Below are 133,276 nucleotides of genomic sequence, written 5' to 3' on the forward strand. Positions count from 1 at the left end.
TGGAGTAGCAATAGAAATTTTCAGGACCTCTTAGATCGAGGCTCAGAACTGGTACACTGCCCCTTCTGCCTCATTTTATTGGCTAATGCAAATAAAATTCTTTATGGAAAGAATTTTCCATAGAGACTTTTTATGGAAAGAAGTCTAAGGTTATTGACAAATTACATGGATAGAGGGAGGGGAGAAAATTTGGAATCATGAATACAATCATCTACTATGAGATGAAAGGGGAAATGAACATTGCACCAGGCAGCTAGCAATATGTGCAACAGTATTTTTGAGGCTGTAATTGAATTGTAGTATTAGACTTTCTTCCATTTTATGCCCTATCTTAAAAGTGAGGGAATTATGATTTAAAAGGAGAGAGAAAAGAACTAATGTAAGTTATACATGACATTGTTTACTAATTTATTTCTTGACTCATGTTTGGTTACTAACAGGGTATTAAACTTCACATTTGTCTTATTATTTACTGTAGGCAGAGATTGGGTCTATGTACCCAAAACCTGATTTTATTTATTCCAAGACAGCTACACTACATTCTTTAGCTCCATAGCAGTTAGTGTAGCGATGTGACAAACACTAGTCAATGGAATGTGAGCAAAAGCGATTTCCACTAAAATCCTGCATCTATCTCCGTTTCTCTCTGTCCTCTGTCTCTGGATCTCTCCATATTTCTCCTATTCACTTGCTGAACAGAAAATACTCTGAGAAAGGCAGTGCCATAAAATTCTAGCTTCCAGTAAAATTCCTCCCACCACCTGCCCTAGCCCCACTAGCTTGCATTGGTATGTGAAGTGAGCAAAAAGTAAACTTTTGTGCATGAATACACTGAGATTTTGGAGTTGTTTGTTTCAACCACTAGACTATTCTACTTATTTTAGTATTCTCCAGGTAGTATGCATTCATTTTCTCCCTTAGAGTTTTGCTTAAAATAAAAGTAATAGCCCAAATCACCTGCCACTTTACACAATAAATTTTTCCTTTATATAAAAGTATACTTTTTAATATAGATTACCATAAATATCAATGAAGATAAGGTTCCAGTTTACAGTGGCCCTATAAGTTGTTACAGTTCCACCAAGTACTCTTACTCTTATCACAATTAACACATTTTGTAATGCAGACAAGAAATCCAGACACTGCAGCTCTAAAAGGTGAGGCGACATTTAGCACTCTCTCCAATGACTAGCAGTTTTGTATGTGGAATCAACTAATAGTTTCTTCAAAAATACAGGTACTACTAAAAACAACTTCCGGACATTTATTTAATGATCAGGTCAAACATTCAATACAAATGTCTCAGTAATTACTAGCAAGCAAGAAAGAAATGTAAGGTTAGCTACGGGCTGACTTGAAGGCAGTGTTTGTTGTGGGTCCTGCTATTGCAATGTTGATTAATGTCTCAAGTGGGTAGAGGAAACAACTATTAATAGACAGGATGAAAGCACCACCCAATAATCCAACGTGTATAGAAAAACTGCACAGCATTGTTATTTGCCTTTTACTGAGCCATCTTTCTCTTTAGGCTGAGAAGCAGGGTTGTTTCTAATTGGCAAATAAGAACTCACTAGGGCAAAGGGGAAAATAGATGAATCATCCTAGGCAATTATGATGGCAAGTGACAAGCTTTTGCATGTGTATATATATGTAAACTAAGAATTTGAAACCAGCCTGACACCTATCACACAGATTCTAAACACAAAGATTTCCAGTAGTAACAAGAGCAGTTGAGCTAGATGTTGAAACGAAGGTTGATCTCAGCTGGCTGCTTTTCTGTGATAACTCATCAAGTCTAAATTGATGTCCAGATTTTTTTTATTTTCTTGATCTAGGAAAAAACATAAAGTATATAATTAAGCAGAAACAAATACAAGCCTTCAGAAGCATAGAAACTGGGAAGCAAACAGGAGCACCAGTTAAACTTCATTTCCCCCACAGAATTCTCAAAGCATGGACTAGGCAAGTCTCTCAGGAAAAAACCACAATGAAGTAGTAGTTTTTCATTGTCTTGCCCCAGTGCTGCAGGCACTTCTGCCTGGGCTCTCAACTGTTAACAAGGCTTTTATATCAAAGAATGAGCCAAGGAACAAACAATGTGCCCCCCCCCCCCAAAAATGGGTCAGGCTTTCCCCAGGACATTGTAAACTCAAAGTCTTCTGATAATGTTTTCTTTCTAATGGATCTACAATTTTCACTTTTCATTTCCTACCTGCAATCATTTGTTCTCTGGAAGTGGATGAATCCCACAAAGACCAGGATAACCAACAAAAGAGAATTTCACGCAGAGAATGATCAGTAAGTCTGATCCTGGAAATCCCAGGGTTCTGATACCTTTAAACATAGATAACACAGGCAGAGGTGAAGAGCCATTTCAAAAATTCTTCTAATGCACAAATCAGAGTCTATAGTTTAAAAGAGCCTTTTAAAATATTCTTGAAAGTTTACAGATCATCATAATCAAAACACCTTCTAAAGTACAATTTGAATTCTGCAAGTGTGGTTTTTCCTGTGGTCATGTATGGATGTGAGAGCTGGACTGTAAAGAAGGCTGAGGGCCAAAGAATTGATGCTTTTGAACTGTGGTGTTGGAGAAGACTCTTGAGAGTCCCTTGGATTGCAAGGAGATCCAACCAGTCCATTCTGAAGGAGATGAGCCCTGGGATTTCTTTGGAGGGAATGATGCTGAAGCTGAAACTCCAGTAGTTTGGCCACCTCATGCGAAGAGCTGACTCATTGGAAAAGACTCTGATGCTGGGAGGAATTGGGGGCAGGAGGAGAAGGGGAGACAGAGGATGAGGTGGCTGGATGGCATCACTGATTCGATGGACATGAGTCTGAGTGAACTCCGGGAAATGGTGATGGACAGGGAGGCCTGGCGTGCTGCGATTCATGGGATCGCAAAGAGTCGGACACGACTAAGTGACTGAACTGAACTGAGTGTATCATTCTTCCAGGACTGAATTTAGCAAGGGTATCTTTGCTTTTGTGCATGGTATCTTTTTAATAAATATTTTCTGAAAGAATAAATACACAGTAAGCATCGTTAAAGGAGAAGGCAATGGCACCCCACTCCAGTACTCTTGCCTGGAAAATCCCGTGGACGGAGGAGCCTGGTGGGCTGCAGTCCATGGGGTCGCTAGAGTCGGACACGACTGAGTGACTTCCCTTTCACTTTTCACTTTCATGCATTGGAGAAGGAAATGGCAACCCACTCCAGTGTTCTTGCCTGGAGAATCCCAGGGACAGGGAAGCCTGGTGGGCTGCCGTCTCTGGGGTCGCACAGAGTCGGACACGACTGAAGCGACTTGGCAGCAGCAAGCATCGTTAAAATTTCCCAATTTTATAAGAAAAAAGTAAATGTACTTTCTGACATCCTATGTAAATGTTAGTCTTTGGGCATTATTCTTAAATATTTTGAGTACTCTTTGATAGTACTTTCCCCACAGTGAAGTGGTTTTGTCACTGAGTTGCTGTATCGCCATTAGTAGGGTATTTTATGTCTTTCTGCTTTAATTTATTCATCTGTGAAATGCCCGCAAGAACTGTTGATAAGATAAAATGGGGATAGTTGGGACCATCATTCTGAAGTCTTTTCTCCTACAAAAATGGCAGCCAAAAGAGTGTGTGAAGTCTAAGTACTAATCTAAGTTTTCATTTAAAAGGTTATGTCATCCTGTTAAATAATCTGCTCAAGGTCTAACTTAGCAGACTATCTCCTAGCAGGCTAGTGCTCAAAATATTTAAGAATAATGCTCAAAGATTAACATTTACATAGGAAGTCAGAAAGTACATTTTACTTTCTTCTTATAGAATTGGGAAGTTTTAAGCTCAGTCGTGTCCGACTCTTAGCAACCCCATGGACTACAGCCCACCAGGCTCCTCCATCCATGGGATTTTCCAGGCAAGAGTACTGGAGTGGGGTGCCATTGCCTTCTCGATTAACAATGCTTACTGTGTATTTATTCATTCAGAAAATATTTATTAAAAACATACCATGTACAAAAACAAAGATACCATTGCTAAATTCTGTCTTGAAAGAATGATACACTAGCAGAATTCACATTGTAATTTAGAAGGTGTTTTGATTATCAGGCACCGTCATGGAAGAAGACACATCACAACCCTCAAAAAGCTCACAAATCAATTGGAGAGTCAGATCTAGACAATGAAAAGATAACCTATAAGAGAAAAAAGCAATGCTAAGTGAGTATTATAGATAGTAAATCATCTAAGGAATAAAGAAGCTTAGTCAGCTCTAACAGGAAAGTCATAGTGGAATCTGAACTGAGCCTTGCTGATAAAAGAATTAAATAGGCTAAAAGCTGAAGAAAAATGCTTTTCAAGGGAAAGAAACAATATGAGCAAAGATTTGAAGAAGAGTTAACTTCAATCATACCTGGAGCATAGAGTGTAATATATAGAGAAGTCAGTGATGATCTGAATTTAAGTCTGCAATTATTTGTAACTGCCACACACTGTGTCAAATTCTGAGGATGTAGAACTGAATAGTATGGTTCCCATTCTCAAGGGGAGCTAAAAAGCCTCTTGATTAGTGTGAAAGAGGAGAGTGAAAATTTGGCTTAAAACTCAACATTCAAAAAACTAAGATCATGGCATCTGGTCCCATCACTTTATGGAAATAGATGGGGAAACAATGGAAATAGTGACAGACTTTATTTTCTTAGGCTCCAAAATCACTGCAGAGAGTGACTGCAGCCATGAAATTAAAAGACGCTTGCTTCCATGGAAGATAAGCTATGACAAACATAGTGTATTAAAAAGCAGATACCATTTTGCTGACAGAAGTCCATATAATCAAAGCTATGGTTTTTTCAGTTGCCATGTATGAATGTGTGAGTTGGACCATAAAGAAGGCTGCATGCCCAAGAATTGGTGTTTTTGAACTGTGGTGATGGAGGAGACTCTTGAAAGTCCCTTGGACTGCAAGGAGATCAAACCAGTCAATCCTAAAGGAAATTGACCCTGAATATTCATCAAAAGGACTGATGCTGAAGCTGAAGTTCCAATACTTTGGCCACCAGATGCGAAGAGCCAACTCATTGAAAATGATCTTGATGCAGGGAGAGATTGAAGGCAAAAAAGAGAAGGGGGCGGCAGACGTGAGATAGTTAAATAGCATCACTGACTTGGTGGACAAGAGTTGAGCAAACTCTGGGAGATAGTGAAGGACAAGGAAGCCTGTCGTGCTGCAGTCCATGGGGTCACAAGGAGTTGGACATGATTTAGCAACAACAACAACAACATTCTCAAGGAGCTTACACTGTACTGGGAATTAGAGAAATGGGCAGTTAATTAAAAGGCTATGGAAGTACTCAGAGGCATGCATGAGGCATTATGTGAGCACAGAGAAGGAACAGTTAACCAAACTGCAGGGTGAAAGAAGTTATCACAGAATTATATCAAATTGTCTTAAAACTTCAATAGGAATTGATTGCACGGAATAGAAGAGAGTTGGGGAAAGAAGTACACTGTGAAGAGGTAGAAATTGCTTGTAAAGAGGAGAGGCCTGAAAGAGGGTAACACTTTTGAGGAGCCCAAAGAGGCCCACATGCTTAGGGTACAGACTGGAGGCTAGCAAGATATGAGGCAAGCAGAGCAGCAGGCCGAAGGGGGTTAACTTTCCAAGCGGCAAAGAGAAGGCCCTGGGCACATTTAAGTAGGGGAGCAGCCTGTTTTTCATCTTGGAAGTCACTGGCCACAGTGTAGGAAAACGGAGGAAGGTAAGTTAGGGCCAGAAGACCTGTTACAAGGGCAATCAAATAATCCTGGAAGGAGATGATCATGTGCTTAATTAGTGCAGTCAGAAGAAAGAAAAAGGTCTGGATTTAAGAAAGAATTTAAAGCAGAATCAGTGAAAGATAGGAACTGATTTTCATTATGAGAAATAAGAAAGAGTGTTATTGTAGGATGATGTCTTTAATTTTCTGGCTTGAGTCATTTATCAAGATATAAAATATAGGTGTGGAGCTTCAGAAGGGGTGTTAGTCCCTCAGTCCTGTCTGACTCTTTGTGACACCATGAACTGTACCAGGCTCCTCTGTCCATGGAATTCTCCAGGCAAGAATACTGCAGTGGGTGGTGCCATTCCTGTCTCCAAGGGATCTTCTCAAATCAGGGATTGAACCTGGGTCTCCCACATTGCAGGCAGATTCTTTAACATCTGAACTAGAGTAGAGGAATTATGGTTCAGAAGATATGCATGTTGAGGTGTCCCTGATGCATTTGGGTGAAGCTGGCCAATTAGAAATTGATTTTGATCATGGGTAGCTAAGGAGAGGGGCTTCCCTGGTGGCTCAACGGTAAAGAATCCACCTGCAATACAGGAGTCCTGGGCTCGATCCTTCGGTCAGGAAGATCCCCTGGAGAAGGAAATGACAACCCACTCAAGTATTCTTGCCTGGGAAATCCCATGGATAGAGGAGCCTGGGGGGCTACAGTCCATGGAGCTGCAAAAGAATCAGATACAACTTAGTGACTGAAATGACAATAATGAGCCCAAGGAGAGAAATCTGGGCTCAAAATATAGATTTAAGAGTCAAGAAATAGATGTGGCTGAAGCCATGGGTCCCGATGAGATCCCTTAAGGAAAAGATGGAAAAATGAAAAGAGAAGAGAGTCAGTGATGGAACGCATTGAAATACCTTCCTTCTTGGAATGAGTAGTTGAAAATGTATCTATTAAAGAAGAATAATAAGTTGGCTATAAGTTAATAAGAGAACAAAGTGAATATGGAAGGAAAACAGATGAAAAGGGAGGAGAGACCACATCAAATATCATAAAGAAGCTAATTAATAACAAGGAATAAAAATTTTATATTTTATTTGGCATCTGAGAGAACTGTAGTACCTTCTGTTAGAACATTTTATGTGCAGAGATGCATGTGATTTAAGGAGCAGATGTGAGGTGGCATAGAAAAGACAGTGAATATAAAATCTTCATTTTATTTATTTTTTTAATTGAAATGTAGTTGATTTACAATGTCATTTTAGTTTCAGGTATACAGCAAATACTTCTTGAGACTCTTTTCCAGTATACGTTATTACAAGATACTGAATATGGTTCCCTATTATATACAGTAGTTCCTTCTTGTTTACCTATTTTATATATAGTAGTCTGTATCTCCGGAGAAGGCAATGGCACCCCACTCCAGTACTCTTGCCTGGAAAATCCCATGGACGGAGGAGCCTGGTAGGCTGCAGTCAGTCCATGGGGTTGCGAAGAGTCAGAAACAACTAAGCGACTTCACTTTCACTTTTCACTTTCATGCATTGGAGAAGGAAATGGCAACCCACTCCAGTGTTCTCGCCTGGAGAATCCCAGGGGACGGGGGAGCCTGGTGGGCTGCCATCTATGGGGTTGCACAGAGTCAGACACTACTGAAGCGACTTAGCAGCTGCAGCAGCAGCGGTCTCTATCTCTTAATCGCAAACTCCTAATTTATCCCTCCCCCATGCTTTCCCATTTGGTAACCATAAATTAACTTAATTACCAGACCACCTGACCTGCCTCTTGAGAAACCTGTATGCAGGTCAGGAAGCAACAGTTAGAACTGGACATGGAACAACAGACTGGTTCCAAATAGGAAAAGGAGTACGTCAAGGCTGTATATTGTCACCCTGCTTATTTAACTTATATGCAGAGTACATCATGACAAACACTGGGCTGGAGGAAGCACAAACTGGAATCAAGATTGCTGGGAGAAATATCAATAACCTCAGATATGCAGATGACACCACCCTTGTGGCAGAAAGTGAAGAAGAACTAAAGAGCTTCTTGATGAAAATGAAAGAGGAGAGTGAAAAAGTTGGCTTAAAGCTCAACATTCAGAAAACGAAGATCATGGTATCTGGTCCCATCATTTCATGGAAAATAGATGAGGAAACAGTGGCTGACTTTGTTTTTTGGGGCTCCAAAATCACTGCAGATGGTGATTGCAGCCATGAAATTAAAAGATGCTTACTCCTTGGAAGGAAAGTTATGACCAACCTAGACAGCATATTAAAAAGCAGAGACATTACTTTGCCAACAAAGGTCCATCTAGTCAAGGCTATGGTTTTTCCAGTAGTCATGTATGGATGTGAGAGTTGGACTATAAAGAAAGCTGAGTGCCGAAGAATTGATGCTTTTGAACTGTGGTGTTGGAAAAGACTCTTGAGAGTCCCTTGGACTGCAAGGAGATCCAACCAGTCCATCTTAAAGGAGATCAGTCCTGGGTGTTCATTGGAGGGACTGATGTTGAAGCTGAAACTCCAATACTTTGGCCACCTAATTCGGAGAGCTGACTCATTGAAAAAGACCCTGATGCTGGGAAAGATTTAAGGCAGGAGAAGGGGATGACAGAGGATGAAATGGTTGGATGGCATCACAGACTGAATGGACATGAGTTTGGGTGAACTCGGGGAGTTGGTGATGGACAGGGAGGTCTGGTGTGCTGCAGGTTATGGGGTTGTAAAGAGTCGGATATGACTGAGCAACTGAACTAACTGAACCATAAATTTGTTTTCTATGTCTATGAGTCTATTCCTATTTTGTAAATAAGTTCATTTATATCGTTTTTTAAAGATTCTACACATAAGTGATACCACATGATATTTGTCTTTCTCTGTCCAACTTACTTCACTTAGTATGACAATCTCTTAAGTCCATCCATGTTGCTGCAGATAGCATTATTTCATTCTTTTTTGTGGCTGAATGATAATCCATTGTATATATGTAGTTAAATTGCTTCCATGTCTTGGCTTTGTAAATAGTGCTATGAATATTGGGGTACATGTATCTTTTCAAAGACAGAGTTTCCATTGTTTCCAGACATATGCCTAGGAGTGGGATTGTGATTTTTAATGAATCTCCACACTGTTCGTAGTGACTGTACCAAGTTACATTTCCACCAGCAGTGTAAGAGGGTTCCCTTTTCTCCATACCCTCTCCAGTGTTTATTATTTGCAGATTTTTTGATAATGGCCATTCTGACTGGTGTGAGGTAATACCTCATTGTAGTTTTAATTTGCATTTCTCTAATAATTAGCAATGTTGAGTGTCTTTTCATGTGCCTATTGGTCATCTGTATGTCTCCTTTGGAGAAATGTCTATTTAGGTCTTCTGCTCACTTTTCAATTGGGTTGTTTGTTCTTTTGATATTGAGCTATATGAGCTGTTTGTATATTTCAGAAATCAATACCTTGTTAGAATCTTCTTTTTCAAATATTGGATATGAGTAAAAGGCAAGAGCTAACAGCTTGAGTAATTCATAGCATCTTGTTTTAAGTATGAAAGGAAAACAGGCATGTTTATATAATCAGTCTTAGGGAAAGGATTTGTGAAACAGAAAAGACTGAACAAAGGAGAGCAAGGATGATTAATGAAGCCAAGCTTCTGAGGACATGGAAGAGGAAAATAGAGTACAGGTTGAGTGTTTGGTCTACAGAAGAGAAGTTCAGGTGGGCCTGGAAATAAATAATTCAGTCTGGAATCAATAAGTATAAAATAAGAGCCTAGAGTTGGTGGGAGATGGATTGTTGCTGGTGCTGTTCAGTCGCTAAGTTGTGTCGAACTCTTTGCAACCCCATGAACTGCAGCGCTCCAGGCTTCTCTGTCCATCACTAGGAGATGGATACCGGAAAATAAAGATTAGAAGTGCATATACTCATATAAATATTATCTATATATTTTATTGCACTACTAGAATGAGTAGAAGCTATAAACATTAATGGAACATTATAAAACATTAATGGAACAATTAATTAAAAGCTGTATTAATACCTGGGCTAGTAGGAATTAGTCCAACAGATCAACTCATGGAGCAGTATTGTCCATTAGAACCTATAATCTCTGTCCCCACACAAAGTTAATTGCTGGGGTTGGAGGGAAATGTATAAATATATAGATGTGTTTGTTGTTGTTGTTTGGTCACCAAATCATATCCAACTCTTTTGCGACCCCATGACTGTAGCCTGCCAGGCTCCTCTGTCCATGGAATTCTCCAGGCAAGAATACTGGAGTGGGTTGCCATGCCCTCCTCCAGGGGATCTTCCCAACCCACGGATTGAACCTAGGTCTCCCGCACTGCAGGCAGATTCTTTACTGTCTGAGCTACCAGGGAAGCCCATATTTATCTATATGTGGACATATATATATATGTGTGTGTGTGTGTGTATGTGTGTGTGTGTGTATAAATATACTTGTGAAAGGATATGCACCACAATGTTAACCATGGTTATTTTGGGCTGGGATTGTGTTTGTTTGTTTGTTTGTTTGTTTCTTGTCTGTATTTCCTGATTTTTCTACACTGAATAATGGACTATTTGTATATTAAAATCCAGAAGGGTAAATGCAGGCTGTTTTCTTATCTGTATTTAATTTGTTCTACGATGAGAAAAGCATGTATTTGTGTCATTTCAAAAACCTAATTTAAAATAAATAACATAAATACATATATAAAAGAAGTGAATGTACCGATACATGCTACAACATGGGTGATTCTTTTTGTTGTTGTTGCTGCTGCATGGAGGCTTTCTCTAGTTGCTGCAGGTGGGGGCTACTCTCTAGTTGTGGTGCACAGGCTTCTCATTGAATTGGTTTCTCTTCTTGCGAGGCAGAGTCTCTAGGGTGTGAAAGCTTCAGTAGTTACAATGCATGGGGCTCAATAGTTGTAATATACAGGCTTAGTTGCCCTGAGGCATGTGGGATCTTAATTCCTGGACCAGGGGTCCAACCGATGTCCCCTGCATTAGCAGGTGGATTCTTAACCACTTTACCCCCAGGGAAATCCCAGCATGGGTAATTCTTGAAAAAATATGCTAAGTAAAATAAACCAGTCACAAAGGCCACATATTATATAGTTCCATTTATATGAAATGTTCAAAATAGGAAAATCTATTGTGACAGAAAGTAGATTAAGTGATTGCCTAAAACTAGAGGAATGTTGGAGTTAAGGAGTGATAACTAAAAGGTAAAGGGTTTCGTTTTGAAGTGATGAATATGTTCTAAGTTTGATTGTAGTGATGGTTGTACAACTATGTTCAAAGACCATTGAATAATGCACCTTAAATAGGCAAATGTATGCTATATAAAGCTGTTGCAGAAACACAGATCAATATGAGACGTGTTATGATGAATAATTAATAATTATTATTTTTAATAATGTTATAGAGTATAATATCTAATGTATTGATATAATTAATATAATAGCTAATAATTTTTCATATAATAAGTACAGCAGCTAATATTTATTGAGTACTAATTTTGTGCTAGGCACCATGTTAAACACATATACTATTTTATTTGATTGACATAATAACTCTGTGAGGTGGGTACTTTTATCCTATTTAACAGATGAAGAAACCATGTGACATTAACTAGATCTATTTTGATGATCATTTCACAAAAACAAGCATTAAATATTATGTTGTACATCTGAAGCTAACATAATGTTATATATCAGTTAAAAACAAAATCTTGAGACAGAGAACTTAAATGCTGTTCAAAGTTACACATTTGGTAAATGAGAGCCATGTGTTACCAAAGACATCGCTCCTAATCAACAGATTATGTTCCCTGGAACAATAAGAAATGGATTTTGTCTTTTCATCTCTGTATCACCAGCTTTAAATACATAATAACATTGAAAAAATGTTTGGCCAATGAATTGGTTTCAGACAGCAAGGGAAAAGGAAAGCTCTGTTACTCAGAGTAGCAATAAAGGGGTGAGTACTATAAAAAAATGAAATATCAGGAAAGAAGTTATTATTGTTCTTGACTATCTACTGAGTAAGTATTGTTAAATGATATATAAGTATTGATATTTTGAAGCAATAAAAGGTATGAACCTAACAGAAGCAGAAGAGATTAAGAAGAGGTGGCAAGAACACACAGAAGAAGTATACAAAAAGATATTCATGACCCAGATAACCACGATGGTGTGCTCACTCACCTAGAGCCAGAGATCCTGGAATGTGAAGTCAAGTGGGCCTTAGGAAGCGTCACTATGAAGAAAACTAGTGGAGGTGATGGAATTCCAGTTGAGCTATTTCAAATCCTAAAAGATGATGCTATTAAAGTGCTGCTTTCAATATTCCAGCAAATTTGGAAAACTCAGCAGTGGCCACAGGACTGGAAAAGGTCAGTTTTCATTCCAATCCCCAAAAAAGGCAATGCCAAAGAATATTCAAACTACCATAGAGTTGCACTCATTTCACATGCTAGCAAGGTAATGCTCAAAATCCTTCAAGATAGGCTTCAACAATAGGTCAGCTGAGAACTTCCAGATCTACCAGCTGCATTTAGAAAAGGTGGCTGAACCAGAGATTAAATTGCCAATACCAGTTGGATCATAGAAAAAGCAAGAGAATTTCAAAAAAACATCTACTTCTGCTTCATTGACTACACTAAAGCCTTTGACTGTGTGGATCACAACAAACTGAAAAATTCTTAAAAAGATGGGAATACCAGACTACCTTACCTGACTCCTGAGAAACTTGTAGCAGGTCAAAAAGAAACAGTTAGAATCAGATATGAAACAATGAACTGATTCAAAATTGCGAAAGGAGTATGTTAAGGCTGTATTTTGTCACCCTGCTTATTTAACTTCTATGCAGAGTACATCATGGGAAATGCTGGGCTGGATGAAGCTCAAGTTGGAATCAAGATTGCCGGGAGAAATAGCAATAACCTCAGATATGCAGATGACAACACCCTAATGGCAGAAAGCAAAGAGGAACTAAAGAGCCTCTTGATGAAGGTGAAAGAGGACAGTGGAAAAGCTGGCTTAAAACTCAACATTCAAAAAATGAGGATCATGGCATCCAGTCCCATCACTTCATGGCAAATAGATGGGGGAAAAATGATAACAGTGACAAAGTTTATTTTGTTGGGTTTCAAAATCACCACAGATGGTGACTGCAGCCATGAAATTAAAAGACGCTTGCTCCTTGGAAGAAAAGTTACGATGAACCTAGACAGTGTATAAAAAAGCTGAGACATCACTTTGCCCACAAAGTTCCATATAATCAAAGCTGTGGTTTGTTTTTCCAGTAGTCATGTATAGATGTGAGAGTTAGACCATAAACAAAGCTGAGCGAAACTGTGGTGTTGGAGAAGACTCTTGAGAGTACCTTGGACAGCAAGGAGATCAAACCAGTCAATCCTAAAGCAAATCAACCCTGAATCTTCATTGGAAGGACTGATGCTGAATCTGAAGCTCCAATATTTTGATCACCTGATGCAAAGAGCCGACTCATTGGAAAAGACCCTGATGCTGGGAAAGATTGAGGGCAAGAGGAGAAGGGGACGACCAAGGAGGAGATGGTTGGATGGCATCACTGAGTCAATGAGCGTGAGTTTGCGTAAACTCAGGGAGATGGTGAAGGACAGGGAAGCCTGGAGTTCTGCAGTCCATGGGGTTGCAAAGAGTCAGACACAACTGAGTGGCTGAACAGCAACAACCAATAATTAATCTCAAAGTACTTTTATGGTGCCAGAATAAAAGATATTAGGAGAATATATTAGTAAGGAGTTGTTGAATTAATTCCTTCTATCTAATAAAGGAATACAATTTCTCTAGTATACTAATGCATTACTCAGTTACGTTTTAGAGACTATCTCCAAATGAGAAGCATAAGTTTTCTTACCTTCTGCTTGGTTATTCACAATCTTCTATAGAGAAAAAGACTCAGCATCAAGTTCACTATAGGAACAGGCACTTACCTTTCTCCAGCTCTATGAACAGACTCTTGCTGCCAGCCAAGTGGGAGACGGAGCAGGACACGTTCAGCACATGGCGGTCCCCCCAGCGGCAAGTGCTCTGGACGGTCACTGTGCCGCTGCCCCGGGAAGGCTCTTGCTCAGTGACACAATCCCCCTCTGGGGTCCAGGAGATCTGTGCAGCCGGCTTCCCTGCAGCTGCCTTGCACACTGCAGTTCCCTTCTCAGTTGGAACAAGGGTCACTTCAGGGGGCACTGCAGAATTGTAGGGGAAATGCTTCAGTTTTAAAACCTGGGACATAGAATTCAGAGATTTGTTTCAGTCCCAAATCTGGTAATTGGAAATACCAAAATATATGATGTTCCTTACCTAACACTTGGAGGTGATACTCATGATGGAAAACCCCATCACTTGTTACTATTTGACACGTGTAATTCCCATCATGAGTGATGGTCACTGGATCAACCTGAAGGGCAGGATTCTCGTCAGGTCTGGAGGCCCAGGTTATTCTCTTGTCAGTACAGTTTCCTCTTGTGGTCTGATTTGTATCACACCTGTAGGCTCTGAAGCAGGGCGGCTTGCCTCTGAGGACCATTTCCCATGTTACTACCAACACACTTGTCCACAGCACAGGAGGGCAAGTGAGCACAGCTTTTGTAGCCACTCGTACTGATAGTGAAGTTTTAACTGGACACCCACACAGGCACAAACATGAAAATAATAAGAGAAAAGCTGTTTATAGAACTTCATGTGTTAAAATTAATCCACAGTATATTACATGAAGTTGTACTTGAACTTTGCTGGTGGTCATATTCCAGAAATATTAGACTTACACAAGAAATTACATGAAATATATATAACCCTGGAGAAGGAAATTGTAACTCGCTACAGTATTCTTGCCCGGAGAATATATAAAGTATTAAACTTATCCAAAGATTAACCAACTTCATCCTGTATTATGAATCATTAAGAAAGCAACATGAATTATATATGCAACAAAATTCTTCAAGTGTTATAACATTAGTTTCAGAGATTTGATGTCTATAAAACAAAGAGATGAGAAAACAAAATCTATAAAACAAAGTGTTCTAAATCTAATCTTTTGGTCATAGAGACTAGCAGATTTATCTTATAATTCATACTCCACAGGATAGAAAAGGGAATAATAAGTGATGTTTTGTCTCTTCCTAAGTTTTGATGAGAGAATAAATCAGTAACTTCAGAACTAAATGCCTATTCCTAAGAGTAGCACTTCAGACAAGCATTAAATAGAGTGGCATTTAGGTTAAGCAAGCTGGGAATTTTTTAAACAAGCTGGAAACTTTTTAAGTTTATTTTTATTTGGAGAATCCCAAAGTCAGTAAAATCAACAGATCTTCCTTACTTCCTCCTTCCCTCACTCCTTCCCTCTTGTTCTTCCTTCTTTCTTTCCTTCCTTTTTTCCTATTCAGTTATACTACCAGACCATTCAGCTGTGAACTTTGCTTGCAGATTTTATTTCCAGACATTAAATGTAATTATGAGAATTAAATAAAGAAATTGATTCCTTTTGTCCATCTTTTAAAGTAAAAATTCAGCCCTGCAAACCTACAGATATTTTCCAATTTAAAAGGTCACTCTTTCCCATAAATTCACATAATGTTCTGTGCTTGGTAGGGGTTTGGTGAGATATGCTAATTAGGTGTGTCTGTTACAACTCACCTCTAACAGAAGTGCATGTCAATTATTTCTTCATAAATAGAATCGGCTATAGTGGGCAAGTTTATATGGATGAAGCTTGTCTGTACTAAACTCTGTATTTAATATCTCCCTTCTCATCTTCTGGTGTCACCTGCCTCTTCAGAGATGTACTCAAGTCCTTGCATTTTATAGCCAAATAAAGATCACATAACTAATGAAGGAAGATGGAGGATTTTAAAAGCAGAGTGAAGGCGGTTAAATCATATTATTCCCATTACTCCAAAAAGTATTTCCTTCCAGAGGGAACCTCTTGCCAAAGATGTAGATACAAGCAAGAACTTTCTAATTCCATAAGAAATCACATGAAATATGTAAAGTATTAAACCTTTGTGGAAAACAACTGAGTGGGTGTGGGTAAACAGATCTGTACACAAGGGAAAGATGATGAAGATAACACCAGAAAGATAAAGAGACTGATGAGACAGCAAGGTGTGAATGTTCCTTTGTGTTCTCAGGAGTTTGAACTTAACCTTGTAAACAGTATAAGTTTAATGTTTTTGCTAGTATTTATCCACAAGTTCTGACTGTTTTTTTAAGGGGATGTACTTGCCAGTCAAATAAGCACACTTGAACAGGGGCACAATATCCAAAAAAAATAACTCCAACAGTGAAGATTCCAAGCATGGCAGATATTTTATGTTCTTTCATCTTCCATTCTCTGAACTTCAATCACCCTTCACGTATAATGATAGTTCTTATGGTACTACTATTATTTCACTCTTTCTTCATTCTCTTCTTTCATTTTCATACCTGTTGTGGTAATTTACACAATGGCCAGAGCCAACCCCACACTTAATGGATTTGGCTCTATCTACAAATATATTCTTTGTACACGCCTGTGATCAGCTACAGGGATTTTTACCTCCTACTTCACAGAGAAGATAGAGGATAGAGTCTCATCTTTGTTTCCAAACCAGCAGTCATATCTCATCTTTTCTGCATCCCTTGTCTATAAATATGCACACAGACAAATTCCAATTGGCTTTGGGGCATTCCCTTTCTTTTCTCACTACCATACCCTAGGTTAAGTCCCTGTCACCGTGTACCTAGATTGCTGCAAAGCCTCCTAACTTCTATCTCTGTCTCTATACTCTTCTCCCTTCAGTTCATACCTTACACTGCAGCCAGTATATCATTCTACAACACAGATGTCACTCCCTCAACTCTGAAACCCTCCAAACATCTCTCATGGCCTAAAAAGGACAAATTTAAATGTCTTCATATTGGCTTTGAAAACCCTCTTTTTCACATTGACTCACTTTACATTTGACTACATTTCCTCTGCACTCCAGAAAAAACACCAAGTACAATTCTATTTCTATGTCATTTCTCACATTGTTTTCACTCTCTAAGGTGGTCAGTATACTGTTTTTTTTCTATTTAAATACCCTTTTTTAAGACCCAGTTTACTGCTATATGCTCTGTGAACCCTTTTCTAAGCCTTGGTGCTTAACCACTCCCTTTCTCCCTTGATACACTTGTTATGAGTGCTTACCTCCTCTGTCTGTCTGATAGCTGAGCTCCTGATGGCTGGGTTCCCCCACAAAACTGGGCTCCCTTGGGGCTCTTTGATAGTCTTGTTAATCTTATATTCCCCACAAAGCCCAGCACAGTGCTTGATAGGGAACATTCCATAATCTTCCAGTGGAATTGAATTGCTTTAGGGGAGGACAGGTGGGGTCATTCAGGTTCCTTATCCCACAGCATTCAGATCACCATATTCTTCAACTGGGCACAAGGCTGGCACTCAGTCCAGACCATTGACTCTGTTTCTAAGTAAGCTCAACATTTCATGCTTCAGTAGTGGCCTCAAAAAGATAAAAAAGCATACTACCTTCTGCATAAAGTGTTACAGTGCTCTGCTTTCTGTCCATAGATGAAGTAATTGTTGAAGCTAGAAAATATGCAGAGAAAAGTAGATGAAATCAATTTTAGATACATAAATGCAGTGAAAACCATTATTTCTCCATAAGAGCTTATATACAATATGATAGAAAATCAATTAACCATAGTTAAAATCATATGAAAATCCTTAAAAGACAGAAATTCAAGGTTTTTCCTTGGAAAAACATGCTGATGTATGAAAAGTACCTTTATAAGGTACTAATTAATGATTTTCCCATTTATGAGACACCTCGTTTTGTACCCGACAGCTATTTTGTACAAAGTAACCCCACCTCCTCCCAAGCCATAATATATTGGTTCATCATGGGCACTTGATGTGAGCTGGACTGATTATAATCCTTTTACCGGATACCACCCCCTGCTTAAAATTATTTGGCCCAGTGGCGAGCACTGCACACAACAGGATAAACCCGAGTATTTTCTCAAAGAATTTTGAAACCAGAATTAAGAAGAGTAGTTCATCCCCTCCCTTCCTTACTTTTCCTACTGCGATGGTTAATTTTATGTGTCAGCTTGGCTAGCCATGTTATCCCAATATTTGGTCAAATGCTATTCTAGATATTTCTGTGAAAGTATTTTTAGATGAAATTAACATTTAAGTCAGTGAAAGAAAGTGAAGTCATTCAGTGGTGTATGAATCTTTGCAACCCCATGGACTGTAGCCTGCCAGACTCCTCCATTCATGGGATTTTCCAGGCAAGAATACTGGAGTGGGTTGCCATTTCCTTCTCCAGGGGATCTTCCTGACCCAGGGATCAAACCTGGGTCTCCCACATTGCAGGCAGACTCTTTACCATCTGAGCCACCAGAGAATCCCTTAAAGTCAGTAGACTTAGAATAAAGCAAATTACCCTCCAAAGTGTGGATGGGCCTCATCCAACCAGTTGAAGGCTTAATAGAAAAAGACTGATCTTGCAGGCAAGGGAGTTCTGCCAGCAGTCTGCCTTCAGACTCCATGTGCAACTCTGGAAACCTGGGGTTTCCAGCCTTATGGCCTACTCTGCATACTTTGAACTTGCCAAGTCTCCGCATCATGTGAACCAATTTCTTAAAGTAAATTAATCTCCCCTCCACACCCCCACCTTGCTTTTGCTTCATTCTTCCTAAAATAGGTCTATTTGTCAGGGTTCCTCAGGGAAACAGAACAGGATGTGTATATGTGTGTTGGACATACATCCAGTAGAGAGAGGTACAGAGGGAGGTACGGGGAGAGAGAGAGATAATAGTCTTTACTTTGTCCAAATTCTCAGTTTCATAGTTTTTGAGACCTATATGCATTCCTTCTCTTGAATTTTGCAGTTTCTGACAGTCAAAATAATCTTAATCTACTTTTTTTAGTGTATTTTGTGTATTTTGCACACATGTAACTTAAATAATATTATGAATCAACTATACTTGAATAAAAATAATTTAAAAAAATATGTTGACATAAGAAAAATAAATAAATAGATTCAATAAAGTTCTTAAAAATAAGCAGTAAACAAGTTTCTGAAATAATTTGACTTTTCTAGACAGCTAAATATTACTGGTTTGGGCTGGAAAGAAGACAAAGGATGAGATTCCAACTATTAAATTTAGTTCATATTAGGCTCAAATATCTATTCCAGAAACAGATAAGAGGTGAGAGCTGACCTCAGAGGGATTACTTTGTAGCTTTACCAAAGGGCTAATGAGTGAACTTTTGAGCCTTTGTGTTCCATATGGTCACTGTTGCAAGTATTCAAGGCTGTTGCAGCAAGAAAGAAGCCACATATAATAAGGGAATAAATGTGCATGCTTTGTCCAAAAAAAATTCGTTTGTAAAAATATGACTAGATTTTGTCCATGGGCCACAATTTGCTGCCTCAATTTAAAGTATAGTATTTCACTTGCCCTAATGCCATTTCTTGCATTTATCACAATTAAAAATAAGCAATGAACATCTACTGGAAGTTCTATTTTCTTCTGCTTTCTTTGCCTTTTAAAAGTAAACTAAATCTCCAGTGACGACCCCAAGTTCTCCCTCAAACTAACTTCCTATTTTGTTTTTGACTTGTGTCACAATTTCCTTCCTTCTTTCCTTTCCTTTCTTCCTCTCTTTCTCCATCCCTCCTTCTTTTCCTTCCTTCCCTCTTTTCCTATGCTAAGTGTGACAAGTATCGAGGGCATCTGACAGGATTCCGATGAATAATAAAACTACAGTGAGCCTGCCCATTCCCAGCTAAAAGGGAGCTGCCTGCTGGTCAGAAGACAGCAGCCATGATAGTGTCGCGTTACTGGAGCTTATGAAGGCTTTCTCGTGTAGGTATTTTCGTCTGTGCACCTTGAGACCCAATGCTTCTGGAAGAAAGTGTTTCACAAATATGGTATCCTGTGGTCCTTGCAAAATAGAATTCTTATTCAGTGTCAATTCTTCACATATTCTGTCACCCACTGCGCTCCCTATTTTAAAGATATAGGTTGTTGTCCATGGAAAATTCAGAGAACCCAGCCTCGATGAATGCCTTTCAAAGGATAGTCAAAGGCTTTTCTTCTATCCTCTGGATTCTATTTCAAATACCCCATAGAAAGTATTAATTTTAGTGATAAAACACATGGCTTTCATGCATGAACTGTTAAGTGAAAGTGAAAGTCACTCAGTCGTGTCCGACTCTTTGCAACGCCATGGAATATACAGTCCACGGAATTCTCCAGGTCAGAACACTGAAATGGATTGCCTTTCCCTTCTCCAGCGGATCTTCCCAACCCAGGAATCGAACCCAGGCCTCCCGCACTGCAAGTAGACTCTTTACCAGCTGAACCACAAGAGAAACCCAAGAACTCCGGAGTGGGTAGCCTATCCCTTCTCCAGAGGATCTTCCCAACGCAGGAATCGAACTGGGGTCTCCTGCATTGCAAGCGGATTCATTATCAACTGAGCTATCAGTTAAGTTGTTGCCATTTCAGTAGATTCTCATTTTAGCCATTTTGTTTGAGAGTATTGACAATTTGGCACATTAGTTTTTATCAGATATAACTAAATCAGTGCCTTGATACTAGAGGATTCTGTTGTAATAGCTTTGTTATGCATTAGTGGTGTCTTCAAAATTGACTTAAGTAAGTCTTCAAGTATGAGTTTCAGTGATCTCTTACTGGCTGGAGAATGGAAGGCATTTTATGGTTAATAAAGGTATTTTAGGGAATGGAGGCCCATGGAGACTCCTGCCTTTTAAACCAGACACAAAATTCTCCTACAAGTAAACAAAATACCACCGTCCAAAGAATACGCTGAGAAGGTAAATCAGTAAATTATCTCTGCAACTTCTCATGCCAGAGATAAAACCCACAACTTAGAACGTACCCCTTAAGTGTACTAAAATGGATGTTTTTAGAAGAGAAAAGAAATAGTCCTTGCTTTCACAAATATTCCTGTGATTATTTTTATAATAGTGGATTCATTTTAAAACTTAATTGCTAATATGAGTTATTCTGTTTCATTACCTCCATTGGCAGCAAGTTTGTATAGAATATCAATTTCATATCAAGTATCATGTCTTCCCTGATAGAAGAAAGACATCCTTCTTAGAGTCTTGGTTGAAACTTTGCATGCACTGAAGTATTACAACAAATGATCAAAGGTCCTCAGACTTCTTTAATTCTTCAGATGAAACTAGATTTTCTTTTAAGTTTAGAAACATTAGGCTTTACATTGTTCACATCAGATATCTGAAATTGGCTCTCTAATCTGGTTACATTTAAAGACTGTAATGATTCTATTTCTAGTGATGAAGAGGGTACTAATAATCCACAACCTTGAGTAATAGAGATATGCAAAGTATCACCATTGGATACTTCTCATTAAATTCTTTTAAAAGGTTCTGAGAGACCATGTATTTACACTTTAGAACATTTTAGCCTGGCAAGATTGGCTGGTTTCTCCTCACTGCCCTGGAAAGTAAAGGGGAAAAGTATGAGTTCAGTTCAGTTCAGTTCAGTCGCTCAGTTGTGTCTGTCTCTTTGCAACCCCATGAACCACAGCACGCCAGGCCTCCCTGTCCATCATCAGCTCCCTGAGCTCACCCAAATTCATGTCCATTGAGTCAGTGATGCCATCCAACCATCTCATCCTCTGTCGTCCCTTTCTCCTCCTGCCCTCAATCTTTCCCAGCATCGGGGTCTTTTCAAATGAGTCAGCTCTTCACATCAGGTGGCAAAAGTATTGGAGTTTCAGCTTCAACATCAGTCCTTCCAATGAACACCCAGGACTGGTCTCCTTTAGCATGGACTGTTTGGCTCTCCTTGCAGTCCAAGGGACTCTCAAGAGTCTTCTCCAACACCACAGTTCAAAAGCATCAATTCTTTGGTGCTCAGATTTCTTTATACTCTGACTCTCACATCCATACATGACCACTGGAAAAACCATAGCCTTGACTAGATGGACCTTTGTTGGCAAAGTAATGTCTCTGCTTTTTAATATGCTGTCCAGGTTGGTCATAACTTTTATTCCAAGGAGCAAGCATCTTTTGATTTCATGGCTGCAGTCACCATCTGCAGTGATATTGGAGCCCCCCAAAATAAAGTCTCTCACTATTTCCATTGTTTCCCCATGTATTTGCCATGAAGTGATGAGACAAGATGCCATGATCTTAGTTTTCTGAATGTTGAGCTTTAAGCCAACTTTTCACTCTCCTCTTTCACTTTCATCAAGAGGCTCTTTAGTTCTTCTTCACTTTCTGCCATAAAGGTGGTGTCATCTGCATATCTGAGGTTATTGATATTTCTCCTGGCAATCTTGATTCCAGCTTGTGCTTCCTCCAACCCAGCATTTGTCATGATGTACTCTGCATAGAAGTTAAATAAGCAGGATGACAATATACAACCTTGATGTACTCCTTTCTTATTTGGAACCAGTCTGTTTTTTCATGTCCAGTTCTAACTGTTGCTTCATGACCTGCATACAGATTTCTCAAGAGGCAGGTCAGGTGTTCTGGTATTCCCATCTCTTTAAGAATTTTCCACTGTTTATTGTGATCCACACAGTCAAAGGCTTTGGCATAGTCAATAAAGCAGAAATAGATGTTTTTCTGGAACTCTCTTGCTTTTTCCATGATCCAGCGGATGTTGGCAATTTGATCTCTGGTTCCTCTGCCTTTTCTAAAACCAGCTTGAACATCAGGAAGTTCATGGTTCACATATTGCTGAAGCCTGGCTTGGAGAATTTTGAGCATTACTTTACTAGCGTGTGAGATGAGTGCAATTGTGCAGTAGTTTGAGCATTCTTTGGCATTGCCTTTCTTTGGGATTGGAATGAAAATGGACCTTTTCCAGTCCTGTGGCCACTGCTGAGTTTTCCAAATTTGCTGGCATATTGAGTGCAGCATTTTCACAACATCATCTTTCAGGATTTGAAATAGCTCAACTGGAATTCCGTCACCTCCACTAGCTTTGTTCATAGTGATGCTTCCTAAGGCCCGCCTGACTTCATATTCCAGGATGCCTGGCTCTAGGTGAGTGATCACACCATCATGATTATCTGGGTCATGAAGATCTTTTTTGTACAGTTCTGTGTATTCTTGCCACCTCTTCTTAATATCTTCTGCTTCTGTTAGGTCCCTACCATTTCTATCCTTTATTGACCCCCATCTTTGCATAAAATGTTCCCTTGTTATCTCTAATTTTCTTGAAGAGATCTCTAGTCCAGGGTTTCAGATTACTAGCTCAAGCTCTGACCAGAAAGTTCCTCTATCTGCTCTGAAAATTAAAAAGTCTTATCTTCTATAGCAGCAGGACTAAGATTCTGAAAAATCAAACTTTATACTGTGAGTGGCTGAATTACAACATGGATTCATAACCTTGCAGACTATTTTCTTTTTTTTCTTGGGAAGGCATTTTATTTTAAATTTGGCAATGTGTACATATCAATCCCAAACTCCCAATCTACCCCATCCCTCACCCTTCCCACCTGTGGTAACCATAAATTCATCCTCTAAGTCTGTGAGTCTATTTCTGTTTATTAAATAAGTTCATTTATATCATTTTTTTATATTCTTCATATAAACTATATCATTTGACATTTGTCTTTCTTTGTGTGATTTACTTCATTTAGTATGATAATCTCCAGGTCCATCCACATTGTAGCAAATAGCATTATTTCATTCTTTTTCATTGCTGGGTAATATTCCATAGTATATATGTACTAATTTTTCTTTTTTTTTTTTTGTCATGCTGCACAGCATGCAGGATCTTGGTTCCCCAACCAGGAATTGAATCCATGCCCCCTGAAATGGAAGCACTGAGTCTTAACCACTAGACTGCCAGGGAAGACCCCATACCACATCTTCTTTATCCATTCATCTGTTGATGGACATTTAGGTTTCTTCAATATCTTGGCTGTTGTAAACAGTGCTGCAATTAACACTGGAGTGCATGTATCATTTTGAACTATGTTTTTTCTCTGGATATATGCCCAAGAGTGGGATTGCTAGACCATATGGCAGCTGTGTTTTTTGTTTGTCAAGGAAACTCCATAATGTTTGGGACAGTGGCTATACCAATTTACCAATTTGATTTCAAGAGAAACCATTTAACCAGAGTCTCCCCTGCTGGGGTTTAATCAGAACCTAACTTATTTGAGAAAGGAAATATCCTACTTCATTCATCCTGGTCAATCTGAGTTGTGGGAACAAAAACTGAGAAGCATTTGAAAAGTTTACAGTTCAGAGGCATTGGCTCACTAAAAGACAGACACCTAATTGTAGGACTCTAAAATGCTTCCTCCTACTCCATTTTATCACCACATTACTAAAGGTCTATTTACAGCAGTTCTTTTTACCAGTATATCACATCTGGGTATCAAGAAAAAGCTACAAGACATACTCTTCATCAGTTTGAAGAGACAGAGCAATTATCAGAACCAGACATGGCAGATATATTGGAATTATCAGACTTGGAATTCAAACAATTATCAGAAAAAGCAAGGGAATTCCAGAAAAACATCTACTTTATTGACTATGCTAAAGCCTTTGACTGTGTGGATCACAACAAACTGGAAAATTCTTAAAGAGATGGAAATACTAGACCACCTTACCTGCCTCCTGAGAAACCTGTATGCAGGTCAAGAAGCAACAGTTAGAACCAGACATGGAACAACGGACTGGTTCAAAATTAGGAAAGGAGCATGTCACGGCTGTATATTGTCACCCTGCTTATTTAACTCATGCAGAGTGCATCATGGGAAATGCTGGGCTGGATAAAGCACAAGTTGTAATAAAGATTTCAGGGAGAAGTATCAATAACCTCAGATATGCAGATGATACCACCCTAACAAAAGTGAAGAGGAATTAAAGAGCATCCTGATGAAGGTGAAAGAAGAGAGTGAAAAACCTGGCTTAAAAAAATCAACATTCACAAAACTAAGATCATGGCATCTGGTCCCATCACTTCATGGCAAATAGAAGGGGAAACAATGGAAACAGTGACAGACTTTATTTTCTTGGGCTCCAAAATCACTGTGGACAGTGATTGCAGACATGAAATTAAAAGACGCTTACTCCTAGGAAGACAAGCTATGACAAACCTAGGCAGCAGCATTAAACAGCAGAATCATTACTTTGTCAACAAAGGTCCCTATAGTCAAAGCTATGATTTTTCCAATAGTCATGTATAGATGTGAGAGCTGGACAATAAAAAAGGCTGAGCACCAAAGAACTGATGCCTTCAAACTGTGGTGTTGGAGAAGACTCTTGCGAGTCCCTTGGGCTGCAAGGAGATCCAACCAGTCAATGCTAAAAGAAATCAACCCTGAATATTCATTGGAAGAACTGATACAGAAGCTCCAATACTTTGGCCACCTGATGCTAAGGGCCGATTCATTAGAAAAGATCGTGATTCTGAGAAAGATTGAAGGCAGGAGGAGAAGGGGATGACAGAGGACAAGATGGTTGGATGACATCACCAACTCAATGGACATGAGTCTGAGCAAATTCCAGGAGATGGTGAAGAACAGGGAAGCTTGATGTGCTGCAGTCCATGGGGTGGCAAAGAGTCAGACAGGACTGAACAACAACAACATGATTAATATGCTATGGGCTTTAATGGATAAGCAGACAACATACAAGAGCAAATGAGCAACATAAACAGAGAGATAGAAACTCTAAGAAAGGACCATAAAGAAATACTAGGGATCAAAAAAGCTAGAACAGAAATGAAAAACACCCTTAATGAGCTTATGAATAGTTTATTAATAATTAATGCTGGGGAAAGAATCTGTGATTTAGAGGACATATCAGTAGAACTTTCAAAAATTGAATAGAAAAGAGAAAAAAGATTTTAAAAACTAGAGTGTCTAAGGACTGTGGGACAAATACAAAAGTTGCAACACATTAATGGAAACACAGAAGGAACGGAAAAAAAAAAGGAAAAGAAAAAGAAAAGAGATAACAAGAAATATTTGAAACAATAATGACTGGAAATTTCCCCCAAATTAATGTCAAAACCAAACCAAAGTTCAAGGAGACTTGGAGAACACCAAGCAGGATATATGTCAAACAAACAACTACTAGGGGGCATATCAACCAGATTCAGGCATATCATATTCAAACGAAATAAAAAATGAAGAAAAGCATCCTGAGGAGAGCCAGAGAAACAAAGCATCTTACTTACAAAGAAACAAAAAGGAATTACATCTGTATTCTCCTCAGAAACTGTGCAAACAAAAGAGAGTGGAGTGAACATATTTTAAATATTGATAGAGAAAAACCCCTCCCACCTAGAATTCTGTACCTTGTGAAATTATCCTTCAAAATTAAAGAAGAAATAAAGACTTTCTCATATAAATAAAAATTGGAGAAAGTTATTGCCAGTAGCCCTGCCATACGAGAAATATTAAAAGTTCTTCAGAGAGAAGAAATGATACAGGTCAGAGACTCAGACCTGTTGCTGCTGCTGCTGCTGCTAAGTCGCTTCAGTCGTGTCCGACTCTGTGCAACCCCATAGACGGCAGCCCACCAGGCTCCGCCATCCCTGGGATTCTCCAAGCAAGAACACTGGAGTGGGTTGCCATTTCCTTCTCCAATGCATGAAAGTGAAAAGTGAAAGTGAAGTCGCTCAGTCATATCTGACTCTTAGCGACCCCATGGACTGCAGCCTACCAGGCTCCTCCATCCATGGGATACTCCAGGCAAGAGTACTGGAGTGGGGTATCATTGCCTTCTCTGACTCAGACCTGTATTGGAGAATAAATAAGTGAAGGTAAAATTAAAACTTCTTTTATTTACTTTTAATTTATCTAATAGCTAACAGGGTTCAAAATAATAATAGCCACACTGTTTTCAGTTATACAATTGAATTATTGGTTGTTTATATATAAGTGAAATGAATGACAACATTGATACAAGGAATGGCCAAAGTTGAGAATATTAGTAATTCTGAATGTTGGCCAGGATGTGAAACAACATGGACCCTCATTGACTGCTGACAAGAATGCAAAATGGTACAGCAACTTTGGAAGACAGTTTGGTGGCTTCTCAGAAAACTAAACATACTTTTATCATACAATCCAGCAATAGTACTCCTTGGTATTTACCCAGTGGAGCTGAACAACTCATGTCCACACAAAAACCTGCACACAAATGTTTACAGCAACTTTATTCATAAATGCCAACATCTTGAGGCAATCAAGGTGCTTTTCAGTAGGTGAATGGCTAAATGAATTGGTACATCCAGACAATGGAATATTATCCAGTGCCGAAAAGAAATGAGCTATCAAGCCAAGAAAAGATACTGAGGAAACCTAAATAATATTAAAGTGAAATAAGCCAATATGAAATGGCTACATACTGTACAATTTCAACTACATGGTTTTATTTAAAGGTAAAACTATGGAGACGTTAAAAAAATCAGTGATTAGCAGGATTCAGAGGGGAAGAGAGAGAGAAAGAGGCAAAACACAGAAGATTTTTAGGTCACTGAATCTTTGTATGATACTATAATGATAAGTATATGACATTATACACTTAATCAAATCCATGGAAAGTACAACCCCAAGAGTGAACTTTATGTAGACTGTGGACTTCGGATGATAGATATGCATTGATCTAAGTTCATCAGTTGAAATTAACATAATGTTCTGGTGAGGCATGTTGATATTGGGGGAGAGGGTATGCAAGTGAAGAGTTAGTGGTATTTGGGAAATCTCTGTACCTTCCTCTTAATTGCTGTTAACATAAAACTATGCTTAAAAAAATAAATCCTAAAACACGAACACTTTTTTATAATTAGTGAATGTTTAATGTTATCAAATACATAAGGCAATCTTATGATTTTCTTCCTTTGGACGGGTAATACAGTCAATTACATTAACAGGTTTTAATTAAACTCTCCTCCTGGTGACTCAGGGGTAAAGAATCTGCCTGCAATGCAGAGAACATAAGAGACTCAGGTTCGATCCCTGGATCAGCAAGATCCCCCGGAGGAGGGCATAGCAACCCACTCCATTGTTTTTGCTTGGAGAATCCCTTGGACAGAGAAGCCTGGCAGGCTACAGTTCACCGGGTCACTGAGTTGGACACGACTGACACAACTTAGAATAGCAGCACAGTTACCTTGTTTTGGGCCATTTATTTCCTGCCGCACCTAAATATTTCTCTAGCACTTTACATGAGTCAGAATCTGCTACTGACTTGACTTCATCCAAAATGTTCCTCCCCACTCCCAATTTCTTTCTGCTTTCCCTGGCCCTAGATTGCTTTCTTTCGTTCTCCAAAGAACAGGTTATTTTCTCCCTTAACTAGATATAATACGGAAGCGTGGAAGCCAGTGTTTCTCAGAATATTGTGAAATATCATTGGGATCATTGCAAGAAAAAATAGGATTCAAAGGTTTATTTCTGGCTACCCAAGTATGCTCTAATCAGCATCACTTCACTCGTTTATTCTGTGTGTTTACACTTATGAGTAAGATTCCATTTGTACAAAGAATTCTGGTCGGAAGTTGAAAGTTAAATAAAGATTAATTATTTATCATTTATATGTTCTTATATTCCCTGAGCCTCATTTTCTGAAAATTGTACCCACAATTTTCTTACCTTTATTTAAAAACTGCAAAACCCCAAATAGAAATTTAAGGTTTCCTTTTTAGCCTTGGGGCTAGAAATATCAAAGCAGGAAAAGCTACACAGCAGTAAATATTAACGTCCAAAAATTAAGAATTCAATTGACTCAATAAAACTACAAACCAAAAAAAATGGAGAAAAAATACTACATTTGTCTAAATATAGAAGTTTAGTTTTATTTCATTCCAGGGTCCCCAGTATTACTCTGGACTTCACTAGTCCGTGCAACATTGGAATAAAGTAAAATCAGCAGGTTTGCTAGATAATGCACAAATCTATCATTGCTACTAGAGCAAACCATAAAACATCTTATAAATGGATCAAGAGCATCCTCATCACTATTGAAAGATAGCTTTAATTTTTGCTAAAAAGTCATAGAATCAGACTTACCAGACATCGTGATAATGAAGGAGATCAGTAACATCTCAGCTGAAGTCCCCCCAAACTTCTGCTTTTGGGGTGGTCAGTGTTAACTTTGATACAAATCCACTTAAATCCGTCCAGATCTCTATCTTTCGATCACTTTTGTTTACTCTCAGTTCAACAGTATGATGCATCATTTTTCCTAGCCATTTTAATTTATCTTTATCTCTGTTCTATATGCTTTTGGCTGGTTAACAACTGACAGGAAATGTCTGTGAGTTTTGGTAAGTGATAAGGCAAAAAAAATACAAGGCTTACTATTCATTGGTTTTCCCACGGTACTGAGGTGATGAGATAAATTACACAGCAATTTTTTTTAAAGTTAGCATTTTGGGAAGTATAAATTACATAGGTAAAATGCACAAAGCTTAAGTTTACAGAATGATGAATTTTTTTTTAATTTTATTTTATTTTTAAACTTTACATAACTGTATTAGTTTTGCCAAATATCAAAATGAATCCGCCACAGGTATACATGTGTTCCCCATCCTGAACCCTCCTCCCTCCTCCCTCCCCATTCCATCCCTCTGGGTCGTGCCAGTGCACCAGCCCCAAGCATCCAGTATTGTGCATTGAACCTGGACTGGCGACTCGTTTCATACATGATATTTTACATGTTTCAATGCCATTCTCCCAAATCTTCCCACCCTCTCCCTCTCCCACAGAGTCCATAAGACTGTTCTATACATCAGTGTCTCTTTTGCTGTCTCGTACACAGGGTTATTGTTACCATCTTTCTAAATTCCATATATATGCGTTAGTATACTGTATTGGTGTTTTTCTTTCTGGCTTACTTCACTCTGTATAATAGGCTCCAGTTTCATCCACCTCATTAGAACTGATTCAAATGTATTCTTTTTAATGGCTGAATAATACTCCACTGTGTATATGTACCACAGCTTTCTTATCCATTCATCTGCTGATGGACATCTAGGTTGCTTCCATGTCCTGGCTATTATAAACAGTGCTGCGATGAACATTGGGGTACACGTGTCTCTTTCCCTTCTGGTTTCCTCAGTGTGTATGCCCAGCAGTGGGATTGCTGGATCATAAGGCAGGTCTATTTCCAGTTTTTTAAGGAATCTCCACACTGTTCTCCATAGTGGCTGTACTAGTTTGCATTCCCATCAACAGTGTAAGAGGGTTCCCTTTTCTCCACACCCTCTCCAGCATTTATTACTTGTAGACTTTTGGATCACAGCCATTCTGACTGGTGTGAAATGGTACCTCATAGTGGTTTTGATTTGCATTTCTCTGATAATGAGTGATGTTGAGCATCTTTTCATGTGTTTGTTAGCCATCTGTATGTCTTCTTTGGAGAAATGTCCATTTAGTTCTTTGGCCCATTTTTTGATTGGGTCATTTATTTTTCTGGAGTTGAGCTGTAGGAGTTGCTTGTATATTCTCGAGATTAGTTGTTTGTCAGTTGCTTCATTTGTTATTATCTTCTCCCATTCTGAAGGCTGTCTTTTCACCTTGCTAATAGTTTCCTTTGATGTGCAGAAGCTTTTAAGGTTAATTTGGTCCCATTTGTTTATTTTTGCTTTTATTTCCAATATTCTGGGAGGTGGGTCATAGAGGATCCTGCTGTGATGTATGTCAGAGAGTGTTTTGCCTATGTTATCCTCTAGGAGTTTTATAGTTTCTGGTCTTACATTTAGATCTTTAATCCATTTTGAGTTTATTTTTGTGTATGGTGTTAGAAAGTGTTCTAGTTTCATTCTTTTACAAGTGGTTGACCAGAGTTCCCAGCACCACTTGTTAAAGAGATTGTCTTTAATCCATTGTATAATCTTGCCTCCTTTGTCAAAGATAAGGTGTCCATATGTGTGTGGATTTATCTCTGGGCTTTCTATTTTGTTCCATTGATCTATATTTCTGTCTTTGTGCCAGTACCATACTGTCTTGATAACTGTGGCTTTGTAGTAGAGCCTGAAGTCAGGTAGGTTGATTCCTCCAGTTCCATTCTTCTTTCTCAAGATCGCTTTGGCTATTCGAGGTTTTTTGTTTTTCCATACAAATTGTGAAATTATTTGTTCTAGCTCTGTGAAGAATGCTGTTGGTAGCTTGATAGGGATTGCATTGAATCTATAGATTGCTTTGGGTAGTATACTCATTTTCACTATACTGATTCTTCCAATCCATGAACATGGTATATTTCTCCATCTGTTAGTGTCCTCTTTGATTTCTTTCACCAGTGTTTTATAGTTTTCTATATATAGGTCTTTAGATTCTTTAGGTAGATATATTCCTAAGTATTTTATTCTTTCCGTTGCAATGGTGAATGGAATTGTTTCCTTAATTTCTCTTTCTGTTTTCTCATTATTAGTGTATAGGAATGCAAGGGATTTCTGTGTGTTGATTTTATATCCTGCAACTTTACTATAGTCATTGATTAGTTCTAGTAATTTTCTGGTGGAGTCTTTAGGGTTTTCTATGTAGAGGATCATGTCATCTGCAAACAGTGAGAGCTTTACTTCTTCTTTTCCAATTTGGATTCCTTTTATTTCTTTTTCTGTTCTGATTGCTGTGGCCAAAACTTCCAAAACTATGTTGAATAGTAATGGTGAAAGTGGGCACCCTTGTCTTGTTCCTGACTTTAGAGGAAATGCTTTCAATTTTTCACCATTAGAAATGAAGAACCCCAGGGTTAGTATAAGGAAAGAAATCTTAAAAATTAGAGCAGAAATAAATGCAAAAGAAACAAAAGAGACCATAGCAAAAATCAACAAAACCAAAAGCTGGTTCTTTGAAAGGATAAATAAAATTGACAAACCATTAGCCAGACTCATCAAGAAACAAAGGGAGAAAAATCAAATCAATAAAATTAGAAATGAAAATGGAGAGATCACAACAGACAACACAGAAATACAAAGGATCATAAGAGACTACTATCAACAATTATATGCCAATAAAATGGACAACGAGGAAGAAATGGACAAATTCTTAGAAAAGTACAACTTTCCAAAACTCGACCAGGAAGAAATAGAAAATCTTAACAGACCCATCACAAGCACGGAAATTGAAACTGTAATCAAAAATCTTCCGGCAAACAAAAGCCCAGGTCCAGACGGCTTCACAGCTGAATTCTACCAAAAATTTAGAGAAGAGCTAACACCTATCCTGCTCAAACTCTTCCAGAAAATTGCAGAGGATGGTAAACTTCCAAACTCATTCTATGAGGTCACCATCACCCTAATACCAAAACCTGACAAAGATCCCACAAAAAAAGAAAACTACAGGCCAATATCACTGATGAACATAGATGCAAAAGTCCTTAACAAAATTCTAGCAATCAGAATCCAGCAACACATTAAAAAGATCCTACACCATGACCAAGTGGGCTTTATCCCAGGGATGCAAGGATTCTTCAATGTCCGCAAATCAATCAATGTAATACACCACATTAACAAATTGAAAAATAAAAACCATATGATTATCTCAATAGATGCAGAGAAAGCCTTTGACAAAATTCAACATCCATTTATGATAAAAACTCTCCAGAAAGCAGGAATAGAAGGAACATACCTCAACATAATCAAAGCTATATATGACAAACCCACAGCAAACATTATCCTCAATGGTGATGAATTTTTATATGTGTATACACCAAAAGCAAGATAAGGCCATTTCCATTATTTAAGAAGTTTCCTTCATGCTCCGTCTTTGTCAATACCCTTCTTCAGAAATGAACACTACTCTAAATTCTGTCACCATCACCCTCTAGTCAGGGCATCAAAATTTGGTTTAGGCAGGGTTTTTTGTTTTTTGTTTTTTTTTTCATTTTATTTATTTATTATCTTTGGCTGTGCTGGGTCTTCATCATTGCACGAACTTTCCTCTAGTTGCAGCAAGCTCAGGCTCCAGGGAGCATGGGCTTCAGTTGCTGCAGCATGTGGGCTCAGCAGTTGTAGCTTCCAGCTCCAGAGCACAGACTCAGTAGTTGTGAGTGCCCAGGCTTAGTTGCTCCTCGGTATGTGGGATCTTCCCAGATCAGGGATTTAACCCGTGTCTCTGGCATTGACAGGTAAATTCTTTTCCACTGAGCTACAGGGAAGCCCCTAATCAGTATTTTTAAAAAACTAAAAACTATATTAAAACTGACCCACTGATCTTCACATCAGTTTTGAGCTTGATTGTAGGTAGTATTTGAGTGGCCCAAACAGTAAAGGAAACAATAGTAAAGGAGACTTCTAAAGAGTAGTGCCTAAGTTTCCTAAACAGCTTAAAAATATTTTATTATGAAAAGAAGTAGAAGTATAAGAAGTTCTCTTAGGTTGGTCCGTAACCAAGTTCTCCGTTATGTAGTGTTAGCCAAGAAAACAAATCTAGAATTCTAAGAACCTATAACAATATCTTCAATTCAGTTCAGTCGTTCAGTCATGTACGACTCTTTGAGACCCCATGGACTGCAAGCAGCACGCCAGGCCTCCCTGTCCATCACCATCTCCCGGAGTTTACTCAGATTCATGTCCATTGAGTCGATGCCATCCAACCATCTCATCCTCTGTCATCCCCTTCTCCTCCCGCCTTCAATCTTTCCCAGCATCAGGGTCTTTTCCAAGGTGTCAGTTCTTTGCATTAGGTGGCCAAAGTATTGGAGTTTCAGCTTCAGCATCAGTCCTTCCAATGAATATTCAGGACTGATTTAGTTAGAATGGATTGGTTGGATCTCCTTGCAGTCCAAGGGACTCTCAAGAGTCTTCTCCAACACCACAGTTAAAAAGCATCAGTTCTTCAGCGCTCAGCTTTCTTTATAGTTCAACTCTCACATCCATATGTAACTACTGGAAAAACCATAGCTTTGACTAGACAGACCTTTGTTGACAAAGTAATGTTGAGTTGTAAAGTATGTTAAAAGTTTGTTATATTTTTATGACAATATTATCTCGGTATATTCATTGATTCAAGGTGGCAAGTCCATTGTTGGAGGGTTTGAGCTTGTAGTTCAGAAAGATATATGTAATCGTTAGTGATATTTGTATCCAAGGGAAATAAGTAGTTGTGGTGATCATTATCAGAGATGCAGGGTGGGAGGTTGTAGTGGCAAACTAGAGATGGGAAGTAGGAGAAGGCACCAGGGAGTGAATGATTTCCCTCCCTAATACTCTCCATTAATTTTTAGAATGACACAGATAGATTTCCCTTTAGACATGAGAGTATAGGGAGTGTAGGGAACTATGTCTTTACAGAGCACAAGGAGTATATCGGGATTATGGGCTAAGCAAACAGTGAGGGGCAGTTTTTTTGCATCAGAAGTTCATGGCAGGACTTCCCTGGTGGTTTAGTGGATAAGACCCCATGCTCCCAATGCAGGAGGCGTAGATTCCATCCCTAATCAGGGAACTAGATCCCCCATGCTGCAACTAAGAGTTTTCATGTAGTAACTGAAAGATTCCATATGCTGCAACTAAAGAGATCCCACATGCTGTAAATAAAATTTAAAAAAAGATTCCATATGCTATAACGAAGATCATAGATCCCACCTGCCAACTAAGACCTGGTCAAAAAAGTAAACAAACAACCCAGTCAAATAAATACTTAAAAAAGAAGAAGTTTATGGGTCATCATACAAAGTCCAGAGACTTTAGAGTTATGACAGAAAATCCTAAAACCTGCACAATGAGTAAGTCTCTGAGAGCACTAACAGAAGTACCTATTGATTTTTAACTTAGACATTAGAGCCTTTTGTTGGGGTGCCATTTAATGTGAGCTCATTTGTAAATAGAAGCATCAGGGAGATTAAGCAAAATTGGTAAATGAGGAATGTGTTGTCTCTGATTTAATTTTTTAAAAAACTTTGGCTGAGCTAGGTCATTGTTGCAGCATGCGGGCTTTTCTGTAATTGTGGCACATGGGCTTCTCTTGGGGGCTTCTTGCTGTGCGGCACAGGCTCCAGAGCACATGGGCCAGCAGTGGTGGCACGTGGAGTTTCTCTAGTTGTGGCAGGCAGGCTTAGTTGCACCATGGCATGTGGGATTATAGTTACCTGACCAGGGATCAAACCCATGTCCCCTGTGTTGGAAGGCTGATTCTTAACCATTGGACCACCAGGAAAGTTTAATTTAATTTTAATTTATTACTTATTGTATCAGAATGTTTATGCCCACTCTCTTAGTCTGTTCAGGCTGCTATAAAAAAAAAAAAATACTATGGACTGGGTGACTTTTAAATAACAGAAAAAATTTTTTTCACAATTCTGAAGGCTGAGAAGTCCAAAATGGATGCACTGATAGATTTGGTGTCTGGTGAGGACCAGCTTTCTGGCTCATAGACAGTCTTTTCATTGTGTTCTCACATGGTGAAGGGGATAAGCTAGTTCACTGGGACCTCTTTTCTAAAGGCACAATCCCGTCCATGAAGGCTCCATCCTTATGACCTAATCACTTCCCAGGCCCCCACCTCCAAATACAATCACTTTAAAGGAACAGGTTTCAACACATGAATTTGGTGCCACAAGTGGCTAATCACTTCTATTGCCCTAAGGTGGCTCCCACTTGGGCTAGTATCTAACTATGGCATTTAGCCAACTAGAATTTCTCATATTTAATATTCCAACTGCTTGGAAACTAGAGTAAGGAGAGACAAGGAAACCACCAGCAGACACAACAGCAAGCAACAAGATTAAAGTAAAGCACACTGACTTCCCAAACTATTCTCCTCGTGGTTTTGAGTGAATCAGTAAGCAAGAACAGACCCCCAAGAAGCTATGCAAGTCAGAGTCATGACCACTTTATCCTTCTGACAGTGTCAAGTATTTTATAAGGTTGAAAGTTTTTTTGACAACAGAACACAACACTCACGTAGATAAGAGGCAGAATTCTTTGTTACTTAAAACTCCAAATGAGAGAAGTCTGCCAAACTGGGCCACGCAGGGTTAGGGACAGGCTAACAGCAAAAAATATACTGTATTTGTTTTTCTCCATCTAACATATTCACTGAGCAAAATACCCTATAGGTTCATCCATGTTGTAGCAAATAAAATGTCATTCTTTTTTATAGCTGAGTAATTCTATGTATGTACCACTTCTTTACCATTCATCTGTTAATAGACACTTAGGTTGCTTCCATATATTGGCTATTGAAAATACTGCTGCTAAAAACATTGTGGTGCATATGTCTTTTTCAAATTAGTTTTTATGTTTTATTCAAATATGTACCAGGAGTGGAATTGCTGGATCACATGATAGTTCTATTTTTAGATTTTTGAGGAATCTCAGTACTGTTTTCCATATCAACTGAACCAATCTCCATTCCCACCAACAGTGCATAAGGGTTCCCTTTTCTCCACATCCTTTCAAACATTTGTTATTAATTGTCTTTTGATGATAGCCATTCGGACAGGTGTGAGGTAATATCTCATTGTGGCTTTGATTTGCATTTCCTTGATGATTAGAGAGGAGGGGAATCTTTTCATGTGCCTATTGGCTACCTGAATGTCTTCTTTGCAAAAAAGTCTATTCATGTCTTCTGCCCAGTTTTTAATTGTTATCTGGTTTTTTGATACTGAGTTATGTGAGCTGTTTATATATTTATTTAACCCATTATCAAATATATCATTTGCAAATACTTTCTTCCATTTGGTAGGTTCTTTTCATTTTGTCAATGATTCACTTTTCTGTGCAAAAGGCTTTAAATTTAATTAGGTCCCATTTGTTTATTCTTACTTTTGTTTCCCTTATCTGAGAAGACATATCTGAAAATATATATCTAAGACTTATGCCAAAGAGTATTCTGCCTATGTTTTCTTCTAGGAAGTTTATGATTTAGTCTTACCTTTAGATATTTAATCCATTTTCAGTTTATTTTTGTAAATGATATGAGAGAATGTTCTAATTTTACTCTTTTACATGTAGCTGTCCCATTTTATCAGCACCACTTATTGAAGGGACTGTATTTTCCCCATTGTGTATTCTTTCCTCCTTTGTCACAGATTAATTGATCATAAATTCTTGGGTATATTTGTGAGCTCTCTGTTCTGTTCCATTGATCTATGTATCTGTTTTTGTACCAGTATGATTATTGTAGTTTTGTAGTATAGCCTGAAATCAGAAAACATGATATTTCCAGCTTTGTTCTTTTTCCTTAGGATTGCTTTGGCAATTCTGAGTCTTTTGTGGTCCCATAAAGATCACCCATGAAATTAAAAGATGCTTACTTCTTGGAAGAAAAGTTATGACCAACCTAGATAGCATATTTGAAGAAGGCAATGGCAACCCACTCCAGTACTCTTGCCTGGAAAATCCCATGGATGGAGGAGCCTGGTAGGCTGCAGTCCATGGGGTAGCGAAGAGTCGGACACAACCGAGTGACTTCACTTTCACTTCTATGCATTGGAGAAGGAAATGGCAACCCCTCCAGCATTCTTGCCTGGAGAATCCCAGGGACGGCGGAGCCTCGTGGGCTGCCGTCTATGGGGTCTCACAGAGTTGGACACGACTGAAGTGACTTAGCAGATAGCATATTGAAAAGCAGAGACATTACTTTGCCAACAAAGGTCCGTCTAGTCAAGGCTATGGTTTTTCCAGTGGTCATGTATGGATCTGAGAATTGGACTGTGAAGAAAGCTGAGCACCAAAGAATTGATGCTTTTGAACTGTGGTGTTGGAGAAGACTCTTGAGAATCCCTTGGACTGCAAGGAGATCCAACCAGTCCATTCTAAAGGAGATCAGCCCTGGGATTTCTTTGGAAGGAATGATGCTAACGCTGGAACTCCAGTACTTTGGCCATCTCATGCAAAGAGTTGACTCATTGGAAAAGACTCTGATGCTGGGAGGGATTGGGGGCAGGAGGAAAAGGGGATGACAGAGGATGAGATGGCTGGATGGCATCACCAACTCGATGGATGTGAGTTTGAGTGAACTCCGGGAGATGGTGATGGACAGGGAGGCCTGGCATGCTGCGATTCATGAGGTCACAAAGAGTCGGACACGACTGAGCGACTGAACTGAACTGAACTGAAAGATTTTAAGATTCTTTGTTTTTGTTCTGTGAAAAATGTCATTGGTGTTTTGGTAGGAATTGCCTTAAATCTGCAGATTGCTTTGAGTAGTATGGACATTTTAACTATATTAATTCTTCCAGTTCATGAACAAGGGATATCTTTTCATTTCTTTGTATCATCCTGAATTTCCTTCATCAGTGTTGTATAGTTTTCAAAGGCCTTTCACTTCCTTGATTAAGTTTATTCCTAGGTATTTTATTCTTTTTGATGTGATTTTTTTTATATTCATAGATAGATAAACTGTATTCCTATGTTTACATAAAAATGAATTGACGTTGAACAGGAAAGTGTTTTCCCAAAGGGTTAAAATTTATCAAACAATGGAACTTGATCCTTCCTCTTAGTTTATCTCTGAATTCAGTTCACTAACACATCATTATTAGTATCTGCCCTCACTAATCATTTTCATACAATATTTAAAAGACTTTGGTGTCACTTACCATTCTCCTGATATCTCTTAAACTACTTTCAGTTACACGAGAATGACAAGGTTTTTATCTGTTCATACTGTATTCCATTGGAGGCAAAAATACATCCCTCAGTTCTCTTGTTTAAACTATGGCTGTTCCACTATGGATAACAGTATGGAGACTCCTTTAAAAATTGGAAATAGAACTGCCATACGACCCAGCAATCCCGTTGCTGGGCATACACACTGAGGAAACCAGAATTGAAAGAGACACATGTACCCTAATGTCCATCACAGCACTGTCTACAATAGCTAGGACATGGAAGCAACCTAGATGTCCATCAGCAAACAAATGGATAAGAAAGCTGTGGTACATTTACACAATGGAGTATTACTCAGCCATTAAAAAGAATACATTTGAATCAGTTCCAATGAGGTGGATAAAACTGGAGCCTATTATACAGAGTGAAGTAAGTCAGAAAGAAAAACACCAATACAGTATACCTACACATATATATGGAATTCCCTGGTGGCTGAGACGGTAAAGCATCTGCCCACAATGCAGGAGACCTGGATTCAATCCCTGGGTCGGGAAGATCCCCTGGAGAAGGAAATGGTAACCCACTCCAGTATTCTTGCCTAGAAAATCCCATGGATGGAGGAGTCTGGTGGGCTACAGTCCATGGGGTCGAAAAGAGTCGGACATTACTGAGCAACTTCATTCATGGAATTTAGAAAGATGGTAATGATGACCCTATATGCGAGACAGCAAAAGAGATACAGATGTAAAGAACAGTCTTTTGGACTCTGTGGGAGAAGGCGAGGGTGGGATGATTTGAGAGGGTAGCATTGAAACGTGTTATTACCATGTGTGAAGCAGATCACTGGCCCAGGTTTAATGCATGAGACAGGGTGCTCAGGGCTGGTGCACTGGGATGACCCTGGGGGATGGGATGGGGAGGGAGGTGGGAGGGGGGTTCTGGATTCGGAACACATGTGTGCCCGTGGCTGATTCATGTCAATGTTTGGCAAAAACCACTGCTGCTGCTGCTACTGCTAAGTCGCTTCAGTCATGTCCGACTCTGTGCGACCCCATAGACGGCAGCCCACCAGGCTCCCCTGTCCCTGGGATTCTCCAGGCAAGAACACTGGAGTGGGTTGCCATTTCCTTCTCCAATGCATGAAGGTGAAAAGTGAAAGTGAAGTAGCTCAGTCCTGTCCGACTCTGAGCGACCCCATGGACTGCAGCCTACTGGGCTCCTCCGTCCTACAATATTGTAAAGTAATTAGCCTCCAATTAAAATAAATAAATTAAATTAAAAAAAAAAAACCCTATGGATGTTGGCAGTGTCCAAATGAAGAACTTAACAGTAACACACAAAGAACACAGTATAATCTCTGTATAACAGTAACTTTGCTTTAAATTTTTCTCATTAAAAAATTATTTTTATTATATCTCTAAAAGAAAGTTGTAAAAATACCTGTGAAAACATTGAAAAGGTTCTTTAAAAATCCTGGAATGAAAAATTCTGAAGTATAAATTATAGTACATCTTCTATGATTTGCAAATAAGAATAAAATACATTCTTCAAGCTAGAATTTCTGAATGATTTTGACAGGAATTTTCCATAAGGAGGCAGAACATCAAATCTTAGCAATTTTCTATTTTCATCCCAATTGAGTTTTTGAAAAGCTATAAAAACTGTTGATAGGCATAGTTCACATAGGAACTTGCTTCTGCCACTAATGATGTGGTCAGTCTGAAGGATAGAGATTTGTATCCTGGACACACCAGGCTCTTCCATGCAACTGATTGAAGTGGTCTTCTCTTACTTTTTCCCTTATGTTTTAAATAAAAGTAAATATACATGTGGTAAAAAAAAAAATAAATGGTACAGAAGGATTTAAAATATTCAGTAAATACCCTTTTCTTTCATAACCTAGAAAATCTGATGTCTTCCAAATCATCAGTCACATGAATAATCTTCAAAGTGAAGTCAACCTTGGAGTCTCTTCATCTGAAAATTATTCTCAGGACTTTTAGAAATTGTTGATTCTCTCATATTTTACCTCTGTTACAGAGGAAAGCCACGAAGTCTTCTTTTTAAAAAAAAAAAAAAAAAAAACCTTACTAGAAAGCAGTACACACAGTCTGCTCAGAGACAAGTCCAGGCAGGCAGCAGCTTGTACTGTATGGTTCTGGTCCTGGCTATGGGCAGAGTCTCTGGTATCAACTGGAGACATGGGCCAGTGTCAGGAGCTCAGCAGAGCATTTCCTAAATGCTTTGGATCCCCCTGGCCAGGTGCACATCCTCTGGGAAGAGCATGAGGTGGCCAGCATGTCAGGAGAAGAAATAAACATCCTCAAAGAGGTGAACTAGAAATGCTTCTGCCATCTCTGGTAGGGTCGACAGGGCTTGGGCTTGCCAATTGAAGTCCATACCATGAGTGAATTTAACACGTTTCTCTTGCCAGGAGGCAGAAGAGGTTCTTTCTTAACAGCAGGTATGTGCTCTTCTGAAGAGTTCAGATCTCCTTCAGGACCCCATGTCTCCTGTGAGCAAGTTGACGGGGCAAGTTGACGGGAGGAAGTACCTAAGTACTGGGCTGGCCAGTGAGCAGCGGGAGCCAGACTCCAGGTGTGCCTCCTTGGTGTTTCCGGCTTGTGGCTTTGGCAGCCCTGGCCCATGGCACACACACAGAATTGTAGGCCCACGGCTCCTTCTTAGCTTTCTACTCTGGGGGCAGAGGCTGGGAAAGCCAGAAGTACTCTGGCCACATGTCCTGGCTGGGTGGTGTTCAAATTATCCACCTGTTGTGATTTTAAACATAATTTCTTTTAAACTTTCTCTTTCTTATAGTTCATTATTAGTGTTGGCAAGCAACCAATTTCTATATACTAATCTTGTATCCTGCAACTATACTGAATTCAATTATTGATTCTAATAGTTTTGGGGTAGAGACTTTAGGGTTGATATATTCATGTCATCTGCATATATTGACAGTTTTGCTTTTTCCCTTTAGTTTGGATGTTTTATATCTTTTTCTTGGGTGATTACTGTGGTTATGACTTACAGTACTATGTTAAATAGAAAAAGTGAGAGTTGACATCCTTGTCTTATTCCTGATTTTAGAGAAAAAGCTTTTAGATTTTCAACATTGAGCATGATGCTAGCTAAGGGTTCGTCATATATGACCTTTATTATATTGAGCTATGTTCCCTCTGTACTGACTTTGATGATAATTTATATCATGAATAAACTTTGAATTTTATTACATGTTCTTTCTGCATCTATTGAGATGCTCATGTGCTTTTTATCACTCATTTTGTTAATATGGTTATCACATTGATTTGCAGATAATGAACCATCTTTACATTCCTAGAACAAAACCCACATGCTCATGATGTATGACTTTTTTATGTACTGTTGAATTCAGTTCGCTAATATTTTGTTGAAGATTTTGGTATCTATATTCATTAGAGACAATGGCCTGTAATTTTCCTTTTTTTGTAATGTCTTTGTCTAGTTTTGGTCTCAGGGTAATGGTGGCCTCTTAGAATGAATTTGGGTGTGTTCCCTCCTCTTCAATTTTTTGTAACAGTTTGAGAAGGATAGATATTAATTCTTCTTTTTATGTTTGGTTGAATTTCCCTGTGAAACTATTTGGTTCTGCACTTTTGTTTCCTGGGAGCTTTTTGATTACCAATTCAATTTCATTACTAGTGATCTGTCTGTTAAGATTATCTTTTTCTTCCTGATTCAGTGTTGGAATATTGTCCGTTTCTTCTAGTTTGTCCAGTTTTTTAGCATATAAATGTTTGTAGTATTCTCTCATTATTTTTTGCATTTTTCTGTGATATCAGTTGTAATTTCTCCTCTTTTATTTCTTATTTTGTTTATTTTAGTCCTCTCTTTTTTTTCTTTATGAGCCTGATCAAAGGTTTATCAATTTCGATTATTTTTCTAAATTGGTTTCACTGACCATTTCTATTGTTTCCTTTTTTTCCTTTTTCTTTTCTTTTCTTAAGTTCTCTATTTTGTTTATTTCCTTTCTGATTTTTATTATTATTCCTTCCTTCTTCTGACTTTGGTCTTTGTTTACTCATCTTGTTCTAATTCCTTTAAAGGAATTAGGTAAGGTAGGTTGTTTACATGAGATTTTTTTCTGTTTCTTGAGATAAGCCTATATCACTATGAATATGCCTCTTAGAAATGCTTTTGCTATAGCCCATAGATTGTGGAAAGTTGTGTTTTTATTTTCATTTGTCTCAAGGTTTTTTTTTCTGATTTCCTCTTTGATTTCTTTATTGGTTTTTTAGTAGCATGTGGTTTAGCCTCCATATGTTTGTGTTTTCCCCCCATTTTCTTGCTGTAATTGATTTCTACTTTCATACTGCTATGGTTGGAAAAAACGCTTGATATAATTTCTGTCCTCTTAAACATATTGAGACTTGTTCTGTGGCCTAGTTAATGCTCTGTCTTGGAGAAAGTTCCATGTGCATATGAAAAGAAAGTGTATTCTGTTGGTTTGGATGAAATGTCCTATAGATATCTGTTAAGTCCAACTAATCTAATGTGTCATTAAAGATCATTGTTTCCTTATTGATTTTCTTTGTAGAAGACACCTATTGATGTAATTGTGGTTTAAAATCCCTTACTGTTATTGTATTATTGTCCATTTCTCCCTTTACATCTGTTAATATTTGCTTTATATATTTAGATATTATATTAGGTGCATGTATGTTAACAAATGTTATATCTTCTTCTTGTATTGAACCTTTTATCATTATATAATGCCATTGACAATAAGTTATAGAATTTGTTTTAAAGTTTACTTTGTTGAGATGAGTGTTACTACCTTTGTTTTCTAGTCATTTCCAATGCATGAAACAGCTTTTTTGACTCCCTAACTTTCAGTCTATGTTTTTTTCATTGAAATATAGTTGATGTATAATATTATATAAGTAACAAGTGTACAATATAGTGATTCACAACTTCCAAAGGCTATATATACTCCATTGATAGTTATCACAAAACACTGGCTATATTCCCTGTGTTGTACAATATATTCTCATAGCTCATTTTGCATGATAGTTGTATCTCTAAATTCCCTACCCCTATTTTTCCCTCCTCTTTTGCTCACTGCACTGGTAACCAGTAGTTTGCTCTATAAATCTGTGAGTCATTTTCTTTTTTGTTATATTCACTAGTTTCTTATATTTTTTTAGATTCCACATGTAAGTGACATCATACAGTGTTTTACTTTCTCTGTCTGACTTATTTCACTTAGCATAATACCCTCCAAGTCCATCCCTGTTGCTTCATTGCTTCAAATGACAAAATTTCATTGTTTTGTGTTTTTGATATCATATTTTACATCTTTTTGTCTGTCACCTATTTATTATAATTATATTTAATTTTCCAATTTTTGTCTGTTAACCTTGCTGATTTAGATGGTTGATACCTAACCTTCTTTATATATTTGCCTTTACTAGTGAGAATTTTCCTTTTCTATAAATTCTTAGTTCTTGTTGTAGCCTTTTCTTTTCTGCTTAAAGAAGACTCTTTAACATTTCTTGTAAGATTCATTTAGATGAACTCTTCTAGGTTTTGCTTCTGAGAAGCTCTTTATTTCCCCTTTAATTCTGAATGATAACTCTGTTGGGTAAAGTGTCCAAGGTTGTAGATTTTCCCCTTTCCTCACTATAAATATATCATGTCCCTCCCTTTGGCATGAAAAGTTTCTACAGAAAAATAAGCTGATAGCCTTATAGGGGCTCCTTTATTTGTGACTCTTTGTATATCCCTTGCTCCCTTTAAAATTCTGTCTTTAACTTTGCCATTTTAATATGATATGTTTTAAATCATACCAATGTTTTCTTAGGTCAGTTTTCAATACAACAGAAATAAAAACAAAAATAAACAAATGGAGTCGAATCAAACTTATAACCTTTTGCAGAGCAAAGGAAACCATAAACAAAGTGAAAAGACAACCTACAGATAGGGAGAAAATATTTGCAAATGATGCAACTCACAAGGATTTAACTTCCAAAATATGCAAACAGCTCATACAACTCAGTAACAAAAAAACAAATAACCCAATTTTAAAAAATGGGTAAAAGACCTAAATAGACATTTCTCCAAAGACACACAGATAGCCAAAAAGCATGTGAAAAGATGTTCAACATAACTAATTATTTGAGAAATGCAAATCAAAACTACAGTGAGTTACCAGCTCACACTGGTCAAAGTGGTCATAATTGATGTGGCTCCCTTTGGGTTTATTTTGTTTGGGAATTTCTTCAATTTCAGGAACCTTTCAGCCATAATTTCACCAAATATATTTGCAACACTTTCTTCTCTCTTCTCCTTCTGGGAACCCTATAATGCAAATGTTAGTATGATTGATTTTGTCTCAGAGTTCTCTTGAAATTTATTTTTTAATTTGTTTTTCTATTTGGTGCTCTGATTGGGTGATTTTCATTTTTCTATCTTCCACATTGCTTATGCATTCTTCTCTATCATCGAATCTGCTCTTAATTCTTTTTAGTGTAATTTTTATTTCAGTTATTGCATTCTTCAGCTGTGACTGGTTCTTTTTTACATTTTCTAGTTCTTTGTTAAAATTCTCACTGTATTCATCTATTCATTTCCCAAGTTCAGTTATCATTTTTATTACTAGTGCTTCAATGCTTTTATCTGGTAAATTATTTATCTCTGTTTCACTAGGTTTTTTTCAGGGCTTTTTTCCATGTCCTTTACTTTGAAACATAGTCTTCTGTCTTCTTATTTTGTTTAACTTTCTCTGTCTCTATGAAATTAGGTGAAACAGTTACCTACCTTATCTTAAAGGGATGTTCTTGGGTGGGAGCATTACTACCCAATGCCACCTGTGTGTGTGCCTGGTGGTTTTTGTGAGATAGCTGGAACTGAAGTGAGCATGGATCACATATATCCCCAAAGTGTCCTGACAGCCATCACTTTGGTGGATGTAAGGCTGGAGGTGGCGGAGTAGAGACAGAGCCAGATGTGAGCTTCTCCTGTGCCTAATGGAAGTCACCACCCTATCTGAGTGGGCAGATAGGGTACAAACCAGGGGCAAGGCCCAAGGGTTTGGAGCAGAAGCTCTGAAGAGCTGGGTTTCTCCCCAAGTGTGTGATGGCACTCTCTGCCTTGGTTGGAATAGTGGAAGGGACCTGGGGACTAGTGACTTCATGTCTGTGCTGGGTCACGTTTTCCCCATTGTGCATTCCTTGGTTAGAGACTTGAGTCGGGTCAGAGGGTCTAGAGTCACACTACTGAGCTGATTTTGCTCCTGCTGAAAATATTAGTGTCTACCATGGAACTAGTTTCAGTTCAGTTCAGTTCAGTCGCTCAGTCATGTCCGACTCTTTGCGACCCCATGAATTGCAGCAAACCAGGCCTCCCTGTCCATTACCAACTCCCGGAGTTCACTCAAACTCATGTCCATCGAGTCTGTGATGCCATCCAGGGAACTAGTTTAGCTCCCCCTAAATGTGGGCGGGAACTTGTGTGCTGGCAAAGGTTGCCTCCACCCTTGTCTGAAGCAGTGTTGGGTCTGAGATGGTTCTGTTTCCTCTAAGTGTACACACTTTTCTTGGTAAGGACAGCCTTCACAATGCAGAGCAGTGCCAGAGCAAGAGGGGATAAAGCTGGCACCCAATGTGGCTAGGTGTACACAAGGGCTTCTCTGGCAAACTGGCCAGAGCCCCAGGCAGTTTTCTGTTTCTTGTATGTTGTTCCTAGGAGTAAGCAAGCATGTGCAATGCTCTTCAAGAGTGTTATAATACATACACACAACGGAATATTACTCAGCTATAAAAAGGAACACATCTGAGTCAGTTATGAGGTAGATGAACCTAGAGCCTATTATACAGAGTGAAATAAGTCAGAAAGAGAAAGACAAATACCACATATTAATGCATATGTATGGAGTTTAGAAAGATGGTACTGATGATCCTACATGCAGGGCAGCAAAGGAGACACAGACATAAAGAACAGAATTTTGGACTCAGTGGGAGAAGGAGAGGGTAGGATGATTTGAGAGAATAGCATTGAAACATATAAATTACCATATGTAAAACAGATAACCAGTGAGAGTTTGATGTATGAGGCAGAGCACCCAAAGCCAGTGCTCTGTAACAACTTGTAGGGGTGGTATGGGAGGGAGGGGAGTTGGAGGGGTTTGGGGATGAAGGGGACACATGTATACCTAAGGCTGATTCATGCTGATCTATGGACCATCACACATGAATGATGGTGGGAACCATCACAATACTGTAAAGTAATTATCCTCCAGTTAAATAATTTTTTAAAAAAGAGTGCTATCTTGGTTTCTTTCATCTCTCTAGTAAGTTCCACTGGTTTTCAAAACAGCTAAAAAGACTCATCTTACCGGTGTTGGACCCTTGTGCTGGGGCACCTTAAAGTCCTTGCTCCTTCCAGGGAGGATCCCTGAGCCCATGATATCCCCCTTCTCTTTTGTTTTCCTGCTAAGGTTTGGGTTCTGACCTGATGGCTTCTCCTCTCTTCCTAACTAACTTCATGTGGATCTTTCTTTACAGTGCTGGTTATAGAAGAGCCTTTCTGACAGTTCCCATGTTGTTTTCAGTAATAATTGTTCCACATATAATTGTATTTCTGATTTGTTCGTGGGGAAGCTGAGCTCAGCATCCTCCTTTTCTACTGTCTCTGTCTCCCTCTCTGTGTGTAACTTATTGAAGACTCACCAATTTGCTCTTAACAGCAACTTCACAATTGTACATTTCTACTAGTAATATATGAGTTCCAGTTCCTCTATAATCTTGCCTACACCTATTTTTCATTTCAGCAGTAGTAGTAGTAGGATCCTAGTGGGTGTTAAGTGATATCTCATTTGGTTTTTGTTTTTTTTTTTTTTAAACTTTACATAACTGTATTAGTTTTGCCAAATATCAAAATGAATCCGCCACAGGTATACATGTGTTCCCCATCCTGAACCCTCCTCCCTCCTCCCTCCCCATTCCATCCCTCTGGGTCGTCCCAGTGCACCAGCCCCTAGCATCCAGTATCGTGCATCGAACCTGGACTGGCAACTCATTTCATACATGATATTTTACATGTTTCAATGCCATTCTCCCAAATCACCCCACCCTCTCCCTCTCCCAGAGTCCATAAGACTGTTCTATACATCAGTGTCTCTTTTGCTGTCTCGTACACAGGGTTATTGTTACCATCTTTCTAAATTCCATATATATGCGTTAGTATACTGTATTGGTGTTTTTCTTTCTGGCTTACTTCACTCTGTATAATAGGCTCCAGTTTCATCCACCTCATTAGAACTGATTCAAATGTATTCTTTTTAATGGCTGAATAATACTCCATTGTGTATATGTACCACAGCTTTCTTATCCATCCATCTGCTGATGGACATCTAGGTTGCTTCCATGTCCTGGCTATTATAAACAGTGCTGCGATGAACATTGGGGTACACGTGTCTCTTTCCCTTCTGGTTTCCTCAGTGTGTATGTCCAGCAGTGGGATTGCTGGATCATAAGGCAGGTCTATTTCCAGTTTTTTAAGGAATCTCCACACTGTTCTTGTATTTCATTAGTGACTAGTGCAGAGAAGGTAATGGCACCCTACTCCAGTACTCTTGCCTGGAAAATCCCATGGACAGAGGAGCCTAGAGAGCTACAGTCCATGGGATCACAAAGAGTCAGACACGACTTAGTGACTAACACTTTCTTATAATAATTACATCTTGTATATGTTATTAATGTATCATGGCTTCCCTGGTAGCTCAGCAGTAAAGAATCTGCTTGCAATGCAGGAGACATGGGTTAGATCCCTGGGTTGGGAAGATCCTTTGGGGAAGAAAATGGCAACCCACTCCAGTGTTCTTGCCTGGGAAATCCATGGACAGAGGAGCCTGGAGGGCTATTGTCCATGAGGTCACAAAAAAGTTGGACATGACTTAGCAACTAAACATGTTATATCCCACATACTGACTTTATTCTCAGAAGTCAGACCTTTCTGTTTACATTGGCGGTAAGCTATGTGCAAAAATCTGTTCACTTTCAAGGTCACTTGTGGAGACCTTACAGCCTTTCACCAGCATGGCTTACGCTGCTTCTGCTTGGACATACCTTGGGCTCCAGTTATTCCATCACCCTCCATAGCCAGCTTACCTCACTGCACTTCTCCCCCCAATCCTCTGGGCAGTATTTCTCATCTTTCTCTTCTACTGCCTTTCTGCTGCTGCTGCTGCTGCTGCTGCTGCTGCTAAGTCGCTTCCGTCGTGTTCAACTCTGTGCAACCCCATAGACGGCAGCCCACCAGGCTCCCCCGTCCCTGGGATTCTCCAGGCAAGAACACTGGAAGGGGTTGCCATTTCCTTCTCCAATGCATGAAAATGAAAAGTGAAAGTGAAGTCACTCAGTCGTGTCCAACTCTTAGCGACCCCATGGACTGCAGCCTACCAGGCTCCTCCGTCCATGGGATTTTCCAGGCAAGAGTACTGAAGTGGGGGTGCCATTGCCTTCTCCACTGCCTTTCTAAAGTGCCTATTTAGCACTGAAATAGTTACTCACATGAATTTCCTGTTCAGGTTGATTCTTATCACAAACATTTCCACCACTGATACAAACATTGGGTCAATAGCATTAAACACATGAATGCAAATATACCATATACACACAAACCAAGCATTAGGTTTTCACGGTGTGGTCAACTGTGGTCATCATAAATATCAGGGCTCAGAAGAAACTGTTCTTTGCTTATTTCACATCTGAACCACAGGCAATGTGGTGGATTATATTGAAAATGCTACAGTTTCTGTATCTGTTCTAACATTTTAGCAATATTTTATTTTATCAGAAGTCTCTAAGTGGTTATGACTATGAGTAAGACTTTGTTACTCTGTCTTATTTTATTTTGCTTCTGGGAGGGTTTTTTTTAATCCTTTTTTTTTTCTTGGAATGAAAACTAGTGGTGCTAATAACTCCATGGTTACACTGTAAGATAATAGATCCAACTACACATTCAATGAGTGGCATAACAGAGAGACAGACACACTCTGGATTAGAATGAGTTACAAAAAAAAAAAAGAATGAGTTACAATAGGTTTTATTTCATCTTACCTGTAGATCAAAACCAAAGAGGACAGGAGAGAATTTTAAAACAGATATAAGCACTCATTTTTTTAATCTTTCCTCTCATACTTCTTCAGTTGTAAAACATACAACAAAAGCACTAGATAGTTCAGTTCAGTTCAGTTTAGTCTTTCAGTTGTGTCCAACTCTTTGCAACCCCATGGACTGCAGCACGCCAGGTTTCCCTGTCCATCACCAACTCCCAGTGCTTACTTAAACTCATGTCCATCGAATTGGTGATGCCATCTAACCATCTCATCCTCTGTCATCCCCTTCTCCTGCCTCCAATATTTCCCAGCATCAGGGTCTTTCAAATGAGTCCGTTCTTTGCATCAGGTGGCCAAAGTATTAGAGTTTCAGCCTCAGCATCAGTCTTTCCAATGAATATTCAGAACTGATTTCCTTTAGGATTGACTGATTGGATCTCCTTGCAGTCCCAGGGACTCTCAAGAGTCTTCTCCAACACCACAGTTAAAAATTCTTCAGCGCTCAGTTTTCTTTATAGTAGAACTCTCACATCTGTATATGACCACTGGAAAAAACATAGCTTTGATTAGACAAACCCTTGTTGGCAAAGTAATGTCTCTGCTTTTTAATATGCTGTCTAGGTTGGTCATAATTTTTCTTCCAAGGAGCAACCATCCTTTAATTTCATGGCTGCAGTCACCATCTGCAGTGATTTTGGAGCCCAAGAAAATAAAGTCTCTCACTGTTTCTATTGTTTCCCCATCTATTTGCCATGAAGTGATGGGATCGGATGCCACTATCTTAATTTTCTGAATGTTGAGCTTTAAGCCAACTTTTTCACTCTCCTCTTTCACTTTTATCAAGAGGCTCTTTAGTTCTTCTCTTTCTGCCATATATATCCCAACAACAAAAATAAATAAATAAATAAAAATTTTAAATCATGATTTGTGATGAACAATAAATCCATTTAAATATATAGTTTAAACATGAGAGAATTATTTATAAAGAACACAAGTGTTTTAATCTTCAACATGTAAAAATATATATTGAAGAAGGAAATGGCAACCCACTCCAGTATCCTTGCCTGGAAAATCTCATGGACAGAGGAGCCTGGTAGGCTGCAGTTCATGGGGTCACGAAGAGTTGGACACGACTGAGCGCCTTCACTTTCCCTTTTCACTTTCATGCATTGGAGAAGGAAATGGTAACCCACTCCAGTGTTCTTGCCTAGAGAATCCCAGGGATGGGGGAGCCTGGTGGGCTGCCACCTATGGGGTCGCACAGAGTCAGACACGACTGAAGCGACTTAGCAGCTCAAACGGTTTCTGTTTGTCCCCTACTTCCACGTGTATGTAGCCCCCCTCATCATCCCTACCAGAGTGGTACATTTGTTGCAATTGATGAACAAACAATGATGCAGCATTATCACTCAAAGATCATAGTTTACATTCACATTGTATATGGTAGGGACATTTCTATCTCACATTCAGTAATTACATCTGCCCCTTTTGCCAGCTTAAAATAAAGTAACAATAAATGTAATAATTTTTATTTAAGGTAACATGCTCATATGAAATAATTTTCATACAATAATTTGTCTTTCCTTCTTTTTACACATATTCATAGAAAACTGTTCAGCTAATGTTAAAAGTGGTTGTTTTGAGTGGTGGAATTTGAAGCAGTTACATTTTCTGTATTGCCTGAATGTCCTATAAGAAGGACATTTCACCAAAATAAAATAAAATATATTATTTTTAAAATAACTAAAGAGAAAATTGTATGTCCTAGGAACCTCTGATAAATATTTCCACAGTATATGTTAATGCTGACTTATACCATATTTGGCAGAATTGACTTAGAAAGGTATCTTGAAAAACAGGATACTTGAAAAAAAAAAGAGAAAAAGATATAGTAAACAATTTGATTTGGGAAGGTAAGAATAATAAGTGCGATAAGTAGAATACTTCAACAAATATTTATTTAGGCTAAAAATTGAAAGCATTTACATCAAAAATAACCCATATTTAAGGCATTTTAGACCAAGTCCCATAGAGTACTAGTCTGCTATGGCATCAGTAACAAAATACCACAGACTGACTGTTTGGGTTAACCACATGGTGTTTGTCTAAAAGGTTGGTTATTAAGGCTAGAGAGTGTGTTTGTTAGTAGTCAACAAAACCAAAGTTATGCTTGTGCTAATTTTAAAGAAGATGGGCAAAATATATATATTTATTTACAAAGCAAGACAAAAACAAAGAAAGAGAGGAAGCTCTGCAGCTTAAGAGTCTGAGTCTTAACCACCAGAACCTTGTTATAACTCTAGAAAATGAAAGAGACCCACAGCTAGGAATTTATAGTTAATTCAGTAATTTATAGTCAATTCAGGTAAGCCAAATGATACAGCTCATGAATTTTCATTACTTTTTCACATTTGATAATATCTTATAATTTTATATAATTTTCTAAAGTTTTATTACCCCAATTTAAGACTAATTCAATAATAAGTGGTCCTAATTCATATTTTCTTTCAGCTAAAACAGTAATTCTTGGGCTTTTTAGTTTCAGTGTGTCTTTCTACCCTTAAAAATTGTTGAGGATCCCAAAGAATTTGCCATAGGAAAATTTAGAAACACACACACTAATAATACATAAGTACTCACTCCATAAGCCATCAAGGCAACAATATCAACATATGCCATGTAGCATCTCGAAAATGAATGCAAGAGAATGTAAGTGCAAAAAAGCAAACATATTAGTATTATTATGAAAATAGAACCTACCTTGAGGACCTCCTGCAAGGGTTCCTAGGACCACATTTCAATTAGAGCTAAGCTAAAACAAGCTTGAAAGCTCAAAGACTGTTCTTCTTTTATCTATGTGTGTGTCAAAAACATTAGGGAGCCAGGAAATGTAGGAAAAAGAAAAAAATAATCTGATTTGTTTATTAGTATTTTTTGGCTGCTCTGGGTCTTCATTGCTGCACACATGGGCTTTTTCTAGTTGCAGCAAGTGGTGGGTTTGCTAGTGGTGGTGCTCGGGCTTCACACTGTGGTGGCTTTGCTTATCGTGGAGCATGGGCTCTAGGGTGCTCGAGCTTCAGTAGTTGCAGCTGCCAAGTTCTAGAGCTGGGGCTCAGTAGCTGTGTTGCAGGGGCTTAGTTGCCCTGCAGCATGTTGAATCTTCTCAGACCAGGGATCAAACTCATGTGCCATCCATTGGCAGGAGGATTCTTAACTCCTGGACCACCAGGGAAGTCCTTGTAATTTGATTTAGTACTTGTTATTCCTCTTTTACCAAATCTAGTTGGCAAAGCAATTGTGATGAAAAGCTGCTGCTGCTAAGTCACTTCAGTCGTGTCCGACTCTGTGCGACCCCAGAGATGGCAGCCCACCAGGCTCCCCCGTCCCTGGGATTCTCCAGGCAAGAACACTGGAGTGGGTTGCCATTTCCTTCTCCACTGCATGAGAGTGAAAAGTGAAAGTGAAGTTGCTCAGTCGTGTCCGACTCTTAGCGACCCCATGGACTGTAGCGTACTGGAGTGGGGTGCCATTGCCTTCTCTACACTGTTTCAGGTTTAAAAATAAAATAAAATTTAAAAAAAACTTTTTTTATTATGTGTTGTGTTATATTTTTTATTAAGAGGAATAATATATATTCCTTTTTTTATTATGTGTTATATGCACTGCTATACCTTGACATATCCAAAAACACATGCATAAAAGACATAAAAGCTTTTCACATAAATGATCAGTTGCTTCCAATATATATTTCTGTCCTTGTTAATAAGAAAAATAATAGTTTAAGTGATATGTGAGGCATATGGTACAGTGCCTGGCAGAGTAGTAAACATTCAAATAGTGACAATTACTGCTGTTTGTTGTTGGTTGCTGCTGTTGCTACTAGTTTGTTTTAGTAGTTGTTTTTACCAGTGCCATTAGTATTGAATACTGGGACTATCAAGGTAGCATAGAAGGATCATAAATTTTGCTGCCTATGAATTTCCCATTTAAATAAATAAACTTTGAATGTAAAGTCCATTTTGATTAACTAACAGATAACTTGCATCCAGTAAACTTCCAGAAAGCAATGGATCCCACAATAGTCAGAATGCCCAGAAGGAAAGAGAACCTTAAGGCTGAGTCCGAGGGGTGGAGTAAGCTGGAGGCTCAAGAACTTTAATTACAAGTAATATCTTTAAAGTACATTCCTTATTGACAAGTCAGGTTAATCTATAGTGTATTATTGATGTTAATAATTCTTTTTTGCTCAAAGTAGCAAAGGAATCTGGAAAAAGTCAGGTATTTTGCTTTTTTCTAAGAAATATAAGAATTTTCTAGTGAAATTTTGCCCGAATGTTCCATGAAAGTTCTTGGAAAGGGTTCCGCAAATAAGACATCAAATGTCAGCATTCTGATAAAAAAAAAACTCCTTGACCAATGTGCTACTTAATATTATGATATTATAGAAAAAGAGCCTCAGTAAGATATTTGGGGATATTTCCTGATATGATTCACAGTAAGGTTTTTGTTTTTTTTTTAATATATATATATATAATAAAAAACTGCCCGGAGAACAGTTTTTATAGCCCTCTCCATTGCTTTATGACAGTCATCAATGATCCACTGATTAATTCAAAGCACAATTAAAATTTTTATTCTACCTGACATCTTGAAGGAATTTGAAATTTTCACCTCTTCCTCCCTCAAACTCTGTCATTGGTTTCCACTAATTTTCCTTCCCCATGGATTCCACTCTGCATCTTTTATTAGATTCTGTTCTTTGGACCATTCCTGAAAATGTGGTGTTTCCCAGATTCTATTTTGTGCTTGCTTCTCTATCCAACTCAACATCTTTGTCTAGAAAAATTTGACTCATTGCTTATAAGAAGAAGACTTCAAAATCTGAATCCCATTCTAATTTCCTTTGAATCTGTGTTTCCAACTCATCTATAAAACATATTAATTCCAAACAAATCATCTCCACTTCCTTCTTTGCATAGGCGAAACAGTCTTTGCAAAAGCAAAACACTCTGTGACATAAATCACAAGCAAGACCTTTTTTGATCCACCTCCTAGAATAACTAAAATAAATAAGTTGGACCTAATTAAGCTTAAAAGCTTCTGCACAGCAAAGGAAACCATGAACAGAATGTAAAGACAACCCTCAGAGTGGGAGAAAATATTTGCAAATGAAGTGACTGACAAGGGATTAATATCCAAAATATACAAACAGCTCATGCAGCTCAATATCAAAACACCCAAACAGTCCAATTAAAAAGTGGGCAGAAGATCTAAATAGACATTTCTCCAAAGAAGACAGATGGCCAAGAGGCATATGAAAAGATGCACAGCATCACTAATTATCAGAGAAAAGTAAATCAAGACTATAATGAGGTAGCACCTCACGCCAGTCAGAATGGCATCATCACAAAATCTACCAACAGTAAATGCTGGAGAGGGTGTGGAGAAAAGGGAACCCTCCTACACTGTTGGTGAGAATGTAAATTGGTACAGCCACTATGGAGAAAAGTATGGAGGTTCCTTTAAAAAGTAAAAATAAAGCTATGATATGATCCTGCAGTCCCATTCCTGGGCATATATTCAGAGAAAACCAAAGTTCAAAAATGTTCATTGCAGGACTACTTACCATAGCCAGGACTTTGAAGCCCATAAATGGAGGAATGGATAAAGAAGATGTGGTACATATATACAATGGAATATCAGTTCAGTTCAGTTGTCGCTCAGTCGTGTCCGACTCTTTGTGGCCCCATGAATTGCAGCACGCCAGGCCTCCCTGTCCATCACCAACTCCCAGAGTTCACTCAAACTCATGTCCATCAAGTCAGTGATGCCATCCAGCCATCTCATCCTCTGTCGTCCCCTTTTCCTCCTGCCCCCAATCCCTCCCAGCATCAGAGTCTTTTCCAATGAGTCAACTCTTTGACTGAGGTGGCCAAAGTATTGGAGCTTCAGCTTCAGCATCAGTCCTTCCAAAGAACACCCAGGACTGATCTCCCTTAGAATGGACTGGTTGGATCTCCTTGTAGTCCAATCACTGAGCCATAAAAAAAGATAAAAATAATGCCATATGCAGTGCCATGAATGGACCCAGAGATTGTCATACTGAGTAGTCAGACAGAGAAAGACAAATATCATATGATATCACTTATATATGGAATCTAAAAAATGGTACAAAGGAACCTATTTACAAGACAGAAATACAGTAACAGATATAGAAAACAAACTTACAGTTACCATGGGTGAAGGGATGGGGCTTCCCTGATGGCTCAGTGGTAAAGAATCCTCCTGCCAATGCAGGAGACACAAGAGACACAGGTTCGATCCCTGGGTCGGGAAGATCCCCTAGAATAGGAAGTGGCAACCCACTCCAGTATTCTTGCCTGGGAAATTCCACTAACAGAGGGGCCTAGCAGGCTACAATCCATAGGATCACAAAGAGTCAGACACGACTGAGTGACTGAATGCAAGGGGGAAAGGGCAAGTGGAGGGATAAATCGGGAAATCGGAATTGACATATACAAACTATTATATATAAAATAGATAACTAATAAGAACCTACTGTATAGCACAGGGAACTCTATTCAGTACTCTGTAATAGCCTTTATGGTAACAAAATCTAAAAAAGAGTGGATATATGTATAACTGGATCACTTTGATGAGCAGCAGATACTAACTAGCACATTGTAAATCAACTATTGCTGTTATTGATAAATAAAATTAAATGCCCTCTTTTACTTTGTCAGCCTAATTAACTTTTTAAACTTCAGTCTATCCTTCAGACCTCATTCAAATTTTATCCCCTGTACAAAGTACTCTCTAAAATTTTTCTCACTCCCATTTACCATTTAATGGTCACTATCTCTTCTATAATTCTGTTTTTCTATTACAGCAACCACCAGAATTGGCAACACAATAACTAGAAATAATGAGACAGTGTGAAAACCACTATGGTTTTCCACTATGGAAAATAACATGTGATTAACATGGTTAAAAAAAGAAAAGAGGAAAAAGGAAATAAAAGGAAAGAACTAAACTTTTAAAAAAGAAAAATACAATTATTGGAATCATATCTCAGTGGGTGGGTTAAAAACCTGATTAGACATAATCGAAAAGAAAATTAAGTGGTGACACAGCCTAATACTTAAAATGCACCGTCAGAATGGACTAAGAATCAATAAAGAGATAAAAAAATAGAGTGTGAATTTTATCTGAGAAAATCAACTTCAGTCCAATAATAAGACAGAAGGCAAAGGAAAACTTGAAAGAGGAAATAAGACAGCATGAAAAAATTCAATGTAAGTCAATTAGAATTTCCTGAGGTGATAACCAAGTATGTCAATAGGTGATGACACTTGTTTGGGAAGAAGCTAAGATAATTAGATGAGTTACTGCAAGCCTGCTCACCTATGATTAGACTCTTGCTCCTGTTCAAATGTAAAACAAAGCAGGTCACATAATATACAATATTGCCTGCCCAGTGGCATGTGTTCTGGACAGTCACTGCCCTGTTAAGCCTAGATTCATGCTCAGTGATGCAATCTTCTGGGGCTTAAGCTGGCTTCCCTGCAACCTTTGCACACTGAAGTTTTATTCTTCCTCTAAAGTAGTGTTACTTCTGGAGATGCTGTAAATGAGAACAGGAAAAAAAAAATCAAAAAAGCAATACAGTTTTATCTGTGACTGTTTAATAAGGATCTACTTATAGTGCATGCTGGTTAAGGCCCTGGGCTCTTGAGTTAGATTATCTGGGTGCAAATTCTGCCACAACTGTCTTCTAATGTGTAACCTTGAACAAGTTTCTGCACTTTATCAAATAAAAGAATGATACTAATTTATAACATATTGATTATGCAACAGTAGGAGACAAAATGCTCTGCCAGTTACTCATGACATGATCTCTATTGTAGGATGCATCTTGTGCTGGAATATGCTCCATTTGCTCCTCCAGAACAATTCTCCAATCTTTTCTGCCATTCTCTAGGTCCTAAGAGGCTGACTTCTTGGAGGCATTGACAGCAAATGTAGATCAGAGGTGGAAGGAGAGTGAGGTCAGAGTACTACATTTTTCCTGTGGGGGTGTTAGGGTTTGCATATGTACCACTCCCATAGCCATCGTCCTATTGGCAGCTCTCTCAAAAACACTGCTTTCTTCACATTCCTTCATCTTGTAACTTCAGGTCAAGGAGTGTAATGCCTTCCAGCAGTTGCAAGACACCAGGTCCTTCCTTATCTCTTACTGGTTATGGAAACCACATCTTTTTAAAGTATGCGTGCTTTTGTAAAACTCTCCCCAAGTTACTCAAAGTGTGCTGGTTGTTTACTGCTGGGACTCTGACTGATACACATCCCATTGTGGAGATGCTGAAGTGTGAAAAAATATTGCAGCTCAGATATAGTGAAATATATCACTTAGCTCCTCTGTGTCTCAATTTAATTTCCCTTAAATAGAAGTAATATTCCTTATAGGATTATTATGATTAAAAGAACTAATACATGTAGAGTACTTAGAAAAGCATCTTGCATGTAATAAGTGCTCAATAAATATCATTATTAGTATATTTGAAGTATTGTGATAGGTACCATGAATTATGCAGAGATGGATAAAAGACAAAACACAATTTCAAGCATCTTGGTAGTCTTGGTAAGTGACCATGTTTACATCTCAAATTCAGATATTTTGACCTGAAGCCCAGTATTCTTATATCAAAACTTCCCTGATAATCCAAAATACCTGGAAAGAAGATCACTCTAGGTTAGTTCAAAAACACTTGTAAAACACTTTTTAAAATAAGAGAAGTGTTATTAATTTTAATTATGTACAGTAACACAGCCTAATGATTAAAATGCATTGTCATAATGCACTAAGAATGAATAAAAAGGTAAGAAATTAAAATTATCTTGAGTGCAAAACTGGTAGTTATTTATAAATAGATTCTTGAGAAGAAAAGATGGGAAAGAAACAAGAAACCTAATCGTAACTGAGCATCCTCTGCGTGAGAGCCACTTCTATACTATGTGAGAAGCACTAATATACTCACGAACTCTCTACAGGGAGAAATGAGTACTCCTGTTGTACAGATGAGAAACCTACCTCTGAAGGGCAGAGCAGAGACTCAAACTCAAAGCTTCCACAGTCAGGAAGGGGGAGCACAGGGAGCAAGCATACCTTTTCTACATCACACTGCCTCTGGAGTTCTTAAAAAAATCCCCTAACGTGGCTTAAATAGCTTGTATCCACTTATAAGGAAATTTAACGTTTATGTGTGAGTTCGTTCTTAGGCTCCTTTTTGGTTTTTGCTTTATTTTAGGGTTGGTTTTTTGTTTTGTTTGTTTGTTTTTTGCAAATGGCATAAAGATGCAATCTTAGAATTATCTCAAGTGTCTTATTTCAAAAAACAAGACTTCTTTAAAACCTAGCTACTCAGTGTTGATCTACATACCAGCAACATCAACATCACTTGGTAGCTCATTAGAAATGCAAAGCATTCGATCCCCATACAAGGACTGTTCTAAAATTGTTACCCAAGGAAACTAGAAAGAGAAGAATGAAATTGAGAGTTTTAAAAGACATAAAAATTCTGGTGGAAAACAATCTAAAGTATCTTTCTCAACATGGTTTCCTCTACTTCACTCCAGTACCTTTCGCCCTTCCCTACCACCACTCCCAACAGACTCACCAGCTGTGAAAGGGAGAAAAATTGTGAAAAGTATCCCGAAAGCTGAAGACATTTTCTGAAGGGAGTTCCCTTTTTCTTCTTCCTATCTTTACCTCTCTCTTTTCCTTCCATATACCTAGCTGTAGTCTTTTTCTTCTCCTGATCTCCCACATAAGCACTAATGAGAAATCCCCTGCTCTCTTAACTCCACTGTGTTTGCAGCTTACGAGAAATTTAAGAGGAAGCATTTCCTATTTGGAGAGCTAGGTGATAATGACTGAACTTCCTGATTTGTGCTTATATACATTTATTTCTCTCCAGAGAAATATATGCATTTGACCCACTATTCAGATCTAATTGTAATCAATTGAGTTATATCCCAGATAATGTTTAAATGAGTCTTATGAGACATGCATCAGTATATTCATTTTTATAAATGGGGAAGTAGAGAAGTAACTTATCCTAATTTGATCAATGACAGAGCTGTACAACCAGGATAGACACGATGATCTTCTCATGGATAGCTTTCCTTCCCTTGCATTGTGTCGTGTGTGTGTGTGTGTGTTTGGTAATTTGTTGTGTGGTTTGTGACAGAAGCCAAACATGATCTCTCATTCTAGAAGTATACACTTTAATACAAAAAATACAGAGTATTTAAAACACTCATAAAGACCATGATACTAATAGTTCTCCACTCATATGACCCCCTGCCAAACTTGGGCTGGGGCTAGGGATCAGTCTGCAATCCGGAATTAAAGCCCAGCTGGTGCAATTTTACTCTGATCCATCCAGCAAGTCCTATGCACAAGCCCTGCACTTCCACAGATAGGGAGGGGACCAGGTACCATGATAATGCTGCACCTGACGTTTCTCAGGCACTTCCAACCTGGCTCCAGCCACAGCTGCCCCACTGCTTTTTTCTGAACATGGCCTTGGTGCTATGCCATCCCTGACAGGGACACCTCTGCCCACTCCACAAGCTCAGATCTTTTGTGAGCCAGGCCAGGTCCTCATTGCCTCTGCCCGAACTGCCTGCACACTCACCCTCACACGTTCACACCCTGCAGATAATGTTACCCTCTTCTACTTCATAATTTCTGCTTTATTTCTTTTTTCTTTATTCTGTTTCTAGCTAAAACATTTTAGAATATGGTGCCTTCTGCCACAAAATAGAGGGTGGTGGGGTGGGAGAAGCAATCTACAGATTCACTGCAGTGTTAACATGGGTTTTCTATGTAAAAGGGGTCAGTGAAGACTGAGGGGCATGAGTTTCTGCTTATAAATTCTCCTTGCTACTGCTGCTGCTGCTAAGTCGCTTCAGTCGTGTCCGACTCTATGCGACCCCATAGACGGCAGCCCACCAGGCTCCCCCATCCCTGGGATTCTCCAGGCAAGAGTACTGGAGTTGGGTGCCATTGCCTTCTCCGATAAATTCTCCTTACATCTACTTAAACAGACAGTAATCCTTTCATTTGGGTTTGTTTTATTAACAAATGGTTAACATAGGTTTCACTTTGATTACCCAAAGAAACGATTAATGAAAATTTCTTGTAGAAAAAAAGCATTGGGATCAGATTCTTGTCACCAGATAGATCATTCCTCAATACATCTGAAGATAAAAGTTTGGATTTTTTAATTGGTGAATTAAATTTACTACTGGCACTTTGCTGGTTGTGAGTGTGTGCTCAGTCATGTCCGATTCTTTGCAACTTCATGGACTATAGTCCACCAGGCTCCTCTATCTTTGGAATTTTCCAGGCAAGAATACTGGAGTGGGTCGCCATTTCCTACTCCAAGGGATCTTCCAGACCCAGGGCTCAAATCTGCGTCTCTCATGTCTCCTGCATTGGCAGATGGATGCTTTACCACTGCGCCACCTGGGAAGTCCTCTGGTTGTGATATTATACTATTATTTAGCATAATGTTATCATTAGGGCAAACCGGGAATGGTGCATGAGATCTCTGTGTTATTTCTTTCACTTGGATGTGAATCTATAATTATCTCACTAAAAGTTTCAATTAAAAAAAAATTGAAAGTCAAGTATGGCTGAGGAAGGAGAATCTCCCTGAAGGTTATAGTCAAAACATTTATTAGCACTGATCTGTGGGCCATGGACCAAGGGAAGATGGAGCACATCTCTTCCAGTGTGATTTTGATCATGGCCTTTTCCAAAGCATTTGAACTGGGATTAGTTGCTGGATTGAGCCACCGTAAACTTACCCATCCATTACAGGGAGACCAGCCCTTCAGAGATAATGGTTCATCATTGGCCTTCCCAGTTTACATAATCCGTGGGAATCCAGAACCTTAAGGGGCTAAATAGAACCTGCTACCCTGAATGGGAGAACCTGCATTCTGGGGTCCTTTTATACCTATTCTCCCTCTGTGGAGAGAACCGTGAGCTTGACATGCACTAAGGGAAGTGTGTGGGTCTATGCCCCATGACACCTGGTTGCCCATGAAGTGTTTCATGTGTAAATGCTGGCATGGCCAGTTTCGCTGCATTCCTCAGTGATTCCTACCCGGCTGTGATGAACACCTCATCACTGCTGGAACTCCAGAATTAATGTTGTCTGCATGTGCTTTTCTGCTACCTGGAATCTTCCTTGCTATACAGTTATTAACGCACATTTGCAATCAACATTTGTCATGCAAATTTCATGACCGGAAGAGGCTGTCCCTCCAATGACCCAACTGAGAGATGATGATGTTAGTTGTCTTGAAAGAGTGAATACATTTCCCTATGGTCTCTAACATTTCCTTAAAGTACCAGCTACTTTCCTCTGCCCTGCCCTCTCCAAAAAACTACTTTAAAATAGTAAGCCATGTATTATGCCGAACTTCTGTGTTTCTGATACATGTATTTCTAGCAAGGTTTATAAAGAGTTTCCTTTAAACAAATGAATTCTATCTTCAGATTATTAAAGGTTACTCTCAATGTGAAACTGAGTATAAAGCATTGAATAGAGTTGAACAAATTAATTAAGGCAATTTCTTGGAAAGGAAAGAAAATCTGTAATGGGAGCAAAGGAGAAGAGAAGGGGCAGTTTTAAGAGGTGAGAGACAGGATGCTGGAGTAATGGAAGGTGTACATGTGTCCCTGGGAGACTAGGTAGAAAACGGAGAGCAAATGAGAGAGAGTTGAGAAAATAAATGGATCACTTAGTTGATTAGATGGGTGCAGAGAAGCAAGTCAAAAAGCAAAGTTGAAGGGCAAGTTTCTATCATCTATAGGAAGCTGTATAAGACAAGAACACCTGTTCTCTCAAAGATTTGTAGAGAATAAAGTCTCCTTGAAAAAAATTCTATCTGGTCATTTTTATGTCTTTGGAAAAATGTCTACTCAAGTCCTATGTCCATTTTTAAATTGAAGTTGTTGGCTTTGCTTTGTTTTTGCTGTTGGGTTGGATGAATTCTTTATTTATATTTTGTATACTGACATCTTATAAATATGGTTTGCAAATATTTTCTTCCATTTTATAAGTTGCCTTTTCATTTTTATGGAAGTAAGTTCCAATGCTGTAAACAGCAATATTGCATAGGAACCTGGAATGTTAGGTCCATGAATCAAGGCAAATCGGAAGTGGTCAAACAGGAGATAGCAAGAGTGAACGTCAACATTTTAGGAATGAGCAAACTAAAATGGACTGAAATAGGTGAATTTAACTCAGATGAACATTATATCTACTACTGTGGGCAAGAATCCCTTAGAAGAAACAGAGTGGCCATCATCGTCAACAAAAGAGTCTGAAATGTAGTACTTGGGTGCAATCTCAAAAATGACAGAATGATCTCTGTTCGTTTTCAAGGCAAACCATTCAATATCACAGTAATCCAAGTCTATGCCCCAACCAGTAATGCTGAAGAAGCCGAAGTTAAATGGTTCTATGAAGACCTACAAGACCTTCTAGAACTAACACCCCCAAAAGATGCATCACTATGAACAAAGCTGGTGGAGATGATGGAATTCCTGTTGAGCTATTTCAAATCCTGAAAGATGACGCTGTGGAAATGCTGCACACAATATGCCAGCAAATTTGGAAAACTCAGCAGTGGCCACAGGACTGGAAAAGGTCCGTTTTCATTCCAATCCCAAAGAAAGGCAATGCCAAAGAATGCTCAAACTACCGCACAATTGCACTCATCTCACACACTAGCAAAGTAATGCTCAAAATTCTCCAAGCCAGGCTTCAATAATACGTGAACTATGAACTTCCAGATGTTCCGGCTGGTTTTAAAAAAGGCAGAGGAACCAGAGATCAAATTTCCAACTTCTGCTGGATCATCGAAAAAGCAAGAAGAGTTCCAGAAAAACATCTATTTCTGCTTTATTGACTATGCCAAAGCCTTTGACTGTGTGGATCACAATAAACTGTGGAAAATTCTGAAAGAGATGAGAATACCACACCACCCAACCTGCCTCTTGAGAAATCTGTATGCAGGTCACAAAGCAACAATTAGAACTGGACCTGGAACAACAGACTGGTTCCAAATAGGAAAAGGAGTACGTCAAAGCTGTATATTGTCACCCTGCTTATTTAAATTATATGCAGAGTACATCATGAGAAACCCTGGGCAGGAGAGAGCACAAGCTGGAATCAAGATTGCCGGGAGAAATATTAATAACCTCAGATATGCAGATGACACCACCTTTATGGCAGAAAGTGAAGAAGAACTAAAGAGCCTCTTGATGAAAGTGAAAGTAGAGAGTGAAAAAGTTGGCCTAAGCTCAACATTCAGAAAACTAAGATCATGGCATCCGGTCCCATCAGAATTTTGAGCATTACTTTGCTAGAGTGTGAGATGAGTGCAATTGTGCAGTAGTTAGAGCAGTCTTTGGTATTGCCTTTCTTAGGGACTGGAATGAAAACTGACCTTTTGCAGTCCTGTGGCCACTGCTGAGTTTTCCAAATTTGCTTAAATATTGAGTGCAGCACTTTCACAGCATCATATTTTAGGATTTGAAATAGCTCGATTGGAATTCCATCACCTCTACCAGCTTTGTTCATAGTGGTGCTTCCTAAGGCCCACTTGACTTCACATTCCAGGATTCTGGCTCTAGGTGAGTGATCACACCATCGTGATTATCTGGGTCGTGAAGATCTTTTTTGTACAGTTCTTCTGTGTGTTCTTGCCACCTCTTCATAATATGTTATGCTTCTGTTAGGTCCATACCATTTCGGTCCTTTATTGAGCCCATCTTTGCATGAAATGTTCCCTTGGTACCTCTAATTTCCTTGAAGAGATCTCTAGTCTTTCCCATTCTATTGTTTTCCTCTATTTCTTTGCACTGATTGCTGAGGAAGGCTTTCTTATCTCTCCTTGCTGTTCTTTGGAACTCTGCATTCAAATGGGTATATCTTCCCTTTTCTCCTTTGCTTTTCACTTTTCTTTTCACAGCTATTTGTAAGGCTTCCTCAGACAGCCATTTGGCTTTTTGCTTTTCTTGGGGATGGCCTTGATCCCTGTCTCCTGTACAATGTCACGAACCTCCGTCCATAGTTCACCAGGCACTCTGTCTATCAGATCTAGCCCCTTAAATCTATTTCTCACTTCCACTGTATGATCATAAGGGATTTGACTTAGGTCATACCTGAATGGTCTAGTGGTTTTCCCCACTTTCTTCAACTTAAGTCTGAATCTGGCAATAAGGAATTCATGATCTGAGCCACAGTCAATCACGGTCTTGTTTTAGCTGACTATATAGAGCTTCTCCATCTTTGGCTGCAAAGAATATAATCAATCTGATTTAGGTGTTGGCCATCTGGTAATGTCCAAGTGTAGTCTTCTCTTATGTTGTTGGAAGAGGGTGTTGGCTATGACCAGTGCGTTCTCTTGGCAAAACTCTATTAGCCTTTGCTCTGCTTCATTCTGTACTCCAAGGCCCAATTTGCCTGTTACTCCAGGTGTTTCTTGACTTCCTACTTTGCATTCCAGTCCCGTATAATGAAAAGGACATCTTTTTTGGGTGTGAGTTCTAAAAGGTCTTGTAGGTCTTCATAGAACTGTTCAGCCTCTTCAGTGTTACTGGTTGGGGCATAGAATTGGATTACCATGATATTGAATCGTTTGCCTTGAAAATGAACAGAGATCATTCTGTAGTTTTTGAGATTGCATCCAAGTACAGAATTTTGGACTCTTTTTTAGACTATGATGGCTACTCCATTTCTTCTAAGGAATTCATGCCCATAGTAGTAGATAATATGGTCATCTGAGTTAAATTCACCCATTCCAGTCCATTTTAGTTTGCTGAATCCTAGAATGTCAGCGTTCACTCTTGCCGTCTCCTGCTTGACCGGTCCCATCACTTCATGGCAAATAGATGGAGAAACAGTGGAAACAGTGGCAAACTTTATTTTGAGGGGCCCCAAAATCACTGCAGATAGTGGCTGCAGCCATGAAATTAAAAGATGCTTTTATAAGTGAGTAACACTGGAAGAAAAGTTATGACCAACTTAGACAGCATCTTAAAAAGCAGAGACATTACTTTGCCAACAAAGGTCCATCTAGTCAAGGCTATGGTTTTCCAGTATTCATGTATGGATGTGAGAGTTGGACTGTGAAGAAAGCTGAGCGCCAAAGAATTGATGCTTTTGAACTGTGGTGTTGGAGAAGACTCTTGAGAGTCCCCTGGACTGGAAGGAGATACAACCAGTCCATTCTAAAGGAGATCAGCCCTGGGTGTTCTTTGGAAGGAATGATGCTAAAGCTGAAACTCCAGTACTTTGGCCACCTCATGCAAAGAGTTGACTCATTGGAAAAGACTCTGATGCTGGGAGGGATTGGGGGCAGGAGGAGAAGGGGACGACAGAGGATGAGATGGCTGGATGGCATCACCGACTCGATGGACGTGAGTTTGAGTGAACTCCGGGAGATGGTGATGGACAGGGAGGCCTGGTGTGCTGCACTTCATGGGGTCGCAAAGAAGTTGGACATGACTGAGCGACTGAACTGAACCGAACTGAACTCCATATTACCTTCTGCTTCTTGGAAAACCTGACACACTAAGTCCAATCACTAGATTTTCTGGTTCAGCAGATCTAGAGAGGAATTGGGGAATCTTTATTATTTTGTATTTCCCCACATAATTCGGATTTTCAACAATGTTTAACACCCCTGTAGTAGAAGAGGTTAATACATTTATTTCCTAAAAAGTGTAAATTGACATTATAAATTATCTTGACATCTTTACTATGATGTTATTTGACATGATTGTTTTGACATTATCAAGTTAAGGATGGGGAACACATGTATACCTGTGGCGGATTCATTTTGATATTTGGCAAAACTAATACAGTTATGTAAAGTCTAAAAATAAAATAAAATTTAAAAAAAATGTAAAATATTTAAACAGATATTGAACCTAAGAGTGAACCTCATCCCAATAAAGGGATGGATGAAGAATTAAGAAAATGTCAAGACAGGGTTATAATGTCTATTGTGCACACTTCTTGGTAATATTTATATGCAGAAACTTAATGGACTGTTTTCTTGACCTCGTCAAAATGGTTTGGTTAAAATATCACGTGTCAAGTGCCACTATAGTAGTTTTATATCCAAAATAAATTAACAATCATTTTAAGAATAAAGTTTAGAGTAACCAAAATGTCTTCAGGGAGGCAAACATATTAGTAAAACAAAATAGCTGTCAAATGTTTCTAATGGCACAATTAAAGCATGAATGGATTTTGTTTTAATTTCTACCATGTTAAAAAATTTAATTTTTTTTTTCAATGTACCAGCAAGTTTTTATCCTATAGGTGTTTAGTAGAAGGATTACCACATAACTGTTAGTTTCCAAACTATGTCCCATAGAAGGGGAAGGTCCCACAGGGGTCACTGCAGGGTTGAGGAACTGAGAAGTCACAAGTTCAGGACCTCTGGCCACTCCTTTGGCTAAAAGGCTTTATACTTATCTCTGTTTTATATAATATGGTTCCACACAAAAAATAATTTTTTAAAGAAAGTTTGTTTTCTTTGAAAAAAAAAACCAAACCTTTTTTAAGGTATGAGAGTCATGTTTTAAGCAAAGTTCGTAGTTCTATAAAAGAAGTAAGAAAGCCAGTGACTTTCTTACTGAGTCCAGGGCCCTATGCCAGCTACTTCCTCAGATCACGAAAAAACACATAGATTTTTAACTATAACGCAGAGAAAATGAATATGTAAAACCTTCTTACATAGTTCAATAATGCTTGTGGCATGACATGACATAGTAGCTTTCTAACTAAATCATGTTTGTTTGTTTGTTTGTTTTTTAACTTTACAATATTGTATTGGTTCTGCCACACACCAAAATGAATCCACCACAGGCACACAGGTGCTCCCCATCCCGAGCCCTCCTCCCCCTACCTCCCCACACCATCCCCCCGGGTCGTCCCAGCGCACCAGCCCCAAGCATCCAGCATCGTGCATCGAACCTGGACTGGCAACCCATTTCACACATGATATTATATATGTTTCAATGCCATTCTCCCAAATCATCCCACCCTCTCCCTCTCCCACAGAGTCCAAAAGACTGTTCTATACATCGGTGTCTCTTTTGCTGTCTCGTATACAGGGTTATTGTTACCATCTTTCTAAATTCTATATATATGTGTTAGTATACTGTATTGGTGTTTTTCTTTCTGGCTTACTTCACTCTGTATAATAGGCTCCAGTTTCATCCACCTCATTAGAACGGATTCAAATGTATTCTTTTTAATGGCTGAGTAATACTCCATTGTGTATATGTACCACAGCTTTCTTATCCATTCATCTGCTGATGGACATCTAGGTTGCTTCCGTGTCCTGGCCATTATAAACAGTGCTGTGATGAACATTGGGGTACATGTGTCTCTTTCCCTTCTGGTTTCCTCAGTGTGTATGCCCAGCAGTGGGATTGCTGGGTCATAAGGCAGTTCTATTTCCAGTTTTTCCTCTATTTTTCTAAGGAATAAAATATTGGGAATATATTAATAATTTTTAATATATGAAAAATATATTTCATTATGAAAAATAAATGTTTACTTCACAGCAGGAAAAATGATACTGAAAATTAAATTTCAAAAACTGAAAAAACAACAAGTCAATCAACATTTGTTATTTGATAAATGTATCACAATAAAATGTATACCATAACAACACACTTTTCCAATTGATCACATTATTAGGTATTAGCAATACCGCTCTAGAGATTTAATAAGTTCAGAAGAAGCTAATGTCCTCATGTGTGTTCTTCCTCTCTCTCTCTCACACACATGTGCACACATGCATACACGGAAGGAAAATATAAATTCAGTTTTATTAAATAGTGAAATTCTTATTATAATCCTATATTTGCTAACAGAAGGTTGACAATTTACAGGTATTAAAATAATAGAAAAGGCACATTCAAACAGGATTGGAGGGAATATAAATTGATACAATTTGACATAGCAGTCAATAATATTGACATATCAGTCAGTAATAAAGATGCACAAAACCTTTGGCCTCACAATTTCACTCAAGGAAATTATCTTACAAATATGTTCAAACACATTCAAAGAGATAAATCCACAAGAAACATTCTATGTAGTATTGTTTATAATAGCAAAACAAAACAATCGAAATGTCCACCACAGGGTTAATTAAATTCAATTCCATTACATACAATGGAATTATACATAACCATTAAGAGGAGTGAGGTAGCTCTGCTTGTGTTGATACAAAAGATCTTTAAGATATATTATATTATTAACTTTCTATAAGTAAAGAACAAATTATGCTATGTTTCTATTTCTGTCTTGACAAGGATATACGTGTATGAATATGTAAGTGGGCATATAAGTGTATACATATACAATGCACCTATAGGTATGACATGTGCACATAGAAATTTCCTCAAATATTACATAAAACTGTTGGTAATTATTCCTTCTGTGAAGTTATTTGAGGTAACTCGATTTTCATCATCTACCATACTGAACAATTTTAATATTTTATCAGGAGCATGTGCTTTCTTTGTAATATCAGTTTAAAGAACTAGCCAGTAACAGCTAAAATTCTAAAAGTTCAACTGTATAAAGATATAAATGCAAATCCTCTATAATGTCTCTGTCTTCTAAGAATCTTTGAAAAGCTAGTTTCAAAATAGGCTTTCCATTCCAGAACTCTAAGAAAATCAGAACAGTATCTGTAACTGCATCTTGATTCATTTGTCCTGGTGCTACACGCTAGGCACATAAATAGTATGGAGATTCATACCATCAACTTCACTTTGTAACACCGGAGACGTCTTCACCCTGTTTGTAATATCATAAAGTGGATTGTTCTTCTCTGTGTAGCTGGCATAGGGCTCCATTTCATCCTAAGATATAACCCAATGTTAAATTCAACTGAAAAAAAAAAAAAAAAACAGAAATCCTAACTACCTGTGCTTTTCTAACAAGTGCTCACAACTTTAGTGTCTACCAATAGTGGTCTGTGAGTCTGCATGGACATAAAAGCAAGACTTTCTAATATACTATCAAAAATTTTTTGATTATTTATGTCTCAGTGTCAGATGATAACAGTTGCCTGAAAGTAGGAATGTAGAAGAGTGAAGTGACGTGAGGAGTATTTCAGAAGAGAGTGTCAAAGATTTAGTAAACTACTTGTTATAGTAGATTCTAGAGCTGGATAAGTATTAAACTTAGGTAAAAAGGGCTTCCCTGATAGCTCAGTTGGTAAAGAATCCACCTGCAATGCAGGAGACCCTGGTTCAATTCCTGGGTCAGGAAGATCCACTGGAGAGGGGATAGGCTACCCACTTCAGTATTCTTGGGCCTCCCTTGTGGCTTGGCAGGTAAAGAATCGCCTGCAATGTGGGAGACCTGAGTTTGATGCCTGGGTTGGAAAGATCCCCTGGAGAAGGGAAAGGCTACCCACTCCAGTATTCTGGCCTGGAGAAGTCCATGGGCTGTATAGTCCATGGGGTCTCAAAGAGTGGGACACGACTGAGTGACTTTCACTTTTACTTTAGGTAAGACAGAAATGATGATGGTATTGAGAAAAGGAAATCAAGAATTAGAGATGGTTTAAAGGAAGAAGAAATACTAACTCAATTTCTCCAAAGATTACAGTCCAAACGAGGCTAACATGATGTCTTTTGTAGGATGCAGTTCTTAAAAACATGGATTTGGGGTGTGTTTAAATAGTGCTTGGTGGATAATTAACAAAATAAGTACATCTTACAGTATTGTAGAATTAGAATTTTTTCTTTTTAATTAAAATACTAATATTGATGCAAATTACAAATTATGTGACTAGATGCTGGGAAAGATGGAGAGCAGAAGGAAAAGGGGATGACAGAGGGTGAGATGGTTGGATGGCATCACTGACTCAATGGACATAGGTTTGGGTGGACTCTGGGAGTTGGTGATGGACTGGGAGGCCTGGCATGCTGCGGTTCATGGGGTCACAGAGAGTTGGACACAACTGAGCGACTAAACTGAACTAACTGACTAGATTTTCAGACTACATGGCTTAAAAGTTTGCAAATATTCTTTTTAATCTTACCTCCTCAACAACTGGAGTATGCTCTGTTTTTTTCAATTTACATTTTCTGCAAAAATAAAAATAAGCTAGAATAAATGTCAAACCACGATTATTCAGATTGAAAATGAGAAAACAAAAGAGTATGCTGTTGACAATTATGGTTCATTTTGATAGAAACTATAATAAGTCAGAAATGAACTATCAGATATGAGTAAAGAATGCTGCTAGCAGTTAACACATTCAAATAAGATAATTCTGAATTTTGGAAAGATAAGTAAAATTATGCAAAGAACCTTGTGTAATGGAATATATGCAACACTTCATTTTTGGTATATGAAATTAATTATTGTAATTCTTTTCCCAAATGTAAAATAGCAGGCACTGTCTCTCCCAAGATCCTGCCCCAGACAGCCTAATTCACTATGCTTGCATATCTAAATAACCTAGAAAAATCCCCCATGTCATTCAGAGTAGACCATGTATTTTATTTTCAGGGTACACTTCTTGATTATGGGAGAATTGATGTTAAAAATCTTAATTTTACCTAGTCAATTCCATATTTCTGACTTCTTTTTAACCCAATAAAGCTGGAGAAGAGAAGGCATCAGTCAGTACCTGCAGCTACTGATTTTCAAAAGCCAAATGGATCCCGCGACGATCAAGATAATAAAAATAGGGGCAGTGATATATAAATTTTTTAAGTGTGCTGGTATTTCAGCACCTGTAAATATAGACACAAGAATATATAATTTAATACTCAGTTCAGTTCAGTCACTCAGCTGTGTATGACTCTTTGTGACCTAATGGACAGCAGCATGCTAGGCTTCCCTGGCATAATTCCCTGGCATAATAAAATAATTTAACATTATTCAGCAGTAAAAAGCAATGAGCTATCAAGCCATGAAATCATGTAGGACTATTAAAATCATATTACTAAATGAAAGGAGCCAGTCTGAAAAGGCTAAATGCTGCATGATTCCAACAATATGACATTCTGGAAAAGGCAAAACTATGGAGTAAGACGATCAGGAATTGTTAAAGGTCAGGGTGGATGGAGGCATGAATAGGTGGAGCATAGAGGATTTTATGGCAGTGAAACTACTCTATACCATACAATAATGGTGAATGTATGTCATTTATGCATTTCTCAAAATTCATAGAACATGTACCTAGAGTGAATCTTAATGTAAACTATGGACTTTGAGTGGTAATAGTACATTAAGGTAGGGTCATTGATTATAACAAATGTACCACTGCAGTGTGGGGGATGATCAATAGATAGACAGGAAGACCGTGCATGTGTAGGGACAAGGGTTTTATTGGAACTGTCTGTGCTTCCTATTCAATATTGCTATCATTCTATTTAAAAATAAAAGTCTACTTTAAAAATATATGTATATATATTTACATCTACAAGAATGTCTTATAGTACATGAAATTTATTTCTGTGATTTAATTTTTAAAACTTTTGCCCCATTAATAGTTCAAATAATTGTTATAATAAAATTGCTTTATCATTTCAGACTCTTGAGTTTTCAGCAGACATTATCTTGGATCAGGATTTTGTTGCCTTAAGGATTCATTTAGTGAATTCCTGTAGGAGAGATGTGAAATTTAGATCTCTCTGTTACAGTAACAGAGTATTGATCATCTCCAATATTCAGAAATGAACAGGGAATTGTAAGAAAAGTATTTGGAAAAATAACCCTAATTCTGAAGTCACCTCTATTCCAAGGCATTGGAACTGAACTGAATGCATGTCAACAACTTTATACTATTCACTAACTGCTGGCAGAAATATAAGCTCAATCTGACAAGAGAAGTCAGCAAAGGACCTGGCCGACTCTGAGAGGTTTTAAGACTGTGCTCCTGAAGTTGCGTGAATGTGGCTGGGACAGAGAGAGAGGTAAGTGGAGGCTGCAGTCCACCTTCTTTCAATACTTTGTTTTTAAACACTGAATTTTTATTTAAAGAAGAAAATTTTTGTTTTACAGTTAAAAACTACAATAGTGTTTTGAAGCCCTCTCTTTCAAACTAATGAGCTGTCTTTTGTTGGAAGTGTACTAGCAGAGGTAAAGGTCCACTCTGTGTGGGAGACATACCTGCATTGGGTGGGACTGGACTAGAGACTCGCTCCAATTCTGAGATTCTATAAACATGATGTCATATTGTAATACCGAGTGGTCGGACTTCATACATAACCGGGAGCATTACTCTTCTCAGTAAACACTGCCAAACTATATATATATGTGTATATATATATATATATATATATATATATACACAAACTTTAAGAATGGACTTTAGAAAATCATGCTTTAAACCCAACATTTTCCTCTTCTCCTTTCTTAACACTAAAATATCAGTAGAGAATTTTTTAAATTAATTAATTAATTTTAATTGCAGGCTAATTACTTTACAATATTGTAGTGGTTTTTGCCATACATTGACATGAATCAGCCATGAGTGTATCTGTGTCCCCCATCCTGAAACCCCCTCCCACCTCCCTCCTCATCCCATCCATCAAAGTCATCCCAGTGCACCAGCCCTGAGCGCAGAATTTTTTTTTAAGTATAGACTTGCAAAGACAAAGAGATTATGGATGAAGATAAGAGCAGATGAAAGATTTCAACTTGTTTTAACGTGAAAGATGAACTGAAGAATGGCCAATAATTCAGAGTGAAATAAGTATAAACCTTAGTGAATCCAAGAAGACTCTAGAGTAGGGAGGAAAAAATACGGAGAAAGGGGAATGTCAGGAGTGAAGTGTGGAACTAAAAGTTGGAAGCTTCCTTGAAGTTCTGTATGAAGAACAGATAGGCTGCCAACTCTCCTCCCACCCCACTCAACCAGGTCACCACACTTCCCCAACCAGCAGAAAACAGGAAGTTTGGCCCAAAGAAGATGAACTGGAGAAATTCGAGTCAAAGATTCAGATATAATGTAGGGTGGAGATGAAGTGTCTTTAAAGGAAAGTTTGAGTTCTGAATAGTCACACACACACACACACACACACACACACACACACTTACACACACCCCTCTCCTCCCTTCTCTCAGAACACTCTCAGATAGTCAGGATTATTTCTCCAAGGTAAGAGATTGGAGAGGTATTTTCTACAGAGTCTGAATAGCCTCAGAGAAAAGACCTCCCCTGGTAGCTCAGATGTAAAGAACCTGCCTGCCAATGTAGGAGACATAAGAGACACAGGTTTGATCCCTGGGTTGGGAAGATTCCCTGGAGGAGAGCATGCCATGGCAACCCACTCCAGTATTCTTGCCTGAAGAATCCCGTGGACAGAGGAGCTGAGGGGCTAATAGTCCATAGGGTCGCACAGAGTCAACACAACTGAAATGGCTTAGCACGCACACATGCACACTAGGTTTAAATTGGCTATATTAAGAAATAGCAACATAGCCATGTTGTTAATAAAAACTGAGTCACATGTATACCTGTGGCGGATTCATTTTGATATTTGGCAAAACAAATACAATTATGTAAAGTTTAAAAATAAAATAAAATTTAAAAAAAAATAAAAAAAATAAAAACTGAGTCAAATACTAGAAGAAACACTTTAAGATCTGAAAGTACTTGTCTCTGGAAAGTTGTTTATAAGAATGGAGCAGGGGGGATGGAGAATCAGAGAGGGCTAACATTTTACATGATATATTTGTCTAGACATGATAGACAACACAGATTTTAAACTATATGAGTTAGGCTGATTAGAACAATATTTTTATAACAAGAAATTAGAGTAGAATGGGTGCAGAGAGCAGAGAAACTAAACTGTAATGAACTGAATCATAGACGTTATTATAAGACATTAAAGAAACTTCATTGGAAAAACCATGAGGAGAAAACTCTACCAGACTGAAAATTCATGAAGGTAATTTATGAGCAACTTTATTCTTCTAATAAAATTATAATTAGTTGTTTAAAATTACCCTTTATCCTTCTATTAAAACCATTTAAATATTTGTGTAAAAGTACACTATACAAGTCAATTTATTAGTACAGAAGAGAACATTAAAGGAAGAATAAATTGGGAGTTCTCTGGTAGCCTAGTGGTTAGGATTCTGGCTTTCACTGCCATGGCCCAGGTTCAGTCCCTCGTAGGGCAACTGAAATCCTGGAAGCTGCTCTACACAACTTAAAAAAAAAAAGTAGAATAAACTTCATTCTATAATATGGCTTTTTACAACAAATTTTTGTATTGTTCTTCTAGATAATCCTTTCCTTTGAGGAGGAGACGGAGATAAAGTGGAGGATGGAAATGACATCCTTGAATGAAATTTCTTCGCATACTCCTATTTCTTTCTTAAGGTAACTCCTCCTAAAGAACGGAAAAATCAAAAATAAGACTAGAAAAATTACTAACCTTGACTCAGTTGTATGGACAGACTCTTGCTGCCAGCCAAGTGGGAGACGGAGCAGGACACGTTCAGCACATGGCGGCCCCCCCAGCGGCAAGTGCTCTGGACGGTCACTGTGCCGCTGTCCCAGGAAGGCTCCTGCTCAGTGACGCAATCCCCCTCTGGGGTCCAGGAGATTTGTGCAGCCGGCTTCCCTGCAGCTGCCTTGCACACTGCAGTTCCCTTCTCAGTTTGGATCAGGGTCACCTCCGGGGGCACTGCAGAATTGTAGGGGAAATGCTTCAGTCTTAACACATGGGACATGGAATTTAGACAGAGATTTGTTTCAGCCCAAAATCTGGTTATCTGAAACACCTCAATATATGACGTTCCTTACCTAACACTTGGAGGTGATACTCATGTTGGAAATTCCCATCACTTGTTACTATTTGACACGTGTAATTCCCATCATGAGTGATGGTCACTGGATCAACCTGAAGGGCAGGATTCTCGTCAGGTCTGGAGGCCCAGGTTATTCTCTTGTCAGTACAGTTTCCTCTCGTGGTCTGATTTGTATCACGTCTGTAGGCTCTGAAGCAGGGCGGCTTACCTCTGAGGACCATTTCCCATGTTACTACCAACACACTTGTCCACAGCACAGGAGGGCAAGTGAGCACAGCTTTTGTATCCACTCGTACTGATAGTGAAGTTTTAACTGGAAACACATACATAAACACACAAACAGAGAATAATAAGAGAAAAGCTTTATAATGCTTGATGTGTCAAAATTTATTCCCAACATATTACATGAAATTGTACTTAAAATTTACTTTGCAGGTGGTCTTTTTCCAGAAATATTAGACTTACATAAGAAATAATATTCATGAAATATATATAAAGTATAATATTAAATCCATCCAATGATTAACCAACTTCTTCCTGTATCATTAGGAAAATAACATGTATTATATGTATGATGATTTTTTAAGTGTTATGAAATTAAATCAGAAGATTTGATATCTATGAAACAAAGTGATGAGAAAAGAGAATCTGAATTAAAAGACAAAGACAGTGTTCTAAATCTAATCTTTTGGACAAAGAGACTATTAGATTTACCATACAACTCATGCTCTAAGGGGGAAAATGGAATTATTAGTAATGTGGTTTTCTCCTCCCAAGTTTTGATGAAAATGAAAAATCAGTAACATCAGAACTAAATACCTACTCTTTTGTGTGTGTGTGATTTCATGCCTATTAGTGTTTTTTAATTTAAATTTATTTATTTTATTTGGAGGTTAATTACTTAACAATATTGTATTGGTTTTGCCATACATCAACATGAATCTGCCATGGGTGTACACGTGCTCGCCATCCTGAACGCCCCTCCCACCTCCCTCCCTGTATACACCATCCCTCTGGGTCATCCCAGTGCACCAGCCCCAAGCATCCTACTCTTAAGGGTGGCACTTCAGACAAACATAAACCTGGAAAGATATGGTACTTCCATTAAAAATAGCTATGACATTCAGGCTGGAGAAGTTGGAATTTTTTATTTAGTTTTTATTCAGAGAATCACAAAAGCAGTTAAATCAACAGATTTTAAAATAATCTGTGATCTCACTAGTTGGACCATCTCACATAAATGAAAAATGACAATGCCAAGCTGTAAGAGATGCTTAGAAGTATTTTTCTAGAGGAAGAAAAAGTAGTATAGTATATAAATACAAATCAAATGAAAAACAAGGATTATTTTCCTCTGTAAATTTTCTATAAAAGTATTTTATTGCAAATGTGTGATAGTATAATATATAGTCTTTCAATGAGTTCACCTTCCTTTCTAGTCATTCACATAAATACTCGCTGATAGTTTGCTGTGAACCTTGTTCACAGATCTTGTTTTCATATATTTAATATCATTGTCAGGATTAAACATAGCATTGACCTATTTTTCCATATTTTAAAATAAAAATTAAGACTGGCAAGCATTTCCCAATGTAGAAGCTCATGCTCTCCCATAAACTGACATGTCCCTGACTGAAAGGGGTTTGCTGAGAGGTGTATCTGGTACAAGTCACCTGTAACGAAGGTGAGTGTCAGTGATTTCATCAGTTTAACATGAACAAAACCAGCTGTGGTGTGACAAAAATTTTATGTGAATGAAGCTTAAGCTTATGTTTCTAAGCTTTGCATTTAATATTTCCTCTCTCCTCTTTTGATGTCATCTGCCTCCTCCGTGATGTACTCAAGCCTTTTCATTTCATGGCTAAATAAATATCATATTACTAGATAAAGGAAGGAGGAGGATTTTAAAGTAGATCTGAGAAGGCAATGGCACCCCACTCCAGTACTCTTGCCTGGAAAATCCCATGGACGGAGGAGCCTGGTAGGCTGCAGTCCATGAGGTTGCTAAAAGTCGGACACAACTGAGCGACTTCACTTTGACTTTTCACTTTCACACATTGGAGAAGGAAATGGAAACCCACTCCAGTCTTCTTGCCTGGAGAATCCCAGGGACAGGGGAGCCTGGTGGGCTGCCGTCTATGGGGTCGCACAGAGTCAGACACAACTGAAGCGACTTAGCCAGCCAGCCAGCCAGCCAAGAGGGCAGTTAAACCCATGCTGTTTCCATCACTCGAAGTGACATCAGCTCATAGTGAGAACCTCCAGCTTGGCAAAGACTTGGAGACAAGCAAGAATATGGCTTGTTAGAAATCTGCTAGAGGTTGGCTGTGGGAAGCTTATATCTGCATAAAGGAATGATGCTTAAAATAAAACCAAAAAAATAAGAGACCAGTGAGATAGCAAGCTGTGAACGGTCTTTTGTGTTCTCATATGTTCAAACTTTACCTTGGTAAACAGTATAAGGTTTAATGTTTTTGCTAATATATATCCTCAAGATCTGAATCTGTTTTTTAAAGGGAAGTATGTGGTAACCAAATAAGCACACATTTGAATAGGGGCACAGTATCAAGAAATAACTCCATCAGTGAGGATTCCAAGCACAGCAGATATTCTGTGTTCTTTCACTTTCCTCCATTCTGTGACCTTCAAGCCAATCACCCTTCACCTATATTGATAGTTCTAATGTTATTGTTATTTTCCCCCCTTTCTTCATCCTCTTCTTTCCTTCTCCATACCATTCCTTTTTCATACTTATTCATAAATTATCAGGATTAAAATGATAAAATGATAAATTATCATTGGTAAATGATAATTTACCAATGGCCAGTACCTCCACAACACTCAGTGGATTTGGCACTTAACAAATATATTCTCCATATAAGATCATCTAGGGTGATTGCACACCCTACTTCCTGAGAAAAAAATAGTCTCTTCTTTGCTCCCAAACCAGCAGCCACATCCCATCTTTTCTGCATCCTTTGTCTATATATCTCTTCCAGTCTCATTCAGCCTTTTGCACACAAATTCTTATTGGCTTTGAGGCATTTCCTTTCTTTTCTCACAACCTTACCTTAGGGCTTCCCTGATAGCTCAGTTGGTAAAAAATCTGCCTGCAGTGCAGAAGACCCCGGTTCAATTTCTGGGTAGGGAAGATCCCCTGGAGGAGGGATAGGGTACCCACTCCAGTTTTCTTGGGCTTTCCTTGTGGCTCAGCTGGTAAAGAATCTGTTTGCTATGTGGGAAACCTGGGTTCGATCCCGGGGTTGGGAAGATCCCTGGGCTGGGAGAAGGGAAAGGCTATGCACTCCAGTATTCTGGCCTGGAGAATTCCATGGACTGCATAGTCCATGGGGTCGCAAAGAGTTGGACATGACTCAGTGACTTTCACTACCCTAGATTAAGCCCCCATCGTCAGGCACCTAACTTCTGTCTCAAAACTCTTCTCCCTTCAATTCATACCTTAAAATGCATCATTCCACAACATAATACAATTACTCCAACTCTAAAACCCTCCAGTCATCTTTCACTGCCTGAAGAATAAGTTTGAATGTCTTCCTATTGGCTTCAAAAGCCCTCTGTCACACTGACTCACTTTGCAATCTTATCACCCACTACATTGTCCCCTCACTGCAGGGAAAAAAAAAAACCAAGCACAATTCCACCTCCATGTCATCTCTCACACTGTTTTCACTCTCTAAGGTGCCCAACATAATGCTATTTTTCTATTAAAATAACTCTTTCTTTAAGACCTGATTCACATGCTACGTCCTCTATGAAGCCTTGTCTAAGCCTTGGTGTTTAACCACTCCCTTTCTACACTCCTGGTACACTTGATGTGAGTGCTTACCTCTTCTGCTTGTATGATATCTGGGCTTCTGTCTGGGTTCCCCCACAGAATAGAGCTCCCTGGAGGGCTCTCTGATAGTCTTCTTCGTCTTGCTAATCTTTATGGTCCCCACAAAGCCCAGCACAGTGCATGACAGAGAAAACTCCATAATCTTTCAGTGGAATCGAATTGCTTTAGGGGAGGATTGGTGGAGTCATTCAAGTCACTTATCTTACAGCATTCAGATCACCATATTCTTTAACTGGGTACAAGATTAGAACAGAGTCCAGACCACTATGTTTCTAAGGAAGCTCAGCATTCTATGCTTCAGTACTGGCCTCAAAGTAAAGAAACAAAAAAATACAGGCATACTACCTTCTGCATAAAGTGTTACAGTGCTCTGCTTTCTTTCCGTAGATGAAGTTGTTGAAACTAGAAAATATTCAGAGAGAAATAGATGAAATCAATTTTAGAAACTTAGAGTAAAAACCATTCTTTTTTCCACAAGAGCTTGTGTACAACATGATAGAAAATCAATGAACCATAACTAAAATTACACAAAAATCCTTGAAATACAGAAATTAGAAGCTGTTACATCATTATATGGAAAAACATGTTAACATTTGCAAATTACATTGTAAGCTATTAATCAATGATTTCCCATTTACACAATATCTCATTTTATACTTAAAACGATTTTGTACAAGGTAACACTGCCTCTATCCTTACCTAGCCATAATGTATTGGTCCATCATGCACACCTCATATGAGCTGGGCTGATTATGTGGTCTTTTTTACAGATGCCACTACTTGATTAAAATTGTTTAGACCAGTAGTGGGCATCTCAAACAGCTGGACAAATAAAGTACTTTCTCAAGAACCAACACAGAAGAATAATAGTTCATCCCTCTTTCTTCCCCAATTTCCTGCTATGATGGTTAATTTCATGTGTCAGCCTAGCTAGTCCATGGTACCCAAATGTTTGGTCAAACATTATTCTAGATGTTTCTACAAAGATATTTTTTAATTGGTAGAATTTGAGTAAAGTAAATTACCCTCCATAATGTGAGTGGGCCTCATCCAATCAGTTGAAGGGTTTAACAGAAAAGACTGACCTCATGGGAAAGGAAATTCTGCCAGCACATTGCATTCAGACTTGATCTGCATCTCTTCCCTGGGTCTCCAAAGATCCTGCAGATTTTGGACCAATTCCATAAAGTAAATCAATCTCTTCCTCTTTCTCTCGTTCTCCCTCTCTCTCGGATGTCCAACACACACATACATCCTGTTCTGTCTCTCTGAGGAACCCTGACTAATAAACCTTGGGAAGAATGAAGCAGAAGCAGAGAGAGATGGCAGACTTAACCTAACTCAGGTTCCCAATTCCTTAGTTCTTAAGATCTACATGCATTCCTTCTCTTGAGTTCTATAGAGTTTCTGAAGATAGTCCCAATCTACTTCAAATTTGCTTTCTGAAAAATATGTTTGTATTACTATTTTTTAAAGAACAACAATGACTTTCAGAATGCTTCTTATGACTTAAAAACCTGAAAATATCTCCCTCTGAATTTATAAGACCACCATTCAATGTGCTCTCCTGCTTTTAAAAATATTCTTTATGCTCCCCATTCTAATTTTCCACTCAATTCTACAACATAATAAACAGAGAAATTAAATTAAAGGTCTTAGAAGCCAGCAGTGAATAGGCTTCTAAAATAATTTGGCTTTTCTAGGTAGCTAAGTATCATTAGACTGGGTTGGAAAGAAGGCAAAGAATGAGATTCTAACTACTAAATTTAGTTCATACTGTGATTATCTATTCCAGAAACAGATAAGAAATCAAAGTTGACCTCAGAGGGATTACTGAAATCAAGTTATGTCTTAGGTGTTCTAGATTCTGAAGCTCTATCATTGCACAGAGTATAGCTTTGCCAAAGGACTAAAAAGGAAACATCTGGAGCTTTGCATTCCATATGGTCTCTGCTGCAAGTATTCAACACTGCTGTTGCAGCAAGAAAGCAGGCACATATAATAAAGGAACAAATGTCCATGGCTTTGTCCAATACAATTTTATCTACAAATATATACAGCCAGCTGGATTTTGCCCATGGGCTATAGTTTGCTAACTCTTGACTTAAAGTACAGTATTTTGTTTGTTGTAATTTCTTACAGTGACAACATTTATAAATACAAACAATAAACATCCACTGAATATTCTATTTTATTCTGCTTACTTTGCCTTTTAAAGATAAACTAAATCTCCAGTGACAACCCCAAGTTCTGCTACAAATTAAATAAATTTCTTATTCTATTTCTGTGTTGGTGGTTTAGTCACTAAGTCGTGTATGACTCTTTGTGACCCCATGGACTATAGCCTGCCAGAGTCCTCTGTCCTAGGATTTCCCAGGCAAGAATACTGGAGTGGGTTGCCATTTCCTTCTCCAGGGGCTCTTCCCAACCCAGGGATTAAACTTGGGTCTCCTGCACTGCAGACAGATTCTCTACCAGCTGAGTCATTCTGTTTTCACCATGTTGCAACTCCTTCCTTTCTTCCTTGCATTCTTTCTTTCCTTACTTTGAGTGAAGAGTGGCAATACTGAGGACACCCAATAGGATTCTGATAAGTAAGAAAACCACAATGAACCCTGCCCATTCCCAGCTAAAAGGGAGCTGTCTGGTGGTTCCAAGATGGCTACCATAATAGACAAAGGCTACTGAAGCCTATGAAGGCTTTCTCTTGTGAGCATTTTGGCCTTTGCAGCCCTGAGACCTGCTGTTTCTGGAAGAAAGTGTCCCAACCATAATATTCTCTGGTTCTTGTTAAACAGAATTCTTCTTCAGCATCAGTTCTTCACATGTCTGGCTGTCACCAATCATTATCCCTAATTTTTTTTTTTTTTTTTTTTTTTTTTTTGCCTCAGTGCATGGCAATCAGAATCTTACTCCCCCACCACAGGTCAAACCCACATCCCTTGCAGTGGGAGTGAGGAGTCTTAACCAGTAGACTGCCAAGGAAGTACCATGCTCCTTATTTTAAAGATATAGATTGTTTGTTATCAATGGAAACTTCAAAGAACCTAGCCTTGATTGATGTCTTCTAGGAGATATTTAAAGACTTTTCTTCTTACCTTTGGATTTCACTTCATATGCCCCATAGAAATTGTTACTTTTAGTAACAGAGCAAAATGATCTTCATGCTCTGAACTAAGCTGTTGCCATATCAGTGAATTTTCATGTTAGTCATCTTGTCTGGGAATATTGTCACATTAGTTTTTATGAGATATAATGAAATCAGTGTGAGTACCAGGTGATTCTATTGGAGGAGCTTGGTCTTACATTAAGTGGTGTCTTCATAATTGAATAAGGTCTTCAAGCATTTTGAGTTTCAGTGTTCTCAGTGGACTAGAGTGTAGAAGAGACTTTATGCTTAATACAGGTATTCCAGTGAGTGCTGGAGCAGCCATGAAGAGATACCCCACGTCCAAGGTAAGAGAAACCCAAGTAAGACGGTAAGTATTGTGAGAGGGCATCAGAGGGAAGACACACTGAAACCATAATCACAGAAAACTGTCAATCTAATCACATGGACCACAGCTTTGTCTAACTCAATGAAACTAAGCCATGTCCTATGGGGTCACCAAGATGGGCGGGTCATGGTGGAGAGGTCTGACAGAATGTGGTCCACTGGAGAAGGGAATGGCAAACCACTTCAGTATTCTTGCCTTGAGAACCCCATGAACCGTATGAAAAAGCAAAATGATAGGATACTGAAAGGGGAACTCCCCAGGTCAGTAGGGACCCAGTATGCTACTGGAGATCAGTGGAGAAATAACTCCAGAAAGAATGAAGAGACGGAGCCAAAGCAGAAACAATTCCCAGTTGTGGATGTGACTCATGATAGAAGCAAGGTCCAATGCTGTAAAGAGCAATATTGCATAGGAAATTGGAAATGTTAGGTCCATGAATCAAGGCAAATTGGAAGAAGTCAAACAGGAGATGGCAAGAGTGAACGTCAACATTCTAGGAATCAGTGAACTAAGATGGACTGGAATGGGTGAATTTAACTCAGATGACCATTATATCTACTACTGTGGGCAGGAATCCCTTGGAAGAAATGGAGTAGCCATCATGGTCAACAAAAGAGTCCGAAATGCAGTACTTGGATGCATTCTCAAAAATGACAGAATGATCTCTGTTTGTTTCCAAGGCAAACCATTCAATATCACAGTAATCCAAGTCTATGCCCCAACCAGTAATGCTGAAGAAGCTGAAGTTGAACGGTTCTATGAAGACCTACAAGATCTTTTAGAACTAACACCCAAAAAAGATGTCCTTTTCATTATACAGGACTGGAATGCAAAAGTAGGAAGTCAAGAAACACCTGGAGTAACAGGCAAATTTGCCTTTGGAATACGGAATGAAGCAGGGCAAAGGCTAACAGAGTTTTGCCAAGAGAACACACTGGTCATAGCAAACACCCTCTTCCAACAACACAAGTGAAGACTCTACACATGGACGTCACCAGATGGTCAACACCAAAATCAGATTTATTATATTCTTTGCAGCCAAAGATGGAGAAGCTTTATACAGTCAGCAAAAACAAGATGGGGATTGACTGTGGCTCAGATCATGAACTCCTTATTGCCAAGTTCAGACTTAAATTGAAGAAAGTAGGGAAAACCACTAGACCATTGAGGTATGACCTAAATCAAATCCCTTATGTTATACAGTGGAAATGAGAAATAGATTTAAGGGACTAGATCTGATAGACAGAGTGCCTGATGAACTATGGATGGAGGTTCATGACATTGTACAGGAGACAGGGATCAAGACCATCCCCATGGAAAAGAAATGCAAAAAAATGAAATGGCTGCCTGGGGAGGCCTTACAAATAGCTGTGAAAAAAAGAGAAGTGAAATGCAAAGGAGAAAAGGAAAGATATACCCATTTGAATGCAGAGTTCCAAAAAATAGCAAGGAGAGATAAGAAAGCCTTCCTCAGCAATCAATGCAAAGAAATAGAGGAAAACAACAGAATGGGAAAGACTAGAGATCACTTCAAGAAAATTAGAGATACCAAGGGAACATTTCAGGCAAAGATGGGCTCAATAAAGGACAGAAATGGTATGGACCTAATAGAAGCACAAGATATTAAGAAGAGGGGGCCAGAATACAGAGAACTGTACAAAAAAGATCTTCATGACCAAGATAATCACGATGGTGTGATCACTCACCTAGAGCCAGACTTCCTGGAATGTGAAGTTAAGTGGGCCTTAGAAAGCATCACTACGAACAAAGCTAGTGGAGGTGATGGAAATCCAGTGGAGCTATTTCAAATCATAAAAGATGATGCTGTGAAAGTGCTGCACTCAATATGCCAGCAAATTTGGAAAACTCAGCAGTGGCCACAGGACTGGAAAAGGTCAGTTTTCATTCCAATCCCAAAGAAAGGCAATGCCAAAGAAGGCTCAAACTACCACAATTGCACTCATCTCACACGTAGTAAAGTAATGCTCAAACTTCTCCAAGCCAGGCTTCAGCAATACGTGAACCGTGAACTTCCAGATGTTCAAGCTGGTTTTAGAAAAGGCAGAGGAACCAGAGATCAAATTGCCAACATCCGCTGGATCATGGAAAAAGCAAGAGAGTTCCAGAAAAACATCTATTTCTGCTTTATTGACTATGCCAAAGCCTTTGACTGTGTGGATCACAATAAACTGTGGAAAATTCTTCAAGAGATGGGAATACCAGACCACCTGACCTGCCTCTTGAGAAACCTATATGCAGGTCAGGAAGCAACAGTTAGAACTGGACATGGAACAACAGACTGGTTCCAAATAGGAAAAGGAGTACGTCAAGGCTGTATATTGTCACCCTGCTTATTTAACTTATATGCAGAGTACATCATGAGAAACGCTGGGCTGGAGGAAACACAAGCTGGAATCAAGATTGCTGGGAGAAATATCAATAACTTCAGATATGCAGATGACACCACCCTTATGGCAGAAAGTGAAGAGGAACTAAAAAGCCTCTTGATGAAAGTGAAAGAGGAGAGTGAAAAAGTTGGCTTAAGCTCAACATTCAGAAAACTAAGATCATGGCATCTGGTCCCATCACTTCATGGGAAATAGATGGGGAAACAGTGGAAACAGTGTCAGACTTTATTTTGGGGGGCTCCAAAATCACTACAGATGATGATTGCAGCCATGAAATTAAAAGACACTTACTCCTTGAAATGAAAGTTATGACCAGCCTAGACAGCATATTCAAAAGCAGAGACATTACTTTGCCAACAAAGGTCCATCTAGTCAAGGCTATGGTTTTTCCAGTGGTCATGTATGGATGTGAGAGTTGGACTGTGAAGAAAGCTGAGCGCCGAAGAATTGATGTTTTTGAACTGTGGTGTTGGAGAAGACTCTTGAGAGTCCCTTGGACTGCAAGGAGATCCAACCAGTCCATTCTAAAGGAGATCAGTCCTGGGTCTTCTTTGAAAGGAATGATGCTAAAGCCGAAACTCCAGTACTTTGGCCACCTCGTGCGAAGAGTTGACTCATTGGAAAAGACTCTGATGCTGGGATGGATTGGGGGCAGGAGGAAACGGGGACGACAGAGGATGAGATGGCTGGTTGGCATCACCGACTCGATGGACATGAGTTTGAGTGAACTCTGGGAGTTGGTGATGGACAGGGAGGCCTGGCATGCGGCAATTTATGGGGTCGCAAAGAGTCGAATATGACTGAGTGGCTGAACTAAACTGAACTGGAGGCCCATGGAGAATTCTGCCTCTTAAACCAGACACAAAATTCTCCTGCAACTAAGCAACATTCACTGTCTAAAGAAAAATACCTTGGGAAGAAAGTCAATTTTCCCTGCAATTTCTCATACCAGAGATAAAACCCACAAGTTGTAGTGTACTCTTAAGTGTGCTAAAATTATATTTTTCAGAAAAGAAAAATATTATGCTTGTTTTCAGAAGTAGTCCTATGATCATTTTTATAATACTGGATACATCTTTTAAACTTAGTTAATTGCTATAATGAGTCATTCAGTTTTATTATCTCCATTTGGTATCTAGTTCCTTTAGAATTTCAATTTCACATCAAGTATCATGTCTTCAATTATAAAAGAAAGCATCTCTCTTATTTAGTCCTTCTTGAAGCTTTGTATATACCAAAGTAGTACAATAATCATTTAAAGCTCTGATTAATGGTTCTATGCTTTCTGTCTTCAATTTCTTCATATGAAACCAAATTTTCTTTTAAGTTTAGAAAGATTATAGTTTCACATTAACATAAGAAGTCTAACTCTTTCAGTATGTACATATACAGACAGTCCCCAACTTGGGATAGTGTGATTTAGGACTTCTTTTTTTTACTGTACAATGGTGCAAAAGCCATATGCATTCAAGTAGAAACTGTATTTTGAATTTTGGATTTTGATTGCTTTCTAGGATAACAATAATGCATTATGGTATTCTCTTGTGATGCTGGGCAGCACAGTAAGCCACAGTTCCTAGTCAGCTACACAATCACAATGGTAAATAACTGATACAACTATTCTGTACCCATACAACCATCTTTTTCACTTTCAAAAGGTACAGTATTCAATAAATTACATGAGTTATCCAACATGTTAGTATGAGACAGGCTTTGTGTTAGATGATTTTGCCCAACTGTTTAAAGAAGGCTCAGCTAAGTTTTGATGTTAGGTTATTATTGTTGTTCGGTCGCTAAGCAGTGTTCAATTCTTTGCAGTCCCATGGGTTGCAGCATGCCAGGCTTCCTTGTCCTTCACTATCTCCAGGAGTTTGCTCAAATTCATGTCCATGGAGTTGGTGATGCCATCCAACTATCTCATCCTCTGTCACCCTCTTTTCCTCCTGTTAAGTAGGTATTTTGACTTATGATATTTTCAACTTAGGATGAGTTTATTGAGGCATAATGCCATCATAAGTGATGGAAGATCTGTATATAGACTGAATCACATGTGGACTGTTTTTAAAGACATATTTACAGTAGAAAAGTAAATTAGTTATTCATTATATTAGTTTCCTAGAACTGTCTTGATATGTATCCACAAACTCGATCCCTTAAAACAATAGATATTTATTCTCTCACATTTCTGGAAGTCAGAAATATATCAAAGTGTTAGCACAACCATATTCCTTCCAAAGTCTCTAGTAAAGAATCCTTTTTTTGTTTCTTCCAGGTTTGAGTGACTACCAGAAATCCTATGTGTTCCTTAGTTTGTAGATGTATCATTTCAACCTCTGCCTCCATCTTTACATCGGATTTTCCCTTGTGTCTTCTCCTTTTCTTTTCTATGTCATTGGACATAGGGCCCACACTAATCCAGGATGATCTCATCTGAAAGCTTTAGCTTAAATACATTTTCAAAGATCCTTTGTCCAAATGTACCCATATTTGTAGATTCCTGGTGGACAGATCTTGAGGTGGAGGCACCATTTAACTCACTAAACTCAAGCACTATGAGTGCCTTCCCACCCCCCAGATTAATAATTTATATAGTCATTTTACTTATTTGAGTCTGCAGTTGACCTGAAATCTAATTTTTCTAAATAGTAAATAAGTAAGTGTAAAAGGATATTTATTGAGTCCAAGAATGCATTTTGAAATCACTAGAATTATTTTTCCATGAAGTGCTCAATGTAAAATGTATTACAAAAATAATATTTTAAAATATAAAGAAAAAGTTAACTATAATGAGAAACAAAAATTTGGGAGACAGTAGAGCTGGGCAAGGGCACACAGAAAGTAAATTAGTAACATCTGCTAAGGCCAATATTTTTAAGTTCTCTAGAGTAAACCTAGTAAAACTATGATTTAAAAATAGAATGAAAAAAATTGGTGCTGTGCCCTTGATTTACTTCATGATGACAGTCTTGAAATAAGTACTAAATAGGCACAGAAAATAATTTCAGAATGAAAAGTTTACCAACATTTTAAAACATAAGCAGTATTTCATTTTGACAATTTTAGATAAAATAATCTATAAATAACTTAAGACAATTCAAGATCTCAAAGTGTAAAAACTGTAAAAACATCAAGCACTTTTCTATTAGAATTATTATTAAAAGATGAGCATTACCTGAACTGTGATTGCCATTGTCCAGCTGCTGCATTGAGTTGTTCGATGTTTTAGGACCTTCCATTCCTGCACTTAAGCATTCTGAAAAGACACATGGGGTAAAGAGAGAAATACACATTAGCATTTCTCACTCCCGGAGAAAATCACATTTTTTTTCACATTCCTTGGGCCATTTGGGGATTGCAGTTGCCAATAAAAACATGAATTATGACAGGAAAGCAAACATCTCAGAAAAATTTATCCTGGTATGAACTTGTCACTTGATCTTCCTTCCTATTTGGCATACCCCTATTTTAGGCCCACAGTACCACTCACCACCCTCCTGTCTTATATTCAAGTCAAAGTATTTCTTCTTCTAGACTTAAATGCACTTAGTCTATCTCCAGTTGTGAAAAGGTGTTTTACTATGTTACAGACATTTCAGGCACCAGTGAAGAAGGAGAAGTTTAGCACTGATGTGTTGACTGGATGCTGATATAGAACAACAAATGAAAGTCGCTCAGTCGTGTCCAACTCTTTGCAACCCCATGGACTATACAGTCCATGGAATTCTTCAGGCCAGAATACTGGAATGGGTAGCCTTTCCCTTCTCAGTTCTTCCCAACCCAGGGTTCAAACCGAGGTCTCCCACATTGCAGGAGGATTCTTTACCAGCTGAGCCAGAGCAACAAAGGAGTATCCTAAACACTGTTGAAATCACATCACATAGACAAGTGTCTATTAAGTTCAAATTTTACAAGGCAAGCTCCAAATGAAAATTGTTAGTAAGAATTTTTTGAGTAGCAACTCCTGGCAAAGTACTCACTAAGCACAGAAACATCATAATGAACAATACCCTTTTCTCTCTATGAGCCTGAGGTCCAGGGAAGAAATTAACTGTATAAACAATGATAACATAAAGTTTTAGTGTGAGGATAGATATATACATAATGTCCAGAAGTTTAAAAGAAGATGTTTTTAACTCTAAAACAGCAGGGGTAAAGGATTAGGAAAGACTTCCTACAATAAACGATATTTGAGCTCAATCTTAGATGAGGAGTTTTCTAGGAAAATAAAAGGAAGAAGAAAATTGCACACAAAGAATGGCATTTAGAAGAAGGCATGAAGCTATTTGGAGGTTTCAAAGAACTACACATGGTTGGGTATTGCCATTACATGAGAAAAACTGGATATATGATTAGAACTGAGGCTGGATACTGGCAGTCTCTAACTGTGGCAGGCTCTAATTGTGGAAGGCATAAAACTCAAAGTATTCACAAGGAAATAATACACTTCTAGTGCATCTACAGTATCTGAACAACAAAGAGAAACATTTTAGGATAAAATTCAATGCACAGTGGGTTTTTTGGAGAAATTTTGAGTACACTGAAAGTGAATTAGCTCAGTCGTGTCTGACTCTTTGCAACCCATGGACTGTAGCCTTTAGAGTTTAAATATGATGGCTTTGTTATTGACCAGTGATCAAAGATGAGCAAATTACCTGGAATAGAAATATGTGCCAGGCACAAGGCTAAATGTATTGTGTGTATATATATATATAAATGCGCTTGATAGCATTATTCCCATTTTGCCAATAAGGAAGCTGAGCTTCTGAGACATTGACTCCTGGTAGGCTACAGTCCATGGGGTCGCAAAGAGCCGGACACGACTGAGCTAATTCACTTTCAGTGTACTCAAAATTTCTCCAAAAAACCCACTGTGCATTGAATTTTATCCTAAAATGTTTCTCTTTGTTGTTCAGATACTGTAGATGCACTAGAAGTGTATTATTTCCTTGTGAATACTTTGAGTTTTATGCCTTCCACAATTAGAGCCTGCCACAGTTAGAGACTGCCAGTATCCAGCCTCAGTTCTAATCATATATCCAGTTTTTCTCATGTAATGGCAATACCCAACCATGTGTAGTTCTTTGAAACCTCCAAATAGCTTCATGCCTTCTTCTAAATGCCATTCTTTGTGTGCAGTTTTCTTCTTCCTTTTATACACTACCCACTCCCTTTTAGCTACTATTTACTTTAATAAAACATTGTTTTAAAATAATTTTTGAACACTTATATTAGGAATAGATTTTTGCTAATTTGCATGTTATGTATTTCAGTCTCTCCATGTCGACAGGTGATATCATCCTCATTTTACAGATGAAAAAATTTAGACTCACCTTGATGAAGCAATTTGGCCATAGTAACCCAGGTTAGGCTTAGCTGGTGGCTCAGATGGTAAAGAATCCGCCTGCAATGTGGGAGACCTGGGTTCGATCCCTAGGTTGGGAAGATCGCCTGGAGAAGGGAATGGCTACCCACTCCAGTATGCTTGCCTGGAGAATCCCATGGACAGAGAAGCCTGGTGGACTACAGTCCATGGGGTGGCAAAGAGTCAGATACAACTGAGCAACTTACAGTTTCACCCCAGTTTGTAAGCTGCTCCAATTGTCATATTTTTCTTGTGCGAATAGTTCTTGCCATAGTGGGTAGAAACGAAGGGTTGGTTCCTAAGAAATACACTAGGATAAATACACTACTTATCCGTGGCATGCTAAGTCACTTCAGTCGTGTCTGAATCTTTGTGACGCCATGGACTGTAGCCCGCAAGGCTCCTCTGTCCATGGGAATTCTCCAGGCAAGAATACTGGAGTGGATTGTCATGCCTTCCTCCAGGGGGGGTCCTCTCAACCCAGGGATCGAACCTGTATCTCTCAAGTCTCCTGTATTGGCAGGAGGGTTTTTTACCACTGGCCTCACCTGGGAAACCCAAACTTAACCCAATTAAGAGAGCTGGAAAAGCAAGTCCCAGCCATGTTTCTGTAGAAACAATGAGAGACAAAGGTCTGAAAGAGCACATCAACAGCAAGTCCATAGAATCAGGATTATTATAAAGGCATATGGGCACAAGCATTATGAATTCTGGATCTGAAGGAATAGCCAAGCTAAGGAAGAAGATTTGAGACATTTGCCAAAATTCATGGGCCAAACCCACCACTCCCTCACTAGATTGTAAGCTCCAGGGGGGCAGGGATTTTCATCTAGGTTTTTTATTCTTCATCCTCAGTGCTTAAAAGAGTGGTTTGCACAGTTTCCTGGCATGCAGCTGGCTTAAGCTGGCTTAAAAATTAAGGTATAGAACAGTCTTATGGACTCTGTGGGAGAGGGAGAGGGTGGGAAGATTTGGGAGAATGGCATTGAAACATGTAAAATATCATGTATGAAACGAGTTGCCAGTCCAGGTTCGATGCATGATACTGGATGCTTGGGGCTGGTGCACTGGGACGACCCAGAGGGATGGAATGGGGAGGGAGGAGGGAGGAGGGTTCAGGATGGGGAACACATGTATACCTGTGGCGGATTCATTTTGATATTTGGCAAAACTAATACAGTTATGTAAGTTTAAAAATAAAATAAAATTAAAAAAAAAAAAGAAAGTATAGACAAGAAAAAAAAAAAAAATTAAGGTATATACTGCTGGTTGGAATGTAAAATGTTACCACTTCGGTAATGGAAAATTTGACAATAGCAGTTACATAAGCATTTTCCTTTCAACCCAGCCATATCACTTCCCAAAAACTATCCCAAAGCTATATATGCAACAGTTGAAATATATTAATATATATACAGAAGACAGGTCATTGCTACACTGTAATAGCAAGACTACTAGAAATAATCCAAATCATAGGGAACTAGTTTTCTAAATTATAGAACATCCACAAAATGAAGTACAATGAAACCCTTAAAAAGAATGAGGAATATCTTTATACACTATTATGGAGTGATCTCCAGGACATATTGTTACATAAAAGAAGTAGGACAGATAAAAGTGTATATAGTATCAAATTTTGTGATATGCAGCTACACTAAAGCAATGCTTACAGAAAAATTAATAGCTTTAAATACTAATAACAAAGCAGGAATTACCTAAAGAAGTTAAAAACAAAATAGAAAGATGAAAATAATAAAAGGAAGAGCAAAAATCAACAAAACAGAAAACAAGTAATACAAAAATTAACAAAATTAAAAGCTGGTTCTTCAGGAGTTCCCTGCTTGTCCAATGGTTAGAACTCAGCACTTTGACTAGAGAAGTTCAGATTCAATTTCTGGTCAGGGAACTAATATCCTACAAACCACAGCACAGCTAAAAAAAACAATAGTATGTGAAGAACTTTTATAATCCAATAATTTTAAAAATCAATTAAAAAAAAACAGGCAAGTGATTTGAACAGACACTTTACCAAAAAAAAAAATTCAGATTACCAATAAATACACAAAAAAGATGTTTAATATTAGTAATCATAGAGGAAATGCAAATTTAAATCAGTGAGATAATGATTATGCACCTATTACTATGGCTAAAGTTAAAAAGACTGATAATATATATTGGCAAAAATGTAAAACAACTAAAACTTTCACACATTATTAGTGGGAATATAAAAAAGTATAACTGCACTAGAAAATTTATAGTAGTTTTTTCCAAAAGTCAAACACATGCCCACATAAAACCTTACCATTTCAATCCTAAGTATTTACCCAAGAGAAATAAAAATATATGTCCACACAAAGACTTGTGCATGAATGTTCATAGAAGTTTTATTCACAATAACCAAAAGCTAGAAACAACCCAAATGCCAATCGGCAGATAGCTAAGTTATCTGTATAATGGAATACTGTTCAGCAGTAAAAAGGAACACACACGAATTGATGAATCTCAAAAATCATTCCTTTGAGTGAAATAAGGTAGACACAAAAGAGTACATATCAGACACCACAAAAAGAGTAAACTAATATAAAATGCTAACTAATCTATGCTGACAAATGGCAGATCATTGGCTGCCCGCAGATGATGGGTGTAAAGTCAAGGAAGGGCTACTAGCATACATGAAGGAATATTTTGGGAATGATGGAAATGTTTTTTATCTTGTTTGTGATAGTAATTACAGAAATATACGACTGTCAAACCTCATCAAATTGTAACTTTTAAATGTACCCAGTTAATTATATATAAATTATCCCTCAGTTTAATTAACAACAATGTCAGAAACATCAGGTTTTAACACACATAATATTAGAACATGCGTCTACACAAATAAACATGAAAGAAAATACAAATGAAAACCCCTTGGCACTGGAAATAATGTTTAAAAAAACCTTTTCCATCTAAGAAGAAAGATTGTTTTGTGATTTGACTACTAGTGAAACCTCTTAGTCACTTGGAGCACTCGCTTTGAGTTTCCTTTCCCAAATCATCATTGTCATATGCCTGAGCAACTATACACCACCCACACAGTAGACACTGTACAGGCATGACTATGCAAACACATACTCCAAAGCCTTCCTCCAGTGAGTGAAAAAGGCTCTCAGAAACAGCACATGGTTTTCTTGTGTGATTTAACAGATTTTATCTATGCAAAATCCTGTGCTTTGCTGGGCTGTACTGACTAAAAAAGTTAGAAATAGGCATTTCTAATATTTCACAATTCCTAGTAAAATCCCTGATTTAGTAACTGTTTATTAACCAAAGTAGAACATATACTATGCCATAATTAATCGATATAGTGGCTTAAATTATTATTTCTAATATATGCAGAGGGGAAACAAAAAGTAAAGATTTTCTGCTGTTTCATTCATTTGCAAGGTTTGGGGAGAATACAAACAAGCAGTAAGGAGCCCGAACAAATGAATTTAAGCTGAAAGAATCCTAAAATTGAAGCAAAACTATAGCCTAAAATATTTGGCTATGCTCTAATAAAATGACCATATAGCTCTAAAAGAGAATAATGTAGAAGAACTTTATTTTTACATTTCTTTTAATATTTCTCTCCAGAACTTGAGACTTCTATGCTAGTATTGACCTAATTAAAAGTCATTTTTATGGTTTTTTGTGGTATTTACATCTTTATTTGTCATCTTTTTGTTATTTAACATTTAATGAACTTACTATCAAAATACTTTTTAAAAGAGGAACATAGAATACATTAAAATATATTCAATATATTTCAATACACTTAAATCTGTGCGAATATTCTGATATTTTATACAAGGAGGACCAAATAATAGAATTATTGCATTTTTCATTTGGTGTTTCAAGCTTCTGACTTCAAAACTGCAAATTATCATAACAAATACAGAACTGGATCATTTTGAATAAAGCAATGGTGGGAAAATATGAGAGATTTGAGTTTTACTTCCCTCTGCTTCTTTTCCCAAATTAAAATAATTAAATTCATATACTCTAGTTCTCCCCTCTGCAAAATGCAGACTGTCATTCTTAATAAGTAAGGAATAACTAGTGAAAGGCATCTGAAGAGCATTACAAACTGAGGTTTTAAAGTCAGTAAAAAGGAAACTACATTTCTCCTAAAGATTCAAGCTTCATTTTAAATAAATGCAACTTTGAGACTGAGATCTTAATCACACAAAGACCCGGAAATCAAAATCACACTGCTAGAACAACCTTATTTAGCTATACCGAGCACATAACTTTTTCTAATCACCAGTATGGTAAAGTCAATACAGTACAGAAAGCTTTATCATAACTCTCTGGCTTCAGAAAGCTTAAAATATCAACCTTAACATTTTAGTTAGTATGTTTGTACTGTGTTTTATAAAACCGCATGTTGTGGATATAGGTTAGACATACAAGTATTATTTCCCAACAGTTTTTAGAGTTATGAATGGATTCAAACAAGAAGAGACCTTGAATTGTCTCCTTTTTTTTAGAGGTTCTGAAAATAAGATGAATTGTTAGCCAAATACTCTAATTATATTTCTTTCTCTAATGCAATAATTTTCACATTGGGAACTAGTGGAAATCCATGATAGCCAGAAAATCCATAAACTTTGTAACTTTGGGGGAAGTTTTACAATAATGTACCATTTTATTTCTGATATATAATCTAAAAGTACTACCACCCTGTAGGAATAATTGAAAGCATAGCCAATTTTCCCCCGCATTTTGTTATTTCTAAATAGCAAACTGTAATGGAGAGACTAAACAAAACAACAGTTGGAATAACAGACTCATGTGATTTTTTTCTCTACTAAAGCTACCTGAAAAGTAATGCAGTAATTTTATGAGAAATATTGCACGTAAAGGAAATGAGCTTTTTTTTTTCTGCCTCCTAAGATGATGATCAGTCTTTCACCAGTAGTTTTCACTGAGATGGTGTCTGAGTGACCACCTATCACATGTGTTAGAGCTTTTGGACTGGTAGAGGGAAGCTGGAAGCTGCATTAATAATACTTATTTATTCAGTTACAATAGCTAGGCCTTAATAAATGCCTGTATCATGGAGCTTTCAATCTAATAGGAATAATACACAGTAATCAAATAATCAAACAAGTATATGAAACTGTAATAGCAATAAGTGAAAAGTATATAAAATGTACCTTGAGTAACTTATACTAGTACTGAGGTGATGGGCAGCCTCTAAGATGGTCCCTACTTTCTTGGTAATTGTGTCTTTATAAAATCCCCTCCTCTTGCACGTGGGCTGGATACGACTTCCCTGGTGGCTCAGACAGTAAAGCGTCTTACTTACAATGCGGGAGACCTGGGTTCGATCCCTGGGTTGGGAAGATCCTCTGGAGAAGGAAATGGCAACCCATTCCAATACGCTTGCCTGGAAAATCCCATGGACAGAGGAGCCTGGTGGGCTACAGTCCACTGGGTCGCAGAGTCAGACGCGACTGAGTGACTTCACTCACTTCACTCACTTCTAACAAATACGATACAGCAGAAATGATAGAATGTCAGTGCCAAGATTAAGTTATAAAAAGACTATGGCTTCTACCCTCATGGTTTCTCTCTCACTCACTCTTGGGTCACTGTGAGAGAATTAATATTTGTCTGTGGGTAGTTTATTATGCAGCAAGAGGTAATTGATACAAGACCCAATGAACAAGACGCTCATAATAAGAAAGAGAATGAGAAACAGAGCAGTCCAAATAGAAGTACTTTTATATGCAGAGAATGTGTATCTGGAGGGAATAGGATCTGAAGAAAGACTGGAGCTAAAAAAAAAAAAAAAAAAATGTTTCAGCTTTTGCTATTAATCTAATCTTCCATAATGATTTCAGGATCTTTTTCCTGAGACAAGTGTATTTTCCTATGGAAGGAGAACAGAAAAGAAAAACAAATGCTTGCCATTTGGGGACTATAAAATGAAATGTCTTTTAAAATGAAAACGATCTCCTTTATGTGTCTCATGGCTTAATATTTCAATTATCATGATCCTTGCTTCCAAAAAGGAAAGAAACTGAAATGTAAAATAAGAGATTTGGGCTTCTTTTGTGGCTCAGCTGGTAAAGAATCTGCCTGCAACATGGGAGACCTGGGTTCCATCTCTGGCTTGGGAAGATCAAATAACAATTGGGAAGATGGAATAACAATGTCAAAAACTGATCCTGGTAACACAATACATCTATTTTGTGTTCTTATACTTTAATTTATGAACGTTATTTACATTTTAAAATACTTTAACTTAGTAGCACACAACACCTAATTAACTGTTCAGTAAACAAAACATTGAGTAGAAACCCAAAGTTTTAGCAGAGACAAAAATAGAAAAAAACACCACACTTAGAGTAACAAAATCAACTAGCCTTTTGGCTAATGTTAAAATAAATAAATTTCCACTTATTACCTCTGTAATATTGCACAGATTACTCTCTGAAACAGTTGCTCTATCTACATTTATGGGAATTTAATATCTGATAGGAATAGGAATTCAAATTCCTAAGGGGAAGAATGATTATATCATTGGTAAGTGATACTGAGGGAACTAACTAGCCACGTGGGAAAAAATATGGATAGGAAACAGTGCTAATAAAAACCATATTGCTGGGACTAATTTTTGTATATGTGACAATAGTCACAAAGTCTGCATCATTTTAGTAGGACACCGTATTAATAAAAGTCATATTGTTGGGCTAACTTTTTTTCAGGCAATTACCATCACACAGTCCAAAACTAAATAATGAAAACAAATTTGTTCCCTACTCATGGTAGATGTTGTACAAATGTGTATCAGTGATCACAAGGGTCAATGTTTTTGGTGAACAGATAGTGAATATGTACACATATCAGATATACAAAGATATGGGCATACCACATTTTACTGCTCTTCACTTTACTATGTTTTTTACAAATTGCAGGTTTATGGCAACCCTGTGTTGTGAGATGATGGTTAACATTTTTTAGTAGTAAAGTATTTTTTAATTAAGGTGTATACATTGTTTTTTATACATAATGCTATTGTACACTTATACACTACAGTGTAGTGTTGTTATTTAGCCTCTCAGCTGTGTCCGACTCTTCTGTGACCTCTATGGACTGTAGCCTGCCAGGCTCCTCTGTCCATGGGATTTCCCAGGCAAGAATGTTGGAGTAGGGTGCCATTCCCTTCTTCAGATCTTTCTGACCCAGGGATCAAACCCACAATGCTTATGTCTCCTGCATTACCGGTAGATTCTTTACTGATAAGCCAGCAGGGAAGTCACAGTATAGTGCAGACATTACTTTTTTCTCTAGACAAAACTTTTACATGCACTGGGAAACCAAAAATTTGTGTGTCTCTGTTTATTGTGATATTCACTTTATTGCGGTGGTCTGGAACCAAACCCACAATATCTCCAAATTATGCCTTATATTCTAGGATATTAATGCTGGTATCGTTTTTAATTCTTAGAAAAAAACAAAAAGTTGGTCTGTAGGGGCCAATTAAATAAGTTATGAAGTAATATCTATAAAAGAGCTTTGGAAACTGTAAAATGATAATTATGATATAATTTTTTGAATGTTTGTCGAATTCAGACATAGTATTAAGTGCTTTATATATATATATCATTTAACTCAATCCTCACAGCAACCCTAGATACCATCTCAGGGGGTTTGGGTAAAATCTCCCAATTTAAAAATATTGGCAGATAATTCAAAATTTCAAAAATATTACATGAGCCAGTCAAAAGTGTCTCTAAGCCAGATCCAGCCCATAGACTGCCACATCACTGTCTTTGATGTGGAAATTAAAGACAAGGCCAAAAGGAGAGTCTTGAAACATTTAAAATTAGGGATTTAATGAAGGAAGTAAAGTTAGCAGAAACAATGAAGAAAAGTAGAAGGTAAATGCAGGGTCTTGAAGCCAGGGAAAGAGAAGTTTTCAAGACACAAATAATCAAGGCCAACACATATATGAAAAATTTTAAAGTAAGGAGTAAGAGACATTATGATTTGCTAACAAAATTCAGAGACCATTAAGAGCTGTAAGAGAGTAGTGTTAGTACAGAGGCAATCGAGAACAATGGCAAGGGCCCAAGCAGAAGCAATTGTCAACAACTGTAGACTTGCTCTTTCAAGAATTTTTACCCTGAAAGTATCAGAGAATGAGACAGTAACTTTATCCTTTCATGTCAAATCTGAAAGAGAGAGATGGGGCAATGTCTGAAACTAGAAGGACTTTTCTAGTGGGTACTTGAGTCGTACAGCATATTTGTAGACAGAGGCAGCGCTAGCAGTTACAAGAGTGAAGGAGGCTAACTGGCAGGCAGGATCCTAGAGGTTGTGGGAGGGGATGAGACAAATGCAAAATGAAGGTTTGCTTTTGAAGAGGCTGACACTTGGTTCCTCAGAGAGAAGCATAAAGGGCAAGAGTGGTTACAGATACCAGAGACATTTTGAGGAAGTTTAGGCTGACAAACATTTTCTGAGTATACCTGGGCCTCCCGAGTGGTGCAGTGGTAAAGAATCCACCTGCCAATGCAGGAGACCCAAGAAATGCAGGTTTGATCCCTGGGTCAGGAAGATCCCCTGATGGAGGAAATGGCAACCCACTCCAGTATTCTTGCCTGGGAAATCCCATGGACAGAGGAGCCTGGTGGGCTACAGTCCATGGCATAACAGAGTAGGACCTGACTGAGAAACTGAGCAGACACAAACATGCAGGTTGACACTTTCTGAGTACACCTACTCAGTGTCAGGTGGCTGTGCAGAGCTTTAGGAATAGTAGAATGAATAAGGCAAGGTGTTGGCTCTCAGAAACCTTAACATTTGGGGAAGTTAAATTCCACATTGGATGACGGGTAAATCTGAAGGTGAGCAGCCTGTAGAGCTGGGACAACAGGGATAGTTTAGGTGATGAAGAAAGACCTGAAATGGTGTTCTTAATCATGGCTCCCATCAGAATCACCTGCAAAGATTCATGAACGTCCAGATGCCCTGAAAGTTGCGTTTAAGTAGGCTTCAGATAGCATCACTGCATCTTTAATATTTTAGGCCCTGTGGGTGACTGTCTGGAAACTAACTTCAAATTATTGGCTCAGAACAACCTCTGAGTAACGTCTAAGAGAGAGTCAGTAAAGGGCAGATACAATGATTTTTTTTGGAGAATGAAAACAACTAGACTTAATTATTTCGAATCTACCACTCACTACTTACTACATGAACTTTTTTTTTTCCAAAAGTGTCAATATCACAAAAATAAATCATAAGGCCAGATATTCTCAAATTATGTAATAGATAGCTCATGTGTACTTAGTCATGTTCCACTCTTTTCGACCCCATGGACTATAGCCTACCAAGCTCCTCTGTCCATGGGATTTTCCAGACAAGAATACTGGAGTGGGTTGCCATTTCCTCCTCCAGGAGATCTTCCCAACCCAGGGATTGAAACTGCATTCCCTGCATTGCAGGCAGATTCATAAACCATAGGGAAAGATGGCATAGTATTCCATGGTAAATTAACAAAATGCAAGGACAAAGAAAAATCACTAAGCAACTTAAAACTTTATGTGAGAACACCCTTTAAACACACTTAGGCTCCCCTCTGTTGACAGGAAAAAAAAAAAAAATCAGATTCTGCTTTCTCCTTTTAGCTGTGATCCTGTCTCTTTTCTTTGCTACCAAACTTCTAGAATTAGTGGTGTGAGCCCACAGCCTCCATTTCCTATCCACCCATGCCCTTCTCAAGGTTAGCAATCTTGTGGCTCCTACGTCCTTCCATTCAGGCCACAATTTTGAAGGTCACCAGGCCCTTTACAGTCAACCTTTAGGCCTTTTTTCAGTGCTTATGCTCCTGGACTGCTTGGCATATTTTGATGCTATTAACCATTTTCGGAGAAGGCAATGGCACCCCACTCCAGTACTCTTGCCTGGAAAATCCCATGGATGGAGGAGTCTGGTAGGCTGCGGTCCACGGGGTCGCTAAGAGTCAGACACGACTAAGCGACTTCACTTTCACTTTTCACTTTCATGCATTGGAGAAGGAAATGGCAACCCACTCCAGTGTTCTTGCCTGGAGAATCCCAGGGGCAGGGGAGCCTGGTGGGCTGACGTCTATGCGGTCACACAGAGTCGGACGCGACTGAAGTGACTTAGCAGCAGTAGCAGAATTAACCATTTTCCTCTCCTGCAGTCATGAAATTAAAAGATGTTTGCTCTTTGGAAAAAAAGCTATGACAAATCTAGACAGCATATTAAAAAGCAGAGACATTACTTTGCCAACAAAGGTCTGTATAGTCAAAGCTATGGTTTCTCCCATAGTCATGTATGGATGTGAGAGTTGGACCATAAAGAAGACTTAGCACCAAAGAATTGATGCTTTTGTTGGAAAAGACTTTTGAGACTCCCTTGGATAGCAAAGAGATCAAACCAGTCAGTCAGTCATAAAGGAAATCAGTCCTGAATATTCATTGGAAGGACTAATGCTGAAGCTCCAATACTTCAGCCACCTGATATGAGGAGCTAACTCATTAGAAAAGACCCTGATGCTGGGAAAGATTGAAGGCAGGAGGAGAAGGGGGGACAACAGAGGATGAGATGGTTGGATGGCATCACCAACTCAATGTACATGAGTTTGAGCAAATTCTGGGAGATGGTGGAGGACAGGGAAGTCTGGTGCGCTGCAGTACATGGGGTGGGGCCACGAAGAGTCACACACAACTGAGCAAGTGAACAACAACTAAAACCCCTTCCTTCCTTCACCTCTATCACCACCCTATGCTTTTCCCTATCTGTCTCCTTCTCCACAAGCCTGCCTGTATCCTCAGGCACCTTTGTAAAGGTATTTCCCCAGGTCTCACCTGCTCCTCTTTCACCATCATTCCCTACCTCCAGAACTTGAATTGGGCCTCGGCACAGTTGATTTCTCCTTGTTTTATCACTTCAGTCACAGTTTAGCTCCCTCGGCATTCATATAGGCTGTTTGACTTTCTGGAATATTCATCCCCTCAACTTTCCTTGCCTGGTTGTTTTATGCTCTTCTTCATTTTAAACCTCGCTTCCAAAGAGCAGTTTTCCCTGATTTTCAGAACAGATCAGGCTTACCAATTACACATTGCCATGCCACCCTATATTTCTCTTTACTCATTTTATTTTATGAAATTATTTGTGATGATTAATTTAATATCTACCTTTCCTAACAGATTCTAAGCTCTGTGAGAGCAAGATCTATGTATCTGCAACAGAACATTGTGTCTGACACATGGCAGACACCTCCTTACTTACTGACTGACAGAAAAAGCTAGTCCGTGTTGTGAGCCTTGACTTATTTTTCCTAAACAAGAATCTCAGTCCTTATGCCACTGTTTCTCACCACTCAAATGCCTGCTGTTATTTCAAGTATATCACATCAAAAAATCATGGGTTTTCCCACATATACTTGCCACATCTGTTTTCCCCTCAATTTTTTGTTGCTATGGAGGAGCTCCAAGCTCAGCTCATGCACTAAAAAGCTGAGTACTGTCTTTAGTAATTCCTTAAACATTTCTGGGCTTTATTTGCTCATGTATAAAATGAAAGAATTTAATTTGAAGGTTTCTAAAATCCTTCCTGTTTGAAAGTTCAATACTTCTTAATACTGTCAGGAATCCCTTTTATTCCACAAATAAGGAAATTATGGTTTAAGGTCAGGGGGGCAAGTAAGTTCTTAAAGATGACATAGCTAGTGATTTACATTATATCTCATTATAGATCTTTAAATTGAATACAGAGATTCATAAGAATCTAGAAAATGAGGGGAAGGGGAGTGAGATTTTTTTGAGAAAAATGAAAGGTAACAAAACAGTCAATGCATGGAGGAAATTTAGAAAGCAAAAAGGCCACCTGATGTGAAGAGTTGCCTCACTGGAAAAGGCCCTGATGCTGGGAGGGATTGGGGGCAGGAGGAGAAGGGGACGACAGAGGATGAGATGGTTGGATGGCATCACCGACTCGATGGACATGGGTTTGATTAAACTCTGAGAGCTGGTGATAGACAGGGAAGCCTGGCGTGCTGCAGTCCATGGGGTCACAAAGAGCCAGACACAACTGAGCGACTGAACTGAACTGAACTGAACATTGAATTTCAACATCTAAGACAGTACAGCCAACCAAATCAATATCAGTTCATAAAAACACAATGATATTTTAAAAATCACAATGATATTAAAAAGACAGACGAAGAAAGTTCCAGTTGGTTTATGGCCCTGTAAGCTTCAACACAATAACAACCGCAAATTCTGACAAAATATAAAAGCTATCTGAAGCCACTGGAAAGTAGAAAAAGCAAGATTCTTTAGGAGTATCAATCCTTGAAAGAAGGAAAGGTTCCCATATTTATCACTTCTAGTCCCAGGAAATGCTGCAGTTGGCAGGACACTGGATAGCTAAAACTCTAAGAGAAAAAAAAAATCCACAGTTTTTCTGAAGAACAAAAAGATAGATTTCGGGGCAACCTTGGGCTCTTGAAATTGAGAGAGGCAGAAAGGGAGAGTTCAAATTCCTTATATAAACTGTATGCACATCTCTGGCTAATCCCAAGCCCCACATGGCAGGGCACACTTAAGCCAACCAACTAAAGGTAAAAGCACTGAGATTTAAAATATCATCCAAAAGAGAGTTTTTAGTTTGAGTTCCACCAAGTTAAATGTTTTCTAGAAAAAAAAAATCAACAAAGTAATATAACAGAATATAGTCTCTAAGATGTAATAGACACAATATAAATAAATTTACTCACTGTACAGAGAACCAGGAAATTGTGACCCATTTTTAGGAGGAAAAAAAACAAAAACATTAAAGGGAGATCAACCTCAAATTGACCCAGATATTGCAATTATCAGACAAGTACCATAAAGTAGAGATTAAACTATTCTCAGTGATATGAAAGAAAATAGGCTCACAATGAATGAAGAAACAGAAAAACCTCAACAGAAAGGAAAGAAACAAGTTACAAAATAAATGGAAACTATAAAATAGAAAAATATAAGATGACCTTAACAGAAGAATAGAAATGAGAGAAGAAATTGTTAGCAAACTTTAAAATATATCAATAGAAGTTATCCAATCTGAAGAGCAGAGAGAAAAAAAAAATAACTGGAAGAAAAAAAAAAAACCTATATTAGCCACAAAGGCCTTCAATGAAGTAGCAGAACTTCTAACATAGAAAGCTGGTAGACAAATATTTGGAGAAAATAGTGATTAAAAATTTCCCTAAATTTACCAAGCAGCATAAATTTACAGATTCAACAATTTCAGTAATCCTCAAGCAGGATAAATATAAAAATAACCATACATAGACACATTATAAGTGGTGAGGACTGACAATAAAGAAAAAATCTTGAAAGTGGCCAGAAAAAAACAAGACACGTTATAGTAAGAGGAACAGTGTTTTGAGTGTCTGCCAACTTTTCATCAGAAATGGTAAAACAACATTTTTAAAGTGATGAAAGAAAAAAAGTCAACCAGAATTCTGTATCCAGCAAAAATATGCGAGAATAAATATGCAAGAATGAAGCATATTCAGATAAAAGGAAACCAAGAGAACTCCTCGCCAGCAGGACTACACTATTAGTGAGGATAATAGAAGTTACTTAGGTTGAAGGGAAATAGCACCATACAGAAACTCAGAAATTCAGGAAGGGATGAAGAATATCTGAAACAGCAGCTATGGTGGAGATCATACGTGTACCCAGAATCCTATTTTAGGAATGACTTTTTGCTCCTGCTATTAGGAGCACTGTCAGCAGACGGCCTTCAGTTCTCACACCTTCAGAAATCATCTCAGTTATCCTAAGCAAAGTCAAACTTTACCCAGAGCAGTCCATATCTGTTGACCGATTTGGAGGAATGAGGCCCATAAGACATTCTGATTCAATGCAGAGCCTCTCTGGAGCCACTCTAACTCCAGAAATTCACATGCAGTCAGATGAGGGTGTCATGATTGGGATTGCTGGACTTTTTCCCTCTGCTGCCTTGCCCTATTTTCCAGCTGCTGCTTCCAAGAGTCCTCACTAATAAACTTTCTCTGCTCAAAACTCAACTTTTAAAGTTTATAACTATTTAAAAAAGTAATGGTTTGATTCTTAGGAGCAATTAGCATCACACAGTTCCAAGTCATTTTGTAGCCACAGATCTGCTCCCTAATCCTATTTAGGAATTTTCAAATTTGTATTGATGACAACAAGGGGAAGAGGCAAAAGTATACCATGGTTACTGCATTCTTAATCACTGTACAGATTGATTTTTCAGATCAGCAGAAAACCAAATGACAACTGGGTTATTTTATTAACTAGCACCATTAACTGAAATATTCGTGACTTTGTTGGAAGGGAATTTACCTACTGTGGAATTCTCTGATTTGTTTCCATTTCCTTATTTCTATCCTCAACCTAATAGCATCTCTACATACAACTTCTCATCTTCGTCTGCAATTTCAGAAGAGCTTCTGTCCTCTTTTTTAAAGTGAAGCATTCCATCTATATTACAGAGTGTCTCTTTTCCCACATCTTCTCAGATCTTATTTTCTGTTATAAGAAGAAGAAATAATTATCATTCCTAGGACCCAAATCCAAAAGTCTCTAGAGCTTATTGTGTTATTTTTATCTCAATGTGTACTCTTTTTGTGGGATCCTCCACCATGAATAATTCACGAAGCCTGGATTGTGCTTTACTTCCAAGTACCAATAGAGATTTTCATCCTGTGTGTTTGCCATCTCTAGATTGAATTTAACATCTTCCTCTGCAAAGAAACGTCCCTTCTTAGCCACCAATGACTCTCAGTGATACCATGGATCTTCCTAAAATGGAAACTCAAGGGTAAGAACCCTTGCCCCTGCTTCAAAATAAAGCTTTACCAAGTGCCACTCCCACTCAATGAGATACTGCTGCCACATTTTTTTTTCAAAGTATTATTTTATTATATTATTTCCCCCAAAAGTTACAGTTTCCAAGTTTCTTTGTTTACTGATTAAGGATGCCTGAAATGCAGCCTTATTTCCTGAGATCATATAACAATCTGTTACATCAAGCTACAGTCCTTTCTCTCCCTCAATCATCTGCCTTTAATCATGCTGCACACCTGCCCCTCCCAATTCCTATCTTTCTTTCCCCATCTATCCAAACCTATCATTCAAGACCCTTCTCCTCCAGAAAGCCTTCAATAACTCCAACACCATTTCAAGACTGACTGATTTAAAATGTTCTCCACGTGTTTCATTTTAGCTTGATCTCTCTAATGTAGGTGGCAAATAATTTTTAGGCCCTATTCTCTCTCTCTCTCTCTCTCACACACACACACATTATATATGCAATCAATAACCTCTAACCAGATTGACAAACAAAGAGAAGACACAAATTATCAGTATGAGGGGCAAAATAAGAGATTCTGCAGACACCAAATCTGCAGATGCCTAAAGGATTTGTTGATGTTGTTCAGTCACTCAGTCATGTCCAGTTCTTTGCGACCCCATGGACTGCAGCATGCCAGGCTTCCCCTCCTTCACTGCATCCTGGAGTTTGCTCAAACTCATGTCCATTGAATCGATGATACCAACCATCTCACCCTCTATCAGCCTCTCCTTCTGCCTTCAATTTTTCACAGCCTCAAGATCTTTTCTAATGAGTCAACTCTTTGCATCAGGTGGCCAAAGTATCCAGGTTTCTCAGAAGGCAGGTAAGGTGATCTGAAATTCCCATCTCTTTAAGAATTTTCCAGTTTGTTGTGATCCACACAGCCAAAGGCTTTAGCATAGTCAATGAAGCAGATGTTTTTCTCGAATTCCCTTGCTTTCTCTATGGTCCAACAAATATTGGCAATTTGATCTTTGTTTCCTCTGCCTTTTCTAAACCCAACTTGTACATCCGGAAGTTCTCAGGTCACGTACTACCAAAGCCTAGCTTGCAGGATTTTGAGCATAACCTTATTAACATGCAAAATGAGCTCAACTGTATGGTAGTTTGAACATTCTTTGGCACTGCCTTTCTTTGGGATTGAAATGAAAACTGACCTTTTCCTGTGGCCACTGCTGAGTTTTCCAAATTTGCTGACATATTGAGAGCAGCACTTTAACAGCATCATCTTTTAGGATTTGAAATAGCTCAACTGGAATTCCATCACCTCCACTATCTTTGTTCATAGTAATGCTTCCTAAGGCCACTTGACTTCTTCACACTCAGGATGTCTGGGTCTAGGTGAGTGACCACACCATCATGGTTATCTGGGTCATTAAGACCTTTTTTGTGCAGTTCTTTTTTGTGTGTATTCTTGCCACTTCTTTTTAATCTCTTCTGCTTCTATTAGGTCCTTACTGTTTCTGTCCTTCATTGTGCCCATCATTGCATGAAATGATCCCTTGATGTCTCCAATTTTCTTGAAGAGATCTCTAGTCTTTCCCATTATATTGTTTTCCTCTATTTCTTTGCATTGTTCACATAAGAAGTGCACATAAGAAGGTCTTCTTATCTCTCCTTGATATTCTCTGGAACTCTGCATTCAGTTGGGTATATCTTTCCTTTCTCCCTTGCTTTTCATTTCTCTTCTTTTTTCAGCTGTTTGTAAAGCCTCCTCAGACAACCACTTTGCCTTTTTTGCATTTCTTTTTTCTTTAGAATGATTTCAGTCACTGACTACTGTACAATGTTATGAACCTCTGTCCATAGTTCTTCAGGCACTGTCCACCAGACATAATCCATTGAATCTATTCATCACCTCCACTGTATAATCATAAGGGATTTGATTTAGGTCATACCTGAATGACCCAGTGTTTTTCCCTACTGTCTTCAATTTAAGCCTGAATTTTACAATAAGGAGCTGATGTTCTGAGCCATAGTCAGCTCCAGGTCTTGTTTTTGCTGACTGTACAGAGCTTTTCCATCTTTGGCTGCAAAGAATACAACCAATCTGATTTCGGTATTGACCATTTATTAATTGCTTAAGCATGGATGTTTAAAGGATACCACACCTAAAAATTACTAAAATGTGTAAATTCATAGCTATTGCAAATTAGAAAAGGAAGACTGAAATCAATGAGGACAAACACCTTCTTTCCACATTGCTTTTAATCTTTTTCCATCTTTTGCAAACCTGCCAAAGCTGCCACTCAACCCTCCCTTGATTTTTATCTCCTCTTGTGACTGCCTGCCCCCTACTGGAAGATAATAATAAATGACTAAAATTAGCACAAAGAAGGAAAAAAAAAGGATTTCTTTCCAGTAACTCATAATCTAAATATTAGCGACTTTTATAAAAGAAAAGTCATTTTGATGGGGACATCAAAATATAATCTGAACACAAGAAAAAAATCTAGAAGACAATAGTATAAAATAAAAAGAAAGACGTGGCATGCGGTAAAGGGAGTTTGAGGGAAGGATACTAGATACAAGGCTAGAGAGCTTTTCTCTGCAATGGATGGTTAGCATTGTTTTTATTTTTCCCTCTCAGACACTTTCTTAATACATCTTATCCATCAACTACCACATTACTTGAATTTAAAAGCAAATAAGTAAACAAAAAAGTAAATAATTTTTTTTTTAAATGGCATGTTCAGAGAAGTCATTAGCTCTCTTCTTTGTGAGTTTGTCTTGTCTAATAAAGTGAGTTATTTCTGTTTGGCAGTATTAATAACAAAGCAGTATTAGTAATAAAGATATAAACTCATGCCCCAAGGGCTTTGCATATCATTATTCTGAATTATTTCATGGTGAATTTATCATGTCAAATCACTGCACAAAATATAATTTGCTTTTCCATGTCTTTCTCTTAAATATTCTGATAACACTATAATTATAGAAGCACAAATTTCAGGGATTTGACATTGGTAGTATATCCTAGCTGTGGTTAGAAATAGTTTTAAAATCCAAACCTTTAAACTATCAAATTCAAAATTATCGATTATGTTTTAATCATGATTTTTTTTTCTTTTACCCCAAAGTCACATTGCAGCTTAACATAAATAACTCATTGTCTAGCTGACATTCCCTGCCAAATTGGGTCCTATACAGGTTTCTATAAAACCTTTCTACAACAAGATCTCAACTCCTGAAAGATTCAGATGATTTGATTTTTTTTAAATGAGTAAATACTCCATTCAGTTGATAACTACGTATTTACTTAATGGTGCTTGTTAGTGAGAAGCATAAAGACTAAGTATTGAGGAAAACTGCCTCTTCAGATGTTTAGTGTTGCTTACAAATGTATATTAGTACTAGGTATGACTGTCATATACTAGTAGTATAAACTGGGACAAATTTCAACTCTCTATACCTCAGTTTCTTTGTAAGGTGGAAAAATGTCTTCTATGCCTACTTCGCTGAGTTGCTGTGCTGATCAAAGGAGAAAAATTATGTGAAAGCACTCCTCAGAAAAGCTCAGGGATACAGCACAGTTACTTTACATGTGCTCACCTACATTAGGAAAAGTAGATGTTTTCCTGGAAGACGGGCAGTATTTTAAAATCCTTTATATGAGAAAAAAATAAATTTTTTTCTTTGAATTACTAAACTATAAAATTTTAAACCAAATGTTTCCTTGCAACTGCTCCCATCAACTAAAAGTGAAACCCGAAAACTCCCTCCTACATCAACTCCTACCAACCCTCTGTAGTGAAACCAGGACACCCCCACAAGAGCCCCAATTTCTCCACAACTCTTGCAGGAACCTAGATGTTGAAGAGTGTGTCTTCTAATCCAGAAAGAGTCTCTGACAGCCCACACATATTAAAATAAATACAGACCTACATCACAGACACAACACCAAACTTCTGAACGTGTTATATTTTTAAAAGTGCCTGGTCATCAAAAGTGACAAGAGAGCAATAAACTTTCCTAATTTATACTGTTAACAATACAGACATAAATAGATTGGGATTATTATTTAAGTTGTTAAAGAAGAGACAAAAAGAATTCCGCTTTCATCAGATGACTTGGATTGCTACTAGAAAGTAATTTATTCTGCCTCGCCCTAAAAACGTGTTGGGGGGATGAGGAAGTAGGCAGTGGGGTAAAGTATAGATATACGTATAGTGTAGTAGGATGAAAAATAAAATAAGCAAGACAAGGGAAAGTAAGAATAATAAAGTGAAGTTAATCTTGGAGGAAACTCTCCCCTCCCCCATAACTCTGATTGTATTTGCTGTGCTCTGCCCCCATAAGAAAGGCAAAGAAAGCTCAGGAAAAGCTGTGACCACGTTTCTCACCTGTCATTCTCCTGTCACCCTCCCAAAGAAAATTCAAACTCACCTGCAACAAAGAAGAGAGTCAAAATTAGTCGTAGCTGAAGATCAGAAGTTATCCAAGTGCAGGGCATTTCTGTTTCCTTATTTTCTGCCCTTCACTCAGCACTGTTCGTCCACACAGGTGTAAAAGGAGCTGTGGACATGGTGAGGCTCTGTCTGATTGACTCTTCCGTGCTGGATCTTCTTAGCCCATTAGCAGCACAGCACTTCTTTCCTCCTAGCCTCTTCCTTCACCTCTATGTGTTTCAGCCAGATTAGTAACTTGGAACAGAAGAAACTTCTCTGGAACTTGACACAGCAATAGATTTCCTGTATGAAGCACTGAGGCAAAGACAGAGGAAGCGGATTGATTGAGTTATCTTTCAGCTCATTGGTCCTCCTCTCACTTCTGCTATACACAGATAAACTCTACAGTAAGGCACTGAACGTGCCCAAGACAAACTTCGTTTAAAAGGTAAAACAAGATATTTATCTATATTTGGCCCATCCCTGTAAATTTCCCAGTCATTGTAACTTTTAAAAGTTATCTCCAGGTTGAAGAGGTGTACAGTCTTAGTAACCAAGCTTGAAATAAAAGATTTTTGCTTGAAAATTCTTGTGTGATTTTGGGAGTCACACACAACTCTAGAAGCATCATAAATGTGTTACTTTCCTATTACCACTGTAATAAGTTACCACAAATTGAGTGGCTTAAAACAACACAAATTAATCACCTTACAGTTCTAGAGGTCTGAAGTTCAAAATAGATCCCATACAGCTAATATCTAGGTATTGGCAAGGCTGCATTCTTTCTAGACACCTGAGAGAATCTGTTCTTTGCCTAGGGGCCACTTAGACTCTGAGTCTCGTGGCTGCATAATTCCCACCAGTGTTCTTTGTTACATCTTCTCTGATGGTAACTCTCCGGCCTCCCTTTTATAGAGACCTTTGTGATCCACGATCACCTCCCCATCTCAAAATCCTTAACCACATCTGCAAAGTCCCATTTCCTGTGTAAGGCTACACATTTACAAGTTTCAGAGGTTAGGACATGGATATCTCATGGTAGTGGTATAGTATGGTGGTGGTGGTTAAGTCGCTAAGTCATGTCCAACTTTTGTGACCCCATGGACTGTAGCCTGCCAGGCTCCTCTGTGCATGGGATTTTCCAGGCAAGAATACTGGAGTGGATTGCCATTTCCTTCTCCAGGGGATCTTTCCAACTCAGGAATCGAACCCAGGTCTCCTGCATTGTAGGCAGATTCTTTAGCAACTAAGCTGTGAGGGATATCTTGTAGGGGAGCATTATTCTGCCTATCACAATTTGGTATTTATTTCCATTCACTTTCATGTTTGAAGAGCTAGAATGTGTCATATGAATCAAATTACAAATAAATACTCATCTTTAGTTGCCACACATTTGAAATTTAGATTTGCCAAAAAAATAAAAATGAAAACTGTCTTAATGTTACTATTCATATGTATTTAGATTACGTTTAGGAGGAAAAAGCTCTTCTCTGTGCTAAGAGTTCCCTACCGCAAGGCAAAACTCTCCAGGAAGGGGAAGAAACCATTGCAAACAGGAAAAAATTAAACAACATGCATTTTTTTTGAAGCTAGCAGTTCCATCTTGCCTCTTGCCAAACAGTAATATATATATATATATATATATATATACACACACACACACACACACATATTTCCTCTCTGCCCCTTCTCAAGCTTTTCTTCCGGTGAGTCAGTTTGATTAAGGCAGTGAAATCAGGTGTTTGCAAACTTGGAATACTAGAAGAGGCATTGGATTGAATCTCGGCTGGATGATACTAGGCAAGTTTCTTAATCAAGTCTATTACCTTCCTTTCCCATTTAATATTATATTGACATGAGCATTTTCTCAGGTCAGCAAAAATTCTTGATGATCACTCATTTTAATGCCTTTTTGATGACACAGCCAAAACCAGGCACAAAAGGGTTACATGATCTGCCTGAGGTCCCAAACTGACTTGGTGACACAGTGGGGAGTAAAACTCATATTTCATGTTTGCCAGCCCTCCATTCTTTCCACTTTAACTCCTCTGGTTTGAAATTTCAGGCAACAACTTTAAAGACGCGCTCATCTCAGATCTGACCACAATGTACAATCAGCGTTTTAAGAGTCAAGTGAGTGGTGTGAAAAGCCATAGAATTCTCAGAATAGAGAATCTCATAAAATTCTCAGAATAGATTTGGAGGGATGAGACCCTCTCTCCCCACTCTTATATCCCTTCCATCCCAAAATCCTATTCACCTAACCCCCCAGCTCCCACCTTGACCTCTTATGCAAAACAATAAAGAGACTAAGAGCTTGTTAGCACAACCATGCACTAAAGATATGCCATGAAAATCAATAGAATAAGAGAAATCTGTGCTTGTCTAGTATATGCAGGTCTCTGAAAAATATAAAGGACACAGATTCTCATTAGGTGTGCCTCTGGAGTCCCAAAAAGCAGAGCAAAAGATGGAAAGATCAAGAAAAACATACCCCTCAAGCCAGAAACTCAAACCTTTTACTCCAGCAGTCTTCCAACTCCTCTTTAATACTAACTATGAATCGGTGCACACAAAGACAAACAGAGCAATGTCATGCTGGTTAACGTTGCAGTGGCCAAAACAAAAGGCCTAGTAAGCTTTGGCAAGTTAGAGCTGCCTTAAGACATAATGCCCCCGAATTTGTATTATTGATTTATTAAAAAAATGATTTATCCACCTATAAATGCTTTTGAAGTAAACTTCTTCTAGGAAGGTGTATATCTCTTTGTCTCCAATGTCAGAGTCATGCTTAGCCCACAACTAAAACCAGTTAAGAAGATGTTGTCATCTTGCCCTTAATACCCCTCTCCATCATATAATGGCTTTGCATGGATCTTGAATATTTACTGCACAGATTTTAATAGCCTTTTATTTCTGACACCTGTTCTCCATTGCCTGCTCTTTTGCCTCTTGGATTTGAGTCTTGACTGCCTAGAATTGAAATCCCTGCCTGCCCTTCCTTCCTTAGCTGAAGTTTCTGGATGTGCATCCTTGCAGAAATGGGCCAATACTTACTTGCCTTGTCATTTTTACTCTCTGTGAACATTCTGGCTTAGATATGTGGGCCCTTCCCTTTGCATGTGTATATACACATGTACACACAAACTCACATGTGCTGCTAAACACTTAGTCCCAAGTCCCTCAGTTTACCCTGTCCTACCACTACCCAAGTGCTAATATAACTATTTCATGGAGTATAAAGAACAATGCCCAATGTGAAGAATTTAAAATAATTCAAACCCTACAACACTCCACTCCTTATTTTATTTCCTCCCCGCCCTCATGGTTATGACAGAGGCACTGTAATTCAACGTATGATTGCATAAAATGGCTGTTCTCCTAGCCACATCCTATTTCCCTATTCTCTAATTCACTTCTCTGCAATCTTCCCTGATCCTGCTCTGAAGACCTATCTGAAGTCCTGGATCTTCTTCCATGCATTATCACTAAATCATTACTGATGAGTAACTTAAAAGAGCCTAACAAAACATGTATTTCTATTTTTTACATTTGACTATGTCATTAATATTTACCTTGAAAATTTCACTTCCACCATAAAGTTGATGCTATACCTCCATAATTCTCCTTTAAAAGTTAGACAAAACATAGATAAGAGTTAATTATTATTTTTCAAAATAAGTTCATAAATTGTACCAAAAAAATTTAGAAATAATTGAAAATAAATTGTATGTGATATCAAATAAACAAGTAAAACCAGAACAGAGAAATTAATAACCATATCTTATATTCTTATATTTTGTTAAAATATCGATGCTAGACCTCACTGGTCATGTCCATAGTAAATAGTCATGGTCCTGTTCTAAGCATTTTATAATATGGCCTCATTTAACCGTCTCAACAACCCTATGAAGTAAAATCATTATAATCCCCATTTTACAGCTGGGGAAACTCGAGCCAGAGAGGCTAAGTAAAATGTCCGATCACACAGCTAACAAGTTATGGAAATAGGATTCAAGCCCAAGAAATCTCACTCCAAATCTGTCTTTTAATTATGCAGCAAATTACTTTACTACCTATTTTTTTTTTTTTACTACCTATTTTTTGACCCTGTCTTAACTCTAATACATCTCCCATACTTGTCACACTTCCTAAATCTGTTCATCTGTTCACTCACTCTTTCTTCCATTTGGGCACTCTTACAACTTCACAGTTTGTCTGTTTTGGAGAGAGGGAGAGAAAGATGGACTTATGGAGCAAGAGAGGAGGGGAGGGAGAGAGACAGAGGAGAGAGAGAAACTGCTGTCTCTAATCGCTATTTGCAGTAAGATCACTCTCTGCTGCCCCCTGGTGGTAAAACTTAAACTAATGTTTTTATAAACTTACTAGCAAATTCAGGAACAGTTACACTTTGAGATTTTGATTATGAAGTATATTAACATGCTAACATGTTACTCCACTTCCCAAAGATAAATTGGACATGGGGCAAGGGGATAAGCGCTGGCCAGAGAAATATCCCTTTCCTGTGGCATTAGAAAGGGAAGGGACAGCTCAACCCATTTTCCTATCCTTTCAAACTCCTGACCAGCCCCTTGGCCAGTGTTTGCATCTCCTAACTCCCCTCATGCACCCTTTGATGAATCTTTGGTGATGATTTTCGCAACTTCTGTATATCTGACAATTCTCAGAGAAGCAAAAAACCTTTAGAGGAAGTTATATTATTTTCATCTATGAGTGACAACTGAGAAGGGGAAGTCCAGAAGAATACAGAAATGAACAGAAAAGAATGAAAAGTTGAGTCATACTTTGTCTAAAAACCAATATCCAGGGGCTTCTCTGGTGGCTTAGTAGTAAAGAATCCGCCTACAAATGCAGGAGATATGGGTTTGATCCCTGATCGGGGAAGATCCCACATGCCATGGAGTAACTAAGCCCATGTAAAAATAACTAGTGAGCTTGTGCTCTAGAGCTGGGAACCGCAACTACTGAGCGCATGAGCAGCACCTACTGAAGCCTGTGCATCCTAGAAACCATGCTCTGCAACGAGAGAAGGCACTACAGTGAGAAGCCCATGCACCAAAACTAGAGATAGCCTCCACTTGCCAAAACGAGAGAAAAGCCCCCCAAAGTGAATATATAAATAAACCCAACATCCAGGCAAAGTATTTGAAAAAGAGACAAGTATTATCTGATCTCCAAAGTGCCCTAATTATTAGAGTCAAAAAGGAATAATTTGCCCTAATTAGTCAAAGTGCCCTGATTATTAGAGTTTTGGCAAGTGGAGGCTATCTCTAGTTTTGGTGCATGGGCTTCTCACTGTAGTGCCTTCTCTCGTTGCAGAGCATGGTTTCTAGGATGCACAGGCTTCAGTAGGCGCTGCTCATGAGCTCAGTAGTTGCAGTTCCCAAGCTCTGGAGCACAAGCTCACTAGTTTTTTTACACGGGCTTAGTTACTCCATGGCATGTGGGATCTTCCCTGATCAGGGATCAAACCCATATCTCCTGCATTTGTAGTCCTAATTTTTTCATATTCAACATTTAACTTTATTTTAACAAGGTTCTGTTCTGTCAAATTATTACCATTACTCAAATTTGCCCCCTTTGATCTAAGGCATGCATTCTAACCCTCTTTCCCCTACTCACCACACATTTGGAACTCTTTCAGAAGCACTGACTTCAAAGTTAGGGATCCTAAAAGAGATTTAGTCTCTTTATTTTATAGCTACCTCTTACAGCTTTGCCATTTACCCTAATCACCAGACTGGGGCATTTTTGAAAACTGAAATTCATTGTCATGTCAAGATTTGATCCCTGGAAACAGTCAAAAGTTTTGCTGCAGAAACACCACAGGGTTGGCATAATCAGTCTCTTATACACGTGTATTTTACTGGTCAGATCTGAGAGCCCCTGATGCCTGAAGCTGGACCTTTGGTTGGAGGTGGCAGTGGGTCAGACAGGACCAGGAAGACAGAGATTAAGGAGACAAATTTCCTCATCTAATTCTCTGGCTCCCACAGATCTGTTGGCCTCCACACTGGTGGGGCCTGAGAGGGAGTCAAAAAATAATGGACCCCATGGATGTGGTCTCTGGCAGGGCCAAAGGACCAAAAAATAAAGAGAGTGGATCTTCAGCGGGGAACACAATGTTTCTGGTGCAGAGCTATTTGAAATTCTAGACAGGAGAATTTTAAGTTGACTCCTAGAAAAGGAAAAGTGAAAGTGTTAGTCGCTCAGTTTCATCCAACTCTTTGTGATCCCATGGACTGTAGCCCACCAGACTCCTCTGTCCATAGAATTCTCCAGGCACAAATACTGGAGTGGGTAGCCATACCCTTCTCCAGGGGATCTTCCCAACCAAGGGATCAAACCCAAGTTTCCCACGTTGCAGGCAGACTCTTTACCATCTGAGCCATCAGGGAAGCCCCAGAAAAGAAAAATGAAGACAAATTAAAGATTTGGTCAGTTGTTGCTTGAAGTGGGCCTTTGAAATTATTATTTATTGGAAGATATTACAAATGTTATTATTTGTCCCTACTAATTTGTTGAATAAACAATATAGTGAAATAGGTCAAAGGGTCTACAAGTTCTGAGAAGAATCAGGAATTTTTAAAAATAAAATCTTTAAACTGAGCCAAATGGGGTCACCTTAAATGTTCTGCTGCTGCTGCTGCTGCTGCTAAGTTGCTTCAGTCATGTCCGACTCTGTGCGACCCCATAGACGGCAGCCCACCAGGCTCCCCCGTCCCTGGGATTCTCCAGGCAAGAACACTAGAGTGGGGTGCCATTTCCTTCTCCAATGCATGAACGTGAAAGTGAAATCGCTCAGTCGTGCCCGACTTAGCGACCCCATGGACCGCAGCCTACCATGTTCCTCCATCCATGGGATTTTCCAGGCAAGAGTACTGGAGTGGGTTGCCGTTGCCTTCTCCTTAAATGTTCTAGATAGTATTAAATTAATAAATCACTTCAGGGCAACTTTCTAGTAAAGTGAAAGTGAAGTCACTCAGTCATGTCCAACTCTTTGAGACCCCCATGGACTGTAGCCTACCAGGCTCCTCAGTCCATGGAATTTTCCAGGCAAGAGTACTGAAGTGGGTTGCCATTTCCTTCTCCAGGGGATCTTCTTGACCCAGGGATTGAACCCAGGTCTCCCGCATTGCAGGCAGATGCTTTACCATCTGAGCCACCAGGGAAGCTGAACCATATAAACTATGAAAAGTGTTATCAATCATAGAAGCCGGTTACTGTCTACAATTTCATTCAATTTTCAGTGAAACATTTCTAAGGAAATAACAAATGTTCTGTTGATCATAGTTTATTGTATCAGTGGCTTAAAATGTGTATTCTGAAACCACATATTTGACCATATTGCCTATCTTTTATAAGATGGTATGTTTTCAATGATTAATCAGAAAGTAGTTTATGTTAGTTAAACTCTCGTTAAATTTGGAAGTTTAAGAATGTTAACAACTTTTTTTTCCTAATTTTGAGAGTAGTTGCTAAGATTCTTGTCCCTAAAATTGAATTTCCTGGGTTCAGACTTCAGTTCTGCTGCTTAGTTTTTGGTTGCTGCATTTTTCTTCATGTTTTGAAATGTCTATTGGATTCTTTTTCTTCAAATCTGCTGTCATTTTTTAAAATTTCTAGTTTTCCACCAAACTTTTGATTTTGTCTTTTGTCTCTTTGAGCGTAAAAAGGATAAAGTATCTGAGAATGCCAGTGTGTGCTCAGTCATGTCCATTCTTTGTGACTCTATGGACTGTAACCTGCCAGGCTCCCCTGTCCATGTTATTCTCCAGGCAAGAATACAAGAATGGGTTGCCATTTCCTACTCCAGATCTTCCCAATCCAGGGATGGACCCTCTAACCCTCATCTCTTGCATTTCCTTCATTGCAGGCAGATTCTTTAATCACTGAGCCACCTGGGAAGCCCCAGCGTGGCTAAGAGTATATCTCTATTATCTATTGCTTCTATTGTCTCTTTCTGTGATGCTGGGTTTCCTCATGTGTCAAGCATTGAGTTTTGTTTTCCAAACTGTAGAAATAATTTGAGACCCTGTACAATTTTACCTTTCTCTAGAGTAGATTCTCATTTACTTCTCCCAAGGAATCTAAACATTAGTAATCTGGCATCATCTTAACCCAATGTTAAGGACAGATTCTCTAGTCCACCAGGTGCCTGAAAGCTGGGTTGCAACCTATGTGAGGAATGGTTTTATTTTTTTCTGTCTCCCTACCTCTCCTTCCCCAAGAAACCATCACAATTCTACTTAACTTTTCAGCCAGCTCTTCAAGATCAACAAATATCACCAAGGGAAAAGTAGTCAGGAGTGCTAGCCTCAATAATCTGTATTTCTTTCTTTTGGGGATCTTGACCAGGTAATTCTTCATCACCTTGTGAGTTCTCTAATGCCTTCCAACAGATGTTATTACTTCTGGCTTTTCTGCTTGTCTTCAGTGGGAAGGTCGGTCTAAATTTCTGTCTGCCATTACCTGATACAGAAGTCCCATCCTTTGATTATTAATTTTTCCTTATCTCTCACAATCCATTAGCACGTCTTTTTGGTTCCTCCTTTAAAATATTTTCTAACTTGGCCATTCCACCAATCTCCACTGCATTGTATCAGAAAGAGAGAGAGAGAGGCTAAAGTTCTTAATTCAAAAATGTGGGTTTTTTTTGCTTTAACATGTGGGCAGCAGGAAAAATATAAATAGATACCTGAAGCTGAAGAACCCTTGCATGTGGAAACTGCTCCATTTTATCACAACTTTCTGCAATCTGCTCTGTTAAAATTTTTGTTTATTTTGGTCACTTGTAGAAATATATTAATGAAACATAAAAGCTCAGATATTCCATACATCAGATTGAAGAATTTTAAGTCATAAGTCCTACATTATTTTTCCTTGAAAGAATTTATGCTATATTACTGCTAAGTCACTTCAGTCGTGTCCGACTCTGTGCGACCCCATAGACGGAAGCCCACCAGGCTTCTCCGTCCCTGGGATTCTCCAGGCAAGAACACTGGAGTGGATTGCCATTTCCTTCTCCAATGCATGAAAGTGAAAAGTGAAAGTGAAGTCACTCAGTCATGTCTGACTCTTAGCGACCCCATGGACTGCAGCCTACCAGGCTTCTCCACCCATGGGATTTTCCAGGCAAGAGTACTGGAGTGGGATGCCATTGCCTTCTCCGATGCTATATTAACATCTGTCTAAATTATGTTTCTGTGATTATTTTCCTACTAGTGACATTTCTTTCTTGTATGCTTTAATTCATCTTATTTAATAAGCTGCCAACAATTTTGAAGTAGTTTAATATGATTCGAAAGTATGTCTAGGGGAATTTTCTAAAGATTTTATGATCATCTCACCTTTAGGGTGGAAAAAAGATTATGAGACTGTTTAGATGTTGAATACTCTGTATTGAAAAAAGGAAGTAGATAAGATCTTTTTGGTTTAATGTTTCTATATTTTACTTAGCTTAATATGATAAACCAATCAAACCTATAAGAAATGGTGCCCTGATTCTAACAAATTTGTCCTAAGCCAATTATGACTGAATTCCTGCTGGTGATGCACCAATCTTGAATGAATCAGGAATGAGCTAAACCCTGATTTTTCAAAACAAGAACCTCAGAACCAACGGCAGTGGGAACATAGCAGCCATGCTTCCATCTTCTGAAGTAAATGATCATCACAATATCTATCCTAAGACACCTCCATTCAGAGGGAGGAAACCCTGACCATTAGAACATCTTGGAGGATATTGATACTCTTGAGAGAAGGGAGGTGGGCAGAGATGTGAAGGGTAGGCTGCTTTTACCTTTGTCCAAATTAATCTGTCTTTTAATACCACATTTTATGACTGATGAAATTTGTTTTGATGACGTGAGAAGATCAGGAAAAAAAGAGAAGCTGTTAATACCGCTGGGCTTCCCAGGTGGAGCTAGTGGTAAAGAACCCGCCTGCCAATACAGGACACATAAGAGACACAGGTTCAATCCCTGGGTGGGGAAGATCCCCTGGAGGAGGGCATAGCAACTCACTCCAGTATTCTTGCCTGGGGAATCCCATGGACAGAGGAGCCTGGCGGGTTGCAGTCCTTAGAGGGGCACAGAGTCAGACATGACTGAAGTGACTTAGCATGTACGTATTATTACTGCTAAAAAAGTTAAGCTTTTCCAGAAAAATGTCATTGGGTAATTTGGTGACTAAACAACAACAACAGTTTATTTAAATTTTAACTTGGATGCATTTGGAAGCAAATATCAACTCTTTGACCCTTGGGATATCAGTGTTATTGAGAATAAGACTCAATACACAGATTGGAACTCATTTGAGGGAAGTGATATGTTGAAAGACACCTTTTTAAAAATCATATATAGTCTCTTACTCCATTGTTATTATCCTTCCAAAAGATTGCCCCTTTATTCAAGTACAAATATTTAGGTAACTCAGTTATGCTTTATGTATACCAGTTTGTATCTCTATTAAATGGGATTAAACACAATGATTTTAAGAGGTCTTTTGAAATAATGCTTCTAAAGTCAAAGAGACACATAATATAAAATATACTTTCTATTAAAAAGAAACAAAAAATGGAAGAGGGAGCAAAATGTATTTTTAATGGTTATCCTTATAAAAGTAATAAGTGAAGTGAAAGTCACTTGGTCTTTGCGACCCCATGGACTTCTCAGTCCATGGAATTCTCCAGGCCAGAATACTGGAGTGGGTAGCCTGTCCCTTATCCAGTGGATCTTCGCAACTGAGGAATTGAACCGGGGGTCTCCTGCATTGCAGGTGTATTCTTCACCAACTGAGCTCTCAGGGAAGCCCATAAAAGTAATATCTTCTTTACTAAAGCAACTTAAACAGTAGTACAAAATTATATAAAGTAAAAAGCGAAACTATTCCTTCAAGTGCTTCAATTTCTACCTGTCTTCCCGTTCCCACTCTTCATTTGTTACAGACAGAAATGCACACACACTCCCACCCCCCACACCAACAGGTCCGTCCTAATCCTTAGGACATGTGAATAAGTTTCTTATGGAAAAAAGAACATGGCTAAAGTGATTACGTTAATGAGTTTAAAATGAGGAAATTATTTTGTTATCTATTTGGGTTCAATATAATCACAAGTATCCTTATAAGAGAAAGGAGGGAAGCAAGTCAGTGTCAGAGAGGAAAGATGTTACTCTGCTGGCTTTGAAGATGCAGAAAGGAGATAAAAGCCAAGGATTGTAGGTTGCCTATAGAAACTGGGCAAGACAAAGAGGCAGATTCTCCTCTGGACCGTCTAGAAAGAACAGAGCCTTGCTGACACCTTGATTTCAGCCCACCCAGTTAAAGCCATTTCAGATTTCTGACTTTGAGAATTGTAAGGCAATAAATTTGTAAGACAAAAATTGTTTTAAGCCACACAGTGTGTGGTATTGTGTTACAGCAGCAGTAGAAAATTAATATACCATTTAACCACCACTGATGCTGGGAGGGATTGGGGGCAGGAGGAGAAGGGGGCGACAGAGGATGAGATGGCTGGATGGCATCACTGACTCGATGGACGTGAGTCTGGGTGAACTCCAGGAGTTGGTGATGGACAGGGAGGCCTGGTGTGCTGCGATTCATGGGGTCGCAAAGAGTCGGACACGACTGAGCTGAACACGACTGAACTGAATTGATGCTTGTATAATCTTCCATAACAGATATTCTTCCTCCTTTATCATGTCCACTCCTAATATCTGGGGGGCTCCCATGACAGTACAGATGGAGGTCCACATAGCACATGTCTAAATATTTTGAAGTTATAAATTAAGGTAACAAATTGTTAAATAAAGTATGTTTTATCCTCCTACCTTAACAAGTAGAACTTCTAAACAAAAAGAAAGCTTTTTGGACTTCCCTGTGGTGGTACAGGGCATAAGAGTCCACCTGCCAATGCGGGGGACACAGGTTCCATCCCTGGTCTGGGAAGATCCTACATGCTACAGAGTAACTAAGCCCGCACACCTCAACAACTGAGCCTGTGCTCTAGAGCCTTCATGCTGCAACTACTGAAGTCTGTGCACCTAGAGTCTGTGCTCTGCAACAAGAGAAGCCACTGCAGTAGAAGCCCATGCACTGCAATGAAGAATAACCCCGGCTCGCAGAAGCTGGAGCAAACCTGTGCACAGCAGCAAAGAACCAGTGCAACAAAAAATAAATAAATAATAATTTTTAAAAAGTTTAACTCTAAATGTATGATTTGTATAAGGGCAAATGTTGGTAAAATATCAGAGATGGTCAAATTCAATTACTATTTCGTAAGTCTGAATCTTCTCTTGCCAGTCTATATACGTTTGTAAGAGTCAGAAAACTTATGTAATTCATAAGCCATTGTGTAATTATGTCATAAACACTTTTCTTGTTTCCATACAGTTCAGTTTTCCCCCTCAGTAAGGTCCATCTAGTCAAAGCTATGGTTTTTCCAGTAGTCACGTATGGATGTGAGAGTTGGACTATAAAGAAAGCTGAGCGCCAAAGAATTGATGTTTTTGAAATGTGATGTTGGAGAAGACTTTCCAGAGTCCCTTGGACTGCAAGAAGATCTAACCAGTCCATCCTAAAGGAGATCAGTCCTGACTATTCATTGGAAGGACTGATGCTGAAGCTAAAAGTCCAATACTTTGGCCACCTAATGCGAAGAACTGACTCATTTGAAAAGACCCTGATGCTGGGAAAGATTGAAGGCGGGAGGAGAAGGGGACAACCAAGGATGAGATGGTTGGATGGTGTCACCGACTCAATGGACATGAGTTTGAGTGAACTGCGGGAGTTGATGATGGACAGGGAGGCCTGGCGTGTTGCAGTCCATGGGGTCGCAAAGAGTCAGACACGACTGAATGACTGAACTGAAAACTGACGGTTTATATGCTTTGCCTAACCTTTTCTCTTTCTACTTGAGTTAACTATGTTCTTTGTTGATATACCTAAGTTCCTCATATTCAAGATATTAATCACCTCAGCTGCCTCCCGGCTTGGCCCCACCCCATCTGCTCCTTCCAATAGTTTAAAAGAAGTTAAAATGCTACATATTTTATTTTAAACTTTGTCTCAAAGACAACATACAGAATTATCTAATGAATTTGAACCTTGCATTTTTATTGAGTTTGTTTTTTGTTGTTTACCAATAGAGCATCTTTTATGAGCTAGTTTAAATTATTTACATTTATTATATTGCTGTGATATTAGATCTTATTTCAGCCACCTTATTTCCAGTTATCTATTTATTATGCCTTTAAAATTTTTATCTTTTTCTAATACTTCCATTAGAAGAATTCAATTTTCTTATTCTATTTTGAAAAATCTACATCCTATTTTTATTCTTATAGTAGATAACCCAACTTAACAAGATTCATATCTATGCTTATTTTTTCTATAAAGTTTTAAAGTTTATCAATATCTAAAACTTCTCTCCACCACAAAGCCAAGACAAATATTCAAGCTTCTGTTCATTTTCCAATGGTCTTGTGCACTTCCACCCCACACCCACCCCATAATATCATCTGCAAGCAGGCTACTCAAAATATGGTCCCTGAACTAGCACTAGTCGACAAACTGTTTGATACCAGTTTTGATATTTTTAAAAAGGAACTTTGTGCTAGAGTGTAAATCATCTGCATTACTAAGCATACAGTTTAGCACAGCTTCCTTTTTTTTTTTTTTTTTTGCCTAACAAAATTTTATTCAAATAAAAAAAAGAAGCAATGTATTCATTTACATTCCTGCACATGCTTTTTGTCTCATCCAGTGGATAACAAATTCTTCTTGGACCTGCATTTCAAGATGAAGTGATCTAGACTAGTTTTAGCTTTGAGTGGTTAAAATATGCTCTTGTGGGTCATTGCTTATTTAGTCAACAATAAAACATACTGAGCTAGATGTCAATTTTCTCCAATGCTTTAAAAATGCTACTTTATTATTTTCTTAAAAATGCTGCTACTCAGAAAATTTAGTCCCTCTCTTATGACTTGGTAGTTGACCTGCATTTATCCTCCAGAAATTTCTAACATTTGTTTTTTGCACTTAGTGCTCTAAAATATAAACTTAATATGACTAAGTATAACATTTCTTTCATCTGTTCTGTTATTTGAGCCCTTTCAAACAGAGGTTTTACATCTTTCATTCTGGAAGTTTTTCAATGGTTATTTTTTTAAATACTAACTTTCCTCCATTTATTTTACAGTCACTCCAATAATATTGAGACCAGCATTTCCTCTTCTATCCCGCTTTAGCTCTTAATTTTTTTATGTTTCATTTTATTGTCTTTTTCCAGTGCTTTTCTAGACTCTTCTTTAACTTGATTATCCAGCTCACCATTTTGGGCGGGGGCGGGGAGGTTTCTATTCATTCTGGTACTCATTATCAAGTCTATCCATTGAGATCTGTACTTGAAAATAATAAATTCCTATCCAGTATCTCTTTTTGCCTTTTTATACAGTTAATGGGGTTCTCACAGCAAGAATATTGGAGTGGTTTGCCATTCCTTCCTCCAGTGGACCATGTTTTGTCAGAGCTCGCCACTATGACCCGTCCGTCTTGGGTGGCCCTACACAGCATGGCTCATAGCTCCAATTGAGTTATGTAAGCCCCTTCGTCACGACAAGGCAGTGATCCATGAAGGGTGAGGAGTGATCCGTGAAGGACAGGGAGGCCTTGCATGCTGCAGTCCATGGGGTAGCAAAGAGTCAGACACAACTTGGTGACTAAACAGCAACAACATCCAATATCTCCAACTGGTTCTTCTTTGAAGCTTCCTGTTTCATGTTTTTCATGTTCTCCCTTATCTCTCTGTGAATATACACTGGTTTTATTTTAAATTCTTTGTCCACCAGATATGTTCACTGATTACCTGAAGATAATTTGGTTTTTACTTTTATCTTTTTTTTTTTTTTTTTGGCTTGTGGGTTTGTAATGCAAGTTTGTAAGCTCGTATTATCATGGTAAAATCAGTTAGTTACACTGGCAAATAACAGATACAGGGGAAGAAGAGTGAACTAGGCCCTAGCTTGTAGTAGTTTGGGCAGTAAAGGGGTACCCCACAGTATAAAACCATCTTGCATTACATTCTAGGCTCAGCCATTCCTTCTATGCCCTCCGTTCATGAGATCTGCCTATCAGGTAGCTGCCTCATACCTTTACTCAAAGCATCCTTCTAAAAGTAATCACAAAACTTTTTTTTTTTTCAACTTATTGTACAGCTTATGAAGGAGAGTAAGCAGGTTAGAGGGACTAGTCCAGAACCTAATTGCACTCAACTGCAGCTAAATAGCCCAGGATTCATTCAGTCACCCTAGGCTCTGCTGTTCAATCACTAATTCAATTACTAATGTTCACTGCACTGCTTTTAGGGTCCCCATACTTTATGACAAGTAGATGGCACAGCAAGGTTGATTATAACCTCCTTCAGTATAAAGAGTTCTAGTTTTGCTATGTTTCGCTAAATTAACTAGAGCACATTTATCCCACCTTTCTCAAAAATCTCCAGAAAAATAATTTGTATTTAGAGCAGAACCTGGAGTATAGCTTTTCTACAAGCATACAATCTCATAAGTGCAGATAAGAAAATCCTCACTTAAAAACAACTTTCTTACCTTTTAATTTATGTGCAGAAAAGAGTTAAAATAGGAGATTATGACTGCTATCCTTAAAAAGGCTTTATTATATGGTTGGCATCTGAGAAATCGATTCAGAAAATTTCCCTGAATGATAACAAGAGCTCACTATACCTAAACTGACTGTAAGAACAATATGGTTTATGCTGAAGATCTGCTTTTCTTCTGTGAGTCTGGAATTTCAGTGACCACAGTCACATGAGCACTACGTGCCAGTATGGCCGGCCCAGCATAAAACACTGGCGTCCTAGGCTCAGGCGGATGTTCCCGGTGGATAGGTGACACGTGTTTTATGGCTCACTGCTGGCAGAATTCATTGCTTCCTGTGCAACTCCCCTGGGAGAGGACTTGTAGAAACTTATGACTGGTTTCCTCCAGATTTCACCATGAGTGCCTTTCTCTTTGCCAATTTTGCTTCATATTCTTTCACTGGGATAAATCATAGCTACGAGTACACCCATATGCTGAGTCCCATGAGCCTATCTAGGGAATCATCAAATTTGGGGAATGGTCTTGGGAACCCCTGACACAATCTACCTGAGACTGAATTAAACTATCTGAATCTCTCTCAACGTCTCTGCCTCTTGAAAGTCTTCTAATCTACTCAGGATGCCAGAGAACACACCATTTACTTCCAGTAAGACAAAGAAGATATAAATTAGAGGCATACTACAATGTAAACTTGCCCATCAAAATGATCTTGCCTAATAGGTAATAAGGTGTAAAATATAGTCGATAATCTGTGAGAACAGCAAAATGCTTTTTTCCAACAACAAAAACTGAATAATATAAAAACACAAGTTGAGTAGAGTTCTAATATATTTTAAAAGCACTAGTATGGCAGAGAGATCAAACACGAAGTTACAAGTGAGAACAACTGACTACCTAAAGTAACCGTTTTTATTGAAAAAAACAACCTTGAAGGAAGTGAAGCTCTATACTCCTCCTCCTCCAAACCCAAATCATTCTAAGAACTCACCTCCTACACATGATCATGGTCTGTGTAGATATTTAATCTACAAATCTCTCTAGAGAAATCTGTGAGTACAATAGGCAAAACCTTAAAAAAAAAAAAAAAACTCAAAAAGCTTCTCTGAAGGAAAAAAATATATATCTCTGTTAGAGGCATTCTCTAGAGATATATTAATGGAATACAAACTGAAATGAAATGATTTGATGAGCTCCCAAAGAAAAGGACTATAGGAAGTATGTTTCTTGAATGATGGTCAAATAATAAATTTCAAGAATAACAATTTATAACCTAATTAGGGAATTAGGTTATGCTTTGAGGGATTCCCTGGTGACTCAGATGGTAAAGCATCTGCCTGCAATGCAGGAGACCTGGGTTCGATCCCTGGGTCAGGAAGATCCCTTGGAGAAGGAAAGCCCACTCCAGCACTCTTGCCTGGAAAATTCCACAGATGAAGGAGCCTGGTAGGGTACAGTCCATGGGGTTGCAAAGAGTCGGACATGACTGATCCACTTCACTTTCCTTTCCTTTAGGAAATTAGGTGGGCAAATCATACATCATGTTACATATGTGTGCCATAAATTTTTGTCAACATATTTGATGATATCTAATTTAATTTTTTAATCAGCTGTTACACATAAATATTATTTAAATAATTAAATGCATTTTTAACTTATAGCATTCACTCAGACAATAGTTATTATAATTCAACCAACTTAAGTTACATGTGGAAAGTTCTTCCATGTTACTCTCATTCATATAATGAGAGTATAACATCATAAATTAACATCTTCCTAATAAAAGAGTTTGAGATCCAAATTAGATTGTAAGCATGTTTTTCTATTTGATTCCTGGAACCTAGATCAATTCCTGGCATGACAGTCAAACAATAAATGTTAATTACTGTTGTTTAAAACAAGGGGAGAAGTATGGTGGGGAAAGGTCTTGTGTAAATTGGACACTGCAACCTAATGCATTCTCTCTGTGTAAGTTTAGAAGTTTTTCTAGAATCACTGCCCTTGCTTCTGCTAGAGCTTTCAAACCATTTCTAGCCTAGAATAAGAGTTAACCTATGTATATATTCTATGCTTACTAATTCTCTAATGTCACAGATTCTGCCTACAGTGCTTGCCTTCTTCATATCTTGGATGGATTCCCTAAACTTAACACTTACAGGACCTGGACATAAATTGAGATCACTCTGGATCCAATGGCCATTCATTATAGAGAGACATCCTGAAGGAACAATTGAGATGATCCTGTCCTAATGGTAAGACCCTCCCACTGTTCTGCCTATGTTCTTTCCATTCTTATTAGATAAACATGATAGCATTTCAGTCAGATTGGTTTTAGTAATAAAGGCCGATTCTAAGGAGTGTGTGTTAAGTATGTACTACCTTCCCAAGTCATATTAAATAGTAAAATCTTGTTAACTTTGTGGTGAACTACCTCCTAAACTGTCAAACAGAAGGTACTTTTTTTTCAGGATGACCATAAACACATCCTGAACTCTGTTAATTTTCACAACATAACCAGATTACTGACCTTTACCAAAGATCATAAGTAACCACTGGATGAGGAAATACCGTGAGTGGAAGGGAGATTCTTAAGACTCCTAAAGTTCAGCTGTTATTTCAAGGGAGAGTAATAGTTTGGCCTGCTTCACCTGCACGGTCACCTCCGGGAGTTGGTGATGGACAGGGAAGCCTGGTGTGCTGCAGTCCTTGGGGTTGCAGAGTCGGACATGACTAAGCGACTGAACTGACTTAACCTGTAGGCAGGCACAGGCACTCTAAGCCTAGAGCTTCATCATGACTCCTCTAGAATAGATTGAAATTTACATAGAGCACCCAAACTATCATGCATGGTAGTCTGATGGCTCTGGATTTACACAAGAAACCACATATCATCTTAAAATAATCTGTTAAACAGGACTCATGGCTGCCATCACATCCAAGTCAAATCAGTTTCAGTAAAAACAAGGAGAGGAACGTATTGACTTCTGTGATTGGAGAGCAGAGGGACAGAGAACATGATATTCAACATAGGTCATCAGGAGTCATGCCGCCTCCATCTCCATCTCTCAGTACTGTTTTTCTTTCTGTGTCAGCTTCATTCCCTCTTAAAGCATTATAGGCATCTTTCACATAGCAGTGGAGAGCACCCATCATGAGTGTTGGCCTCAATTCCAGCATTATAACACGAAGCTCAATGGCAGAGCCAGCTGCCTGTCTAACTTTAACATAATGACCAGCTCAGTTGGGATTGCTTGCACATTACTCAAATAATCATTATTGTCATAACACACACGGTGTATGTATGGCCAAATCCCACCTCCTGTGATCAGAAGTGTGGAGTTGTTAGTGATAACCCAATTAGAACCACATAGAGTGGATGTGCAATGGCACCCTACTCCAGTATTCCTGCCTGGAAAATCCCATGGATGGAGGATCCTGGAAGGCTGCAGTCCATGGGGTTGCTGAGGGTCGGACACGACTGAGCGATTTCACTTTCACTTTTCAATTTCATGCGTTGGAGAAGGAAATGGCAACCCACTCCAGTGTTCTTGCCTGGAGAATCCCAGGGACGGGGGAGCTTGGTGGGCTGCCATCTGTGGGGTCACACAGAGTCAGACACGACTGAAGTGACTTAGCAGCAGCAGCAGAGTAGATGATATCTACACAAGGGATGTCAACCAGCTAAAGTTTCTTATATATACATTCACTTTAACTCTCTGTATCAAAGCCAAAGTTTGAAAGTAATAGCTAAAGTCACTGCCAGCATCATCTTTTCACTACATCCTGGCCACATTGGCCCCCTCGCTGTTCTAAACAAGTCATACACACTCCTGCCTCTGAGCCTTCACACTTTCACTCGGAATACATCCCCCAAGAAATCACGTGGTTATTTCCTTACTTCCTTAACATCGGTGTTCAAATATCACCTTCTCAGTGAAGATCACACTAAAATGGCAATATTCTTATGCCTCTACACACATACACATCTAACCTCCCTACCCAGCTTTAGCTTTTTCCTAAGCATTTATCACTATCTAATATACCCTCTGGGCTTCTCTGGTGGCTTAAAGAATCCACCTGCAATGAAGAAGACAAGGGTTTGATCCCTGGTTAGGAAGATCCCCCTGGAAAAGGAAATGGCAACCCACTCCAGTATTCTCTGGGAAATCTCATGGACAGAGGAGCTTGGTGGGACAGCCCATGGGTTGCAAAAGAGCTGGACATGATTTAGCCACTAAACAACAACAATATACCCTGTATTTACTTATCTTACTATCTCAAGATCATAGCATATGAGAACGGAAACTTTTCTGTTTCATTTACTCCGTCTTATATCTCCAGCACTTAGTACAGTGCTTAGCATGAATATTTGATGAATGAACAAATGATGGAATTGAGCAGGGGTGCCTTATCACTCTCAGTGTCAAATAATTTACACTACAGTATTACACAGGAAAGAGTATAGAACAGTACAGACCATGAATACAGGCCTCATTTATCAACTTCCCTGGGCTACCATGGGCTTCTCTGGTGGCTCAGATGGTAAAGAATCCACACCCAAGGCAGGAGACCTGGGTTCAATCCCTGGGTCAGGAAGATCCCCTGGAGAAGGGAATCACTCCCTACCCCAGTATTCTTGCCTGGAGAACTCCATGGACAGAGGAACCTGGTGGGCTACAGTCCATGGGATTGCAAAGAGTCAGACATGACTAAGGAACGAACACTTTGACTTCTCTTTCGCTGGGCTACCACAGTTTAGTGAGTATGTCTTGACCTCTGTGCTGTGGAACTAGATCAAGGGTGGGTTTTCCACAGTTCTCTAGGATGCCTCTAGGTCAATTTAAGCCCTTTCTCACATCCTAGTTATGTCTCTGCAATCTGCTGACTAAGTAGCTGCTTGGTTTCTTAATCCACACTCCTTTTCCCCACAAGGACTTAAATCCTCTTCTGAATCATATGACACCCTGCCTAGCCAGGAAGTTTGATTCTGACTCCCAATTCAAAACTGTTAGCCAGGGTACTACTTCAGCCAGACAGACCACCTGGCAAGGTACTGCCCACAATCAGAGACAGAATGTTGCCAGAAAACAGGGAATACTGTTGCAACATCCATCTGCCAGACTGGATCCCCATCAATATTGATTTGGTCTGACATTCCTGGACTTTGAGAATTCTATTGCAGAAAGGAGGACCCCTTTCAGGGCCTAAGGGTGGGCTCTTGTCAAATACTCGGAAATGAATTGTCTGAGGAGACACATGTGCTGACAAAGCGAGAGATTTTATTGGGAGAGATTTTATTGGGAAGGTGCACCCAGTGGAAAGCAGAAGGGCAAGTGAGCTAGGAGGACTGTTCTGTCACATGGCTCACAATCTCGGGTTTTATGGTGATGAGATTAGTTTCTAGATTGTCTCTGGCCAATCATTCTGACAGGGTTCTTCCTGGTGGCCCATGCATCACCCAGCCAAGACGGATTTCACTGAGAAAGCTCCTGGGAGGATAGGACATATGGGCTGGTGTCTCCTACTGACTTTTGACTTTACCGGAATTCTTCCAGTTGATGAATTCTTGTTAGTTCCATGTTCCTTATCATCAGGCTCTCCTATCATAAAATAACTCATGCAAATAGTTACTCTGGTGCCTGGTCAGGCGGCGGTTTCAGTCAGTGTTTCCCCTAACAATTCCTTGTGTACCCCAAGATTTCCATTGCAGCTCTACAATGGAATTATTTCCCTTATGCCAATTCCTCCTATTTCTAGCTTTCTCCCTCTGACTAGCAGGCCTCATGGCAATGAATGCCCCATGCAGGCTTCCTAGAATACCTCTCAAACCCTTATAAGAATTAGCAAAAGTCTTTCATGCTTGGGCTTATTTCCACACCTGGGATCCCAAGGTTAAAAATGAAATGGCACATATGAAAGCGCTTTCAAAGTTCAGTGTTGAAAGTGTTAGTTGCTCAGTCATGCACAACTCTTTGTGACCCCATCGACGGTAACCCACCAGGCTCCTCTGTCCAGGGAATTCTCTATGCAAGAAGACTGTAATGCAAAGCCATTCCCTTCTCCAAGGGATCTTCCTAACCCAGGGATTGAACTCAGTTCTCCGGCATTGCAGGTGGAGTCTTTACCACTGAGCCACCAGGGAAGCCCTCAAAGTTCAGAGTTGTCTGCAAATGTACCAACATACATATTCAGTGAAAAAAAGATGGACTATTTAATAAGTATTGTTGAGACAACTGGCTAACCATTTGGAAAAAAATAGAGCTGAATTCCTAGCAGACTCTTTTTATTAAAACAAACTCCAATTGTATGAAACATTTAACTGTGAAAAAACTTAAACCACTAGAATAAGAGATAGGTTAATTTGTTTATAACCCCAGAAAATTTTTCTAAACATAACACAAAGCTTAGAATGTTTAAGAGACTATTCAGTTTGGCCACTTACAAATTAAAAATCTACAATCAAAATCCTATTAAAAAGTCAAAAGTTAAAAAGTTGGGGAAAATATTTTAAAAACATGACAGATAAAAGGTCAATGTTCTCAATAACTAAACGGTTATTATAAATCATTTTAAAGTGAATAATCTAATACAAAACATGATTTTTATAAAGTATATTTATTCTCTTTAATAATCAGGAATATATGAACTTAAAAAATGTTTTTTTAATTTGTTCAAGAATGTATGGCATGATTACACAACATTATAATAGCCTGCTTTTATAATGCCTACTTTGATGCTATAATATTTTATTATTAGGAATTAGTCCAGAGAAGGAAATGGCATCCCACTCCAGTACTCTTGTCTGGAAAATCCCATGGACAGAGGAGCCTGGTAGGCTACAGTCCATGGGGTTGCAAAGAGTTGGACACGACTGAGCGACTTTACTTCACTTCCATTGCAATTTCTTTAAAAGATAATTTTTCCACAGAAATATGAAAAATAGAAATGCACACAACTTATGCACCAATCAAGTCCTCTTCTAGGGATGTGTCCTACTTCCACAAGTGTGAAAAAATCTCTCTTTATGAGGGCTCATTGTAGCACTGTTGTAACAACAAAAACCTAATTAGTGATCAATAAGACATAAGGAAATAAATGGAATAATATGCCTCCATTAAAAACAATCATTTATGTTAAGTATGTATTGATACAGAAAGACTTTCAAATACATTGTTTAAAAATGTTTAAGGCTTTAGAACAGTATTTTGAGTTAAATTACAAACATGGTAACTTATATATCCAAAACGTCTGGATGTTTACAAAAAGTATTTTCTTAATGGAGGCGTGCGTCTAGGGGATGGAGGAAAGCCTTAAAGCCTAATGCAAAGATCAACAAAAAATTAGCCGGCCAGCAATTTCAGGCTAGTTTGTTGCCTGAAACAACAAAGTCATTTTTGAACTTGATCTTGTTCACTAATTTTTGTGTGACATTAACTCAAGAACTGCCCTGAATAGTCAATGAACAACCTGAGGAATCGCTCAAGGGATCATGAGCTAACCTTGCTATGCTGTTTGCTGCTAAGGTTTTAGAAGACCCATCGTCTTTTAGGTAGAAATATCTTTCAGATAGTCATTTTATCACGGTCGCTCTATCTCCCATTCCAGCATTGAAGAGTCTGAATGGCTTTAAGAAATTTCTGCTGCTACTGCTGCTAAGTCGCTTCAGTCTTGTCCGACTCTGTGCGTCCCCATAGACGGCAGCACACCAGGCTCCCCTGTCCCTGGGATTCTCCAGGCAAGAACACTGGAGTGGGTTGCACTACGTAACTTCAGTGAAACAACTCTTGAACACCTGTGTAAACTGTTTTGTTTTGTTTTGTTTTACTCTGTAAGAAATCTCTAAATTTTAATGACATTTCCTGCAGCTCTAGAGAAGGCGGAATGAAGTACGAACTGTCTGCACCCTGAAAACC

General features: G+C 38.5%; 2 protein-coding genes and 1 pseudogene across 4 annotated transcripts; 1 reads left to right on the plus strand and 2 right to left on the minus strand.

Annotated features, from left to right (window-relative positions):
* Positions 1-608: 608 nt before the first annotated feature.
* Positions 609-29,072, minus strand: LOC102390732 (cell surface glycoprotein CD200 receptor 1). The gene is made up of 6 exons (XM_006074018.4): positions 28,827-29,072; positions 17,298-17,357; positions 14,093-14,410; positions 13,726-13,977; positions 2,213-2,334; positions 609-1,831 (listed from the first exon to the last, which is right to left on the minus strand). Exons 1-5 carry the CDS (start codon positions 28,858-28,860, stop codon positions 2,219-2,221), a joined length of 780 nt encoding a protein of 259 aa, XP_006074080.2. The 5' UTR covers positions 28,861-29,072; the 3' UTR covers positions 609-1,831; positions 2,213-2,218.
* Positions 29,073-49,901: 20,829 nt separating this feature from the next.
* On the minus strand, positions 49,902-110,057 carry LOC102391055 (cell surface glycoprotein CD200 receptor 1). 3 transcript variants are annotated; one of them, XM_025284084.2, is made up of 9 exons: positions 109,724-110,057; positions 88,253-88,333; positions 79,521-79,577; positions 75,315-75,632; positions 74,944-75,195; positions 71,181-71,286; positions 70,587-70,632; positions 69,294-69,396; positions 49,902-49,960 (listed from the first exon to the last, which is right to left on the minus strand). In XM_025284084.2, exons 1-9 carry the CDS (start codon positions 109,788-109,790, stop codon positions 49,911-49,913), a joined length of 1,080 nt encoding a protein of 359 aa, XP_025139869.2. In that variant the 5' UTR covers positions 109,791-110,057; the 3' UTR covers positions 49,902-49,910. The 3 variants fall into 3 exon arrangements, with proteins under 3 accessions (XP_025139869.2, XP_006074082.2, XP_006074081.2); XM_006074020.3 differs by lacking the exon at positions 49,902-49,960 and adding an exon at positions 67,940-67,997; XM_006074019.3 differs by lacking the exon at positions 49,902-49,960 and having other exon boundaries at positions 68,334-69,396.
* On the plus strand, positions 60,955-62,470 carry LOC112585564 (annotated as a pseudogene).
* Positions 110,058-133,276: the final 23,219 nt, after the last annotated feature.

This window comes from Bubalus bubalis, chromosome 1 (genome assembly GCF_019923935.1).
Source record: "Bubalus bubalis isolate 160015118507 breed Murrah chromosome 1, NDDB_SH_1, whole genome shotgun sequence".
Classification (NCBI taxonomy): Eukaryota; Metazoa; Chordata; class Mammalia; order Artiodactyla; family Bovidae; genus Bubalus; species Bubalus bubalis.

Coding starts and splice junctions, on each gene's coding strand:
- LOC102391055 (XM_025284084.2), bottom strand. CDS start 109,790: ATGCCCTGCACTTGGATAACTTCTGATCTTCAGCTACGACTAATTTTG. Junction 70,633..71,180: donor TTGAAAATCAGTAGCTGCAG/GTACTGACTGAT, acceptor TTATTTTTGCAG/AAAATGTAAATTGAAAAAAA. Junction 49,961..69,293: donor GTTACAAAGTGAAGTTGATG/GTATGAATCTCC, acceptor TGTTTTTTCCAG/TGGTCATATACAGATGTGAG.
- LOC102390732 (XM_006074018.4), bottom strand. CDS start 28,860: ATGTTACTGATCTCCTTCATTATCACGATGTCTG. Junction 17,358..28,826: donor CTTCATTATCACGATGTCTG/GTAAGTCTGATT, acceptor CATATTTTCTAG/CTTCAACAATTACTTCATCT. Junction 2,335..13,725: donor GTTCATAGAGCTGGAGAAAG/GTAAGTGCCTGT, acceptor CTATGTTTAAAG/GTATCAGAACCCTGGGATTT.